The following is a 140123-nucleotide window of genomic DNA, read 5'->3' on the forward strand; positions in this document are numbered from 1 at the left end:
CTGGTTCAGTCCTTTATCACACATGCTTTCATTGCCATTGCATCAGCCACACAAAGTGGTTGTCCAGTCACTGCTGGACTATCTCTGGTGATGAAGAGCTGCCTACCTTTATGGCCAGTACATTTTAATTTCATAGAATTCTAATCATTAGAAAGTTCTTCCTAAACACAGTGAAATGCTTACATTGGGATGTTGAGATTTGGAATTTTCTTCTGTGGTTTGGAAAATGTTGGTAATAAATTTAATTTTTTATTTGTATTTAGATTTCATTTCATTTCACTTCATTTCATTCCATTTCATTTTATTAAGATCTGTATGGTTTTATTAACCGATGTCACCCTGACAAACTCAATTTAAAAAAATAAACGAGAAAAGTGAAGAGGAAAATAAAAAAGATCTGTCCATTGTTGTCCTGGTTAATAAATTTTAAAAGGACTTCAAGAGGCTGGAATCATGAACTGAGACTTTTATTATCATTTTTCATTATCAAAAAGAAAGAAAAAATGCATCTCCCTTACATCAAACTAAAATCTGCTTTCCTACAATTTTCACCCATGAGATCTTGGAGCTCTTAGACATATATACAGAATAAATCTAAGCTTCCTTTTCCCCATGAACCCAGTAATGGATTGCTAACAGTGGACGAACTTCTCCTGGGATTTACCAGTCCCTTCACTATTCTCACCGCTCTTCCTCTGGACATACTTTTGTTGACATCTCCTTTGAAGTGTGATGCCTACAACTGAACAGAAGGCCTCAGGTGTGGTCTGGTCCATGCAGAGTAGTATGAGATGATCACCTGCTTTATTCTGGACATTACCCTCTGATTAACACAGCCCAAGGTCACAAGACTTTCTGTAGGAACCAAACCATGCTTTTGACTCATGGCTCATGATGAGCTTTCATTTACTCTAAAACCCTCTAAGCCACAGCTCTCACATCCTACAACTGATATTTTTACATTGTGGAGTTCAAACGAGTGACTTTATATTTGTCCCTGTTAACTTTCTTTTTCTCACTACTGTGATCTTTATTGGAACCCACTTCATAATTGTACACATTTATTGAATATTTGTCATGTCTGAGGTTCAAGACTGTGGCCATCTTGTTCACTATTGTCTTCCTAGTTCTGGATAGTCACCGATGAACCGATAGTCAATTCTGGCGAGTTCATTGTAACCCACATGTCCTGGGATTCTCCATCTTCCAGTAATAATTGCACTGCAGTTGTTGAGCTCTCCTCCTAGTTGATCCACTGGAACTGCAGTCTGTGCCTGGCTGCCCTTCCCAGGTGTTTCTGGGGGTCCCTGAAGAAAGCTTTCCTATTCTTCGTATCTGTTCTAAGGGTCTTCCTGTGGGCTCCAGCTCCTAAGTTCTCTGTGTGGGACATCTCTTTTTGTCTTAGCCCTAACCCTTTTACTGGATGCCTAGGAGCCTGGATATAAGAGCAGAAAAATGTACCACAGACAGGTTATGTCCTTGTTAACTTTCATTTTGCTATAGTGAATCCATCATACCAGCCTCTCGACATGTCTATGAATTCGGATTTTGTCACTTTGGCTTTCTCTCCCAGCTAGGTGTAACTTTCTAGTTTGATCTAGTGGTATTAAAACAGAACCCTTTTGTGTGTAGTCATTCAGTCGGTTAAGAATCTGCCCATGTTTATCTTTATCCACCCCGCATTTCTACATATTGTCCCAAGAGTATCATGAGAGAATGCTTTGCTGAACTCCAGATACACTGTAGGTGTAGCATCCTCCTCATCTACCCATCCAATCACCCTTCAAGGGCAATGAGCTGAGTGGGGGATGATTTGTTTTTCCTGAGTCCATGGAAGTGAAAATAGCTGTAGTCCTTGGAGGGGCTGAGCAATCTTTGCTTCCCTTTGTAAGTGCTCACCAACAATCCTTTTAATCATTTGTCCTAGACTCTTGCCCTCAATCGATACTACACTTATTGATCTATCATTTATGGAATTCATCTCTTCCCATTTGTAAAACTGGAGCCGTGTTTGTCTGTCTCCAAGCTACCCTGTGTGTCTTCTTCCTACTCTACAGCAGCAGTCTCCCACCTTTTTGGCACCAGGGACCGGTTTTGTAAAAGACAATTTTTCACCCTGGCTGGTGTAGCTCAGTGGATTGAGCGCGGGCTGTGAACCAAAGCATCGCAGGTTCAATTCCCAGTCAGGGCAACGTGCCTGGGTTGCAGGTCAGGTCCCCAGTGGGGGCCACATGGGAGGCAACCACACATTGATGTTTTTCTCTCTCTCTTTCTCCCTCCCTTCCCTTCTCTAAAGATAAATAAATAAAATCTTTTTTTAAAAGAAAGAAAACCTTTAAAAATGTTTTAAAAAAGACAATTTTTTCCATGGACCAGGGTGTGGGGGTTGGAGGTATGGTTTCAGGATGATTCAGGAGGATTACATTCAAGCCCACCTCCTGCTGTGCAGCCTGGTTCCTAATAGGCCCGGGCTAGTACTTGTCCATGGCCCAGAGGTTGGGGACCCCTGATCTATGGGATTTTCACAGCCACCATCAGTTGTCCTACAGCCTGAGCTGCAAGTCCTCACACTTCTCTGGGCTGTTATTAACCCAGACCATGAGATGGAGGTACTCAGAGCAGCTATAAAGCCTCTTTTGGAATAGACTGCCTTTAGGAGCCTCTCTCATGTGCTCACTCTGTCCTTTCTACTCTGGAAATCCTTCTCACAGAACAGAAGGAGAAAAAGAGGAGCTGAGGAGGGTTTTTTTTTTCTCTCTCTCTCAAACCATTAGCAAAAGGGAAAGTCGGAGTGTCCCATGACTCATCCAATAACAGCCTCACTCTTCTGCTGTTATGAAGACCTCCACAACCTGCCTTTTCAATCTGATACCCAAGCACTTAATTTGAACACTCTACTTCAGACAAGTCAGTCTCTCACTGCGACTCAAGCATGCCTAAACCTTCTTGTGTGATTGCTCTGGCTGAGCCTTTTCTCCCAATGTGAAGTGTGTACTATGCCACCCACCCACCCAAGTCTCCCTGCAGCTTTTCTTGCATTTCTCCAGCCTCTTTAACCTTGACCATACAACTGAAGTCACATGTTAAATTATGCATTTCACTCATTTTATCATAGTTCAGTTTTGTCTTCCTGACAGTAGGTACCCCAAAGAGGGGAGATCTTCTATCCATCACAGTATATAAATTAGCACAGGGCCAGATTTACTGCCTTGACAACCATATTCCCTTTGTATGGATATTTCTACAGTGACCAACCTCTAGCCCTTCGCACACACCACATGTTTGGACCCCAAGATAGCTGTGTCCAGCTCTCCATAGGAGTAATATAGAAACCAGATAAGTCCAGGAATGCAGGCTGAACCTAGTCTAGGCACTAATTATTTTTGCAATGTGAAATCAAATCCAAGTATATCCTCAGCCCCTCTTCAAACAAGGACCTGGGTTTCTGAGCTAGGCTCAGGGCTGGCTGTCAGCAACAGGGCTAAGAACACTCAACCTACCCGGGCACGACACTATCAATGAGATTGAAACCCTGCCTGTCTTGGAGGCTGCCTCTTCCACCCAGACCTTTCCAAGATGTGAAGACCAACTGGAATCTCTCACTGATGGGTCCCAAATAGGATCGGAACTAGGTTTGCTATAGCACCTTGACTTCTTAGAGGAGAGGCAATGTCTAAATCCTTCCCAAATATAATCTCCTAGTTTGGAGATAGACACATACACACGTACATACAACCCCTCCCCAGAAGAGATGAGTCCCTGTTTGGTAATATCTGACATGGAGCAACCAAAGGATTGTCACAACAACTTTGAACTGAGCTAAAAAGGTCATGTAATCCAGCCCGCTGCTTCCAGGAAGATGAACAGCAGTGTTTTTCTTAGTAGTCTTTCATTCAAGTTGGCAACTGCCTTGGAGGACTTACGAAGTACCATCATCACTTATCCACATCAAAGTTTTTCCTTGTGTCCAGCTTAATCTTTTCCCGTCTATCATTCTCAGAAGAAACGGCAGCTCTGCCCTTATTTACAAGTTAGAGTTTTAAAGATGATATAACACACATGTCACATAGTACGTGCTCTACAATTACTGAATGTTACCTCAACATGTCCCTCTTTTCTAGATTAAAAAAAAAAAAGAAACCCAGTCCTTTGGCACACTGTTTTTGGTCTTCTCCAGACCCTCTCCCACTTTTCCACATATTCTGAAAATGTATTGACCAAAGGCAGACACGTTAATGCTTTAAAAGGCATAACCAATGGTAGGCAGAGTGGAAAAAGTTGAGGACCATGGGAAAGGTCACATATTTTGGGACTGCATTCCAGGTCTGTTTCTAATGCTGACTGTGACATTGGACTTTTCTGGGCCCATTTCCCCAGTTGTAAAATAAGTGTGTTGGACTTGATGACTTCTAATTCTGTAACTCCGACTCTGATTACTTCCTAGTAAGTTCACACTATATTTTTGTTATGATATGCTAGTACTCATGTTAGTTTGGGAAAGCAGAAAGGGAGGGAAGGAGGAGAAACCATTTCTACACTATGGACTCATTCAGCTGTAACCCACCCTGAGCCTGTGCCTCCAGTTCTTTTGTTAACTATACTGTGTTAAATGAATCAGTGCCCGTCTCTCTTGTTCCCACGTATCATATACGTAGATTGGTTCTTGGTTTTGATCCTTGGACCACCTTGTGTTTGTCTTCTCTGAACATCTTCCTGTTGTGTTGGTTCACCTCCCTCATTTGATCAGGGTCCCTTTGAAGAATTCTAACCCCGGTTTCTGAGGTGTCAGCAACACCACCCAACTGTCATGCTTGATGAGCAGACTACTGGTTCAGCCCTTCAGGCCACTGAGAATAATACGGAATACCATAATGCTAACCCTGGGGAACCCCACTGAATCTTCCCCCCGAGGATCTATAGGGAGCTACTGATCATAATCCTGGAGACAAATTGCTCCCAGGGCCCCAGTGACTTTTTCAGTTCCAATTCATAGAACAGGACACAAGTTATCTCTGGGGAGGAAAGGACCCCTGCTCTGCCAGTCACCCAAGGCCAGGGAGCCCACAGGCCTGATGCCTTGCTGGATTCAGATATGAGCAAGAATCTCAGCATGTTAGATGTCAGACCTCCTCCCATCCCCAAGTCCAGGATGGTGGTGGCCCTGGGGGTGGTGGCAGCACGGGTGGAGGCGGTGGCAGCACGATGGCACGCAGAAGAGAAAGGAGTGTTATTTTTGCCATTTCATTAGGAGGCCACGAGGCACTAAGAGAAGGCTTCAGCAGCAGGAACCCAGAGTCCTGGGGATGGGGACGGCAACCTGATGAAGACTGGAGAGGCCTTGATGCGAGCCCAGCAGAGTGCAGCCCAGACATACATCAGCTAAAGGCACAGGAGGCAGCCGGCAGCCGGTTCCCAGCCTGCAGAGGCACCCAGCTGGGAGGTCTGTCGGGGCAAGGCCTGCACGAGGGAGGCAAGTTGGGAGTGCTAACTGGATTTTTTATTTTTATAACAAGACACTGTGTTTAAAATTTTTACAAAGGACAAACTCCATGGGTTTCCGTTAGTGTTTTAAGAACTTTTCTTTAAAAAAAAAAAAAAAGCCAACAACAACAAAAAACACTGCCGTTTGGAAAGAGAAATGACAGACACAAAAGAGACTGTAAATAAAATGGGGTGAATTTCTGATAGCATTACCCCAAGGCCAGAGGCAGAACCCAGATTCTACCCGGGCCCAGTAATGACATGGCCTCCACAGAACCTCATTCACCAAATCTACGTTGCAGACTCTGCAGCCTGCCATGGGAATGCAGAGCTGGCCGGACAGTTCTCCCCTATGGCCCTCCAACCCCATGCAGCGGTAGCCCCTTCCTCCTTCCACCCCATGGTCTTACTCAAATCTGTTTCTTTCTCAGGGGTCCTGTTCCTTGGTCGGATCGTGTGAGCACTGGGGTTTCCAGAGCCAGCAAGACCTGGGCCTGGGGCTTTCCCTTCGGCAGCCTCTTTGCACGCACAGGTTGGAAAAACATTTGTTCCATTTGTTAAAAAAAATCAACAAAAACAAGACCCAGAGAAAAAGACCAAGTCTGGGGGAGAAAGAGCTACTGTGCTCTTCACAGCTCCCAAGTCTGGAGTAGGTCGGTGGTGCGGTTCCAAGAGAGGCGGAGGGCAAGCACCAAGGGGGTATCCAGCTGGTGCTCTCAGGCCCCCAGGAGTGTCTGGTCAGGCTCAAGGAGCTGGCTTCAGCTGCTGTTCCATGGGTCCTCGGCTTCCCAAGGACTCATTTGCGTCCCCATTTGAAGGGTTTGTTCAGGTTTACTTCCTTATTTGTGTTTTTGTACATGCGGGCGCATGTCCACGTCTATGTTTGTGCAGGTGGGTCTGCTGTCGGGTGTGGGTGCGTGCGTATACATATATGTCTGTATGTGTCTCTGTGTGTGTCTGTGTGTGCATGTGTGTTCGTAGATCTGGGAGGGAGGGAGCCGGGAGATAGGCTGTGCTCTGGGCTGGAGCTATACCCGGGTAGTGGAGTGTGAGTGGGGCAGCCCAGTACTGTTGAACCCTGTGGCAAAGGTGTTATAGGGGTGCAACGTCTGCAGCCCTACCAGGGAATTGGGAATCATAGTGATGGTGTTGGGGGTCATAAGTGGGATATCATCGGGGGAGCGCCGCAGGGTCAGTGTGTAGTCGGGCAGCGCAGTGAGGCGCAGTGTGTCGTGTGGGGGACCAGCCTCACATTCGTGGTGGGTGGGGCCCAGCTGTAACGCTGCCAGCTCCTCCTCAGGAGCAGCTCCCAATTCGGGGGCCCCGGCTCCCCTCTGAGGGCTAGGCTGCCGCAGGGGCTCCTGACGCCGTTTGTCCTTACGGTAGTAGAGGGCAGCAAAGGCCAGAACGTTAAGGAATAGAAGGGAGGCCCCCACGGCGATGGTGACACTTAATTCAGTGGAGTAGTCACGAGGGTTCTCCACCAAGAGTGGCCCTGCATCCTGACCCCCGTTCCAGGACCCTTGGGCATTCTCATTGCTATAGGCAGGGGAGATGGCTGGCCGCTTGGTGCTCCAGGTCTTGCCGTTGGGCCTTCGGGTGATGTGGGAGCTGTGGGTGGTATCCGGAGGCGGCACTTTGGTGGTTGTGGACGTATAGTGGAACATGTCATGCAGGTTGTATAGGTGGGGCACCAGGTGTTTCCAAAAGGCCACCTTAGTGGCCCGGTAATGATCGCGGACCCTCGGTTTCAGCCCGATGTGAAGGTAGAGCTGGTCTCGGGGATTGTATTTGGACCAGGCCACTTCCTCAAAGCGGTTGGCCTTGGTGTGAATAAACTTGGTGTCCTGGGGGACCGGCTTGTTGGGATCCCTGCAATACCACACGGAAATCTGGGGTTACCACTCTACCTAGATGAGGGAAGGGCCCAGCATTCTTCCTCTCATCCCCAACTTCCCACTGTTTCCATCTTTTTCACAGTCTCCCTCCCTCCTTTGTCCATACTCTTCTTCCCCAGCCTTGAACTCCTATTGCCCACAGCTTCATGGAGCCATCTCCTCGTCCCCTGTGCCCATCCTGTAAGGCCATGCCGTGACACTTTTTCTTCTCACATGCTACTGAGCGTCCATCAATCCTTTCAGTTGCCCCATTTTCCCAAAAGCCCTTTAAGGGCTCTTTCTGAAAACGCTTTACTCCCACTTCACACGGCCTCTGACAATTTAACCTGGAATCCCATAGTTCAGCCAATGACTCTCCCCCCTGCTCAGTCCTAATGTTAACTGAGTTCTGAGCCTCAGTCAAATTTTTGAGGGAAGGAAATGGCATGAAAGACTCTAAAGGAAGAAGTAGGGAGGGCGGTGAAAGGCTTAGCAAGCAAGATTTGGGGAATACCTTAGGAAGGGAGATGATGGCAGAGGTTTAGAGAGAGGAGCAGAGGGGACAGCATGCTGGGGTCCCAAAGAAGAACCCCCACTTTCTCCTTACCCAGTCTTGGCAAAGTTGGTCCAGTAGGTCATGACGACAGCACTGAGCATAACATCATTCTTGGAGAAGTTGCAGGGGAAGAGGTCAGTGGGGCCCACCATAGGGACACCAAATACATAGGGTACTTCGTCCCCATGAGCTGCATCTGACCAAGCAGGCTTCATGAGGCTCTGGCAGTGATGGTAGAAGGCGTAGAAGTAGGTAGGTGAGCCATAGCGGGCGTGCAGATCAGCTGTTACTACTGAGGGCTCCACCCACTGGTGATCCGTGAAGAGTGCCACCAGGGTTTTACGGCGGGTCTCAGGGTTGTCGCGGTCTGCCCAGTCTGTGTACATAAACTTGATGGTCTCCCGCAGGGTGTCCTTACCCTCAGGATATCCGTACAGATTGTCCACAAAGTTGGAGACTGAGTAGTCAAAGTCAGTGCCAGAGACACCATCCTCAGGGTCCACCACCCCTTCCACAAACTTGAGCCCCTCACCCTGGTTGACACCTAGCATAATGTCATAATTGAGGAACTCACCCTGTTCCATGAGAATCTCGGGGTCATCGGGAATGACATCGCCATCGATCACAGGGCCAAAGGCCACATGGTAGCGGGCTGGCTGGATGTCCTGCTCTACCAGCTCCTTGGCACTCTTTTGCCGAAGACAGTCCACCATATCCACTGTGTCTAGTACATTACAGCCCACCTTGTCTGCCAGCAGGCTAGTATACTTCACTGGCTGGTAGTTCACAGCCCAGCTGGACAGAGCAGAACCACTTTGGATGATGGCTCTCTGAAAAAGCCCTACGAAAGACAAGCAGCAGCAGGTCAGATCTGTCTTGTCACCCAGAGCCCAGACCCCCCACCCCCTTGTCTGCCCGTGAGGGACAAAAGAAACACCTCCTCATTTCTTTGTTACTGGAGCCGCCCTATGAGTTGAATGGGCTGGGAAGGAGGATCAATGCTTTGGGCTGGGATGATTGGTAAGGACCAGAGGAGGGGTCCAGTGGGTCCGTTCCTTGACTAGTCCCCCACCTGCTTCTTGCTTCCTCATCCTGGGGCAATGGTTGGTAACTTGGGGGTTAAGGACTGCCAGGAAGGATTAACCCCTTGGGTCCCAGACATCAGCTTCCTTATGCTCCCTCTCTTTATCTCTCCTTGTCTTCCCCTCTTGCTTCCTGCCCAGCTGGGCCCAGTTCTGTGCCAGCGCCCCACCAGGGAGCTGGCGCTTCCACCACAAAGGGGTCTTTTTCATGAGAGATGAGAAATGCAGGCAGGAGAGAGCCTCACATTCTGGGAGTCTGGGGAAGGATTCTGAGGGCAAAGGTCTTGGGGTCTGAAAGTCTGCAGGGAATGTGCCTTCCCGGTCCATAGTCTCCACAGACCCTTTCCTTTTCTTGAAGCTACTGATGCCTCGGATCCAGATTTTCCCCTAGTTGAAGGGGAGCCCATCCTCCAAATTCAAAAAGTGAATGATTCTTCCTTAGGGAAGAAAAAAGGGCATCATTCTCTCCCTGGCCCCAACATTGCCAAAGGATAAGCTGGGCCTCAGGCATACAATTTCATTCCTCTAAGAGGAAGGCAGTTTGCATGAGCGGAGAAGAGGAGGGAACTACAGATGATGACTTAACAGACGACCTCACTTTTCGAGAGATTGCTCTCTGGGAGTCAATGACAGAAAGGCAGAGAGAACAAATCCTTAAAGCAGCCGAGCCTGCAGGGATACGGGCTCCCTATGAGACAGAGCAGAGTGCCAAGAAAAGCCTTCTCCTCCTAGGGACAGTCCCCAGTCAGAGAAGGCACTGTTCGTCCCGCTTTGCAGACAGAGGCACCCTCACAGCCAGTCACCTTACCCTCCTTTGTGGAAAAAGGGACTCCTGCTCCCATTACTATCACCTAGAAACACATTCTAAGGTGGGATGCAGATCCCACCCTAGTCTTTCTCCACCATGGTAGGCCCTGGAGAGATGGAGGTGCAATTTCTAGGTCAGAGAAAGTTATTTTTCTCTTTCAGAGAGAGGGGCCTTCCTCAGAGATACTGAAAGTCTTCTTGTGAGATTATCACTAACTCATGGGGTTGATTTCAGTGAAAATACCATGTCTTCATCCTGGCTGGTATAGCTCAGTGCACTGAGCATGGGCCTGCGAACCAAAGGGTTGCTGGTTTGATTCCCAGTCAGGGCACATACCTGGGTTGCAGGCCAGGTCCCCTGTATGGGGTGCACAAGAGGCAACCACACCTTGATGTTCATCTCCTTCTCTTTTTCCCTCCTTCCCCCTCTCTCTAAAAATAAATAGAATCTTTTAACTATATATATTATATTTAAAAATCACCATGTCTTCTCTCACAGATGTCCTCACTTCATAGGAGGGCACCTTTACCTCTCAGACACAAAATGTGCTAGAGTCCAGAGGTGACCAGAACATTTCCTGTGAGCAAAAAAAAAGGGCCTCTTCAGCCCCTATGGAAGAATCTAGGGACTCATGGCCAGGAGAGAGGGTTTCCTTGGGGCTAAAAATGAGAGTTTCCCTTAGCAGGGATGCACTGCATGGGAGGAGGTCTGGAGTCTGATAATAGGTGGCCATCCCTCAGAAAAAGCTGGTCCTGCAGGTTAGCAGTCCTCACCCATCTCCCTGCTTGAGGACAGTTCTTCAGAGAACTATATAAACTGTACTTTCATGTACAGTTCTTCAGAGAGAAAGGCGGAGAAGGAGTGTTTCTTACATCTAAAAACTAACTGCCACCCTAGGGCTATACCTTGCAGTCACATGTCTTTCCCCAGCCGAAAGACTTCCTTGTCTTAAAAAGAAACCTTGTCCCTTCAGAGAGAGGCACTGGGTCTCCACTCTCCCAAAGAAGACTCCCGCATTGGAAGCAGATGTGAATGGGATCACTTTCTCAAGCTGTAGGTGGGACTCTCTTCCCCACCAGGAGAATTCCTTCTTCCCCTAGGGAAACATCTCTCTTCTGCTTCTCCCCAAAGGGATACTGAGCTGAGGGCGGGCTGATTGCCCTGCTGTTCCTGGGTGTGAAGCAGGGCACTCTCCAGCGTGCAAGGCCCGAGGTGCAGGGTAGGTAGCCAGCATGCTTTGCTCATTCATATTTTGCCCCCAGAGCTACTCACCCTCAGAGTGATGTGACAACGTGAGGAGGCTGACACAGGATGCGCCGATGCCCGAGCCAAAGACGGTAATACGGCGCGGATCGCCACCAAAAAAGGCAATATTCTCGCTCACCCAGCGGAGGGCCTGGATTTGGTCAAGGAGCCCATAGTTGCCCTTGGCAGCCTGATCTCCGGTGCTCAGGAAACCTGGATTCAACAAAGGGCATGAGGACAGTGAAGATGGAGGAATGGGAGACCTGGGTACAATGGCAGCAGGAGTCGGGGCTGTGAGGACAGTGGGCATGCAGCTTAGTTCTATCCACCCAGCTATCACAAAGCAGACTCCTTTCTGCAAGGTCCAGCAAACATCAGTACAGCAAGGATCAGCTCCCTGCTTCCCACCATTCTTTGGGTTGAAAGGAGGGCGTCTCCAGACCATTGGAAGGGGATGCATCTAGCTGGGAGCCTTAACCCGCAGGAACTGCACATGGCCAGGACCCAGCATCCTCTGCCCTGATGCACTCTCTGTGTCATGACTCAAGCACCTGGCAAGAGAGAGTGCAAAAAAAGCAAGGGCCCTGGATTCAAATAGTCCTTGGTTCGAGTCCTGACTCTACTACTTACTAACCATGTAGCTTTGGGCAAATTATCTAAAATCTCTGAGCTATAGCTTCCTCCTCTGTAAAACAGAGATTAAAAAAATACTCCAATGAGTTGTTACGAGGATAAAAGGAGTATAAATAAACATCTCCAATATGCTGAGCACATTGTAAATTTATAGCTACTTCTCTTTCCCCTCCCTTCTCTCTCTGAAGAAAGTGAAGATCCCAAAAGGCAATGATTCCTAAGCTCTCCTTGCCCTTCCTGTACAAGTTAGTCCATCTCCACTTCTTTCCAGGGCTTCGGATACCCCCTCCCCTCATTCTCAGGGCGGATCTTCATTCCTTTCCTCAAGGACCTAATGAATCAGAAACTCCGAGATGGGGCCCAGCAATCGGTGTTTGTAACACACTCTCCAGGTGATTCTGATGCCTGTTAAAGTTGGAAAACCCCTGGGTTACACCATCTTTTTCCTCTGATGGAGAAATAGGGAAGTCAGTACAGTGCGTTACCACAGAAACACGTCTTCCCACCCACCCAGTGGGATTTGCTGCCGAGGAGACATGTCACCATGGAGACTACCTTCCCACCCACCTGCTGGGATTTGCTGCTGTGGAGACTTGTTGCCATGGAGACTACGTTCCCACCCACCTGCTGGCTATCCCACAGAGATGTCCTATATTCCCCCCGCCCCACCTTGCTTCCATTTTAAGATGGATCCTGCTGCCTCATTTCATCCCTCTTCCCTGATCCCCAGACTCCTTGGAAGTCTCTGTCTCCTCCCACCATACGCTTTCAGGAGGATTATTCTTTCTTTCCACGTGGGTAGTCATGGTGCTCTTACACTCTGGAAACCCATACCTGCATCAGCATTTTTGACCCCACAGTGAAAATCTCATTCACAGCACCTGGCACTGCCTTTGTGAGAGGACATGTTGGAGGAGGCTCCCTAAGCTCACAGAGAGCTCTCTGACTGTCCTGGAAGTCCACAGGCAGAAGCTGAATTCAAAAAGTCTCAAATAGGCATAAGACCTCCTCATTGTCTTTCTCGAGTCCTTCCGTTCCTAGCTTCTGCAAGAGAGCTCATTTCACCCTCTTCAAGGGTGTTATTAATTTATCTTTGGTACAATTAAGTATGTAAAGTACTTAGTTATTCCTCTCAGGACCTAGTCACAAGCCCTCTTCAGCCCCAGGTTCCCGATGAGGAAATGAGGAGGAATTAGAGAAAGCCTGAATGAGGATGAATGGAGGAGCCCTTGTTCCTCCAGACAGGGGGACCCCCTTCTCCTTAGCCAGACCCATTCACAAACTGAAGCTGCTCCTGCAAGTCTCAAGAAGTATGCTGAGCAAGATTCAATCCAGCTGTCCAAGCCTTGAGACCCTCTGGCAAATATCACTACGTGCTTCTCTTAGCCCACCTGTCCCCTCCACCCCACCCTTTCTCTGTACCCTCTTCTCCTTTTCTTCTCCTTGGGTAACAGCGGACTTGGCCTTAGCCTTGGCCACAGAAGTGTCATTCAGTGAAATGTGTCAAATGCATCTGTCCTAATCAGGGAGAAGGACCTGCATTTGGATGAAGTAAAGTAGATTGCTTCAACGTGTACCGGTTTCCTGGGTTAGGAACAACGGCCTGAAGGGGCTGGGGCTGGGGGTCTGGCTGGTGTGGCTCAGTGGATTGAGCACCAGACTATAAACCAAAGGGTCACCGGTTCCATTCCCAGCCAGAGCACATGCCTGGGTTGTGGTCCACCTACCCAGTAGGGAGTGTGCAAGAGGCAACCACACCTTGATGTTTGTCTCCTTCTCTTTCTCCCTCCTTTTCCCTCTCTCTAAAAAAATAAAATAAAATCTAAAAAAAGAGAAAGGGATGGGAGGTATAGGGGTCGACCAACACCCTCGCCTCCGTCCACTGCCAAGAACCTTGGGATAAGAAAGAAACACTGAAGCACGTGGATGATGCCTGTCAACCCTCCCTACTACAAGAGTCCCGCTTGAAGTGCTATATCCAGCAGGCTCAGAAGGATGATACAACAAACATGACCCACCACAAGTCCACAAAAGCTAGCAGTCTGGGACAGCAGTCACCCACTGCTAGCTTCCCCGGAAGCTCAGCCATCCATGTAAAGCACATGAGAATGAGGCTGAAACACCAAACTTCGTAAACTGTCTGAATCTGAGCCAGTCTCCTTGGGCCCAAGTCTATGCCTCAGTACATGGTAAGTTGCTTGTCAACAGAAGACAGGGGAATCTGGCGCATGGTATCAAAACCAGATTCCGTGTCACACAATGCTTGATGTTTACCAGGCGTTTGGTTTGCCTGAAGGGTACCTGAGCAAGGATGTAAGATTAAATTCTGGAACCCAGAGTAAAACTTGGTGAGCCCCTACTTCCCAAGCCCCAGGGACAACCACATCCTATATCCTGCTGGGGTCCCTTTCTTTTGTTGGTCTCAAGCCCAGGGGGGTGGGCATCTCAAATAATAGTTGCTGCTCCACCTTGGACTTGTCCAAATACATGAATTACCCAAGATGTCTAAAGAAGCACCTCAGAGTGAACAGTCTGTTTGGGCTCAGTGCTCCAGAGAAGTGGATGGGAGGGAGTGTAAATGAATACACGTACAGCAGGTCCTCGAATCATGCTGTTGCCTTCAACATCATTTTGTTGTAATGTTACAATGCTGATGAGATGCCACGGGAACTTAACTGGTTTATATCAGGGTGTCCAACCTGTGGCCTGTGGGCCACTTGCAGCTCAGGATGGCTGTGAATGCGGCCCAACACAAAGTCGTAAATTTACTTAAAACATGAAGAGATGCCCTGGCTGGCATAGCTCAGTGGATTGAGCGCAGGCTGAGAACCAAAGCATTGCAGGTTCGATTCCCAGTCAGGGCACATGCCTGGGTTGCAGGCCATGGCCCCCAGCAACCGCACATTGAAGTTTTTCTCTCTCTGTCTTTTTCCCTCCCTTCCCTCTCTAAAAATAAATAAATAAAATCTTAAAAAAACATGAAGAGTTTTTTGTGTGCGTGATTATGTGTCACAATGCATTGAATGTGTGGCCCAAGACAACTCCTCTTCTTCCAATGTGGCCCAGAGACACCAAAAGGTTGGACACCCCTGATAGCCTATGGTCAAATTGGTATCACTCCATGTTGTTTTGATTACAGTCACAGAATCTAGTGACAATGTTAAGTGAGGACTTGCTGTAATCGAGGTTCAAAACTGCTACCTGCTCTGGGATGGTTTGGGAAACAAAACAACAAAGTCTTAGCTACACTGAGGAAAATTCCCAAGTGCCAGGGTCAAACCCATGTTCTACACCTGGAGCAAAGAGACAAAACCATCCTGTATGTACCTGGAACCCAATCAGCAGCTTACTGATTACATTTGTGTTTCAGAGCAGGCACTGAAGAATACCCAGGAAGTGGTGAAGAACTTCTGACTGAATCTCAGTTTATGACTCCTTCTGAGGCTTGAGGAGTATTATTTTGATCATTAACTGCTTACGCCAAAAGAATAATACTTCTGCCCCCAGATATGCTGTTCTGGTTCTCCAAATGAGAGGAGGTTGTAAAGTAGGGGGTTCCCAACCTGGGTTTTATGGATGAGCTTCAGTGGGATCCATGAAATCATTTCTGTGTGTGTGTGTGTGTGTGTGTGTGTGTGTGTTTCCAGAGAGAGTCTGTAGTTTTCGTCAGAATCTCAAAGGGGTCCAAGGCTCTCCAAAAGGTTAAGAACTTCCACTGCAGAAGCTTAAGGGTCAGAACAGCTGAAGGCATGAAGGAACCGGCAAATCATAGGGAGTGCTCCCCAGCAACAGGCTTCTGTGCAGCCCACAGCGCCCAATGGACACTTCAGATCGGAGTCTCTCCTGTCTCCTGTCTGCCTCCTTTCTGTGCCACCTTTTCCTCTTTGTTCTCCCACGTCCTTTTCTTCTCTTCCTTAGCTTCTCTCCTCTTTCCCCCTTCCTCTCTATATCCTTCATCCCTAACTAGTGCAATAATATGGAACTGAAGCACATTCTTCCCAATACACCTTTGAGAATGGAGCCTTGTGTTGATAATTTTTAGAAGCACCTGAGTTGAATGTTTCTTATTACTATCACTAACAAAATAAAGCAGCAAAATTCCTTTTGGCCTTAAACTACCGGGTAAGTGCACCTGTATATCTGTGTATGAGGACATTTGCATATGCATCACTCTTGAGGACCTGTGCAGCCCTGGAATGTGGGTCTGCAGCCACCTTCAAGGGACATTTTACTGTCAGAGACTCAACTCCCCTTTCTTGGCAGAACAGCACAGCCTAGGAGAGTCCTGCCATGATGTCTGGGGCAACACAGAGAGACAGAGCAGCACAATGGAGCCCAGAGCACATCGCACTGTTGACAGACTGGGTAGATGCCCCGTGTGCTTCATTCCCGGTCTCCAGATGCCATTGAAGGGGACACAGGCTCCACTTTTTCCAGGGAATGTCACTTCTCCAGTCTGAACCCCCAAACAGTGTCTTGCTATCCCGCATAGTATTAAGGGTAAGTGAAGAGGAGACTGCATCATGTCTGGTGAGGCTCAGTGGATTGAACACCGGTCTGTGAACCAAAGGGTCGCATGTTCAATTCTCAGTCAGGGCACAGGCCTGGGTTGTGGGGGGCACGTGAGAGGCAAGCACACATTGATGTTTCTCTCTATTTCTTTCTCCCTCCCTTCCCCTATCTCTAGAAATAAATAAATAAAATCTTTATTAAAAAAAGAGGAAATTGCCTTTTTGCATACATAACTGCACCCACCATTGAAAGGCTGCACCACAGCCCTCTGGGATTAGAACTGGCAAAGCAATATACTCAAAAGCAAATTAAAATAAGGTCCTGTCAGCCAGCTAGCCATGCAGGAAGCCATGCCTAATTGCAGGTTCAGCATCCAGGCCTATGGGCCCAACAAACAGCCCCCACTGCAACTCTGAGGACACAAACTCTCCTGGCACCAGGGATACAGGGCTGCATGTGCCCTCTGAGGTCTAGGTGACCATCCAAAAGGGAGCGAGGACCTGTATGCTTAGTCATCCTCTCTGAAGCACTTGTTTACCTCAAAACCTTTGCCACATGTCGGCATTAACAGTCACCAAGGAAGGTGCAGGGTAGAGCGGCAGCCTAAATCACTGAAACAAGCATGTGGATGACTGAGTGCATGTGGGGAAGGGCATGTGGGTGTGTAGGAGGAGGCATTTCAGAAATAAGTGTATGCGGGAGAGTGTGTTTGTATAACGCGTGGGAGTGAATGGAGATGTATACATGGACAGAATAGAAGAAATGTGTACGTGTGTGTATATGGGGTAGATAAGTGTGGGAGTGCAGGAATGTGGGGGTGAGTAGAGATGTGTGTGCATGAATGGCCAGGTGTGGGTATATGAATGTGTATACATTTGTAGGGTAGGCTGGGGAATATGCACATATGTATGTATTGCATGTATGCAAGCTATGTATGGGACATGTGTGCATGTGGGTATATGTGTAGGGGGGTCTATGGGTGTGTGTATACGTGAGGGGATACACATGTAGATGTGGAAGCAGGGATGTGAGGTGTGTGAGTGTGTGTGTCGTCTTTGTGTGGGGGTGGGGAGGTGTGGCTATGCAGGTATGGGTGTACTCGTGTATGTGTAGTTAGGGGGAATATAGGTTTGTGTTTATGTAGGGAAAGTGAGGGTTGTATGTGTCTATGTAGGTGTGGGATGGAGGCAGATGTGGGGTGCCTGAGGGGAAATGAGTTTGTGTGGAAGAAATATATATGTATATTTAAGGTATATATGTGTAGGGTCTGTGTGTGAATGTGCACAGTATAGGTCTTTGCGTGGAGCAGACATATGGGGGTAGAGGAAAGTGACTGTGGTTATGTATGATGTGTATGGGTGCAGATGCGGGTATAAATCTGTGGAGACAGAGATATATGGGAATGTGTGTGTGTGTGTGTGTGTGTAGAAGGTGAGAGCAATCTGTGTACATGTGGGGTAGGGATATGGAGTGCAGAGAGATATATGGGCATGTGGATATGTGTGTGTGGGGGAGACTACAGTATATATAAAATTCTGGGGGAATGTGTGTATATAGGAGGGGGTCTATAGACACGGGTGTGGGGGTCTACACATGTATGGATATGTGTCTATGCTTGTGGGGGGAGTGAGAAATCACCATATGCATGATGGTGAATGAGGGCAGAGTGCATGTGTGAACATGTGAGGATGTGTGGGCGTGTGGATATGTGATTGGCTAGAAGAGATATCTGTGTGTATGTAGGCTGTTTAGGGCTGTGTGATGTCGGTGGGTAGGGATGAGGACAGGACACTAGGAAATTAATGGGCTCTACAAGAGTCAGCAAAGCAAAAGCCTGGGAGCAGAGACCTGGCCTAAGGCCTAAGAGAAAGTGTGAAGTTTGAATTGAACATCCAGGAAAGGGCCTGGGGCCATAGGGAAGCTCCCATCACTTGGGTAGGGGTAATGGAACCACAGCATTTTGACTGTGCTCATCAGCACCACCTAGAGAACCAAGGCCACCAGGTCTTAACTCCCCAGCATCCCTTCCTCCCTCCTGGAGAACCCAGGCTTCCTTCTAGGTGCCTAGCAGGGAACCGTACCTAGCACCCCAACCCGATAGTTGAGGGTGATGACGATGACGTTGCCATAACTGGCGAGGACGCTGCCATCAATCATGTTGCCTGTTCCTTCCATGTAAGAGCCTCCATGGATGTAGACCATGACGGGTTTAGCGCCACTGTCCCGGATGTCTGTAAGGAGAAGGGGTGAGATACAGGCTGGGTAGGATGCCCTTCCCCCCCCACCCCCGCCAGCCCTGGGGGGGAGGGGTGCGGGCAGCAAAGCTATCCCAGGTGCCAGGACACCACCGCCATCTCTGAGGGCAGGACTCATGGAGCTGCTCAGCCTGGAGCTCAAGCATCAGCCAGAGACACTTGGACTTCAGTGATGTTTTTAATGTCTCTGGACTTCAGTGATGTTTTCAAGTGCCTCCCAGCAGCCAGGTGCGCCTGATACAGTGAGGCCTAGGTAGGCTGTGGAGGCAGGAGTGGGGCAGGAGGAAGAGGAAGGGCTGGCCCCTTAGCTGGATCAAGTGAGTCCCTGCCCGGGGCACCCAGGAGTCCTGGGACCTGATATGGCTTTAGAGAGCAGGGGCTGGGGAGCCCTGGAACCCCCAAGACTAGACCAGTTCCATGGAAATACGGCCATTGGCAGCAGCTGGCCCCCCAGTGCAGACAGAGACAAGAGGGGTGGGAATAAGGGGTAGCACAGGGAGAGAACAAGGAAGAATGTGGGGGAAGGGCAGTGAATGGCAGAGATGGGGTCGGGGGAACCTCAGTGACATGGTCTCTCAGCCATGTGCTCATGTACCCCATTCTCCCTGGGCAACAGGCAGACTTATCTGGAGCCACTGGGGAGGGACGTGGAAGAGGAAAGGGCAGAACTAAGAAGGAGAGACCCCGCCCGCATCAGCAATAAGATGAAGATGGAGCCTCCCAGAGGCCATACAGCAAGGGACTTTAAAGTGGCTGCTCCCCAACCCCGGCAGCCCCGGGGGCAGGGACAGGATGGAGTTCAGGAGGAGGCTCAGCCTGATCACCTCTACCTGCAGCCTCTCAACACTCGGCCAGACCAGCACAGCGCCCCGCCAGCCACCAGTGGGCCCCCTGAGCTGTCTGGCTCCTCCATGGGTGGAGTGGCAGGGCCAGGGCATGGAGGTAGAAGGGAAAGCTCTGTGCCGCCGAGCAAACACACCCTGTTTTCCCAAGGACAAAGGAAGACTGCTTCAGCCATCACTCAAGGATCTCATGCCATCTACCGACTGCACTGTGGTGTCCTGGCCTCAGCCTGGCGCCTTCATCCCCAGTCCTTCTGGCCCTGTCCTGCACCCACCGCAGCCCGCAGCCTGTAGCCCCAAGGCCATCTCTGTCTCACTGGGAGAAGGATGGGGAGGTTCTAGCTAGTGCTGTTGTCCCCCCCCCCCTTTTCATGTGTCACTGCCTCAGTCCTCAGTTCAACATCCTGCTGAGCCCCTGTCTCAGCAGCCAGTCTCCCTGGAAAACACAGGTGTCCCCTGGGTGAAACAGGCATCTCCTCACCCTCCCACAGCCCTGCTTTCTCTCCACTCTCCCTGCTGCTCAGTAGGCACAGGGGCCCATGAACCACACAGCAGATGGGGAGGAAGCTGTCTCCAGCAGTCCCCGCTTGCTACCATGGGACTGAGAATGGGTGGGGGAGCGGGCCGAGGACCTCCTCGTGGCTCTGCTTGTGGTCCCCTGCTCCCCGCCAGCCATGTCCATCACCCTGGATCTCCCAGTGGCCGATCAGGCCAAAGATGGATGAACAGCCCAACGGCCTTGTACAGAAACAGAAACACACCAACGGACGGACAGACAGACAGACGGGGCTTCTCCCCATCGAGAAGGGGAGGGGCTCTGTGCCATGCACCAGCCGCCGCGCCCTGCAGCCCCCAAATACCTTCATCTTCATCCCCGTCATTATCCGCTAAGTCCTCGCCCTGTTTCTTAGCGCCGGATCCTGGGGACCAGACACGGGGAGACACAACAGCACAGAACAGAGAACAAAACAGAGAGAGAATTCAAAAACAGCATGACTGCAGTGTGGCCCAGCAAGCCAGCTCTGGGCCTGGGCCCAGGACAGGCAGGAGGGATGGCAAGAACTGAGGGAATGGGTGGGCTGAGGCCCAGACTTTCATCAGGATGATGGTGTTGCAGGCCCCTGCTATGCTGGCCTCCTTGCACCTCCCTGCCCCGCCTCCTTGTCCCCAACAGCCCATCTGGACCAACCGACCAACTGCCTTCCCAGTTAGGGAGGAGGTAGCAGCAGGTGGGCCAGGGCACAGAGCCAGAGAGCCACTCAGGGAAGGGATTTCTCTCGTCTGCCTCTGCGAGGGGCTGTGCGTGTGTACACAGGCAGGCTGAGCTGGAGAGCAGGGGCAGGCACTGAGTGTGAGAGGCGGCATTGCCAGCATGTGTGGATATGGATGCAAGCTATCAGGGCAGAGAAAGGTGCCAGGGATCCCAGCCCTGAGCTCCCTGGGCCCAGTGAGCAGGCTCAAGCCGGGCTTCAGCTGACCCTGATTCCCACAGGAAAAAATGGGAAAAAGAAGCTGTCCCTCTGGTCTTCCTTGTTGGGGCCCTTGCTCTGGTTAATGGTGAATGGGGTTCTTGCCCATAGGAACCAGGCCTGAGAGCAGCAAGCTTTGCTCTGAGATCTAGAGAAAGCCAGAGGAGGGAGGAAAAGAAGGAGGAGGGAACAAAGAAATGGGGGTGGGGAGTGAGAGAGAGAGAGAGGGAGAGAGAGGCATAATGGTAATAGTTCCTACTATGTACTGAATATTTATCATGTGCCAGACACTGTACTTCTGCCATGTGGTTTGATCCTTACACCCCAGTGAGGTGGCTACTATCTTTATTCTTGTTTTACTGATGGGGAAACTGAGGTTCAGAGAGGGCAAGTGACTTGCTGAAGATCACACAGCTAGAAAGTGCGAGAGGTGAGAGTCAACCCCAGGTCTGCTTGACTCCAAAGCCCGTGGTCTTTCCACTGCACCATGCCATCTTTTGGGGATGAGGGGAAGAGGAGGGAAAAAATAAATGAAAAAAAAAAAAAGAGGTGGAGCATGGACGGGAAGGGAGGGAAGGGAAGGAGAGAAAAGAAGAGATCAGAGGAGAGCAGAGCGACACTTAGGACCTGGGGGTTAGCTAGCACCAAATCTTCTTCCTGTTGTAAGGATGCGAGAAGTGCACCTTGAGAATGAATGGCTCTGGAGAAAGGGGACCTACTGCCTGGATGCTGGGCAGTGTGTGCAAACAGAGGTCATTCTGCTGGCACCCAGGGCTTCCCCTCTTCTCTAGGACACCAGACACTCCAAGCCTGGAGGCAGCAAAGAGCCCTCTTTCTCAGCTGGCCTGGGCTCCGGTGACTGAATTCCCTTCCAGCTATTAATCAAACCAGGAACCACCCTCATAATACAAAATGGCTTTTCACCCAGGGCACGAGCCCAGCCCGAGGGGCAGAGACAGCCTCCAGCTTCCCAAACTTCCAGTAGCACCTACCATCTTAACACCTGCCATGACTGCCCTCAGAGACCCTGCAGGACCCGGGGCATCACCATCCACACAGTGGACAGCGCCCCCCTCCTACAAGGAAAGGAATTGCTCATCCCTAAACATGAATTTCCTCCAACTTGATGGGGGTAGGGGTGAGGATGGGGCAGGTCTTCCCCCAGGAAATCCTTTACTTCCCATGGGCCCTGTTTTAGAAGATGCGTTCCCCCCACCGCCCGGGAGTGTCCCTGGGTTGCTGTACTGTCCCAGCCTCCTCCACACAGATGCCTTTGTTCCTTCAGCTTAGCACTTGTTGAACAACTCCTTGCTGCTGTGCCTGTCACCCAGGCCAGCTCACCCACCATCTTCCATCCTGACACGGTACCGCTGCGGGATCCCAGCCTGGCCAGCCGTGCCTTTCCTTAAGCACACAACTCGAATCACCTCTGCAGATGAGTTTCCTCCAAATGGCCAATGGGCGCCGGATAGGGAACTACTTTGCACGGCTTAATGACCAAATGACCTCCCCCAACATGGTCTGAAACCCCACATCCCAAGGCAGCCTGTGGGGCCTAGCTAGACCAGCTGAGACTAAATACTGAGCTAGGAGCTTCTTCAGAGCGGCGATCAGACCTTCAGTTATTTCTAAGTCTTACCTCTGTCTCATTCACACTTGTCCACATCCCAACAACACCTAGCATTTGGTTTTGCCCGCAGTCAACTAATATGATCAGCAAATGTATCTGGGTGGTGCTTACAGCTAGCTCTCTAGCCAGAGTCTCAGGACTGGGTTGGACTGCCCTAGTCTCTTACCGGGACCCTGGGGAGATCATTCCTGGTAGGAAATGGTTAAAGTTAAGGTCATTTCCTCCCCCGCACCAAGTAAATAACTTACAGGAGCAGGTTCAAGGGGCCCTGCTTTCTGAATTCATTGATAAGCTGATGGTATGTTAAGGACAGACCAGTCCTCTGCCACCATCAGTTGCAGCAACAGAGGCTCTTAAAGGAAAAGACTTGCCTAAGGTCTTACTGTGAGTTAGCAGCAGAGCTGGGACTCACTCCATCAGGCTTTGTGGCTGCCAGACCTGTACTTTTGCTGCAGTACCACAGTGCTTCTTCATTCGTCCAAAAAAAAAGGGGGGGGGGTTACTGATACCCTAACTGTGTGTAGGGTCCTGGGCTGGTATGGGGACAGGGTGGGGCACTCCATCGTCATTGGGGCAGCAGGCCTCACTCACTGCTTAGTGTGCATCAAAAGCACTCAATGCGCATGCCCAACATGGAGATCCTGGGCCCTGCTCCCTGAGGTTCTCATTCAGCAGGGAGCACCTGGCCCCGCTTAGTGGAACCTTGCTCCAGGATTTCAAAAGAAAGCAAATTCCAAGCTTGCCAAAATGTTGTAGGGATCAGCGCGATTTTCCACCAGTTCCTTAGGCTGTTACTGTTTCCAGGTTGGCCCAACCCATCCGCACTTGACTAGTTTCCGGAGCTGGGGAGGGGAACGACTCGATGGGAGTTGGTTGTGTCGCGTGCTACAGTGGAAAGATCGCTGCCCTGAGGGTCAAGAGACCCAAGTTTTGGTCCCAGCTCTGCCACAGACCAGCGATGGGGCCTTGAGCAGCAGCAAGTCACTCCCCTGGGCCTGTTTCCTCAGCTGTGAAATGGGGATACCGATTCCTGCCTTAGAAGCTTCCGGAGATGTGGGGAGGATCTTATGAGGTAAGTATGAAAGCACTTTACAGAAAACATAAAGTGCCATTCGAACACGAAGATTTACTATCATACAGGGGGAACAAATTCTTCCCAGCAAGAAGGTCAACGTCAAATGCACGATCTCGTGCTTCCTTTAGACTCCATAGTTCACAGAGACCCCCCGGGTCTGCCACCAGACCAGCCCTGGCCGGAGGTGGGGTGGGGTTGGGCAGCAGGATTACTAAGCCTGTGTCCGAGTTTGGTCTCAGTTTCAGGGCTGAAGAGTTAAGCCTAGGCTATCAACCGAGGAGAGAACACGGAGCGATGAGCCCGTGGCTCCCCCACCAGGAAAAGGGCAGAGCCTCTGGCCCCACTTGAGCTGCCTTGAGGTCTCCTGAGGTGGCCCGGGGGAGAACCAGCGGCTCTGTCTTTGGCAAACACTTAAGGGTGGAAGTGTGGGCTGGGAAGATTGGAAGAAATGGGGTTGCTGCTTCTGCTCTGAACCTGCCTAAGGCCACCAAATCTTCCCTGGAAAAGGCAGCCAGGGCCCTTGAATGAGGTGGAGCTTAAGTCTGCTCACCGACCGCCCCCTGAGCCCGGGCTACTTGAAGGAAGGCTGGGTCTTCAGGGGCAAGGGCAGGTGGGCAGGCAGCCCTCCCTCTCTCTCTCTCTCTCCCTCCCCGCCGGCTCGCTACCTACCTCCTTTCCTACAAATTTTCTTGTTGGGCTTTCGGGCGCATTCCTTGGAAATCCGCTTTACTGTAAAATGAATAAAAAACTAAAAAATAACAGGAGGCCTCTGCCCAGGGGCATGCAACCCCCACCCCCAGGCCCGAAGAGCTGCTCTGCAGGTTGCTCGAGGCAGAGAGCCTGTCCCACCACCTCCGTGTTTCTGTCACTTACCTTAATGTGACCCCCGCGGGAGGAGGCACCAGCTAGTCAAAGAGGAGGCACCTAAGCAGTGCCCGCCAGGCTCGTCCCCACACCCCACCCCCGCACACGCACCCAGCTCCCTCGGCTGCAAACAGCTACCACCTTTCAAGGCAGGTGGACCGGCTACAGGGGGCTTGGCCGAGCCAGCATCCTCCCGCGGGCAGCTGCCCGCAGTGACCCATACTCCCCCAGGGGACCCCCATCCAACACTCTGGCCCTAGACTCGTCAAAGCTCTCAGGCCTGGCCCGGCCCCTCCTGGTAACAGTGTCACTCACACACGGGAGCTCAGACAATGCTGGGAGAGGGAAGAAAAGGGAGGAGGAAGGGGGAGGCCAAGCAGAGTGATGGTTAGAAGCATTTTCACAGACAGACAGATGCATGCTGCAGGGCACACAACCACATGCAAGCCAGAAACACAGTGGGGCAGGTGGGAGGCGGGGAGGGGACAGTGCCTGGCCACAGCACTCACCATCCTCCGTGGGCACATAGACATTCAGGTAGAGGCAGTCTTCATTGGGCTCCTGGATGTAAGTGGCGACGATATCCAAGTTGGCAGTGAACCAGACGGGAAGCATGACTTCGGGCACAGCTGTGTGGATGTTCTGGGGGCACACTGGGGGAAAGTGTGTGGCGTTCCGGATGCCTGACCAGGACGGGGGTGGTTCAGGGGGCAGGAACCGTTTCTCGCCGATCGGAGGAGCTGCGTAGGGCACCCCCAGGTACTGGTCCACAGGCCCCAGGATCTCACTGGGCAATGGTACCCGGGCACCCCTTAGCTTCCCAAAGTGAGTATTGACTGTGGGCGCCGGGGCCTGAGTACTGGCTCTCAGCACCAAGCCGAGAAACCACAGGGTGAGGCACAGGCTCCGGCCAACTGTGGGCTTGGGGCTCGGGGACGGCGAGGGCAGGCCAAGCCGCAGCCACATGTTCCGGGCAGGGGGACTGGCAAGAAAGGCAGACTCCAGGGTCACAGCATCAGCCCAATAGGCAGCCCCTTCATGGCCACACTGACTTGAACCTCAAAACTGAGCTCTTGAGGGACACCTGCAGGTGCCCGGCCACGTAGAGAGCAGGTCGTCCAAGCACCACAGCTTCAGAAAGGGGACTCCCTCAGGGCCAGACAGGCCTGTGGAAAGAGGGAAGTATTCGTCATCCAGGATGGTCAGGAGGGCTATGGAGTGGGTCGTCGGGGCCCTGCTGCGCTTGGGCTGTTTCTCCCACAGTTTGGAGAGGTTTCCCAGGTGCCTGGGTCCAGGGACCTACTGACAACCTCCACCGCCAGTCAGAAGCATTCTATGTGTCTGGCCATGGTTGGAAAACCCAAGGACATTGCCAGAGCGACAGCGCTTGCCACTACAAGTTCTCAGCGCCCTACCTGAACTCCTCAGCCAGTGGAGCTCATGGGGGCGAGCCGGGGCCAGAGTCACATGCGGTAGCAGGGCCAAGGAGAACCAGAGCTAGAGTTTAGGTCCCTGGGCGCGCTGCGTGATCACTGAGCTCTCTAGCCCCCACCTCTCAGGGCAAAGCCCATGAAGGGACCTGTGAGTCAGGAGACAGGATTGGGAACCTCTGGTACTTTATGGCACAGACAGGGAAAGTGGCAGATAGGCAAAGGGTCCCCGATAGGCAAAAGGTCCAGCAGAGAGATCCCTCCCGTTCACGGGGGGTGGGGCAGGGACAGGGGCAAGGCAGCCATTTGCCAGAGATCCTCCTGTACATTTCTCCTCAGCCCTGACTGCTCCCAAATCCTTAAGCCTCGGTCACGGTTATTTCTGTCAGCTATCTCTGAGTGGCACAGAGTGCCAGAACTGAAGCAGAAACCCTTCTGCCTAGCACCCTAGGCATTGTTGATGCTCAGCCAGTGGAAAATAAACAGCGGAGTGCGGGGAACACACACTTAGAGACTCAGAAATAAACTCACAAAGTCTCAAAGAGGGAGTGACAGAGACCAAGCTGGATAACAGACACTGCAATTTCCACTCCCAGAGACACACATTCCAAACTCACAGACATCCCCTCCTATAGCGCCACATTGTGAGACAGAGAGTGTCGCCGAACCAGAGACTGACAGGGACGTACATTCGGAGACACACAGAGACTCAAATATAATCACATGCACTGTTCAGGTAAATATCCAAAAACACATACAGCATGAGGGTGACACATAGGTGGAGACAGAAACAGAAATAGCGACACAAGGAAGACACAGAGACCTTCTGACAGTTACACGGTCAACACATATCCACAGGCACACAAAGACACTTGTGCATGGACACACACACACACACACACACAATTTTATTTTCTCCCATTTCTCCCGGTTTCCAAGATTGCAGGCCTTCTCCTTTAAGACTTTAAGAACTGCCTGAAGGGGTGGGGGAGGGAGATTGGGAACCGCCCGGCAATCGGCCACCTCGAGAGGGCAATGAGAATGTGTGTGTGTGAGAGAGAGACAGACAGACAGACAGACAGAGACGGGGAGAGAGAGACAGAGAGAGAGGGCGCGCGAGCGCAGAAGGAGGTGAAGGAGGGAGGGCGGGCAAAGCGACTAAAGGGGTGGGATCTCAGAGGAAATGGGGAGCAAAGTATTGGGGGGTTAGATCCCAGGCACTGCCCATAATGTACCCGGGTGGGGGGAGGAGGGGCAGGGGAAGGAAGGGGTAGGAGTAGGGAGGTGGGGCAGGAGGGAGTGGGTGTGTGTGTGTATGGGGGGGATAGTCCGCAGCTGAGTTCACACAATCCCCCCATTCACCATCTCCATGGCAACTCTGGGGCACAAACCGCTCATTCACACGGCTTCCCCACCAGCACCCCCCCACACCATTAACCCTCTCGGTGCTGCCCCTCCCCACGAATTCTATTAACCCTTTCTGGACGCCTCCCTCTCCAGTACCCCTTCGGCGCCAAATGTCAATCCCCTTTGAGTCAATTCCCTGCAGCCCCTCCCCTGTGAACACCTAGACAAATCGACCCCCAAACGCCCTCTGTACCCTAGGACCCACTGTGAGTCCCCAAGGCCAAGATCTGCATCCTGGTCCAACTTGCAATTTGGGAGAAGACAAGGGGAGGCGGCAATGCCGCGGATTAGAATGGCATCTGGGGGTACTTTTTAGGCTGGAGCGGTATTGGGCGAGGGACATTGTGCAGGAATGCACTGGCACGGCAGACCGCAGTATTGGGGGCTACAAGGGCTCCGGACGGAATTGAGGGATGGAGCTGCATTGGAACAGGGAGGATAGGATAAAGGCCTCTGATGGGGGGGGGGGGCTGCAGAGAATGGGGGAGGGAGCCGGGCTGTGAGATGCTATGATGGAAAAGGAATGGGGCTGCACTGCGGGGGAGGGGGGACTGGCAACGTGCACCACAGGAATGGGGTTGGGGGCCCTCAGTAGGGGTATTTTGATGAGCATGCGGGCCGGGCTGTGGAAATACAGGGACCATGGGCAGGAGGATGACAGGGATGCGGGATTCCGGAAGGTGGAAGAGCGAAGGGGGCAGGATTGGGGTGTCAGGGGTGCTGATGGAGAACATGGTGTTGAGAAGGACAGGGGGCACTGCCTGGGGAGTGGAGGAGCCCGAGATGGGGAAGGGATAGGATCGGGGCAGGGTATGGGCAGCTAAAAAGGATGAGAGACCGGGGCAGGCGGCCTCACCTGTTCCCCCGGCTGTTGCGAGCGCCCGAACCGGGCCGCGGACCACCCATATCGCCTCCAGGCCAAGGGCTCTGCACCCGAATCCCCGAGATCTGCTCTCCGGCTGCCTGGCTGCTGTGCCCGCGCACCGAGGGGCGCGCTGCGCGTGCCTGGACACGGGGGGCGCGGTCCCTGCCATTAACTCCTTTTGTGCCAGTGATGGCTCAAGTCCTGGGGCATGGCCCAATTCCTCCCATGCTCAAGCACGCACTGCTCACGCAATCCCTCTTCCTCCCACATACCCCACTCAGATCACAAACAGGTGACCTTCCAGGGCAGCTATTCCAAACTTTACCTGCAAAGCTTGAAACCTTGAGACAAAGGGAGAAACTGAGGCACTGCCTGCAGGAGTCCCCTAGTTGTACTCCACAAAGACACATGTCCACCTCACTCAGGATCCCTCATTCCTCCTCAGCACCGCACTTCTCAAGTAGCACCAATGAGGGGCCACTTTGCCCTCATCCCGTCGTTCTTTCAAAGGTCAATAAGGTTCCTTTCTGTTGCTCCTGGTGGGGCATGTCAGCCTGTCAGCATGTACCCGCTCTGGATCCGGCTGTCTTTGTGTCTTGTGTTCCTGTATGTGGTGCACGTGTCCAGTTTGCTTAGCAAGCCCCCCACAGCCCCTCTGAGTGTCCCCTATCTCAGCCAAGCCTGTACCCCTGGAGCTCCTCAGAATGTTCAGCAGGAAAAAGCTTCGGTCGTGTTTGCCTTTGCCCTACCAGGGAGTTCCATTCCTTGAGCACACAACTTTTAGTCCCATACTTCGTAGACCTCAAAGATGGAATTTATTTGTTCGTGTTTTATAACTTAGGTACGGATTGGTGCCCCTGGTTTTAGCAGCACACTCATCACTTCCCAGTGATAGAGTGCAAACATGTCCTGGATGTTACTCTGAAGTTGTCAAATCATCCTGTATGCCCGCCCATAGGGCGGGAGCTGGTCCACTTCCAGCCCTGGCCGGGCACACCGTAAGACTCCATGGTAGTAAACCAGGTGGCTACCCTGTTGAGCCTTAGATCTCGGGCCTCGAACCTGCAGGCGAGGGGGCTGAGCGTGGTCCTACACAGTACCAATTGTGACTCTGCAGCCAATATTGAGTTACCTGTACTCTAAAATGGGAGTGACCGCTAACTACCCTGGGGAACTGCCAGGGTGAATCGTGTGAGGGAAAGCAGTTCCACCAACAGAGCCGAGGAAGAAAAGGGTGCTTCCTTTCACTGGGCTCTTCCTCCTGGGACCACGCCAGCCTTCCTCCACCTATTCGATGTGGACACTTGCCAATGGAGGGCAGTTTTTCATCCCACCAGTGTGACTCTCAGGGAGGGTCTCTGTCTAGGATACCACTTGGTACACGATGGGGATCACACGAGGTGGCAAAAAGGGTAGACAGTGCCTGCCCCTCCCCACCCTGAAGCTTGTTGAAAGTGCAGCACGTGGGATGGGTGGAAGAAGAATCGGGTTCCATCAATCTTTCCCCTGCCTCTTTGGCCATTGCCCATTCCCAATGGAACACCCGCCATGGAGACAAGTTGTCCAGAAGCAGCATCATTTGGCTGAGAAGGTGAACTGCCCTTTTTCAGAGATGGCGGGCCCAGGGAGCAATCCCATTCAAACTGAGAAATTTAGGGGATGGTGGGTGAGCAGGGGAGATGATCTGAACAGAATGAAGGCTCTGACTTGTCCGTCCTGTGTCCGGTGCACTCCCAAAGGCCCGCCCTTTCCACACATGCAGAACTCACACGCGCCCTTTGCAAAGAAGCTCTGTGTATTGGGTGCAACAGCTCTGGGGTCTCTATATAAATAATATACAAAACCCAACAGCTCAATGGCTCACATTAACAAAAATACTAAAAACTTATTAAAAATGGAGCCTGAGGGAAGAGCCCCAACCACTACTGGTGCTAGCCCGGGAAGGGGATTAACAATTCAGAGAAAAGGGTGGGGTCACATCCAGTCACAAGCGGCTCCTCCAGGTGGCTCAGTAGCGTCCAAACATGTTGGTACTGGGCTGTGGCTGGGTATCTGTGAAAAATCAGAGAGGATTAGGGGTGGGAGGCCAGGCAGAGCTGTGGGCAGGCACAGGGAGAGCTATTCAAGTGCCAAAGGATGCTTCTCCACCCACAACCTGACCCGGAAGCAACTGCCTCAGTTACCCGTCCCCCCCCCCCCCATTTATTCCATGGGGCTGTCCTGGGAAGGAAGGCAGGCAGGCTTACTGGAGAGCTGTTGCTGGAGCTGCCGGACCAAAGCTGCAGTCTGTTGCTGTTGCTGGGTCTGCTGAAGGCCCTGGCGCTGGAACTGGGGTGGAAACGGGAAGTGGAACACTGAACTCGAACCTTCTGCTTGGAACCTTTCACTTCCTTCTCTATCCTCCTCTCCCCATCCCTTTGTAGTGTGCCATGCCTTGCCTCCTACCTCTACCCCATGGCACGCTGTCCCCAACCTGGTTCACTGGCTGCCTGCCCAACCTGGGCGGCTGTCCCTGAGCCTGGGGCTGGAGTCCAGCAGCTACCTGGGGCTGGGACTGGGGCTGGGGCTGGGGAGGAGCCGCCGCTTGCTGCTGCTGCTGCTGCTGCTGTTGCTGCTGCTGCTGGTGTGCTTGCTGTTGTTGCTGCTGCTGCTGCTGTTGTTGCTGCTGCTGTTGCTGTTGCTGCTGCTGTGAGAACATAGGAGCTATACTTCTAAGGAGAGCAAGGCAGCTGAGCCCAGGCGTGGAGAGACGGGGATAGGGGAAAGAGGAGCAGGGAGGGAACTTTGGGTCCCCTGCCCTCCCTTCCTGAGGGGGCTGCAGAGAGAGACATCTAATCTAGGGTCTCCAGCAGATAACTCCCAACTGTCTCCCCCTAGGACCCCCAGAAAACAAAATGGGGGAGGAGGGTAAACTAACTTCCTAAGACCCCATTGCGCGCCAGCCACTCTGCCGGGCACTTTCCGTGCACTGTCTCAGCTGGTCTCCATGTACAACCCGGAGGAGCCAGGGCCTCTCCTCCTCCTTGGGCTCCCAGGTCCCCAGTGAACTATGAACTCCTCGGGCCCTACCCGCAGGATCTGCTGCTGCTGCTGCTGCCGGATATGGTATTGCTGTTGTTGTTGCTGCTGCTGTTGCTGCTGCTGTTGCTGCTGCTGCTGTTGCTGCTGCTGTTGCTGCTGCTGCTGTTGCTGCTGCTGCTCGGGCAGGATGGCAGCCGATCGGACGGCAGCCTGGACGCCCTGAGCGCCCAGTGGTGTCAGAGTACCTATCATAGGTGTCTGCTGCAGCGCCTGGTGTGAAAACCTACAAAGAGACGTCCAGACATCAAGGCCCGAGGTGGGCAGACAGGCAGAGAAGAAGCCCCACGGCCTGACCTGACACTTCAGGTTACTTCAGTCACTTCTCCTGACACTAACCAGAAGAGCCTTTTGGGTCCTGACAGCTTTCTAAGAAGGGGAATGAGGCACAAAAACAATATCCCATCTCAGTGTCTCACAGCCTTCACAGTTAAGAATTTTTCAATTCTGCCCTGACTGGTGTGACTCAGTGGTTGAGCGCCAGCCTGTGAATCAGGGGGTCACAGGTTCAATTCCCAGTCAGGGCACATGCCTGGGTTGGGGGCCAGGTCCCTGATAGGGGGCACATGAGAGGCAACCACACATTGATGTTTCTCTCCCTCTCTTTCTCCCTCCCTTCCTCCTCTCTAAAAAAAATAAAATAAGTAATCTTTTAAAAAAAGAATTTTTCAATTGTTTTTACTATTTTATTTTTCATAAAAATGAAAAAAAAAAGTCTTGGCACAAGTTAGGCATTTTGTTAACACTCAGTGAGGTTTTCACTGTCAGTGGTGATCCCCAAGAATGTTCCAGGGGCTTCAAGACAACCGAGTTGTACTGCTCCTTCCCCACCCTCACCCCAATCTGCACATCACCGCACCAGGCTACTGACCAGCCCCCATCTCACGTCTCCTCGCACCTTCCCTATGCATCCTACGCATGCGTTCCATATTAATCTCTCAACACGCTCAACTCATCGTGTCACTTTCTTGATCCAAAAAGCCTTTCTGGAACTGGGTCTCAGTACTGCACGAGCATTGAGGACCTTCTCCAACCTGCCCACTCCCAGTCTACTACCTTTACTACTTCCGTGGCATGGCTTCACCTCCATCCAAGGTCTTCTCCTACCTGTCCTCCCAGCCGCTGTCTTCATTCCAGTCCCCACGTCTTTCCTCATGCTATGTCCTCTCTCTGGACCCCCCTTCCTCCTCTCCACAACCCCGACTGCAGCTGTCCCTCCACTCGAGTTGGACCCCCTTCATGACACTTCCTCTGGGGACTCAGGCCCACGATGACAGGCACTACCCCGTTTCTCTGGATCCCCGCTTGATTTCACAGCACACAACCGCACACCTGATCCTGTTTCTCCTCAGAGCGTTCTCTAAATATTCTTCTGCGTAAGTCTCATGTCTCCAACTAGAGTGACAATTCTTTGTGGGGAAGAACTTCATAGTTCTTTTTTTAAAAATATCTTTCCTGCCTTGGCTGGTGTGGCTCAGTGGACTGAGTGCCGGCCTATGAATGAAAGGGTTGCCGATTTGATTCCCAGTCAGGGCACGTGCCTGGGTTGCGGGACAGGTCCCCGGTGGGGGGCGCTCGAGAGGCAACCACACATTGATGTTTCTCTCTCTCTCTTTCTCCTTCCCTGCCCTTCTCTTTAAAAATAAATAAAATCTTAAAAAAAATATCTTTCATCATCCCAACCAGTCCGAGCACACGGCTGACCACACGGTGAGCAGTTAACAGTAAGTAAGGGCCTCTGGCCCGCCCCCCACCCTGGGTTCTCAATCCTAAGCTGTAGAGCCTCAAGACACGATTACAGTGTCTTAACTAAGGTTTGACTAATGTTCAGCACAGAGGATGAACATGTTCGTTGGTCTATTTCAGCATTAAGACTGTTCCGATACCAGCTTGATGCCTCCTTGTCATGCAGTGTACCTACGATCCCCAGATTTTCCCTCATCGTAGTCATATAAATGATCTCCTGTCTCTGGGCCTCAAAGAGATGTTGGGGACATAGGTATGAGACTGACTACTGGTCTCCAGGGTGCCTTCCCCGCTCTGGCATTTTGTGGCGATAGGCTACATGACCAGAGAAGTGTTCTCGATGTCTCCGGGTCTGACTAGTCCCATCGCCTCCAGGCATAGGCTGTCCCAGGTCAAACGCGCCTCTGCACCTCAGTGTCTTCCCAGCCCCCCGCTCCCTCGGGTACCTTTGAGTGGAAGTCAGCCCATGTCCATAGGTCGGGGCCTGCTGGTGCACATAGCCACTGGGCCGCTGTTGCAGGTGGCGAGTGGGATCTACAAGAGTAGGATTGGTAGAAGGGTGGGTGCTCTGATAAGGCTGGCTGGAGTAGCTGGGGGGCACCATGGTACCTGCGGGGCCTGCGTGTTGCTGCAATCCCACATGAGAAACATAAGGAGTGTAGCCCTGGACGGGAGGAGGAGAGAGAAGTCAGGGCCAAGGGCGTGCAGAGCGCCTTGCCTCAAGCTCCCCGGCTCGCCCCACCTTATGCCCTTACCTGGGAGGTCTGCAAACCGTAGGAGGAGCTCGGAGTCATCTGGTGGACAGATGACTGGCCCAACATCCCCTGACCTTGCTAAAAGGGAAAAAGGAGACAAACTCAAGCTCCCGAAATGCTTCCTGCCACGTCTCCTGTATGTCCCACTCTGCACGTCCTCGTGAAGATCCCAAGGGTCTCCTCAGTCCTGTGACCCTCAAATGCCCCTCTCCCTGGGGGCCCTCCCCACTGCCCCTCTCACTATCTTTGCCTGGAGCTGTTGGCGAAGGCGCTGTCCTTGGGGCACCGCAGGCTGCTGCTGTCGGTACACAGAGGTCTTGTAAGAGGAGGGTTCCAGCCCCATGACGCCAGTCATGGTTGCGGGCAGCACTCCAGGGTAGGCTGGTCGGGTCTGCAGCTTCTGCATTGGTAGCCGCACGGGGCGGTACGGGTCCACACGAGGGCCACCTGCAAAAGGGAGCAGGCTGAGCTCTGTAGACTCCTCGTCCCTCCATCCTGGGGCTCAGTGTCCCAGTTACCCACAGCTCCTAGGAGGAGGGGCATCCTCCTTCAGGCGGGGGGAGCCCGGATCAGTTTCCCATTCCTGGGCCGGCACCAACCTGCAGGCAGTGGCTGGTTCTGGGTGTAGAGTCCTATGGGGCCCTGCCTGTAGCTAACGTGGGTTATGGAACTAGGGTTAGGGTGGTGCAGGAGGTCTGGAGGCACCGTCACGCCGTAGGGGCCGCTCCGCCCCGGGCCCATTCCATAGTCCTGTGTGAACAGCAGAGGAGAAAGGTGAGGGGTGGCAGTGACACAGGCTAGGAGGGGTCATGGGGAGCTGGTTCCACACGGTGAATTTTTGGAATTCCAGAGGCAACCCTGCCCCACGAGCCCCCACCCCTCCCACAAACCAGGAACCGCACAGAATCCTGGGGAGAGAGAGGCTGTGGAAGAAGCGCCACGGGGGTGGCACCAACCTCTGTCTTGGTGGCCGGCTGGCTGCGTTTCTTGCCCTTGGTGGGTTTCTTCTTGCGTTCCTCAGTACTCGCTGGAGCAGCCCCGGGTTTGTCAGTTTTGGGGGGCTCTGGAGCCTTTTTCTCGGGCTCTAGCAGGGTGGGAGCAGGGGGCTCCTCGTCTTCTGGTGGCAGCGGCAGTGGCTCCAGGTAATAGGCCCGGGGCCTGGGCCGCAGGTGCGTGTGGTAGAGCAGCAAACGCTGCTGCTCCTCGCCCCGAGCCACACGCCGGTCCACCCGGACTGTTCCGAACCAGCCCCAAGACAGGGGCGCTGACGGCTTCAAGCCCTCAAAAAGATCCCAGGGAGAGATCTTTTGTTTGGTGGAAACCTGCAGGCCCTGCTCCAGAAAAGGAGAAACAATGAGCAGCTGAGGGTGGGAAAACAGAAGCCAGACCTTAAGGACTTGTAGGAAAGGGGGAAATATCTGCAGGCGTTCAAAGATAAACAAACAAAAAAATCACGGGCAGATTCAGGGGAGATGGTCAGAGGAAGACAGACAGACACACACACACACACGTGCACACGGGGGAGAGAGAGGTAAGAGGAGACGGGGCAATGGGCGCGTGGAGCACAGAGAGCGACACTGACCTTCAGAGGAAGACAGAGGTAGAAACAAGGAGACACAAGGCAGACAGAGACAAAGACACAGGCGGAGACAGAGAAAGGCAAAGTGAGTGAGAGACAGAGAGATTCTCGAAGAGAGACAGAAACAGACGGGCCAGGGAAAGAAATGAGGAGAATGTATGCACGGATGGGTCTGCCTTTGGATCTCAAACGCTGCATCCTCTTCTTCCTCTCCACTATACATAAGGATTATGGGTACTCAATAAATACTGCAACTGACAGAGAGAGGGAAAAGAGAAAACTGCAGAGAGGGGTGAGTGGAGGGAGAGAGATGCAGGCATGAAGGAGATATATGGGCTGTCGGCCAGACGGACGGGTGAGGTGCAGGCAGGGGTGAAGGAGGACTGGAGACAGGTGGGGCAGAGGACAGAAGAGGGCGGAGTGCTGAGAAACAGGCTGCACAGTAAAAGGTGGGTAGGAGTGGTGAATGGTGCATGGAGCTGAAGGGACAGACCGAGGAAAGAGGGTGAGACTCCCAAGATGGGGAGAAGAAATGTAAGTAAAGTTAAGCAATGAATTCAACACCCCAGAGGCGGCTCTCACCACACAGCCCCCATGGACGCCCTAGCCTGGCAGCCCCTGTAGCTACGAGGTTAATGCAGGAAAGGTTCTGGTGCAAAGGGGTGAAAGGCGGGGGGTGGGAGTTGGGAGGCAGGGGTAGGGGCAGAAAGACAAATGAACGTGCCTCCTTCTTGAAGATGGAATCAAAGCCGGCAATCTTGTTGCCCTTGGTGTCAATAAGGGAGCCCTGTGGCTCACAGGTGATGACATCTCGGGTCTGCTTGGGCAGTGGCAGCAGCTGGCGAACCTTTTCCAGACTGTCTGACTGGCGCTCCCCCAACTCTTTCTGCAGGCACAGTAAGACGGAACAAGAGTTCTAAATACAGAAACAGGCTGGTGTGGCTCAGTGGATGGAGCACCAGTCTACGAACCAAAAGGTCACTGGTTCAATTCCCAGTCACGCCACTGCCCAGGTTGTGGGCCAGGTCCCTTTCCCTCTCTCTAAAAAGAAATTTAAAAAATCTTTAAAAATAAAAAAAGTGCCCTGGCTGGTGTGACTCGGTGGTTGAGTGCCGACCTTCGAATCAAAGGATTGCCGTTTTGATTCCCAGTCAGGGCACATGCCTGGGTTGCGGGCCAGATCCCCAGTAGGGGGTGCGTGAGAGGCAACCACACATTGTATGTTTCTCTCCCTCCCTTTCCTCTCTAAAAAAATAAATAAAAATGTTTACAAAAATTTTAAAATGTTACCAAAAAAAGAATAAAAAATTACAAGGAAAGAATACAGAATCAGGGGGATGGAACACTCAGTCCATCTTTGCTGTACGAATAACAAAGAAAGAACAACCTTGAAAGGGAAGGGCGGGGACTCTGGCCCCGGCCCAGAGGCTGGACAGCCACCACAAGGTCAGGGGACAGGAAGCTGAGAAGATTGCAGTTGCCCAAGCCCCGGCCTTGCCTCCTCTGCTCACCCGCAGCTTCTTCACCAGGTTCATGTAGGCACGTTTGTTTTCCTCCATGCTGCCTTGGGAGATGCTGGACATGTCCGCAGCCAGGGTCCCATTGATGAGCACGCTCAGCATGTCCAACACAGTAGTGAAGAGCTCGCTATGACAGGAAGCCAGGGAGAACACCAGAGAAGAAAGAGGTGAAGGCAAGGCCTCGGGGCTGGGCAGGAGCAGAGAGTGGTGCTTAAGATGTCGTTACCCCGAGGGCATTGAAACCGGGTGGGGAACCCGAGGCCCCTGAGTCGGCAGCATGGGCTACACTGACCGAAGCGGGTCATGCACCTGGTGCGGAGGGAGGGGTGGGCGCTCTGGGGCACAAAAGTACAGGGAGGGGCGGGGTGCTTTTACTTGTTGGACTGCATGTCGACAGTGCCACTGATGATGATTTCCAGGAGGAGCACTGCCCACTCCGTGGTCTGCTGGGTGCTGCGCTGCACCGTGTCGAACATGCCACCCACCTGCCAGGACCACAGCAGGTCAGTCAGATGGCTCGGGGTGAAGCACAGCATTTCAGGAAAACAGATCAGAACCTGGGCTGGGTGGACTGGGGACATCTGAGGTCAGCGTTCCAGTTGTACCTATGACTTGCTACCTGATCTCGGGCCAATGACTGAATCGCTGGCATCTCTGGGCCTCGGTTTCCATACTTATTAAATGACAAGAGTTAGCCTTGGCTGGTGTGGCTCAGTGGATTGGGTGCCAGCCTGCAAACTGAAAGGTCACCAGTTCCATTCCCAGTTGGGGCACATGCCTGGGTTGCGGGCCAGATCCCCAGTTGGGGGTGTGCAAGAGGCAAGCGATCAATGTTTCTCTCACACATCAATGTTTCTCTCCCTCTCTTCCCTTCTCTCTAAAGGTAAGTAAATAAAATCTTAGAAAAGAAAATGACAGGAGTTGGACTGAAGCATGTCCAGGATGCCATCCAACATTCCCAAGTGAGTTTCTAGGCCTTCTAGGGCCCGGCCAGAATGTAGGATAGCTGAGGCAGGCACCCCCCAGGATCTAGTCTCCTTCCCATGTTCAGGCCCTGCACCCTTTAGGAGAGCTGGGCGAATGCTCGAAGACCCAGAACAGCCAGGGCCGTCCACCCACACTCTTGCCCTCCCTGGGCTGGGGCTACTTCTCCACAGTTCTAGCCCCACACCCTTCCTTCCTCTTCCTTCTTCCCAGCTGCCCCTCTCACCAGGTTGAGCCGCAGTTTCAGGGCCTCATGCATTAGCTGCTTTGGTTTGCAATCATCTAAGTACTGGTCATCTCGCCAATTGTTCACAATCTAAGACAAAGATGAATTTAACACACAGCTCAGGGATCTCCCTGTTTCCATTCCAAAGCACCCTCGGTGTTCACGTCTTGGGGGCGTCCTTGTCTGCCCTCCCGCCCGGCCGCATGCCCCAGAGACCTATACCTGGTGCACCTGGCTGTAGAGGGAGGTAAGGAGTCCCTCACGCTGCTCATCCTGCCCTTTGAGACACGTCAGCACCAGGGATAAGAAGGGCTGCTGGCTCAACAGGGACATGCTAGAGACGAGAGGAAAAGAGAAGAGAAAGAACAGGACCGTAGGTTAGGGACTGGGCAGCTTCCAACCTCATTCCCCCAAGCCCTAGACCCTATTAAGATCTAGCTGCTTGCTGAATGATGCCCACTGTTACACGGATTTTCCACTTTTCCATGGGTTTTATCCTCACCCCTCTGCCCCAACTTCTCCTCTTCACTGGGCTGCCCCCTCTCCTTTCTACCCCGTGATCCTGCCCCGCCCCCCAGCTGCTGTACCTCTTCTGCTTCTGGCGATCGCGTTCTTTGCGGGAAGAGGAACCCAGGTGCTGGCCCTTTTCCAGTTCTTCCCCAGCGGCCTTTAACACGTGCCCCTGGACTGAGGTGGGCAGTTTAGCAATAAGGGGGGCCACCAGCCAGACACCAGAGCGCTCTATGGAACTGGAGGACAGATGGAGTCCACAGGGTTACAGAGAAGCCAGGCAAGCGTGGTAGATTCCAGCCTCTCCTTTCCGGATGGGCATGCCTGGCATCTACCTCCACATGGCTGGAATCAATGACACTGCCAGCAGAGAAACTCCTAAGGGGACGGGCGCTAACACGTGTCTACCCAACCTGAGCACGGGCTTGGCCTTGTTACTGCTGGGCATGTTGCTTGCGGTGTTTCCAGAAGACGACCCTGTCTCCGCTGACTGTTGAAAAACCTCGATCGTGGCCTTGGCAATGTTCTCTAAGAGGGAGTTCATCTCCTGGTGGGGAAGGCAAGGCACAGGGTGCTAAGTGGGTAGCTGGGGGTGAAGGAGAATGGAAGGTGGCAGAGCTGGGCGATGAGGGCAGATGAAGTCATCTGTGGAGGCTAATGGGAGCGTAGGGACAGGGCTCTGCTGGGAGTCACGCCCCTCCCATCCCTCCCAATTCTTCCAGTTTCCCACTGTGTTCTCCGAGACATACCTCCTCACAGTTGCAGCCCTCAGAAACAGCCTCCACAGCCAGCGCCTCGCCAACGTCCCCCACAGCTCGGAGCCTCCCAACCCAGCTCCCATATCATCAGCTCCACACCTCAGCCATCCTTCCATCCCCCCTTATCTCAAGAACTGCAGGGTAGGACCTAGGCTCTTCCATGGTGGCCCACCTCCCTGACGCATGGAGCTAGAAGTGAGCAGGGGAAAAAGAGGGCGGGGGCACCACTCACATTATTGGGGGTCTGCTTGATCATGAGCTGCAGCTCCAAGGAAGACTGGCGCATGGTCCACTGGTCCAAGTTCTGGGACAGAGACCCCACCCCCAAGCTGGTCATCTTTGTGTCCCCCACAGCCACTCAGCCAGCACCCTGAGGCCAGTTCCTGATCGCTCAAGTCCTTGACTCACATACTGAGAGGGAGCTCTGTGGCCCCAGCTTGAGGAAAGAGTACACCTAAATAATTCAAAAATGGCTGGAGAAACACCTAACCTCTTTTTAAAAGTGGTTCAGGAAAACTTGCCCATCGTGACCCAGGTTCTGGCTCCAGGGCCTCGTGTTCCCTAACATGAGGAAGTTCTCCTGAACACTTCACCTAAATCCTCCGGGTTAAAGTGGAAGCCTGCTTCCCCCTTATCCCCAGATCAGCTGCTCAGACTCCTTTTGAGACCCCAAGGCTACTGTTAGCTAATCTGTCTTTGGCATTATCTTGCTATCTCCTTGGGGCTGAAGAAACCTCCTTCCTTTAGCGCCTCCTCCATGCCTTTATTTTTCCACTCTGTAGTCATCCGAGTGCTGAAGGTGCTGAGTGTTCAGGGTACAGACAGACCCTGGGGTCAGAGAATGACTCTCAGCTGACTAGCTGTGTGACCTTAGGCAAGTTACTCAACCTCCTCAGGCCTCAGTTTCCTCATGAGTTGACCAGAGACACTTCCTGTAAGAGGGACACGCATACCTATTTCACAGGGCCATAGAGATTAAGCGAGACAAGATACAGAGCGCTGAGTGCAGTGCCCGGCGAGCGGCAGACACTCCAGTGTGGTAGCTAGAGAGTATCATCACCATTCATTACCGAGCCACAGCCAAAATGCCAAACATCTGAGGCCAAAACAAGGCCCCCCAGATGCCGTGCCTCCCCTGGATAAGCTAGAGTCTTACTCCGTCCAGACAGCCGAACCCTGACCCAGCAGTTTCGCTTGAGTCTGGATCCTTTCGACTTGATTTCGAAACAGATGCTGGAGCTGTTCCTCTCACCTATATCTCTGTCTGTCTTCCTGCTTAACTCCCATCTCTGTTTTCGCTCGAGGGTCCCATGCTTTGGGCCCCACGACTCCCTCCAAGACCCCCACCACCTGGGCCTACCTGGAGAATACGCTTAATGCGCTGCCGCTGTGGGTTCTCCCCGTCCTCGTTGTCCAGCAGTCGGTGTGGGTAGCAGATGAGCTGCATGAGGCGCTGGGCCTGGGCACTGCTCAGCACTGGGTCTTGGAGGTCATTGCTGTCCTCACACAGCGATTTAAGGCAACGTTCTCCTACCCATTCCTAAAGAAGCTCGTCATCAGGGGACTGGGGCAACCAGTGCAGGCAGTGGGGTCAAGGATAAGGGGGATCGTGAGGGCCACGACGTCTAGTAGAGAGGTGGCGTGCTCGTGGCTGCGAACGGGCCCACATGACACAGAGGCATTGAAGAGGCGTGGGGGAAGGTGAGACTGACCTGTTGGCAGATGCTGCGCAGCACGTACTTGGCATAGACATCCAGACTGGCTGTCTCCACAGAGATGTTGCGGCCACCCTGCCTCCGACCGCCACTGCCCCCTCCTCCCTCCTCCTCTGGAAGTTCTTCTGTCCCTCCTGTCACAGTGAAGCCTGAACCCTTCAGTTCCGCATCCCCTGTGGTCCACAGGCAGGAGATAGGGAGGGCGAAGTGAGATCCGAACCCTGTGTGGAGACCCACCCGGGACCCGCAGAGGCAGCAACTCCCCAAATCCGCCGCTATGGGCCAGAAATACACTGCCCTCCCTCCTCTCCTCCCTAAAGGTCAGGGAGACCACCTTCAGGAGGGAGAAAGAGTGTCCTTTGTAGTTTAGCTGGCACTCCACCCGATACACACTTCTGGCACCACTCCCTTCCTACCCCCATACCAAGTACAAACACAGCCTTGAGAACAGCAAACACAGCTCCATCCACGATGCGGTTCTGGGAGGCAGCCAGCAGGTGGCGGTCACAGGAGGAGCGGATTCCTACAGTAGGCTTGTCTGGGGAGGGAGCTAAAGTCAGGGGAAGCAAAAGTAGAAACGGTGGTGGGGGTGTAGCCACACTTGGGCCTGCTGCTGGCTCAGATGGGGAGCACTCACTTCCATCGGACTGGCAGGGATTGAGCTGAGGTGTCTTGAAAAGGTGGAGGAGTATGCGGCAGGTGAGGCGGGCCCCTGGCTCAGAGTCCTGTTCACTGCAAGCTAGGGAGAAGGGAGACAACGGGATGAAGGCGGATCCTATGTGGCTTTGCGGAGGTGGGCAGCGAAAGGGGAGAGGAGGTCGGGCAAAAGGAGAGCAAACAAGATAATGCCGCAGGACACATGGAGCGGCCACATGTTTGCTGTGGAAGGAGCATTCCTCGAAGGGCCACAAAACGGACAGATAAGCGCTGCAAATGCAGGGTTACGAAGTAGCTCCCCCCACCCGCCCGAGGCACACCACAGGACCACAAGGGAGTGCTACACCACGCACACAGCGTGCGGCCAGAGTGCACACCAGAATTTGGGGTCCTAGCCATTCTAGGGGTTCTGCACTGGTACTTTACCGGCATTAAGGAGCGAAGGGATGGCGGCACAGCGAATCAGATCCTCCAGGAGCAAACACTGCCGAGCAATGAGGATGGCGACGAAAGTAGCCAGGGAGTCGTGAAAAGACAGGTCACTGACCTGGGGGCAAAAGCGCACAGATCACGCACAACTCAGGGTGGAGAGAGGGTGTCCACGCAGGACTCAGAACAGTATGCCTGTGCTGCACAAAATTCTAGCCCGGTGCTGCCACGATTACTGAGGCCAGACCCCGCCCAGGGCACCCGGCCCAGGCCCCGGCAGGCCCCGCCCGAGCCTCACGTCCACATTGCAGAGGAGGTCGTTGAAACCACATGTGCCGTTGTTAGAGGAGCAGCACAAGGCCTTGAGCACTCCCAGCCATTCGGCGCTCAGCGACTTGCAATAGCCGGTCAGCTCCGCACACAGGATGGCGATGTCATTCACCCTGGGGAGAAGTACAAATGCCCTCAGGAAAAGCCTTGTCCCACCAGACCTCAGACTCATTCACCTTTCCTCTCCACCCCGGCAATAACCAAGGTTGCAGTACCTCCCGGGCATCTCACCCCTCCCAATATGGGGCCGGAGCACAGTGCCCACTCCTCACTCAGTACGCCCCATACCTATCGGGATCATGGTGCCCCACACAGACGTGCATAAGGGCATTGCAGACAAAGCTGTAGCGGTTAGCGGGGTTCTCACTAAGACTCTTGCCTAGCCCCGTGTAGGTGAAGGTGTGTGCGGCAGGGTTCTCCAGAGTGTCAATCATGAACTCGGGTGCCCAGCGCATGTTGGATTCCGATGGCTCCACGTTGCAGTAGATGGTGTTCTTCACCTTGGAGCAGAAGTCGCTGCAGGGGGAGGGGAGAGGAGATACTAGTGTTGGAGGTCTGGTGAGGTATGGGGATGGTCAGCAAGAGGGAGAAAAGAATGAAAGGGGAAACTGAGGGACCGGGGAACCTCGGGACAAGAAAAAGAGAGATGGGACTAAGCAGACTAAGCCAAAAGGGAACCCGGGGCCTGAGGCGGGGGAAGGCTCGGGGGCCTATGGAGGCAGAGAGGAAGAGCATGGGCCCCACAGAGACGGGCTGGAGCTAAGGCCAACGAGGAAGCAGGCCCACTCTCAGGAACCAAGAACATGTGGAGGACAAAGTCCCTAGACAGCCCTGCGGAGGCAGCGGGGTCCCGGGCTGTGCTCTGCTCCTGAAGGGGGCGACAATGGGAAGGAGACAGGATGAGGTCCCACTCGCGATCCCTCACCTGCCACCTCTCTTACCTGAACAGCTCCCCAAACTTGGTCTTTAAATGGCTACAGGAGGTGTACAGATCATAGAGATAAGCAAGGATACAGCGTTCTGCAGAGGAGCCATCTGACCGGTTCATCCCGTGTTTCACTACACCACACAGCCTGCCACGAGAAAGCCAGGTCAGGAGGGTCCACGGAGAGCGTGCGGGGCCCGGGGCACAGAGGTCCCCCGACACGTGTTCAAGTCTCTTGGCAACACTCTCCCCACTCCACCTGAATGGCATGCACGTGCCCACCGTGAGAGCCCCGCATGTGCTTTGTGACCACTTCCACCGGCATTCACCGGAGCCCCTCGTGTTCCAGTGATTCCGAAGCCTTGCTTACCCCTCAAAGACCTGTGCCATTTGGTCCTGGTTGAGGATGAGGCAGGCATGATAGTGCCGCAGGACAGCCACGATGCACAGGCACAGGCTGGTGGTGTAGCTGCCCACTAGGTCAGAGGACTTGAGAAGCAACTCGGCCTCGACGACGCTCAGCTCATTCAGTAGCTGGCAGAGAGAGAGAGAAGGGTGAGCGATGAGCACGTGTTATACAGAACCCCACTTCCTTGGAAGAAACGGGCAAAGCCAGGCCCCGGCCCCGCCCTGCCGGAGCCATGTCAGTCTACACAAGCCCTATTCCCATATGCCACTGACCTTTATTCTATTAACTACGTCATCCACATCAATGACCTAGTCAGTCTCCAGGATACAATCCTATGAACTCCACCCTGGGAGGACAGTGTGTGCCCGATGCTCTAATCTGTGTCTCGGGCCTCCCCAGGGAACATCTGAGTCTCTGTTCCTGCTGTCTTAGCTCGTGTTCCACTGCCCACGCCTCACCCCGTGCTAGTCTTTCTGCCTCTCCAAAGAGCCCGGGACTCCGCCTTGAGCCTCTACTATCCTCGTGACCCTACACAGCACAAACTCCTTCCTCCACCCCGATCTCACCAACTGCCCCACCTGAATGGCAAAGTCGATGAGGCCACTGATGCTGAGCGAATATTCCATGAGGTCGAAGATGAACTGCACGTGCTGCACCAGAGGCAAGTGGTATGACATGCCAAGGGCAAAGCTCGTGATCTGCTCCAGAACATTCCGAGAGACCTGATAAGGGCAGTGGGAGTGAGAAGGGAGCGCAGAGACAGGGAGAGGCGTGGGGGCAGGCAGGAAAGGAGGGCGGTGGGAGGGGATGAGACCCGGAGGCTTAACCTGGCTGGACGGGAAGAAGAGGGCAGGAGGTCAGAATGTGGGAAGGGGGCTGGAGTTAGGCCCGCACCTGAGCTGTGACCTGGTGTTGGTCATAATGTGAAAGGTGCTGGAACTTAGCAAAGATGTCTTCAGCAGTGGGGAAGGCTTCAGGCCGGTTGCGTCTCCGCTTCTGCCCATCCTCCCCACCTGAGGGGACAGTGGCAAGGGACCAGTCAGGGCAGGGAAGATAAACTAGTTGACAGGGGTGGGGTGGGGAATGGAGAAAGGGCTATGGGTAGGGGAGGGTGGATGGGAGGAAAGGGAAAGGAAGGGAGGGACGAGGGAAGATGGGAAGGGAGGGCCAAGGAACCGGTGGGGGAGGGATGAAGGGGACAGCGAAGTGAAGGTTTTGAGGACCACAGACTATGTGGACCTTAGAGGAATACACACGGGGAGGTGCTAGGTGGAGGGAGGGAGGGCAGGGGGAGGGCGGGCATATGGGGCTTACTGTGAGGTACCTAAGAATGTCAGGTCTCCAGGATTCAGAGGCACAATAGGAGCAAGCTGGTCTGCAGAGGAGGGGAATGAGGGGGGAAGTTTCAAAAGGACTAGAGCTCTCAGGAGACTCCAAGAGACAGGACATCGGGGTGTGACTGGGAATGCCCTACGCTGGGGGAGGGAACACTGACTAGGGCGCTCTTTGGGGGAGATCTGGTTAAGAAGCCTCAAACCCACCAGTTTCTGCTGTCCCCTTGCGGTTCAGAACCTTCAGGATATCCTTGGTAATTTTCTTGATGGCATGGCGGGCATCATCTCGCTGCTTTCCCACCCCAAACAGTACGACCAACCGCTGGTTGCACTCATGGCTGCATGACTCCTCCTGCATCCCAGCAGCACCGTCAGACTCCGGCACGGGAGCTCTTTCCCTCCTCTTAAAAGCATGCGCCATGCCCCTCAGCAGCCCAGCGCTCAAGCCCTTCCTTCCCAGCACGCTGCACCCTCGAGAACGGCTCCAACCCCTCCGCCGGTCCTGGGACAGGAGACCTGGGCTCAAAACAGATGGTCACAAGGAATTTTGGGGAAAGAGTACCTGGGGGATCGGAAAGTGTGTGGCATACTGCACGTGCCGCGGCTGGTCGTAAAGAACCCCTAGAGTCCCTTCTATCTTCTCCTTGGGTGGTGGCTTCACCTCCTTCTCAACATCTGCCTTCTCGGGGGACGGACTGCCCTTCCCCTCGCAGGGCATCGTCGGGGAGAACAACTAAGAGGAAGGCCAAAGGGCAGAACGTTTAGAGCACAGGTGGCAAACACAAGGCCTGCGGGCCTTCCATTGTTTTAATCCAGCCGGCACCTTGTTTCTACCCTGCGGCAACACCGAGCTCCTTGCCCCTATTTAAGGAGTACCTTTGTTCAGTCCAAAAATGACATTTGGCCTTTGAAGGCAACCCCCAGGCTGATGTGGGCCCTGGTGAAAGTGAGTTTGACACCCCTGGTGTAGAGGAACAAAGGAAATGAAGAGGCAGAAAACGGTTCCCACAAGAGGCATCATGGGAAGCCCTCGGGAGCTGCGTGATCACGCACAGGGCTCTGACTTACTGAGAAATCAGGCTTCTCCATATCCTCAAAGAGCACACTGGAACTAGGGTCGATGTCCATAGACTCCGAGAGCCCCGGATCCTGAGGGCACAGAACATAAGCGGACTTGTTTTAGCCCCACGGAGCTGCTCACCACCACCTAGGAAGGTAGACAGGGGAGCTGGAGAGAGGAGACCACAGCGGGCAGAGCGCCGGACCTGGATTCAAGCCTAGACTAGTCATTCAACCACCATGGGCCTCAGGTGCCTTCAGCTATACAATGGGGCTAAGCTCAGCTCACCGGCAGTTGTGAGGATCCAATGAAAGAGAAGGACGCGTGAGTGCCTTGTATACCACGAAGCGCTCCGCAGGTACTGCCCTCAGTATTGGGGAAAGGACTCTCAAGAGGACTCTGCGGGCCGGGGAAGATGGCAACACAGGAAGAAACCACCCAGGGCCAGGAGGAGCTCGCTCACCTCCAGCTTGCTGCTGCTGCTGCCCTCAGTCTCCTTGCGCTCCGGGTCGTCGGCAGGGTCATCAAAGGGAGACGGAGGCCGGGGACCAGGGGCTCCAAAGGCAAGGTCCCCTCGGGAGATGAGGGTACAAGTATACATGTTGTGGGAAAAAACATCGTGGCGAATCAGTTCACAGAACAGCAGTACCAAGTTAAAGAATTCCACCCGCTCGCTCTCACTGCGGGGGTCCGCTGGAAGGGAGGGAACGAGAGAAGACGAGTTAGGAGAGGCACGGCGAGAGATGCACAGGAAGAGAAAGTGACACACCTCAGGCATGCTCCCCCTGGAGTACCCAAAGCGGGTAACGAGAAAAACGATGAGGAACAGAACAGACACACACTGCCAACGGAGGAAGCGTGCTCGGTCACCCCATCTCCGGCCCCACACACCGCCTCGGGAAGGAGTACAGCACCTCTGCCCCTAAGTATACCTAACAAGGGTTTCAATCGTTCCTTCTGGGTTTTGTTCTTCTCTTTATTTCTCTACTCTGTTAAACTGTAAGACGATCAAAGACTAAAATTGCATCCAAAAGTGATTCAGCATAGAGCCCGAGCCACACAAATATACTAGAAGGCCCCTCAATAACGCTCTCTGATGGCAGTAATGGGTAACTGAGTCCAGGCCAAGGCAAGCAGAGGGTGGCGGGGGTCCATACTCAGCATGGGGGCCTGTGTGTCCAGAAACTGCAGGAGGACATCCTGGAAAATGGGAGCGCTGGGAGCGGACAGGGAGCCAGAGGCGATGGAACCTTTCTCGTCCGCGGCTTCTGATTCTCCACAGCGCTGCAGGATGACAGAACACACCGCGGGCCTGCTTTGCCACCTGCTGCTTGGCTCCTTTCTCTGTGCGTAACCCCGAAACTACCACCTCTTTTGTCTGCGCCCCAAGCTTTATCATTCCCTTCCCGCTTTGACCTCTATTTTTCTTGACTGCCTCCCAACCGAGGCCTTGATGGCTTCTGGAACTCCGACATCAACCCAGCCGCCTGTCTGCTTTTGCCTTATGTCCTCCACTTTCCCTGTAGGGTTCTATCACTTCTTCATTCTCACAACTTCGACTTTGCTCCCACTACCAGCTCCACCTGTCTCCAAGCCCAGTGGTCACAGCCCCCCGCTGGCCAACCACATTCTCTTCTCTCCCTCACCTCAGCTTCGATCTCTGCCTGCCTCTTCTCCAGGAGCTTGGCTACCACCATAGCACGGTGCCGACCAGAACGCTTGCAACTGACAGCCCATTCGCACAGTAGTGATACCACAGCATCATCGTCTGAGGAGATCTGGAGACCAAAGGAAGACAGGAGTGAGTAAGGTAAGGGTGAGCACAAAGAACTCAGTTCCGGTTTTTTAAAGGCTGGGTCCCATCCTATGCCCTAGCTGGTGTGCTTCAGTGGATTGAGCATCAGCCTGCGAACCAAAAGGTCATGGGATCGATTCCTGGGTTGGGGCACATGCCTGGTTTGTGGGCCAGGTCCCCATTTGGGGTGCGTGAGAGGTGGTAGATCAATGTTTCTCTCGCACATCGAGGTTTCCCTCCTTCTCTCTCTCCTTCCCTCCCTCCCCTCTCTCTAAAAATAAAATCTTAAAAAAAAAAAAGACTGGGCCCCATCTTAAAACATCCCAGGACCAGTAAGATCATCTCTTTGGACAGCCCGCAGTTTTCATGCCTCCCCACACCTTCCCCTCATCCACTGTTGCTCTTGCAATGCCACTTGCCCATCTGGTTCCCCTTCTTGCTTACCTCGTGCCCATCCTTGCTAGGCCCCAATCCAAAGATTCGGTTACAGAGGGAGTCAAGAGAGTTGCTAAAGTCAGAGCGGTCAAAACTATGGCTGTCCAGCACTTCCAAAGTATGGAGCACGCGTCCAATGGTGAAGCCTACACAGGAGAAGTGGCAAAGGGGATTTACCTGCCCGTGCAGTCCGACTCACAGACCTCTCGTCCTTACCGACCCCATCCTTTCCCGAAACACCTTTCTTACTACTCGTCGTTTGGCACCTACCTGCCGTAGCTTCCTGGCACTTATCAAAAGACCAGCGAACCTCAACTGCCTGTCCGCGCTCCTTGATCTGCTGTTCGATCTCCCGCAGCTTTGCACGGACCTGCAATATCAACGAGGAAGGATTTAAGGGTGTACCAAGGCATAATACAAATGGGCCGGGCACCCAGCCTAAAAGTACACTGCTGGACTCTCAAGTCACGATTTCTGAAAGAGTTGTTTGGGCATCACCTCCCGATCTGCGGGTACTAGGTGATGGGTCCCGACTTACCTGCTGAGTGAAGGCACTGTTGCCCTCTGGCATGGGCAGGTTGGAGGGGGCAATAGGCAGGTGGTCAAGAGGTGAGCCAGTCTTAATTCGACTGTCAGTCAGTGAGTAGTGCCAAACCAGGGCACTAGGACAACACAGCAGGATGGTCTGCCGGACAAGAACCGCTGCATCAGACTCAGTTACCACGCCAACCTCTCTGGAACCCCATTGTAAGACCCCACCCTTAGAGTTCCGACGCAAAGTTCTAAGTCCCCGGGGTGGCATCACTTGCTCCCTGAGCCCCTTCCCTCATCCCCTCTCCAAAAAGCCTCTGGGAATCCTATTTAGCCCCGGGAGAAAACTAAGTAACTCAAAGGGAACTAACAGCCCATGCATGAGAAGCAATAATCTCCAAGCAAGTACTTGGTGCCGACTTCCACCTCCAATTTCCAATGACACCCATTCTCCAGGACAAGCACCCCGCTCCTCCCAGGATGCCCCTTAACACTTCCTTGGGGCCACCTGGTACCTACCTGAAGGATACAGCTGAGGCCAAAAACAAGGGGCCGGTGCTGAGGGCACATGAGCAAGTCACTAAAGGGTGTAGAGGGTGTATTGCTAGTGGGGGGCTGGGGAGCAGGGGTGGTGGGCAGGGTGCTCGTCGACTGGGCGGATATAACGTGAGCTGAGTGGCTACTCATGCCGTCCAGCTGCAGGGCCAGTCTCCGGGTGCAGAAGTAGGCAAGGCGGCGGGAGAGGTATGCAGACTGAACGAATTCCCCGGAGTACTGTGAAGACACAGCGAGCGAATCCCTCGGTTCTCTCCAAGGGATGCTGCTGCCACATCGTATTCCTCCTCCAACCCTCCCTAAACCCCCTCCCACCCTCCCTAAACCCCCTCCCCCCAGTCCTAGGCCTTACTCGAAGCAGCAGGGGCAGCAGTAGTTTAAGCAGTTCATCCTCTCCAGGGCGGATTTTCTCAAAACACTCAAGTACCCAGGTCAGGAACTCGTGTCTGTCCAGCATTCCATCCTGTGGGCACCGGGGGTGGGGAAAGGATTCGTTTAGCCCAGGGGCTGGTAGAGACGAGGCAGAGAAAATCCATGAGAGGTTGAAGAGAACCGCAACTGGGGCAAGGGGGCAGACAGATCACGTCCTCCACCGGCAGACTGCAAGTGCAAGATCAGGCTCCATCCCGCGCCCCGCACGACATGCCCTACCTGAAACATGAACATGGCCAGCTTCTCGTTGTAGTCCCACTGCCGTATTGCCACCTCTACATCATGGGGCAAGGGCCCTATAGTGGAACCGCAGCCCCCACTCCCTGCGGGCCCTGGTCGGTAGTACTCAGCCATCTTTTGCAGCTGCTCCCACAAGTACTTGGTGATGATTTGAGTCCACTCTAAGGGAAAGAGGGGGAAAGGGCTCTGTGACACTGTCCCTCTGCTTAGAACACCTTCCGTTCCCCACCCCGGCCCAGCCCCGCTCCCCACCCCACTCCACTCCAATCACCACACGGCAGTCCCCCCTTATGCGAGGCTTTGCTTTCTGCCTTTTCGGTTACCCACAGTCAAACAAGGCCTGAAAATAAGTGTGTTTCCCCAACCATCCACATCATCTGTTCCTGACATCCGACTGTTGACACGGTCACTCACGACTCCATGACCCAGGATCGCCCAAAGCAGATGATCCTCCCTCTGACATATTGTCAGAAGGTTAGCAGTGGCCTAGTACTATGTCACAATGCCTGCGTCATTCACCTCACTGCATCTCATCACTCAGGCATTTTATCATCTCACATCAAGAAGGGTGGGTACAACACAAGATATTCTGAGACAGAGACCACATGCACAAAACTTTTGTTACAGTATATTGTCCTAATTGTTCTGTTTTTAGTTAACGTCGTTAATCTCTTACTGTGCCTAACTTATAAATTAAACTTTATCATAGATATGTATGTATAGGAAAAAACACAATCTATATTGGGTTTGTTACTATCTACGGTTTCAGGAATCCACTGAGGGGTCTGAGCAGTGTGGCTCAGTTGGTTGGGCACCGCCCCACAAAGCAAAAGGTTGCTGGTTTGATTCCCAATCCAGGCACAAGCCCAGGTGTGGGTTCGGTCCCCAGTTGGGGCACATACGAGAGGCTGTTTCTCACATTGATGTTTCTCTTCCTCTTTCTCCCTCCCTTCCCTCTCTCTAAAACCTTTAAAAAACAGAAAGAATGCACTGAGGGTCTTGGATCATATCCCCCTCAGATAAGGGGGGAGGGCTACTATACTTCTAAACCCTATTCATCCTCTTTGGCTCATGTCAACTGTTCTCCAAGGAGAGCGCTGTTTCTGTCCACTCAAGCCTCAAAGAAGTTTCTGCCTCCTCTTTTGACACTTACTACTTTCTATACACAATTCTGTGATTTGTACACATGCCTTGGCATCCCTAGTAGACTGTAAGCACCCTAAGGGCAGGGATGAGGGACGGGTCCTCTTTAGAGCCCAGTACATGCACACAGTAGATACTCCAGCTAATGGCTGCTTACTAAATTGAGAGAATGCAACATAGAAGCAGGAGGAAGGGGTGCTGATAAAGAGAATAATTCCAAGGGTCTACTGCTCCTTGAAGCGATCAGTGGTGGCATGGACCAGTGGTGTTAGGAGTTACTCACCCATGAAGGGGTCAATGACATGTCTCTTCTTAACCTTGGTCTCAGTGATTGCTGCATAGTAGGCACAGGTCATCTTAATGAGCCAGGCGGCCCGCATCACAGGCACTGTGTATTTGGCTAAGTACCCAAACACTTCTTCCTTCTTACTGAAAATGGGGACCTGGATGGAGATCACAAACAGTGAGACCGCTATTGCCACCGCAATCTGTCAGCCATGTAGCTTAATCTGGGAACAGGAGGGTACTTGGTACCCATGCTTCCCACCTTGGCCTGAGGAACAGGAAACAGTATCTCACCTTCTTGGCTAGTTGTGTGAGTGGCTTGGTGCCAGCCAGGTCAGTGAACCAGGTGTTAATGGCACTCTGGGATCGTGCAGTCACCAGCCAAAAGTTGTCCTTCTGGTTCACTTGGGGCTTCCTGCGACCAGTGTCAGGGAGGGTATTACAACGTAACTTCTCTGCAATAATGCTGCTGAAGTTGGAACTGATCTGAGGGAAGAAAACTACACCTCAGGGTGGGAAGGAAGGGCAGAAAGAGGTGGTCGTGCCTTTGATGGGCAACTGCCAACATGGTAGCATTAGTTTATGAAGGAAAACTCAGCCACTGAGATCGTCCCTTTAAGTCTTCCCAACCCACGGCCTTTGCTCCTTCTCAGATTCTTCCAGCCTTTTCCTTCAGCCTGGCCGGGTTTTCTCACCTTGGCAGGATTGAAGTTGACATTCTTGGCACTGCCATGTTCATCCCCAGAGACAGCAGGCTGGTTATTGAAACCTTGTTTTACATTCAAGGCCGTCAGTTCGTCCTGAGGCAGGAAAGCAACATTTTAGCGTGTTTTTTTTTTTTCCCCCCAGCGGGGTAGTGGTGGTGGGAGAGGAGGGCAGGAGAAAAGGAGGGAAGGGGGGGTGGACAAGGTGGGAGGAGGACTCTGAGTAGCACAGATTGTTATTTAGCGGGAGGCCCTGATATTCATTTAGACCCTCAGCCCCCAGTCACTCAGGTTCCCCATCACCCAGAGCTCGCCCAACAGCGCTCTTCGCCTACAAGCTTCCTTCAGACAACTTTCTGAGGGGTGTGTGTGCAGAGGGGGGCGCCTCCTGAGTGACCCCTCCGTCGTCCTGTAGTCACACCCAGAAACCGCCCCCCCACTCCGGTGCCCTCCAGGTTCCCCTGTCCTGCACCCACTTTACTCTTTCCCCTTTCGGGACTTTCGCTCGCCCCAGACCGCTCCGCCTCCCCTTCCCCAAACCGTCGGGGATTCCACCCGTACTGACCGTTGGTCCGTGGCCCCGCGAGAACCCCGGCTTGTGAACGTACCTCCTTCTGTTTGGGATCTTGAGGGTACACATCGGGAGGCCCCAGCCGCGGCCGCTTCAGAGGCCGGTGTTCGTAGCTCAAGATCCCGAAGGCCGCCATCTTGCCCAGCCCGGACCGCCGGAGGCCCGAGCTGGGCCGGCTCCGCGGGAGGGGAAGCCGCCAGGGGGGCGGCGGTGGCGAGCGCGGCGGCCGAGAGACAACAGGGGGCACGTTAGAAACTCTCGATCATTGCCGGAAACTACCGAGGGTAACCGAGGGACGCCGGAAACCGGCGGACAATACGGACCTCCGCGGGGCGGGGCCGGGCCGGCGTGGGGCGGAGCTTCGCGCGCCGGAGCTTTTCGGCCGCAGATCGATTTCACACGGCCGGCAGCTGCGAACTGTCCCGAAGCCGCGCGGTGGGCGGGGATGTGAACCTGCGAGGCGGGAGGCGGCCGCCGGCGCTGCCGAGCTGTGACCTGTGCTGGCTGCCGGGCGCCTCGCTCAGTTCGGGGCCTAGAATGGGTGCTCCATAGTATTAGTTTCCGCATCGGAAAAATGGGTGTACTTATACATCCTTCAAAGGATCGTTGTGACGGTTGGAGCCCGTGTATACTGACAAAGCACTCATTAAATCGCGAAAGGCTAAATCGAATCCCTCAAGGTCTTTATGGTCTAGCACTGAGATTCTTTCTTTTTTTTATTTCTTAAATTGTTTTTAAAGATTTTATTTATTTTTAGGGAGGAAAGGGATGGGGAGGTCGAGAGAGAGAGAGAGAGAGAGAGAGAGAGAGAGAGAGAGAAAGAGGGAGAGGGAGAGAGAGGGAGGGAGGGAGAGAGACATCAATGTGCGGTTGCTGGGGGTTATGGCCTGCAACCCAGGAATGTGCCCTGGCTGGGAATCGAACCTGGGACGCTTTGGTTCCCAGCCCGCGCTCAATCCACTGAGCTACGCCAGCCAGGGCTGAGATTCTTTCTTTTAAATTGATTTCTGAGCAAAGACGGGAGAGAGGGAGAGAGAGAGCGCGCTAGTTGTTGTCTCACTTATCTGTACATTAATAGGTTGATTTTTGTATGTGCCCTGACCGCTATAGAACTCAGGTTTATGAGGATGATGCTTAACCAACTGAGCTACCCCGCCAGGGCCTGGCACTGAGATTCTTAACTTTTTCTGATTCACAAGATGAGATGCTGATGGAAGCTGTGGCCCTTCTCCCCCCAAAAAGGAACATAGAGACACACAAAATGTGATTCTTTACAGGAAGATTCTTTTTTAAAAAAAGATTTTATTTATTTTTAGAGAGGGAAGGGAGGGAGAAAGAGAGAGAAACATCAATGTGTGGTTGCTGGGGGCCGTGGCCTGCAACCCAGGCATGTGCCCTGACTGGGAATCAAACCTGCAATGCTTTGGTTCCCAGCCCGCGCTCAATCCACTGAGCTACGCCAGCCAGGGCCCAGGAAGATTCTTAACACCCCCTGGAGCTCATCCATGCATCCACTAATTTCCAGGAATTTCAGGTTAATAACCCTTGCTCTAGCGAAAGAGACACCTACTAAGTGTCAGATTCTTTTCAGACATTATCTCCTTTAATCCGGACACAGCCCCATGAGTTAGGGATTACTGTCTTCATTTTATGGATAAGGCGGTTGATTTTCAAAGAGCAGAAGTTCACTGGCCGGATATTAGATAACTACTAAGTCACAGAGCTGAGCTAGGATTTTTTTTTTCTCCACTCTTGAGCCAATATTCTTTCAATGACGGCATTGCCTTTTAGAGAAAAGACACACTACTGGAATAAAAGTAACAAATTGCAATGAAAATAAAAGTAGCAAATAACACAAATAATAACAAAATTCTACTGAATCACAATGGGGCCACACATTAATTCTGATTGCGGACAGGAAACATTCTGCTGGGAGGAGGTGATATTTGAGCTAACCCTGAGAAATTTTAACACAGAGAAAATTAGGGTGGCTTACAAGATAAGCACAGAGTCTGACACATATTAAAGGCTCGATAAATGCCTGCTGAATAAACAATCTTTGTAAATGGTTTTTCCAATCAGCTCTGTACTTTGGGGAAGATAAGTCTGGCAATGAGATGAAAAATGGATGAGAGAGCAGGGGGCCTGTAGAAAGGGAGGCCAGTTAGTTGGTGGGTTCTAGTAAGAATCATGACCAGAGGGAATGAAAGGCTGATTTAGTGGCCGTGCTCATGGAAAGGAGGGCCCTGCTGGGAGAAACACTGTAGAAAGTGGAGCTGATTGGATTCTCAGGGTGAGATAGTGGGAGGAATTGGAGATGACTTTGAGCTTTCAAGTCTGAGTGACTGAGAGGGTGATGATACCATTAACTCAGATGGAGAATACAGGAAGGGAAGCAGATGGAGGAGGGGAAGAGGGGGAGTTGGAATCCTCCATTTCCAGAATCTCCATCTAAATCAGACCTCCTCACCAGTGTCAACAGAGACCCAGCTCATACAGGAGCTAAGGACGGATATTGTGGTTGGGATGCATTCAGAGGAAAGACAGCTATCTATGTGCCCCGAGGAGTCAAGACTGTATTTCCCATCTAGCCGAGACAGTAGAGCTTTGACAGAGGTTTAAGGGTGGCTGAGCCAAGGAAGGAGTGTAGCATAGGATGGGAAAGAAGTCCAGACCCTCCACTATATAGGATGAAATGATTTTGATAAGAAGGTGGTTGGGAATGGTGCGTGGTGATAGATCCTTCCCAAGGATCTAGGCAACCTAAGGATTCTTGAGTCTGTGACAGTGTTGTATACTCAGCCTCCTTAACACCACTTCGCGGCTGGGCGGTGTTACACCTACAGATTAGATCAACCACTTAACCTCCCAGAAGACTTAGCCTGTGTCATAGTGCATTTTGCCACACCCTCTATAAAGCCCCGGTTTCAAAGGTTCTTTCCACCGGAAGCTATGACAGAAGGAAATGTCTGGGTGAGGAGGGGTAGTGGGTGAGGGGCCCAGGTTCCTGACACAGTACACGCAGGGAACGAAGAGCAAGAGCGCCATGTTGAAGCGACCACTGCCACTCAGATTCCTCTTGTTCCTGCAGCTGCCTCTGCTGGGTGTGGGGCACACCACAGAGTTCCTCACACCGACTAATGGGACTGAAAGCATCACAACTGGTGGGAAACCTGGTACTGGAAGGGCTTGGTGATAAGGGGGGTTGTGGGAAGGGGCTGTACAGAAATCTGGAACCTGCCACTGCATGTAGGCAGAATTTAAGAGTGCTGGGGGGAGGGCGGGGTAAGGGTTCTGTGCCTCACGCTGCTACTTCTTCTGATCATCATTTCTTCTCTCCCCCTCCCCCACTTCATTTTCTCCCCAACCTAGATTTCTCCCTGACCTCTACAGTCCCTGGAATCTTTGATTTGTCCACCCTTCACCTCCCAGAGGTTCAGTGTTTTGTATTCAATGTCGAGTATATGAATTGCACTTGGAACAGCAGCTCTGAGCCCCAGCCCACCAACCTGACGCTGCGCTATTGGTATGAGGAAGGAAGAGGGGATGGCACAGGGGTGGAAGAGGAGGTGGGCTGGATGTGAGAGACTGCCTGGGACCCAAGAAAGAGGGTAGCCAGCATTCCAGGCACTCCAGTATTTTCTCATGGGGTAAGTCATAAGTTAGTTCAGAGGAGATGAGGCTGGGCTGTGGATGTCTGTAGCACCCAAGTTTACCCCAGCATTCCTCATCCTTCTAACCCTTCTCTAGGTACAAGAACTCTAAAGACAAAGCCCAAGAGTGTGGCCACTATCTATTCTCTTCAGAGGTCACTTCCGGCTGTTGGTTGCCAAAAAAGGAGATCCATCTCTACGAAACATTTGTTGTCCAGCTCCAGGACCCACAGAGACCTAGGAGGCAGACCATACAGACGCTAAAACTACAGGATCTGGGTAATTTGATGGGGGGCTCAAGAGTCCTGGGATTGTGGGTCGTTGAAGTATACAGAGCTGTGTCCTTTCACCATTGGGGTACCTGGGCAGAAGGGAGGAGGTGAGGGTTTGGGATGAGGAAGGGAGGAGGGATCAGGAGCACTACCTTCAGGATCCTGGCTTATCTAGGTCAGGGGAATGACCACTCACACACACATATCTCCAGTGATTCCCTGGGCTCCGGAGAACCTAACTGTTCAAAAGCTGAGTGAATCGCAGCTGCAACTGAACTGGAGCAACAGATACTTGGACCACTGTTTGGAGCACATGGTGCAGTATCGGAGTGACCGGGACGACCACTGGACTGTGAGTGACTGGAGATATGAATGTAGCAGCTAAGACCAAGCAGGTGGGGATAAAGCATTCTATCAGCCAAACAGGAGCACTTGATGTCAAGCTCCTGGTCCCTACCTTCCCATTCCCATGCCCACCCCCTGCCTTTCTCCAATTCTTTCCTTAGCATCACTCACTCAGTTTTCATTAGGGTTTCCCTACCCATAGTCTTCCCAACATCAGACAGACAAGTAAACCAAAGGAAGCCTTTAAGGGGATCTGGAGATGCTGGCTAGTGTGGCTCAGTGAATTGACTGCCAGCCTGTGAACCAAAGGGTCGCTGGTTTGATTCCCAGTCAGGGCGCATGCCTGGGTTTCGGGCCAGGTTCCCGGTAGGGGGTGTGCGAGAGGCAACCGCACATTGATGTTTCCCTCTCTTTCTCCCTTCCCCCTCTGTTTAAAAGTAAAGAAATGAAATCATTTTTTAAAAAAATTGGAGTGGGGGGGGGGACCAGGAGTTAGTGGAGGGAGCCCTGTAGCTTGAGTAGTCAGGAGAGAGGGACTGGGAAGAGCCAGAAGATGATGTTGCGGGAGGGGCAGCCATTTTAATTCTTCCTTCTTTTATAGACACCCATGTTTCCCTTACATTTTCTCTCCCCAAGGACCAATCTGTGTACCACAGACAAAGCTTCTTTCTGCCTAGTGTGGACGTGCAGAAACTCTACACGTTTCGTGTTCGGAGCCGCTATAACCCACTCTGTGGAAGCGCTCAGCGTTGGAGTGAATGGAGCCAACCGATCCAGTGGGGCGGCCATACTTCAAAAGGTAAAATGAACTGCAACCCACGAACCCAGCATCCCAGCCTTTCCAGCACCACTGTCTTTTGCTCTACCTTCCTATCTCTCAGCTCCCAAATTTGGTGGCCCATCTGCCCTCACTGTTCCACCCCAACCCCCAGGAAGCAGGGTTTTTCTGTGTAGGGTTGGGTCGCTGCATTGTTAGAGTAGGGGGATGGGTTGAGAAGAAGGCCAAGGAGTGCTCAAAAGGGAGATCGAATCTATAAGCCACCCCTACAGCATTCCCCGGAAGGCAGCAGCATAGGGAAGATGACTTTGGACCAGCCAGATCTCGGGTATAAGCCTGCCTCTGCCATTTCCTGCCTCTTTGATCTTGGGTACATCACTAACCTCCTTGATTGTCCTTCCTCATCGGTAAAATGGAGATACTAACTGGTCCCCCTCTCAGGAGTTGTGAGGATTAAGTATATAGAAAAGTGTTTAGCATAGTTCCAGGCACCTAGTTGGGGCTCTACCACTGCTGGTGTGTCTGTGTCATAGGGGTGTGAAAAGCATTAGGGCTCTTTTCCTTTCCTCTTCTCCACAGAGCCCCCACCGTGGTTTCAAGTGGAAGCCATGATCATTCCCATTGGCTCCATGGGACTGATTGCTATTAGCTTCTTCAGTGTTGTGTTCATCTACTGCTATCGGGAAAGGTGAGAATTTGGGAATCCCAGAAAAAAGAGGCGGGGGTGGCTGGGAATAGTAGAGTTGGTTCATGATTACAGGGTTTCTAGAAGAAGAGGGCAGAGCGGTAAAGCATGAGGGGGGTCACCCAAGTGGATGTGGGGATGGAGGGAAGCTTCAGGCACGGAGAACACGGAATCTCTTTATTCCACATGGAAGAACTGGGAAAAAAGGGTAATAAAAGAGCACCACCAATGTGCTCTTGCTCCCTCTTTCTCCCCCTGCCCCAGGGTGATGCCCCGAATTCCTCATCTCAAGAGCCTAGAGGATCTGGTTACGGAATACCAGGGCAACTTTTTGGTGAGAACATGGTCATAGGGGGACTGCAGTCTGTCAACTGCCGACTTCCTGCAGGAAGACAGGGTGTAGGGGGTGGGCAAAGGGGAGGAGGCCCCCCACACACTAACTGTCAGTATGTGGCCGACCAGTTGTGGGGGTGGGGGAGATGGAGAGAGACTGGTGGAAGAGCTGATTGTAGATTGGTTGAGGCAGATGGACACAGTGGTACTGGGAGCCCAGGGGTCTGTGTGTCCCATCGTCACAATGGTGAAAAGTGAGTGAGTGCTCTCTTGGCACAGAGCCTGGGTCTTTTATTTCCTGCCCCTTATTGGCCCCTGACCTGGAGATATCTGTCTTTAGGCCTGGAGTGGTGTGTCTAAGGGACTGGCGGAGAGCCTGCAGCCAGACTACAGCGAACGGCTCTGCCACGTCAGTGAGATCCCCCACAAAGGAGGGGCTCCTGGGGAGGCCCCTGGGGGCTCCCCCTGCAGCCAGCATAGCCCCTACTGGGCTCCCCCATGTTAAACCTTGAGACCTGAAACCTGAGCCCTGATATCCTGGCAGAACTCCAGGGTTGTGGAGCCCTAAATTGGACTGACTTCCCCTTGTCCAACCAGCCTGGACCCAATTCTCCTCTGGCCCTACTGTGGCTGACTTTGAATTTTGTACCCCTTATAACTGCCCCCTCATTCAATATTCTCCTCCTTAAGAATTGCCCCTTTGCCCTGTACATGTTTCTCATCTCCCTCAATCCAGCCCTTCCTCTTCACAGAATCCTCCCTCCCTCCCTTCCTTTCTCCCTCCCTTCCTCCCTGCCCTCCTCCCTCTGTCTTTCCATTTACCCTTCAGTTGTTCCCAAATCAATGAGAAATAAAGTTTCTGTTGATAATAATCAAGAATGTCTGTTGTTGGTGCAGGGAAAACATGAGGTACGGTAAGAATGGGGGTCATGGTGCTGAGAGTAGGGAAAAAGAGTACTAGAGTCTTGCTGTGGAAGCAGTAGTACCACAAATTAACTAGAAAAAAAAAGTGCAGTTCCAAAAACTTAACTTTTCTCTAAGGCATCCTTCTGGAGCCCATTTTAGAGCTATATTTACCATGTTGCCCCTATTCCCAATGAATCTTCTACAGACCTCACCCAGGTTCTCTTCCTTATCCTTATTCGGAGTTCTACCCCACAGACCACTTCTGACCTCATAATCCCTTCACTGCAACCTCAGGCCCCACCCCCTAGCGATGGTGGTTATCTACCACTGCCCTTAGCTCTCTCAGCTCTCTGCTGTCTTCCCTGGCCTGTGCTTCCTTTAGCATGTAATCCACCTGCCTCTCCAATCCCCCAACCCCATGGATTTCCCAAGGTCTCCAGAACACCCTCCTTCTCCATGACTCATCAGGCCCCTTCTGAAGAATAAGATCTTGACAGCATGTTCATCTACATCAAACATGGAGGTGAGGGGGCATCACGGAGGAACTGGAGTACATGTGCAGGGCTGGGAAGGTTTGAGGGCAGTGGCGATCACAGGAACAGTATAACCAGGGAAGGGCCATATGCCCCATTCCATCTCTTCTCAGATAGTCAAATTTTCATTGCCAACACCAACTGTGCTGTCTACCACCTGCTGTATTATGTCCGCAGAAAACTGGGGTTGTCTAAAAGAGGTGAGGAGTTTGGGGAGGGGACTGATGGCCAAGGGTCAGAAGCAGGAGGGTCATCTCTGGCCCCCAAGGCCTCCTGCTGGCCTTGAATGTCCTTCTGGATAGGATCCCTGGCCCCTTTTGCCTCCACTCTCCTTCCTCAGCTGCCCCAATTACCCCTGTGGCCTCTCTCCAGGCTCCATCGATTTGTGTGATACAACAGGAACAATGAAGTTGTTTTTCCTGATGAAGAAGCCCGGAGACTATGCCACCAAATACCTTACAGCTCGAAACACCTACTATGTCTGTAGGGTGATACGCGGGAAACCAGGTAGAGGCTTAGGAGCATTCCCCAGAGGTAGAGCAAGACCCTCAGATGGATTGTCGACTTTGTCCTTCAAACAGGGCACCCTCAAACAGGTCTAATTGACCATGTCTAGTCAACCTAAGAGGGGGCAGTGCTGGTAACAATAGGTCAGGTTCACACATACCACACCCCCCACTCCTTGATCCTAGGGATGGATCTGAGGAGAGGAAATGAGGTGAACCAGTTCAAGTTAGTGTTGAGTGGTAGGGTCCTGAAATGTTGGGCTTTGTAAGGGTGGAGACTGGGTAATGGGCCGTGGATAGCATACTGCTGTATTCACAGGAACACCACGTGCGAATGCCTTCCTAGCCTTTGTACCTCTCCTGAAGAATCCAGAACATTCAGTAGTCGGTAAGGAGCACGGAGGAGAAAGGAGGAACACGGAGAGTTCTATGTAGAGCTGGCGATGGAGAATATAGGGTGGAAGTGTTGTCATATAGCAAGGGGGATCACGGGATCCTAGGAAAAGGGGAATAGGGTCTAGGTCCACTTTAGGAGGGATGCTTAGCTCAAACCAGGTGCATTGTGTGTCATTCATTGCTCCCTCCATTTCTTAGTCCTCTTCTCAGTCTATCTCCCTATCACTACCCCATCACTTCCATCTTTCCCTTCTTCCTTCTCTGTTGAAGCCTAGGCATCTTCAGATCACTCTCCAGACTAACTTTAGGCTGGGTTGCTCTAAATGATCATTTCAACCATGGGAGGGACGCGATGGGTAGGTAAGGTCACCAGTCCTCAGAGGTGGGGTGCCTTTTCCTGGTTTCTAGAGGCCTTGCGCTTACAATGTGCCTTAATGGAGAGAAGCCGACTGAAAATGCTCGCAATCAAACAAGCCAAGAAACTCGCTAAAGCTGAATCCGCTAGGAGCTTGGCAGTAAGACTCCCCAAATTTAGTCTGTCCCAGCGCCCCTTTCCCCCCCCAGCCAACCAGGCTCCTCCACCATGGTCCTCTGGGGTAGATTTCCTTTCCAAATTCAACACCCATGCCCAAGACCTGCCCTTCACCTCTGTTGTCCTGCCTTTGGCCCTAGTTTGTAGAAAGCTTCCTTGCACGAACCTCTTTACCTGACTGACCCTTTCCTCTTCCAGTCCAAAAAAGGTGGAACCAAGTCCACTCGCAAGGGCGCAGGCCAGAAGCTCAGGGTAAGCTTTAAAACTCCCACTCCGAAGCAGAAACGAAAACCAAATAAAAAGTGACCCAGTGAGAGCAGCAATACTAGGTATGAAATCACTGGAATTTATTGCGAGGTTCCTTTTTCAAGAGAGCCCTTCTCCCAGTGGTTGCAGGGAGGCCTAAGTGTGTCTCGCGCACCCTGGAGGCTCTGAGGGTGGATAGGAGCATCGGGGCAGGGCTGGGACTGCACATGGGTGGGGGTGAGGATAGAATGGGAAGCTTAGTACAATGAGCCTTTGAGGGACAGAGGGACAGAGTAGGGGGGTGGGGTCTCTTCTAGCCAGACTACCAAAGGAGGCCTATCAAAGCCTGCCCACTCGTGCTTGGGTTAGGTGGCTGACGGGCCACTTCCCTCTTCCCACCCCCACCTTCTGCCCCTGCTGAAATTCCCCCACCCCCACTTCTCAGCCTCTGGGCAGTCCCTCCCGCCAAAACTTGGCCTTTCCCCCTCCCTCCTCCTTGTCCGCGCGGGCAGCAAGGCAGCAGAAACCAGAGCTGGTTATAGGCATTTATTGAATTTATTCATTTATTGATTTGACACACTACCCCACTCAAATCTAGCACATGATACAATCTGGGTAGGCCAGGCACTGACACAGGAAATGATGGGAACCCACAGCAGGGGCGGGGGAGGGGACAATGCAAAGGGGACTGGGGGAGGGGCTGCTCTGGGGGCTGGGGTGGAGGAGCCCCAGATGGCCTCCCTGGCAGGTGCTAGTAAACCTGATCCACATTCCCCTCCATCCCGGCTCATTTCCCAGACCCTCAGCCAAGCTCACCAGCTCCCCCTTCTCTGTCCCGCCCCTCCCCCTGCCCGCCACCACACACACTTCCACATAACCCCTGTAGTCAGGCAAGGGGGAAGAAGGGCAGGGACAGCTGTCAGGGGCCTTGAACAGGGAGGTCTCTGTGCCTAACTTTACCACCCTAAATCCTTCCCTCCTTCTCTTCCCCCTCCCACCGCTTCCCAGGCCACAAACTCATTCCAGGCCTTCAATGCGCTCCCCCACTGCGGCGCTAGCCCACAGTGGGTCAAGGGAGAGTGTGGCTGCATCCTGATACCACACACTCCTAGGCACAAGGTGGCCGAAGGTGGCCGAAGGCAGGCGTGTGGCTTAGCTTTTTCACTAGGGAAACTCGGAGCTAGTTCTGCACCGACCTCATTCTAGACCTGGGCCTCGGGGGAGTGCCTCCCCTTGCTCACTCCCCAGGTTTCCCCCAGTGATGTCTGTAGTGTTTGCAACATGTCACTATGACAAAGCCCTCAGAAAGGGAAAAAAAAAAAAAGCACTCTCTCCATCACTAGCACCTTGCCACTGTTAAAAATCTCTATATTTGTGTTTATAGTTCTTAAAAGTTTATAAAAAGCCTTTGTGTGATCTGCAGTCTTCCAAGGGTCATTTAGCCTGGTGAATCACTCCAGTGCTCAGACCTTGGCCCTTCCAGGTCCCTACTACCCCCCCCCACCCGCCCCCACTGGCCTAAGAGGCCACTGCATACAAACCCCAGGCTCATCCTAGCCTGGACCAGCTCAGATAAGATGCTACAAAAAAAATCCTGCTCCCAAAGGCAGAGGTAAGGCCACTGGTGACTTCACATTTCCAACAGCATTGCTTGCCCCTGCTACAAAACCTAGGGGGTGGGAATGGGGGAAGTCCAGGATGGCTCCTGAGAGGGGGCCTACCCCCTAATTGGCACAGTGAGAATAAACCCTCTCCCTTCCCCTCCCCCCACAGCTCCTATATGGGGCAGCTTTATCTTTATACTCTCCTGGACACCTGTATGAATAGACCCCATCCTAGCTCTAAAGTAGGATCCCAAATTCCCCGGGTGAGGTCAGGGGTAAAAAGTGGATATGAGCACCCCCGGCTCCACCTCTGAGGCAGGGCACAAAGCTTCCAGCCGTGGCTCAGGGATCTGTGGGAAGAAGAAATGGAGGACAAGGTAAGAGGCTCAATCTGGGGCATGACCACGTCCCACCACCAAGGCCCATGCCCAGGAAATCAGAGACAGCTCCTCTCCCGCCTTCCCTGTGCCACCTACCCGGCCAGGGGCCTGGAGGTCCTATCTGGAAACTCTGCCACTCTCACATGACACCCTCCTTCCAGTTCCCCAGGAGCTCCACCTACCCCCTTGTTCCAAGTCTCCCCCTCACTTAGACGGTGGAAGTAGCTGGGCACCCAGGAGTGGGCCTAAGCTGTGAGATACTACGGTAATTGGGGGTGCAGTACCTGGCTCAAAGTTGAAGTCCAGTGCCCCGTCCCCATCCATGAGGTCACTGATGATGTTATCCATGTCGCACTCCAGGTTCTCCAGATACATGTCAAGATCTAGATCCTGAGGCAATCTGGGTTGGCTTGTAGCTTCATTAGAGGGTTCAGGCTCAGGAGACTCCGGGCTCTTGGGGACGGGAGCCACCGCCAGGACTAGAGATGGTTCTACCATCGGAAGCGGGGGAGCCAGACCGCTGGGACCTGCAGCCTCGGGGGGCTTGGGACACAGGCCGATTCCCGTGGCTATGTTACTGGAGGAAGGCACACCCCCCAGCAACAGAAGTGTGGGAGCCTGGGACAGAATGGGATCCACCTGGGTCATGAGAACATCAGCAGGGAGGGGTGGTGGGTCAGAGGTAAGCATGGCCTCCAGGGACTGGGAGCTTGAGAAGCACCCTTCTGCTGACAGCGACCCCTCCCCTGGGCCGAAGAGGGAGGGGCTATAGGCGTGCAAGGGGCCCGGAACCCTAGGATGCTGCAAAGAGAAGCCAGGCAGACCACTCTGAGACAGCAAGGAATGGGAAGGTGTTAGATTGAGCCCATCGAACAGCTCCAGATCTTCCTTCAGCGGTGGAGGGACCCCCCCTGCAAAGCCGCTGACGGAGGCTGGCATTTCCTCCACCACCACAGCCGCGGCGGCCGCCGCTGCCAGCACCTCGGACTCTGGCCTCAGCGGGGAGAGCCGGGTGCCGACGCTGCTAGCATTTGAACCGCTTCGTGGACGGAAGGTGGTCCACATATCGGCTTCCTCGCGGTTTCGAGAGCCAGGGCTGCCTGACCACTTGGCGAAGTGGCCAACGGGGCTCGTCGGAGTGGCACCTTCGGGTGGAGCTGGCAGCACAGCTGGTTTCTTCTTGGGCGCCTTGCTGCGGCCCCGGAGCAGCTTGTTGCTGCTATCCATGGAGGTTGCCCGGCGGCGGGGCGTCTTTCCACTTTTGCCCCCGTCAGGGTTCAGCATCCACCAGGAGCTCTTGCCAGTAGCCTCGTTGTGGACCTTGATGAACTTGCTGTGCAGGGACAGGTTGTGGCGGATGGAGTTCTGGAGAAGGCAGAGGCAACACAAAGGGGGCATGAGTGGTGGGACAGCAGGGGGTCGGTGGGCCACAGTGCAGTCTAAAAGGATGCTGGGGCATAGCTGCGGCATTCCCGGAAATGCAGAGCTAGTCAAATACAGGGGGGAGAACAGGCAAAGGTAGGGCTGGAGGTTGGGGAGGAGACCACACACACAGTTCCCACCCAGAAGACAAGCTACTCAAGCCCGCACAGGGGCACCAGAGACAACCTGAATTAACAACCTGCTGCAGAGGGCAGGGCACCCACCCTGGAAAAGCTCAGAGCATTCAGCTCCTCCCAAGTCCCCGGGGGGCTGTCTGGGGCTGAGGGGATATCAGGACGCCACACTCCTGGTTCGGCAAGAACTAGGCTCTGATGGGAAAGAGCATTCCACAGCTCCACCCCTTTCCTTGAGTGCTAGCTTGGGTGGAGTTTACAGGACAGTGGCGCAACACCAGCCCAGGACTGACCCACCCTGTCCTGAGCCAGTTCTCTGAACAGAACAGGCCGAGGGGCTGGAACCTCGGCGCAGCTGGCGCTCCACTCCCCACAGGCCTTTGGGCCCCAGCTCTCCAGAGGATTTGAAGAAGCCTTTTTTTTTTTTTTTCTGATTTCTCGCAATTTTCGGACACACACCCTCAACCACATTTGGGCCAGGCTCCTCACTGAGCTTCAGATACACAAGGCACATTCCTCCCTCCCTTTGTCTCTGTCCTGGGAAGGAGTTCCCCTCTCTCAATACTACTGGTTCTGCCAGCCCAAGCTTCAGTCTCCTCTTTTTCAGAAAGTGGTTGCTTGACTCCTGTATCCAAATGTCTGTGTTCTTTACAGTTTCACAGAATTAGTCTCATCAAGTGTAAGCGGCCAGGACACAGATCCTATCATGTGGTCAGGCAGTGTCCCGCCCCCCAGTAGTGCCCCTCCTCAGAGTACTAAGCTCACAGTACTACTCAGGCTCTAGTACAGAATCAATGATTTCTGGCCTGATCGTTGGGGTGGGCCTCAGGTGATGGCAAAAGCTCCCTTTGAGTCTCTCTTGGCTCTTGAGTGCTTTGGGTATTAGAAGCTATACGTTCTCCCTTTCTCTTTCCCCTTTCTCGCTCTTTCTCACTCACAGGTGATATTCTTCTAGAGATAAGGGTTTTTTTGCCCAGAGGCCCATGGAATGGAGATTGGCAGGCTCTTGAGCGGCCAGAGCAGTTTCATTCCACTGGTTGCCCCAGGCTGGTTAAGCCATTCCTTTGTGCACCCGCCCCCCCTCCACCCCACTCCCTTCTCTTTCCTACTGCCTTTCACCCACTTCTCCTCAGGAATTTGTGCATAAGATCCCCACAACCTTAGGGGCATTTGACCTCTCACATGGAGCTCTTTACTGTTTAGAAACACAGGTAAAGTCCAGAAGGGCTTGGAGCAACTGGGAGGCTCAAGCTCTGGACAGTCAGAAGTCACTTCAAGCGTTTCTGGCCCCTCTAGGTAAGGATATCCTTTGCCTGGAGAAAGATGATTAAGTAGTTCTTTCTCGCTAAAGAACGTGTCTTGCTGGGACTCTACAGCAATGGCACTTCAACTGTTCCTTCAAGAAACCACATGTGTCCGTCCAGCCTGGGCTCTTAGGAACTGAGGACCACAGTGACTTCTGGCACCACGACTTTCCCCCGTTTTCATCCTCTAACTCTGGGGTCTACTGAGAAGACCCATTTCTTTCCCTACTACTCAGTCCCCATGAGGCCCAATTCTTCATCCCTTCTTTAGATTTTGGAATTAGTCCCCAGTACAGCCACCTATCTGGAGAGGTAAGTTCCCTTGGAGCCTGTAATTCTTACCTGTTCGAAGGGGGATGACTGTTCATTGCTCCACAAGCCATCTAAAGGAAGCTTTCTTGTTCTAAGTGGGTGCCGCCCCCTGGTGGGGTGGTAGTAACTTTGGCAAGTGACCAGTTAAGCCAGTTCAGGCACGAGGTCCCCTTGGAGTAGAGTGGGGGTGGGGACTGTAGGGGGAGAGCCTGGAGGCCCCAGCCTCAGTGTGATTTGGCTTTGCCGTAATTCCCACGAAGAGAATTTGGCAGCGTGGACTAGCAGCAACACATACGGTCTACAGTTAGACCTGAGTTCAAGTCCTCATTCTACAGAGATTAGGTGAATTTCCTAACCTTTCTGAACCTCAGCGCTCTAATATGTAAAATGTGGAATCTCAGAATCGCTGTGAAGATTAATCAAAGAAAAAAAATAAAAAAAAAAACACTTTGTAAACTAAAAAGCCCGGTGTAAGTGTCAAGTACAAGGAGGGACTACACTCCCACAGCATAACTAACAACTCAAGGTTATTTCTTCTACCCGGGAAAACTGAACCTAAGGGAAAAGAAAAACAGCTGTGTAGGCTGGGTCCTAGGAGGGGAGCGCTTTATGAGCTGCGACTGTGGTGTGGCAGTCTACCCAGAAATAGTGCCAAGGGTCTCAGTCAGCTGTCCCGTTTTCTGCTCTACCCAACCTCTAGGGCGACGGCAGATCTGATCCCTCGATCTCGTATACCTAGAAGACCCTTCTCCTCTTTAAACCCTCTGTACTTCCTTGTGTGCTGACCTCACCACCTATGGGCATCCAAGGTATGCATTGGGGTTGAAGCTCCTTGATTTCGTGATTAGAGCCCCATACTTCTCAAGATAAGTTTTCCCAGCATCTAATGAGATCCTTCCTCGCAGTTTCTTCATGGAAAGCTGAAGGGACGCCCAACCATGTGCTCTCTCTCTTTTTTTCTTTATGACTAATATTCCTCCACTTTCCCCGCAAACTTGCACAGTCCCTTTCTAGGGAGAGTTTCTTGGCATTATCAGGTAACCCGAGGCAGTTATCAGATCACGACCCCTTCCTTGTTTTCTCCTCAGTGGGTTGCAGTCACCTACCTTACCGCGTGAATATCACTCTTTTTACCTTTTGCGAACTCCACTCCCTCTTCCTGAGTAGAGGAGTTCTAGAACAGAACTTCCACCCTGAGGTATTGGGAGGCAAGCAGGGAATCCAAGTAATCCCACAGGAATGGGAGAGAAAAGGTGCTGGGGCAGGAGGTAGAGGTGGAGGGAAGGCTAGGTTTCTGTGGAGAACCCACACAGCTCCCGCAGCGCATAGGATAAAGGCTTCTCTGTGGGAATAAGTATTTGGGGCGGCCCAAGCCAACACTTGCGCTGGGAGTGTTGAGCCGAGAGCAGAGAATTCAATTTTCTCCAGGGCCAGGACAGTGTCTTATTCATCTGCGATCCTCCGGCATCAAGCACTGAGCGCCGCGTATACTATATCCTAAGTACATGTTTGTCTAATTGACTATTGAAGGTGGACCTCTGCGGTGGGCTGGGTATAAAGGGGGTCCCGGAATAGCAGTAAGGAGGTGTGTGTGGGGGGGGCCCAGGGGCAGACGGTATTGGGATGGAGGTAAGGGGGTCAGAGTTACCTTCCATCCGGCTGAGCTGTTGCTGTCACCCTTGTCCTTGAAGTACGGCACAGTGCGGACCATCCACTCATAGATCTGGGCCAGTGTCAGCCGCTTCTCTGGGGCGCTTTCAATGGCCTGGCTGATGAGCTCTGCATATGACTGATTTCCCCAGGCATTCCGGCGGGAGCCTCCCTTCCGAGGACCTGTAACAGCCCCCAGGATCCCGGGCTGGGGGCCCCCTGCCGGTTCTGGGAGCCGGGAGGGCAACAGGATTGGCGCTGTGTGCCCCTCCGTGTGTACCTTGTTTCCCAGACCTCGGTCTGGGTCTGGATCCACCTTGGACGGCTCCGACAGCTCCGGCAGCTCGGGCAGCTCGGGCAGCTCCGGCAGCTCGGGCAGCTCGGGCAGCTCGGGTAGCTCGGGTAGCTCGGGCAGCTCGGACGACTCGGACAGCTCGGACGGCTCGGACGGCTCAGACGACTCGGACGGCTGAGCAGCAAACTCGGGTCGGGGAAGGGGCCAGGTGCAGGAGCGGGGACGGCTCTGGGGTTCGAAGTCGGGATCGAGGTCGATGATCACTGCAGCCTCTGTGGCCGAATTCTCATTCCCAGGATCCATACGTGGAGCTGGACCGCTCAGGCGTTCAGAGGAGCCTGCCAAAGTCCCTCACGATGCCGCCCCCCAGGGGGGAAGCACCCAGGGCCAGGAGGCACATTCCTTCCAGTCCTCAAAAAAGTCTCCAACTTCCCCCTCGCCCCCGTACCCTAGCCCCCTAAGCTGTCTCTCCCTTCCACGCAACTCTGATTCTCTTCGCGCCTACAGCCTGCAGTCTCGGAGCCCCGAGACACCACCTGTAACCTCCGCGAAGACACTTCTTCTGCTAGCTCTCACTCAGCTTCCTGCTCTTTTAAACCTGAGGCTCCGTAGCCCCTCATACATTGCGCTCCCATCAGCGAACGTCTCCGTAGCTGCAGGTCCCACCCACTTTTAAGTTGCTGCCCCCCGGACACTCCTCCCAAATTTCCTCCACCCCAGTCACTGCCCTCCCCCACGCCCCGCTCCCCCGCGTCACTTGCCCCTCCCCTGACTCCCCCTCCTCCGTCTCTTCTGTTCCTTCCACTCCTAAGAGGGTCCACGTCCCCTCGGCCCCAGCCCCTCTTATTCCAGAACCAATTCCCCTACCAACCCCCCCACCCCCCGCCCCCCGGGTTTCCCTTTTGTTTTGCTCCGAGCTGCAGCCCCGCCTGACGTCTCTGTTTACCACTCGCCGAGGCAGCCATCTGCGCACGCGCCTAGAGAGTCAGTTGGGAAACCGAGTTTTTCGGGCGGGCCACCCTGCTCAGGCTTGAGGACTGCATTTCCCGCCTTGCCTCGCGGCTAGGAGCCTGATAAGGGCGGCATGAGAGCAGCGTGGCAGGATTTCGGGAGGTGGAACTCTATTAGAAGTTGTTGCGGACTCTTTGATCCCTTAAAAATATTTTTCCTCCTTCCCTCCCCGCGCTTCCCACTCCCTTTCTTGTGATTCCGAGGCACCTAGGTGGCTGTGTTGAGAGATGCTAGACTTTTCCTTCTTTCAGTTGAGAGATGGCAAAAGGAAAAAAAATTGCAGTCTCTACGAGAAGCAAGAAGCAAAGAACTAACTAGGAAACAGGCTATAAGCCTGTTGAGGAGTTGGGTGGTGGACTTGTGTAATGTAAACAAGTGGTTAGTTGGCTATAGGGTCTCCCACACTCCTCCTGATCCCCCCCCAACCCCGCACTCAGTTCACACTGACAGTGTGGACACTGACCAATCAGCTTTCTCCATGGGCTCTCCTGGTCACCCCGCAAATATTGACATCCCCCAGGTTCCCATCTTATGCGGCTTCACTTCTCATTCAGTAGGTCCCAAACTGAACTCATTTATCCGCTTCTGTACCCACAGTCCTATCCTCTGGTCACCCTTATCTCTGAATTTGGTAAATGGTTATCCAGATCTACCCAGTCTCCCAAGCTAGACTTAACCGCTCACCTTCCCAGCCCCTTAGCTTCCCATATCCAAATCCCTTTTCAAGACCTTATTTATCACTGGATTAAACTACAGTGTCATCTTAATCGGGCCTCTTCCCACCATTGATTTTTCCCCCACTACAGTGTGTTCGTTGCTGCTGACAAAGTTATTTTTTTCTAAGGAACCTTACTGATAACAGCTAAAATGTATGGAACGCGAATTATGTGCTGGGCCCTGTGGCGATCACTTCAGTACACATGAACTCATTCAACTCCTCAAATCAACCCTTTGATATAGGTACTACTATTATCCTCACTGTATAGTCGAAGACCCTAATGCTAAGAGATTTAATGACTTGCCCAGAGTCACACACCTAGCAGGGAGAACTGGGACCATATCACTTATATGTGATCATACATACTTCCTTGCTTAAAAACTCCTTTGCGGACACATGGACAAAAACAAGGGCGGGTGTGGAAACCGGAGAGAGGTGGGGAGGGCTGCAGGGGTGGACTGGGATGGAGGTAAAAGGCAGAAAACTGTACTTGAACAACAATTAAAATAAAATACAGTAAAATAAAATAGAACAAAACCCCTTTGCCCTGGCTGCTGTGGCTCGGTGGATTGAGCGTCAGCCTGCCAATGGAAAAGCCACCGGTTGGGTTCCTGGCCAGGGCACATGCCTAGGTTGTGGCCCAGGTTCCCCAGCTGGGAATGTGTGGGAGGCAACTGACCCATGTATGTCACACATTGATGTTTCTCTCCCTCTCTTTCTCCCTCCCTTCTCCTCTCTGAAAATAAATAAAATCTTTTAAAGAAAAATTTAAAAAAGACTACATATTCTCATCCGAAGTCCAGAATAAAGAGATGGGACATAGTTGTTCACAATGCCTGCCAAACATTTCCTGCTTATGCCTCCTCCTCCTGCCTGGAGTACTTGTCAAGTGCTTCAGAGTGGTGAGTTTGGTAGAGGAGAGAGCCTGGTGGGCCACTAGGTCACAAGGAGCTCTCTTCTGAGTGAAACAGGTGTGGTGGCAGATCATGCAGAGCTGCCGAGACAGGGAAATCGCAGGGTGGGGCAGGCACTTGTCCTGGCCTGAGTTATATCTTGCATTGTCTCCCTTTGTGCATTTGTTTGAAAAGGTCCACCTTTGCACCAACTCATGTCCATCTCCTCCTTACATTTCCAATTCAAAGCTCCAAACTTATGTGCTCTTGGAAACTTTCCCCAACTAGTCCAACCTGATAGGTCACTTATCTACTTTGCATCTCCTGAACCTCTATGAACTCAGTTTGTATTCTTTAATTTTGTGCTTGTGGTTACATGGCTTTTCATTTCTTTCTCTCTCTTTTTTGCAGATATTTTTCATATTTTCTTTTCTTAAATATTTTATTTATTTATTTTTAGAGAGGGAGAAGGGAGGGAGAAAGAGAGGGAGAGAAACGTTGATGTGTGAGAGATCGAGCTGTTGCCTCTCTTGCACGCATCCAACTGGGAACTTGGCCCAAAACGCAGGCATGTGCCCTGACTGGGAATGGAACTGGCGACATTTCGGTTCACAGGCCGGCACTCAATCCACTGAGCCACACCAACCAGAGCGGCTTTTCATTTCATGATGGCATGTTGTCTCCCCAACTAGAGTATAAACTCTGCAATCAATCAAAAATGGTTATTGAGCTTTTACTGTTGAGAGTATACCTTGAAACTCTGGACAGTTAAAAACAACCACAAGCCCTGGCTGGCATAGCTCAGTGGATTGAGCACAGGCTGTGAACCAAAGCATCACAGGTTCGATTCCCAGCCAGGGCACATGCCAGGGTTGCAGGCCATGGCCCCCAGCAACCGCACATTGATGTTTCTCTCCCTCTCTTTCTTTCTTCCTCCCTTCCCTCTCTAAAAATAAATAAATAAATCTTAAAAAAAAATGACCACAAACCATAGGACCAGATGTTAAGAGGGTGAGCTCCAGGACCAGTGGAATGGTGAAAACACTACAACTTGAAATCATGCATCTTAGAGAGGTCGTGGGCATTCACCTTATTACTGTGGGAGAGTTAGAATATATGTTAGTCCTGAGAAAGAGTAAGCAAGGTGGCCTTAGAAGATATAGGAGGCACTAGTAGTAAAGAGGATTAACAGAAGCCGCCCCCGCCCCAAACCACTGTAGTCATAAAGTAGGAATAGATATGGCAGGACACAGTGTGTGTCGGGGGCACAGGCCTTTTTCCCAGTTTCAGTCCCAGAGTTTGTGGTCTCAAATGACTCCCCATTCCCCACTTGTTTTTTTTTCCCCCGTTAAAGGGCATAGGGGTTTGGCTTTCTTGCCTCTTTCCCTGCCACTGCCCACTCTTCTGCCTGGGTGCCACCCCCCCCCAAGCCTGCTACCAAACTGGCTTTATTCATTTGAATCAAGATAGACATTTCCCCACTTCTCTCTTACCCTGCCCAGCTCTGAAAATATACACAACCCCCACCTAGGGTTTGTATAGGATTTTTGCTAGTGACTGCACGGAAAGATGCAGAGGTTAACAAAAACAGCGATGACAAAGTTCAAGGAATCTCAGAAAGCACCACCTCTGCTTGTCCCTGGTCTTCACAGACACATATGAAACACATACTTTTGTAATATTCTTCCCTAAGTCCTTCCTTATGCTTTTCTGTGAAAGATTTCTAGATCTTTTCTTAGAAGCCAGTACCACCCTTCCAACCCTGCTGTTGGTTAAAAAAAAATCTTCTCATTAGTAAATATTTCTTAGGAACCTACTATTTTCCAGACACTAGTCTTAAGTGTTTTTACGTAAGTTCACTGGAATGGACTGAAGTCCTCAGGTTTAGCCACAAGAAGATTTGATTTGGCCCCATGACTGAGTCCAGGGCCACATCCAGTCCTCTCTGGACCCTGGAAGCCAGTCCAGTGCAGCAAAAAGAGCACTAGATTGAGTCAAGAGAGTTGAGTCCTTGTCATAGCCCTGTCACTGACTAGTTGGATAATGATAAAATTACACTGCTATTAAAGAGAAACAGTTACTGAGTTTTTAGGATGTGTTGGGCACTGTGCTAAGTGCTCTATATGAATCATCTGATTTAATCCACACAATAAGCATGGAAGTTAAACGCTAGTACTATTTTCATTTCACACAGGAAAATGAGGCTTAGAGAGGGTGAAGGGACCTCCTTGAAGTCCAGAGTTCCTAAGCGGCAGAGCAGAGTTGCAAATCCAGGCAGGCTGACTGCAGAGCTTCCACAAGTCAAGTCACCTCTTCCGGCTGTGGCTTCAGTTGTAAAATGAGAATGTTGTATTAGATAACTCTAAAGTTTCTCCTGGTTCTAAAATCCTGTCTCATAAGATCTTCCATCTGCGTAGAAGACCCCAGATAGTCCTTTCGGCCTTTAGGCTGCCCTGAGCTTTCACTTCTCACCCACACACATTCAGTCCTGGCACCTGGATGAATAAGGTATGTAAAGCTTCATCTCTCAGGTCTTGGGATCCTCTGAACTGACCTTTGAGCTTCCTCTTTAACCCTTCCTCTAGGCCTCTATGGTCCTAAAGTTTGAAAATCCTACTGGCATGATATTTACCAGAGTTCTTAACCAAAAAGTCTCCAAAGCATGAAAACATGCTTATATTTTAAAATTACATGAAAAGAGCCCTGGCTGGTGTGGCTCAGTGGATTGAGCACCAGCCTGCAAACCAAAGTCACTGGTTCGATTCCCAGTCAGGGCACATGCCTGGGTTGCAGGCCAGGCCCCCAGTAGGGGATGAACAAGAGGCAACCACACATTGATGTTTCTCTCCCTGTCTTTCTCTCTCCCTTACCCTTTCTCTAAAAATAAATTAAGAAAGAAGAAAAATCTTACCTTTAAAAAAATATGTTGAGAAAAGATAGAAGGTTCAAAAGGTGTTAACTAACTGTAGCTATTTTTTCTTTTAATTTTCTTAGTTTTCCAATTTACTATGACTGTACATAACTTTTACATGCATTTTTTAGTGATTTGAGAGAGAGTGAGAGAGATCAATTGTTGTTCCACTTATTTATGCATTCATTGGTTGATTCTTTTTTTTAAGATTTTATTTATTTATTTTTAGAGAGGGAAGGGAGGGAGAGAGAGAGAGAGAGAGAGAGAGAGAGAGAGAGAGAGAGAGAGAGAGAAAGATCAATGTGTGGTTGCTGGGGGTCATGGCCTGCAACCCAGGAATGTACCCTGACTGGGAATCGAACCTGCGATGCTTTGTTTCACAGCCATTGCTCAATCCACTGAGCTATGCCAGCCAGGCATTGGTTGAGTCTTGTATGTGCCCTGACTGAGGACTGAACTCACAACCTTGGTGTTTGGGACAATGCCTTAAGCCAACTGTGAGCTGCACAGCCAGGGCCAACTGTGTATAACTTTTACACTGGAGAAATGCCTTATTTTTTCTCTTTCTATAAGGGACTTGAGGCACTTTACAAAAAAAAAAAGAGTACAAATGTCATGATATTATAGAAATAGAACATCGGAGGCATGGAAAGGAAGAGAGATCTAATGTGCTATGACTGAACATTAAATTCACTTTCTGGGGAGCCAGGGGATAGGGGGAACACAGTAAAATACAGAATCCTTGCTATCAAAGGAAAGATACATAGCAATTTCTCAAGAGAGACAGATTTTCCTGTCATTAAATTCTTTTCCCCCCTCGATTGAAAAGACAGGGCTACAGCAAACAAAAATTTTTGAAAGAACCGAACATTTAGAATCCCATTGCCTTCATACAACTCTCATCTTTGCCTATCAGCTTTCAGTTTTTGTCCACAGACACAAATAATTTTACGTGGCTGCAATTAGAGTCTATACACCATTTTTGTGTTCTGTTTTTTTTTAATGAACATATCATAAACACATTTTCATATTTAGTCTTCCAGAGTTATAATTTTTTAACATCTACATAATGGTCCATTGCGGGCACTACATTCCATATGAAATGTCTCATTTGGGATTAGCATAAGGGACAATGTCCTCAGTAACAGTTTCATAACACACAGAAGAGATTTTCATATTACTTTCTTATAACACCCTGGCTAAAAGCCAAGGGTGTAACATTAAAGCCTTTCTGCAGGGGCTGAGCTAATATGACTCAGGCATGCAACTTTCTGGTGCTCTCACTTATCTGAGGATACAACTTAAAATGCTACCACTCCTAAAGGAGTGGATAGATAGAATGTCTTTGACAATACACCCCATAAATATCTCTTCTCACTACCAGGCTTTTGATGGGACCTCAGAGGCTGACTGCATTTATCCTCTGATGAAGACCAGAAATGTTGGTGTGCTCTGGTGTTGACTGAGGCAGGATCCATATGGTCTGGAAGCCAGATGAACAAACAGGTGGTTAGGTGACAGGGTTTACATTCTGTCTTGAGAGTTGAGAAGCCTGACCAGTGTTGTTGCCTGCATGGAAGTGTACCCCACATCCCTGTGAAGGTAGAGTGCAGGTGAAGCTTAGGTTTTTTTCCTAGGAAGCAGCTTTTGGATTTGAGACCCATACAACAGAGGAGGGATTTAAAAAAAAAGACTTTATTTATTTATTTTTAGAGAAGTGGGAAAGGGAAGGAGAAAGAGGGAGAGAAACATCAATGTGTGGTTGCCTCTTGTTCATCCCCTACTGGGGGCCTGGCCTGCAACCCAGGCGTGTGCCCTGACTGGGAATTGAACTGGCGACCCTTTGGTTCACAGGCCCGTGCTCAATCCAGTGAGCTACATCAGGCAGAGAGGATCTGAACAATGTTCAAAACCCATAACCAGTCAGGTGGCCTCAACATAAGAAGGGAAGGTCTCATAAGTTTTCCAACGGAACCTCTGGTTTTAGAAATTGTAGGGTCCCAGTGTGTCATTTAGTCTGATTTAGCTACATAATGGGGTTTTATATTGAAAAACTGAATGTTGGAGACAGTCACCAAGGACAATTATTATAAAGATTTTAAAATACTTTTTAAGGTTTTATTTATTTATTTTTAGAGAGAGGGGAAGGGAAGGAGAAAGGGAGGGAGGGAAATATTGATGTATGAAACATCCATTGGTTGCCTCTTGCACACCCCCAACCACTGGGGACATGGCCCATAACCCAGGCATGTGCCCTGACTGTGAATCGAACCAGCGACCTTTCAGTTTGCAGGTTGGCACTCAATTCATTGAGCCACACAAGCCAGGGCTAAAAAATTTTTTATAGAATTGATGTCAAGCTGTTATTTCAGGCACTAATTATATACCAGACCCAATTGCCTCTTAATAACTATACCTCATATGTGATAATACTATGTCAGCAGCAGAAAGGTAAACTCATTTTTTATCTAAAAATTTTTCTTGTATTAACATTATAGCCACAAAACAAAAACATTTTTAAAAACAGTTATTTATTTATTTTTAGAGAGAGGGGAAAGGAGGAAGAAAGAGAGGCAGAGAAATATTGATGTGAGAGAGAAACATCAATCAGTTGCCTCTCATAAATGCCCTGTCCAGGGACTGAACCCACAACTTAGACATGTGCCCTGACTGAACCAGAAACCTTTCTCATTGTGGATGATGCCCAAGCAACTGAGTCACACTGGTCACAACAAAACCTTTTTAAAAATAGAAAAACAGAAGAAAATAATTATCCACAATCCAACTATCTTTTTTTTAAATTTATTGATTTCTAGAGAGAGAGCAAAGGAGAGAAAGAGAAACATCAACTTGTTCTACATATTTATACATTCATTGGTTGAGTCTTCTATGTGCCCTGACCAGGGATTGAACCCACAACCTTGGCATATCAGGATGACACTCCAACCACCTGAGCTACCCAGCCAGAACCACTGTCTACCTATCTATATTAACAAAACTCTCATTAGGGTTTTGTATACTTCCCTTATTATTTTCACCACCATATTTTTACATACTTGTAGTCATATTGTGTATATAAATTTGAGTCCTGTTTTAAAACTATAATTACACAAGTAACATGTGAATATATTTTCCTTTAAAAGTTTAGACTATTACAGAAAAAGTTAAAAGTGCTGTTGGCCCACTTACCTTTTCCCCCTTCCCCGAAGTTTTCATGGTCATGAGTTTGGTGTGTATTCTCACAGACCTTTCTATGAAAAATGTAGTATAGTTTTGCATGCAATAAATTATTGTGTATAGCCATGGGCTTTTTCACACAAAAATGTTTTTGAGGTCTATCCTTATTGATACATCTAGTTCATTCCCTTTAACTGCTGTATTGTATTCCATTTAGTGAATATACCACATTTAGCCATTCCCTAAAGGAGAATTCTGTCAGGGGTGTGTATGTGTGTGTGTGTGAGACAAGAGGGCTAGTAAGTCTGCTAAACGGCTTCAACTTCCTGGGTGTCACTATGAGCACATTAATGCAAGGAGAAAACCTGAAATAAGAAAAAAATAAGTCACTTTAGATGCAGGTGCAGAGATGCCTGGTCCCAAATAACTATTCTGGGAGTCCAGATTTACAGCCTTAACCAAGAGGACTTTCTATGATAATGGAAATGTTCCGTATCTGTACTGTCCAATATGGTAGCCACTAACTAACTACTGTGCCTATTGAGCATTGAATGAAATGTGGCCAGGCAACTGAGGAACTGAAGGCTTTTTTATTTAAAAAATATTTTAAATTTGTTTTTAGAGAAAGTGAGGGAGACAGAGAGGGAGAGAAACATCAATATGTAGTTGTGTCTCACGCATCCCCAACTGGGTACCTGGCCCACAACCCAAGCATGTGCCCTGACTAGGAATCGAACCAGTGACCCTTTGGTTCACAGGCCAGCACTCAATCCACTGGGCCACACCAGCCAGAGCAGGAGCTGTACTTTTAATTTTATTTAATTTCAATTACTTTAAATTTGATCACATGTGACTAGTGGCTACTGCATGGGGCGGGTGCAAGACTCCAGCACAGGGTAATGGAAAGCCACAATCTTTTATATCACAAATCACATCATCAGGAGCTCTAAGACAATTGTGCCCACCCTATAAAGGTCAATGGATGATGCTAAGATCTTATATTGGTCTCTTTACATGTCCCTCTTTTAAGGTTAAGTCTCTTTATTCCAGGTTTCCAGATGGGTTAAAAGATGGATTATCATATTGAAAAAACAAGGTTGCTAGAAAGCCTGTCTTTCTGGGAAGTGACTGTACTCAAACCAAACCATGTCGAAATTCACTTCTAATTCTAACACCCTCAGTTGACACTGAATAAACTAAAATCACCCATCAGTCATCCCACTAGCCCAGTAAAAGCTTCAAGGGTGACAGAAGTAGTACGCAAAGTCAACAGGGTGGTATAAACATCTTAAGAAAATGGTCTTGGTTATGAGCCAGTATTGTTCAGTTAGTCAAGTCACGTGTCATAGGTGGGGTTTCGACCCAAAGAGAACTTATCTGCTTTCTTGTTTACCATAAATGTTTCTGGGATTCCCTGAATCCCCATCCAGATCCTCTTTATCACTCCAAAGGTTCCAGACTGTCCCACATAGCCTGCTAAATCTATAACTCACATAGATAGGCACGTGGTTGTGCAATTTTCTTCAGGAGTAGGCTCCAAAATGTCCAGATTTAGTGTCCAGCTGATCTTCCCTGGCAGCATCAGGCAGATATGACAGCACATGTGAGCTGAAGAAATACACAGCTGGCCCCTGGGAGGAATAGTGAGGCATGAGACACCAATACACACTTAATACAGGCAATAATAAAGTAACCTGAAAAATATGCTAGCTATGCCTGTTATAAAAATCCATGACTAGCTCCTCTTTTTCATATTGATACCAATGTATGAAAGTATACGTACCAATCCTCTCATTTTTCCCTCTCCCTCCTATTTCCTGCTCTTCTTTTGTTTACTTTCTCTGGTCTCTCCTTTTGCCTCTGACAATCTCCACTGCTGATCCCCTTCTTTTCCTGAGGTCATTCTTACAGCATTCTTCCACAAAGTCATGAATTCACTTAATCCACAAGTGGTATCACGCTATTAGATATAAGTTAAAGAGAAAGGACGCTGAAACACTGTCCTATTTTTCTTGTGATTGTAGTCTGGGATACAAGGTGACTTTTACCTAGCCTGAGAATTTCTATTGTAAACCTTTGAAAAAGGAAGTCCCCCCCAATTTATAGGAGTAATGCATATTTATTAAAGAAAGATTGTAAAATACAGAAAAAATTTAAGTACTCATAATTCTATTGCCCAATGAAAACTACAGTTAATATTTTACTGTATCTTTTCCAGTATTATTTTTCCTTCTACATAGATCTTTAAAAAACATTCTTGTAATCACACTGTATGCATACTTCCGTATTTTTGTTTTTCCCACCTAACATATAAGGATGTTTCCAAATGATTTACAGGTTCATCAATATAATTTTAGTGCCTGCATAATATTCTATCAGTGGGGTATAGCATAGTCTTATCATTTCCCAAGAAAAGCTGGCCATTTATCTTGAAATTATTAAAATGAGAATTTTCAGAAGCATTAATTGCCAAGGATCTGTGTTAAGCACATGTAGATTGTCCCCAAACAGTAACTGCCCATGTAATCAGAGGAAAATGATAGGCCAATGAAAGCTGCAGGTTTTCAGAGACAGTAACTTTCTCCATAAAGTTTAAGAGAGTGTAATAGTAGTAAATCTTACAGCAGGGTCAGCATCTCCCTCTCTATGATGACAGCATAGTGTGATAAAGAGACAAACAACAATTTGGAACTATAATTTTAAAAAATAAAAAAAGATTTTACTTATTTATTTTTAGAGAGAGGGAAAGGGAGGGAGGAAGAGAGGAGAGAAACATCAACACATGGTTGCCTCTCACACCTCCCACTGGGGCCCTGGCCGGCAACCCAGGCATGTGCCCTGGCTGGGAATTGAACTGGAGACCCTTTGGTTCACAAGCCTGTGCTCAATCCACTGAGCCATACCAGCCAGGGCCAGAAGCTTTTAAAAATATATAACCTTTATTATATTTTCCCATTACAAATTCTTTCCTTTATCCAATAAATAGTAATTGAGTGCCTATTATATGTCAGAGACTGCAAATACACCAATCAGAAAAATAAAGTGCTTGCTCTCATGGAGCATATAGTCTAGTGGAGCTCCCAGGCAATCAAACAAGCAATTAGATTCACCATGATAAATACTAAGGTCAGGGAAATATAGGGGGCTATAGGTGCTACAGGTGTATAAAAGAGGAGCATTTAAATTAGACTTAGGATATTAGGAAGGCTTCCTGGAGGAATGGGCAACTAAGCTTCGATGTGAAAGATGAAGAGGATTTAGCAAGCTGAAGACTGAGAGACAGTGTGTTCCAGACAGAGGGAACTTCAAGAATAAAATCTTATATGCATGAGAGAGACTCTCTTTTATCTGAGGACGTCTTTATTTTGTGTTTATTTTTAAAGAATATTGTTATGAACATAGAATTCTGGGTTGACAGTGATTATTTTCCTAGCAATTTAAAGCTGTTTTTCTCGTCTTCTCACATTCATAGTTTCTGAGGAAAAGTCTACTGGTATTTGAATGATTTTATGTAGTGCATTTTGCTTTTGCCTCTTTCAAGATTTTCTCTTGATCTCTCTGGTTCTCAGCAGTTTTGACTATGATACACAGAGATGTAGTTTTCTCCATATTTAACCTGTTTGATGTTTGCTGAGCTTGAAACAGAAAATGTATGCCTTTCACCAAATGTGGGAAGTGTTCAACCACTATTTCTTCCAGAGATGTTTCTGGTATCACTCTCTTTGCCCTCCTTCAGGGACCCTAATTACATATATTGTAGACCTGAATATCGTCCCACAGGTCTGTGAGGCATTTTTTTCAATCCTTTTTATTTTTTTGGATTAGATACTTTTTATTGCTACATCTTTAACTTCACTGACTTTCTCCTGTTATTTCATTCTGCTGTTAAGTCCATCTAGTTAATTTAAAATGTTCAGATATTATGTCTTTCAGTTCTAGAATTTCCATTAAGTTCTATTTAATATTTTCCATTTCTCTGCTGAGGTTTCCTATCTTTTCATTCACTGCTGGAGTATTTCTCATTCTTCATTGAGCATCATCATGTCAGGGTTGGCCCCTGTTAATTGTCATTTCCCTTGAGAATGGGTCACATTTCCTAACTCTTCATATATTGAGTAATTTTAGAGGTTTCCTGGACATTGTGAATGCTATGTTATAAAAAACTCTGGATTCTGTTATATACCTCAAGAATGTGCATATATTTGTTTCAGCAGGCAATTCACTTGAAAACAGAAAACTGTGCCTTTCCTATGATGGCTGGCAGCTCAGATCTCAGTTCCATTCTTTTAGTCTTAGATGGAAGATGCTTTGAGTCTGCCCTATGCACGTGTGATTCGGGAGAAGTCTTGGGAAGAATCTATGCAAATAATTTAGGGCTTCTTTTCTCAGGATCTCTTTCTGAGCCATCCTCTCACTTTTTAGAGACTGTGCTTGCACCAGGCCCTGTTTTCTGGTTCTTGAGGCTAAAAAGATGAGCGCTTCCTAATATAATTTTAGTGGTAGGGTTCAGCGACTGCAGCCTACCCTCAGGCTAAAACCATTAACGATGGGGAATTTGGCCCATGCCGTTTCTAAGTTCCAACCTTCCTCCAATATCTGCCTGCTTTTGTTCACTCTCTGGAGTTTTCAGTTGTGTGTATTTTGTCCAGAATTTGTAGTTGTTAACTACTGAGAGTTTACTCCATCAAATTGACAATAGAAACTGTGATAGATTATCAGATGAGCTTACTTTGTATTTTGGAGGAGGAATAAGAACCCTCAACTTCTTTTTCACATTTAACATTTCTCTATATTATCAGCCATATTTCCCTCTTGCTTCAGAAGGAAAAAGGATAATTTGTTTACTTTCCCCTCTTTTCCCATCACCTCTTTTGGGGGTCAGGAACTATTATTCATTCATCCATTCTTTCTGGAATTCAACAATTATGTACGAGCCAGGCATTGTGCTAATCATTAAGGGTAAGTAAAAATAAGACCCTGCTTCACTGAGATTGCTCTCCCCAAGGTCATCTAAGGTCTGACTTCTTATTCACCAGATCAAATTACTTTTTCTCATTCTTATGCTCTCTAACTTCATTGCTCCATCCTTCACTGACTCTGAGCAGCTTCTCCTTAAAACTCTGTCCTTTGTCTTCCAGTTCTCTGACCTAATTGATTCCTCCTCTCATTTTCCAAGTGGAGGAATTCTCAGAGACTTTGTCCTTGGCTTCTGTCTTCTCTTGTCCTTGGCAGTATTACTCAATCTTAATGTTTTAACCAGCACTTCCACGCCCAGGATTCCCAAGTCTTTATCTTTAGCCCTGACCTCTCTCCAGAGACCAAGACTTGAATTTCAGCTGTCTACACCTGGTTGGCTAACAAACATGTTAAACTGCACGTAGTCAAAATTCAATTCATTGTCGAGCCCCCAAAGCTACTCTTCCTCCTGTGTTTCCTATTTCAGTGGATTTCTGATACTGGAAGCGTATAATTAAACAAGAGCTCAATCATGACTGTTGCAAAAGGGATTTTTGCACTGGTCTGTCAATAGGAAAAGCTCCACAGTCCCTTCCAATTCTGATTATGTTATGTTCCCAGCATAGTGCTAGCCATTTCTTACAAGGAGATCACAATCAAATCAGGAGAGAAGACAATGGAGTGACAAATAGTCCTGACTTCAAATGCAACAGGAACTCAGAGAAAAGAGTGCACATTGAACTAGTAAGAGAAGACTAAGCTAAGCTCTTCAAAAGTAAAAACGTCTTCTATTTTATGTTTGTCCCCACAGCACCATCTTCTACACTGTAGAAACTCTGTAGACTTGGAATGATTTTGTAATCATTATTAGTGTTTATTGAGTACACATTGAGTGGATAGTTCTTTACTACATGTAGGGGTTAACCAAAATTTGATGCAGTTTCTGACCTTTTTCCAATCAATCAGTCAACCAACAAATATTCACTGAGTGCCTGTTATTTACAATACACTGTGCTAGGATGCAAGATGCAAGAGCAATAGAAGTCTTACTCTCTTCCCTTGGGGAGTTTACAGTGTGGTTGGTAAGATGAGACATAAATGCACACAAAGCTAATTAACAATGTGAGTCAGAGCCAAATGAACATTACAGACAATAAATCTGTAAAAAATTTTTTGAAAGTGCAGATTACTGAACACTGGCTGGATGTGGAGGCTTTATGGATGAGGTGGGACCTGTGCTGGGCTTTGAAGGTTGGGCAGAAATTAAATAGGCTTCAAGTTCTCATAGTTATGAAGAAGATAGAATTCAACATAAACATTTTGAGGCTAAAGACCAAACAGGTGAAGAACATCTAGGCAGGAGTAGGCAGCCTACACTAGGATGTTACTGAACATTCTAGTTAGTGACATTCTAGTTACTGAACATTGCTAGTGACATTGTATCCCTTGTACCCAGCATACACATTTTTGGGGGGAGACTTCCTTCCTTCTTTTTCCTTTTCTAATATTTTTTCCATCTTACTTCTTTTACGGTGGCATACTAGGCTAAAAGAATCTTCTGTGAAAGGCAGACTGAAAATCTGGGTTCCAAAACCTGACTTTACCATTTATTAGCTGTGTGATTTTGGCCAAGTTATCTAATCTGCCTGTGCCCCACCAATAAAATGCAGATATAAAAATAGGACCAATGTCCTAGGATTGTTTCGAGGATTAACTGAGTGAAAACATATAAAGTGCTGAAAAGAGTGGCTGGCACATAGTAAGTGTTCAATAAATGTTAGCCTTTTTTTAAGAGAGGAAGACTTGCTAATTGCAACATTATTATCTTTCCAGGCCTTATTGTTGCTAGATAATCCAGTATATAATTAACCTGTGTGGAGCTGGAGGCCAGACTCCTGTCACCTAAAGAGTTAGGTCTTTAGCAACCCTTGATAAGCATGCAGAGACTCTGAAACACTTAGGTCACACTACTTTTAACCAGATTGCCCTCACCCCTAGGCAATTCAGAGATACTTTACTAAAATAAATAGAATCACTAAACTGAAGTAGACAAATTGAATATAGAAAGGACACCTCATCAACATAGGGAGGGAACTGACAACTTTCAGAAGGAATTCAGTTTAGAGACTGTCCCAAGGGAGGTGCCAGGTGAAATTAGGGTTTAAATGAACTTTAAGAAGGGGAGAAGTCACTAATGGTAGTAGGCAGCTGGATGGGTGTGTATGGAAAGAGAGCACATGCCACAGAAAGGCTGTTTCGCTCTGGGTCCACGTTCCCTGGAGTACAGACTGTGTGTTATGAGGGCTGCTCTCTGGTTTTCCTCACTGCACTACCTCTCTTATAATCAGTCCCTCCCTTTGCTCCCTCGCCTTGCAGTTCCAGGCCCCTGCTCCCAAGGACACAAAACACCCCAGATTATAGGGGCTTTTGGTTTGCCGTTTCCTCAGGAAAGTCTGAATAAAGACTAAAAGTTCTTGTCAGTATGATTGTGTAACATTGAGTCAGAGGTTGTGCAACCTCCTTTGGAAAAAAATGTAAGGGCAGGAAGATGGATAGGTGTCTGTCTGATTAAGGTGCAGTATTTTTATTGGGCAGGAGGATGAACTAATGAGATTCCTTCCATTTTGAGGATCATAAGTCTGTAACTCATATTTGTTTTCCCCCACTCTGGACTCTTTTTGGCAAAGAATGAACTTGGTCAAGGAAACCCAAAATGGGAAAATGGACATTGCTCACATCAAGTTCTGCTGTCACCTGTTTGTCAAGAGATTAGATTCAGCTCATGTTTTTTTTCGGTGGGATCTGTATTGAGGTACAGAGGATAACTGTGCCTTACCCAACATCACTTAATAACTGTGAAGCTCTGTGCCTCTCGTGAAAAGCAAAAAGTGTTTGTGTGTGTGTGTGTGTGTGTGTGTGTGTGTGTGAGAGAGAGAGAGAGAGAGAGAGAGAGAGCGGCAGCTGGCAACAGCTGTTATTTTGTTATTACAGCAAAGGATTTAATTAGCCCAGTACCCTTACTCTCCTCTCTCACCCTATGAAGTCTTTCTCTTAAAAAAACAAAGCTGTATATTTACACCTCATTGTGAATTTAACTTGCACAATTCTCCTAGGGCTATTTGACTTTAAGCCTTACCCCTAACTTACCTGTTCCTTACTTTCTATGAAATCCTCCCCCCAAGCTGTTAAACACAGTTAAGTCTCTTCCCTCATTAACAAACCCTTCGACAATGCATTGCCCTCCAGCATTCCTTTCTTAGGCAAGCTTCTCAAAAGAATGGTCTCTACTAGGTGTTTCCACTTCTCAGTTCTTAATTTACTACCATCTGGGTTCCATCTCTAGTGCTCTACCAACACTGCTCTCATTTAGGCAATTGTCAAATGGAGTGGAATCGCTTAGGCTTCATCTTATTGGACCGGTCTACTGTATTAAACACTGTTGACCACCGACTTGCGCCCCTCGCAAACGTCTTTTATTCCTTTCCTTCAGCTCCCTCTTGTTTGCTTGTCTTCTCTTTCTACCTCTCTGACCAGTCCTTCCTGGTCTCCTTCACAAGCTTTTCTTCCTGGGCCTGCTCTTCAATGTTTTTTTTTTTTTCCTCAAAGGGAAACAGTTCTATTTTTTAATTTTAAAAATTTATTTATTGCCCTGGCTGGCGTAGCTCAGTGGATTGAGCGTGGGCTGCGAACCAGGCATCGCAGGTTCGAGTCCCAGTCAGGGCACATGCCTGGGTTGCAGGCCATGGCCCTCAGCAACCGCACATTGATGTTTCTCTCTCTCTCTCTCTCTCTCTCTCTCTCTCTCTCTCTCTCTCTCTCTCTCTCCTTCCCTTCCCTCTCTAAAAATAAATAAATAAAATCTTTTAAAAATTATTTATTTACTTATTTTTAGAGAGAGAGAGGAAAAGAGAGGGAGAGAAGCATTTGTTTGTTATTGCACTTATTTAGACATTCATTGTTTGATTTTTTTAAAAGATTTTATTTATTTAGTTTTAGACAGAGGGGAAGCAGGTGAGAGAGGGAAACATCACGTGTGGTTGCACTTTCACACCCACAACACGGGACCTGGCCCACAACCCAGGCATGCACCCTGACTGGGAATCAAACTGCCGACCCTCTGGTCTAAAAAACCAGCCAGGGCTGCTTCTTGTATGTATGCTGACAGAATGGAACCAGCAACCTTGGCACATCTGGATGATGCTTTAGCTAATGGAACTACCTGGCCAGGGCTAATTTTTTTACAATAAAAAAATAATATGGCCCTGGCTGGTGTAGCTCAGTGGACTGAACGTGGGTTGCAAACCAAATGTGGGTCACTGGTTCGATTCCCAATCCGGGCACGTGCCTGTGTTGCAGGCCAGGCCCCCAACTGGGGGTGTGCAAAAGACAACCACACACTGATGTTTCTCTCCCTCTATTTCTCTCCCCTTTCCCCTCTCTCTAAAAATAAATAAATAAAATATTTTAAAAATAAAAAGTAATACATTAATTGTGTTAAAAACTATAAATAATAACATAAAATCCAACTGAAACCGCACCACACAGAGGTAACTACTGCTAACACTGATTTATATCCTTCAAGTCTTTAAAAATTATAATATATATCATATTCAATAATATAAATGGTATTATGTTACAATATTTTTACCAGCTTTTTTCACTTTTTCATGTGCATCATTTCATTTCATGTCAAAGAGCATAGAACATTATTTGAAATGTGTATATAGGAAAACCTCAAATTTGGCCATTTATGGGAGAGACTTAGTTTCATGATGGAAGTGACTGAGATGCAGTCTGTAAAATTAGAACCCACTACTACTTTGTAAGGCTTGTCATATGAACAAATTCACAAATTAGAAAAAATGGCTACAAAAATATTACATTGTATCAAATGAACAATTATTTATTTGTAGACAAGGTCCGTATTCTGGTATTCTTATGTGATTATCTGATTATTTTCTCAGGATAAATAATTGGAAATGAAATTTTGAGTCAAAGTTTTGATAAACAACATTAAAACTATTTTCAACATATAGCCCTGACCAATGTGGCTCAGTGGGTTGGGCATCGTCCTGAGAACCAAAAGGTAGCTGCTTTGCTTCCCCGTCAGGGCATATGCCTGGGTTGGGGGCTCCATTCCTGGTGGGGTGTGCAAAAAGCAACCAATCAGTGTCTCTCTAGTACATTGATGTTTCTCTCACTCTCTTTCTTCCTGCCTTCCCCTCTGTTGAAAAATAAGTAAAATCTTTAAAAATATATTTTTAAGTACAAAAGTGCTTAAACATAGATGAGAAGAAAAAGAAAAAGATTTCTCCCTGCTGTCTCTGACTCCTGTTCTCCAGTTTTGCTGTCCAGAGCCAACCAATATTATAGGTTTCTTGAGGTCAAATGGTTTTAAAAACACATAATACCAATTTGCCCCCCAGAAAGTTGTGCAGATTTATACTCTTATTGACCCTGCATGCCTTCACCAACTTTTAAATCTTCTCTCCTTGCCTCTTCACATTTTTTCCTTCCACACTGTATGCTGACTCCCAAATCTCTATCTAAGTAATCACAGCCTTGAGCTCCAGGCCAGTATTTCCAGCTGCCTGCTGGACAATCTCCATCTGGATGTCCTACAGACACCCCAGATTTATCTGAACTGAGCTCATTGTCTTCCCTCCCAAACTTACTTTTCTTTCTGTAATTCCAATGTTCAGTGTTTGTTGGTGGTACCAGCATCCACTTAGTTGTGTAAATCAGAATCTAGGAGCCCTTTTTCATCTTTCTCCCTCTCCCCTCAAATAGTAATAATAGCTAATAGTTACTGACACCATCACCACATATTCCAAATGTTCTTGGCGATACTCTCATAATTAGCCGCATTCCATTCCAAATAGATCTTCCATGTTGCCTGCAAAATAATGCTTGTAAGACACAAATCTGATCATGTCTTTTCCCTGTGGAGAAACTTCAGTGGCTCCCTATCGCCTACATCATAAAGCGTAAGTTACTTTCCTTAATATAGAAGGATCACCCTCATCTACCCATCCCCAGCCAGCCTACCTCTCTAAGAACTCCCATCACACCCTCTGAATTGACAATGATTGCTTAAAAATATCATGTTGTAGCTTCTTGGGATGACTCTGCATGTTACTCCCTCTGCAGAAAATTACCTTTCTCCATTTCCACTCCTATTTTTCCTTTATGTGTTTTCATGTCTGTGAAACTCAGATATTTCCTCCTCCAGAAACATTCCCTAATTCCTCCAGTTATTCATGTCCTATGCACTGCTTTAAACATTTGCTTATTTTGTATCTCTCACACTATCTTAGTTTTATTTACTTGTCTCACTTTCTAGAATGTTAACTCTTTTAGGGCAGTGAGTCTCTTACCCAATTCTAGGTCTTTAGCATTTAGCAGGGTGCCCGGCACATAAGTAGTTGCTCAGTACATATTGGCTAAACTGAATTAAATAACTTAATTTTGAAATTATAGGGTCTTGTACTTTGTTGAAAGAATTTCAGCCATTAGTGATATGGGAGCTTTTTTTTTTTTTTTTAGCAGAAGGCAGGTGCAAGGAAGGAAAAAGAAATACCTAAAGTCACCCCCCTTAATCTGGGGCAGTAGTCTTTCATGTGCGCCATGTGTAAATTAGTCATAAATATTTATGTGTCTATAGACATTCTCATGTAGACATGTACTCTATCGGTATTACGGGCTGCAAGCAACCTCAGAGTAGTGCCAAGTATGGAGTTCTGCAGAGCAGAGAATGGAGGGTACGAAATAAATGCCCTCAATTTGCCAAGAAACCTATCTGAGTACAGCTTGGCTTCGCTTTTATGTGGCCACAAGTGGAGGATGAAGATATGCCCATATATTCCTGAAAAGTGAGTATGAGAAATCATCTTTGTTTACTCCCTTCTTGCTGCTTCCCTGGCACCATAGATAGTTCTCACTGCGCGCTCAACTGCGCCTGGCAGGTATTGAAACTATCCGTGGCACGAGTGGCGGGGCTGCATTCTAGGTTGTCAATACTATTGTTGGGACCACACCCTCTGGAAGCCACGCTTCTATTTTCGCGCAAAACCCTTACTTATTCAGGTCACGGGGTTTCGGCCTATCACTGTAGAACCCTAGCGTGTGGGGCAGTGCCAACTGCTGATTGATACAAGCATGGTCTAAGACAATCTCTTGCGTTGAGGGGCACCGATTGGCGGATCCGGCCGGTAGTGCTTCCCAGGATACTGGGTGGCGCGTTCCGGGGATGCAGGCTCCCGGGCGGCCACAAATACCGCCCGGAAGCCTGAATAAGGCCTCTTGGGTACAGTACTCCCAGCTGCCAGCTAGGCCGCTATTCAGAGTGCTGGGCCCAGGGCCGAAGGACTTGCGCGCACGTGCGTGCGTGCGTCGTGCGTGAGCGCGCGTGCGCGGCGCCGCAGTCTTGTGGGTTGGCTGGTGATTTTGCAAGCGGGAGGGGCCGTGCGCGCTCCTGCCTCCGGCCTGTGTCCCCCACCCCCCCTTCCCTGGTCCCGGTCGCTCCTTCGGAAAGATGTCGGACACTGCCGTAGCTGATACTCGGCGCCTTAACTCGAAGCCGCAGGACCTGACCGACGCTTACGGGCCGCCAAGTAACTTCCTGGAAATCGACATCTTTAATCCACAGACGGTGGGCGTGGGCCGCGCGCGCTTCACCACCTATGAGGTTCGCATGCGGGTGAGTCACGGGGTGAGGGAGACAGCTGAGGGGAGGACCGGGCAGCTGGGCGGGGAGGGCGTGGAGGGCGGGGGGAGGCTGCCGCGGGGGCGCCTAACGGCGGAGAAGGCGCTTGAAAGCCACAATTGGGGGTCCGGGGATGAATAGGTTTGGAGAGAGGGCTGCAGACTCGGTTGTGGTCCGAGAATTCAGAAAACTCCTGAGGGGGACATCAGACCGGCTTGAGGGAAAACAAGTACCCATGAACAAGAAGTGAAGCATGGTTGGATAGGGTGGGGAGGATGGAGAAGCTTAAAGTGAGCAGTGCAAGGAAATAGGAATCGTGACTGTAGCAGCAGAGGAAGGAAGGAAGCATGGAAGAGGGCTGGGGGGTGGAAAGCCAAAGGGAGATATCTCTGGGACCCCTAACTAAACTAGGTTGTGGGAAGTCAGCCTGAAGAGGGAGGTCGGGAAGGCCCCAGTTCGTACTAATGAGGTCTCCTTGGGATGATGGAGTTAAAATAAAGCAAAGCCTGGATTAAAAGGAAGATGCGATTCCAGGATAAGGAGACAGTAGGTTGGTGGAGAAGAAATAATAAAGGGAGTCTCCTTGAGACTGAGTGCTTTCAACGCTTATGTAGAATTAGCATCTGAAGGAGGGAAGTGTTTTCTGCTTAAGTTTTCTCAGAGACATGCTGTGTCTCAGTGAAACCAGGCCCTGCACCCGGATTGGTGGCTTGTCAGTCACTGCTCTCATGCTATATTTATCCAGTAGATTTGAAGTATCCAGAATGTTTATTTCAGTGTCTATTGGCTCTCATTTGCATTTTTCTGTATATGAGTGTCCATTTGCCCTTTCTCTCCTAGATTAACCTTTGGAATCAGACCCTGGTCTTTAGTTACTTTAATGTCCGACATTTCAGGACTGCCCCAGGAGTGGAATGTCTTCTTCCACTGTACACTACAGAGGACTTTACTCTCTAGTTTTTAGTCCACAATGCAAGGATGGAATGTGCAGGTAGAGTACGTGGTTTGCAGGTTCTTTGCCAGTTGAAGTGGTTACAGGCAAAAAAAAGTTTGAGAATGATTGTCTAATTCTCCTTATGTTTTTTCTCAGACTAGAGGGCCAGACTATTCTCTGTGGACAGCATGCTGCTCAAACAGCATTTGAAGACCTAAAAGTGTGTGTGCTTCCATTTTTGAATGAATGAATTGAATGAACGCATGTGCTCTCATACTGGGCATTGGAATCTAATTGAAAAATGATAGTCTCCAAATTCCAAGTTTGGCAAAGTCCAGACTGAAGAAAGAGAAGCCAATAGCAAAAAATGAGAGCACTCATCTATATGAGAGAGATTTGAAATCATCTTTTGGGGGAAGAATGGAAGTTAGATTCCTCAATATGGGAGAAAAGCTAGGAAGCCTGGGCATAACTTGTTCAGTGTAAGGACTCCGCTGTGGAGTTTGGAGACATTGCCTTGATGCATTACCCAAGAACCTTAGGAAGTATGAATGAAATAACTCTCCACTTCAGGCATACCATTAACAACAGGGACTGTTTATCTAGTGCCTACTATGTGCCAGGCACTGAATTAGGTTTTATTTTTCAAATCTTTACAAAAATTCCATTTTACAGATGAGAAACCAAGGAGGAATGCAATTTTAAGTAACTTGCCCAAGTACACAAAGCTAATAAGTAGAAGGGCAGGGATTTGAACCCAGGTCTGTCTGACTCCAAAGCCCCTCATACTATCTCCTTTACATGGTAGTCTCTTTGGCAATGCTTACTTTAGTGTGCAAAGTATTTCTACCCATTAAGTTCTTCAGTCCTTTGCACAGTTGTGTAGTGATGATAGGGTTGGTGGCAGTTCCTAGTTCTATGGGGTTAATTTGTATTGTTTATGTCAATGTGTAAGCTACATAGGCTTTTGACATTTTTGATGAACTCTGTGTTGGGGAGAAATTGGCAAAAAATCATTTGGTTTTAAATTGCTATTTTAAGTGATTGATCATAGTAGGCATTATAGGGAGTGTGTGAGTCAGAGAGCGGGCTTTGGGAGTGAGGCTTTGTGAATGGTAGAAGCAGTTGGCACTGACTTTTCCCCTTTGCATACTAGCTAAATATTTCTGAAGCTGTTCTCTAGCATTTTGCTCATGAAAGAATTCTTTCCCTCCCTCCCATCTCCCCAAGATATGAGAAGTCTGGAAAGGTGTCCTGGTGACTTGACATGATGTGTATGGAAATTTTCAAATGTCAGTGGTCCTGTGGACCTGAACTTTGCTTCTCTCCTTTCCATTGACTTTGTGGTGATCATATCCGAAGGACTCTATATCCTACATTACACAACCCTGTCTTTCTCATGTGGTTTGTAGGTTGGAGCTGGGAGGCTATCCCAGGACACAGTAGCCCCTTCCTTAGATGGCTAGGTGTGGAGATGAAAGGCCATTATTGTCATCATCCTGTGGAAGTAGGGGAAGAATAGCATTTTTGTAAGTCAAAGGAGGAAGTTTACAAAATGGCAGTGAGTTAGGGTTAGTGAGTGGGTGGTTTCATTGTGTCTTGAAAGAATCTACTCAGTATTCTTTTTTCTTTTCTTTGGTCCTTCTCTTGGCTTTTGTAAAAGCCCACTAGTTAAGGTTCCACTTTTAAGGAGTACAATATTTGTAATGAACTGTGGTAGAAACCTAGAATCACATGATACTGAAGGGCTGTTTTCTTGTAGGATATACCCCCACCCCCAGTTTTACTGAGATATAATTGACATATGACATTGTATAAATTTAAGGTTTATAATGTGATGATTTGATACACACACACACACACACACACATATATATATATATATATATATATATATATGTCTTGCAGGCTTCTGAGAATGTTTTCTATAATGGGTTATCTTGAAGAGCTAATACATGCACATGGTACAAGATTCAAAAGGTATAAGAAAGATATCCTGTAAAAATTGTCTCCCTCTCTCTGCTCTCCAGAGGTTCCTCTTTCCGAAGAAAGCACGGTTTCCGGTTTCTTATTTAGTCTTCTAAAGGATGGTTTAGATAATAAAATATTACTTTACATATATCTCACGCCACTTCAAGTCATTGACCTTCCTTGGACCTTGATCCTGGATAGACTTGTAACTAATATAAGTCGGCTAGTTATTTGGCTTTTGATGACCTATAATACCTAAACCTGGATCCTGATAAAATAATTTCCAGACTTGAGAACTACAAAGCATGATGTAGTGAGGACTGCGTGAAGCTCTAGCATAGCTCCGGGATGCTTTGTTCCTGACCCGAGGCCATTGTGGAGAAAGGAGAGAAACTAGTTCCTTTTTCTATCTGCTGATCTGAATTGGCTGCTGGGAAACATAGTCACTATTAATACATGTGTTTGGCCATTTCTGTTTAGAACGTGTAGGCAAGAGTGAGGATCAGGGCTTTTTGTTTGTTGGGGATTCATGTTGCCATAGAGTCTCAGGAAAATTCTCAATGATTAAGATGTGGGAATAAGCTGATTTATATCAGGGAGCAAGCTATGTTAAGCCAGCCAAATGTAATTGCTCTTTCTGCTGCACTTTCTGGATTAGGAAAGGGTAAACAGATATATAGGACCTCTATGAATCAATTGAATATTTATTGAGTAACTTGCATAGTCTGCATTTAAAGGGATGCAGAAGTAGTCCTGGCTTCTGATTTTAATGAAATTACAGTTAGGTAGCAAGATGAATATGATACATAGAACAAGTATATCGGGCAGTGCTGAAGTATAGTCATAAGAGTTCAAAGGAGAGGCAGGCCAATAAATTCAACTGGTATTGTCAGGAAAGACTTCCCCGATGAAGTGGGACTTGAGCTGAGAGTTGTGGAATGGAGAGGATTTGGACAGGAAAAGCAAAGGAAGGCATATCTCGGAAGTGCTTATCTCACTGTCTTTGCAGGAAACTTAAATTCACTTTTCCATTGAAAATGTAACACGTGCACATGACAAATTCAAATTATACAATGAAAAATGTGACCCACCCATTCCAGTTGTCTAATTTTATTCTCCAGTCACTCACTATCTTTTCATAAATATTTTATTCATAAATATAAATATATATACATATACAAATCCCTTTTATTTTTCATTATATTTATTGGTGTGACATTGGTTAATAAGATCATATAGGTTTCAGGCATACGTTTTGTGATACTAGATCTGTATATTGCATTGTGTACCCACCACCAAGCTCAATTTGTCCTCCGTCACCATATATTAGGCCCCTTTACCCTTTACTACCCCCACCCCTTTCCTTCTGGTAACCGCCATACTGTTGTCTGTCTGTGTCTTGGTTTCAGTTTTATATCCCGCATATGAGTAAAATCATATGGTTCTTAGTGTTTTCTGACTGGCTGACTTCACTTAGCATGATATTCTCAAGGCCCCTCAATGCTGTTGCAAATAGCAGTATTTCATCTTTTTTTGGTATTCAACCATAAATTTAGTAAGTGTTATCGAGCCAAATAATATACTAGAATACAACAGGGTAGAAAATAGAGACCTTGTAAAGCATTACAAAACAGCGATAAAGGTTATGGAGATAAAGAATGGCCCGAACAAAGGAGACTGGATGCTGAAGGCAGTGGGTCATCCATTCATGAACCACGTTGCAGAGCCCGAGAGCCTCATGCAGTCAACGTTCGCCGAGTCCCAAGGACACAGTGGTGAAAATAAAACACCCTGTTTGTGCCTCAGGGGAATTAGACAGTAGCTGTGAAAGGACAGACAATTAAATGAGAAACTCAAACAAAGTGTTAGTCACAAGCAAGCCTAATTTTGATATCAGAATTCATGGTTATGATGAGTTACATCATAGTTACATGAAAAAGTGCCTAACACAGAGCAGGCACTCACAAAATGCTTGTTTTTAATAAACTAAACAGCTCACCTGTGTGTAGAGAGGACTAACTGATACACAATAGTAAATGGTAATGATTTGAAAAGCAAAGAAAGTTAACACAGGAGTCTTGATGAATCATATAGCCTTGAGTTAAGTACAAGGTCCTTGTCCCCCATCTCTGTGGGCTCCTCTTTGTCGACTCCAGACTCAGTTTTCTCTGCTAATCACTGTCTAGGAAAGCTCATTAAAAGATTTACCTGATCAGACTAAATGTTTCTTTTCTTAATTCATCTCATTACCCTTCCAACACTCCAGCACTGGCCTAAAACACTTGACTTTCATAGCTTCCATTAATGCAAATAGGATCTCATCAAGGTCTAAAGATCCCTAGGAGAGCTGAGACTGAATGTCTTCATCTGAATGCATAAAATAGCAGCTGCTCCTGGGATATTTCCCTTGTTTACAGTGTTTCCTTCAGTCAGCGGTGAGCTCATCCACGCTGTGAAAAATGAATGAACACATTTCAGATTCCCTTCAAGTGCCTGGATGAAGCTCAGCATTTCATCTTTTCTTATGGCTGAGTAGTGTTCCATTTTAGATCTGTACCACATCTTTATTCAATCATCTATTGAAGAACACTTTGGTTTTTTCCATGTCTTGGCCACCGTGAATAATGCTGCAATGAACATGGGGATGCATATATCTTTGTGAATAAATGTTTTCGAGTTTTTCAGGTAAATATTCAGAAGAAGGATAACTGGGTTGTGTGGTAACTATATGCTTAACTTTTTGAGGGCCTGCCATACTCTTTCCATAGTGGCTGTACCAGTTTACTTTCCCACCAGTAGTGAATGAGAGTTTCTTTTTCTCCACACCCTCTCCCAATGCTTGTTATCACCTGTCTTGTTGATAGCAGCCATTCTAACAGGTATGAGGTGGTAGCTCATTGCAGTTTTTTTTAATTACTTATTTATTTTAGAGAGGGAAGGGAGGGAGATAGATAGAGAAACATCAATGTGCAGTTGCTGGGGGTCATGGCCTGTAGCCCAGGTATGTACCCTGACTGGGAATCGAACCTGCGACACTTTGGTTCGCTGCCCGAGCTCAATCCACTGAGCTACGCCAGCCAGGGCTAGCTCATTGCAGTTTTGATTTGCATTTTCCTAATAACTAGTGAACTGAGCGTCTTTTCATATATCTGTTGGCCATTTATATGTCTTCTTGAGAGTAATGTCTGTTCAGGTCCTCTGCCCATTTTTTAATTGGATTGTGTGTCTGTGTGTTTGGTGTTGAATTGTATGAGTTCTTCATATATTTTGCAAATTAACCCCTTGCCAGAGCTGCTGTTTGTAAATCTCATCTCCCATTAGGTTGGTTGTCTTTTTGTTTTGTTGATGTTTCCTTTTGCCGTACAGAAGCTTTTTAGTTTAATATTGTCCCATTCATTTATTTTTGCCTTTACTTCCCTTGCCTTTGCAGTCAAATTCATAAAATCTTCTCTAAGACCAAGGTCCGTGAGTTTAGTACCTGTGTTTACTTCTATGTAATTTATTGTTTCAGATCTTACATTTAGGTCTTTGATCCAGTTTCATTACCTTTTTATACAGATCCCTTTAAAAATACAAGTAGAGGCAAGCTATATATACTGTTCTGTATCTTGATTATAACGCTTAATATCTTTTCATACTGGCACATAGTCTTTTATATTCTTTTTGTTGTTGTACAGTATTCCACTGTATAGGCGTACTATGTTTATTTACCCAATTACCTATTGGTGGACACTTATTATTATTACAAATAGTAAAACGCAGTGAAAACCCTTGTACATACATATTTACATGTAACTTCAAGTCTACTTCTAGGAAACATTCTAAACAGCAAGGGACTTCTAATCACTGACCATGACAAGGCCAGATGTGGTAAGGTTTGGCATTCATGTGGTGATGTTTTGAAAGGGTTATAGGACCATGGTCCATAGGAGCTCTTTCTTCATTGGGACCTTGTGGTTCTGACAGGTGGCCACCACAGGCTGAACATTACTTACCATCTCTCTTCTCTCATTCTGCCCTGTAGACAAACCTACCTATCTTCAAGCTGAAGGAGTCCTGTGTACGGCGGCGCTACAGTGACTTTGAGTGGCTAAAAAATGAGCTGGAGCGAGATAGTAAGGTACGGGCCCCGCTCCCTGTGTGGCACCTTTGCAGGACGAGATCTGCATAGGCTGAGAGGGTATAAGATCAGAGACTGAAATTTTGAAGGCAGCGGGGAGGGTGAACACACCCTATCTACCAAATCCCAATATATTGGATCTGGGAAGTAACCTTTGAAACTTGAAAGTGGTAAGTTTAGGAGAGATCTTAAAAGAGAAAGCATTACTTCCCTTAGTGGCTAGTCAAGTCATATAACTTAACTCCTATTCGTGCTAAAAATGGAAAGAACAGTGTCAGGAAAGGCCTCGCTAGATTCTTGGATGGTAGTGGATTATTAAAGTGAGGAATATTTGAAGTCTATTTCCTTTCTTCGGAGATGGTAAACCTGCCCTCCCACCGAAACAGTTGGATTCATTTTTGACCTGAGCCATCCTGGCTGTTCTTATGGTCAGCTCTTGCAAAGTTGTTGGCTGTGGGGTAGGATGGACCCTGTGCCTTAGGAAACAAGGAATAACACGGTGCTTTCCCATCCCATTCCCTCTCTGAGTTCTCCCGTGTGGCTGATATTTTGTGTCTGCCTGCAGATTGTAGTCCCACCGCTGCCCGGGAAAGCCTTGAAGCGGCAGCTCCCTTTTCGAGGAGATGAAGGGATCTTTGAGGAGTCCTTCATTGAAGAAAGGAGGCAGGGCCTAGAACAGTTTATTAACAAGTAAGCCACGTTCCCCGGGGGGCTCCTCTGGCTGCTTTTCCATCTTGGTCTTTCTGTGTGTTTCTCCCATCTCCGCTTTTGTAAGGGGTAATACGATGTGCTGCCTATTGTGTGGTGGGCTGGCTGGCTAGCGAGGCTCTGTTCCTTTCGGCAGCATGCTGATCCTGTACCTCAGGGCCTGAGAAAGCACTGCATGTTGCATGTGTCTAGGGGTTTTTCCCTCCCTTACCCTCTCTCCCTCTTTCCCTCTACAATATTAGGGTTCAAGTGGTGTCCTGCTGCTGTATGCCACTTGCTCAAACCTCAGGGCTAACCTGTCCATACGCCCTGTCCATACCCCCATCAGGGCTGACCTTGTCCTTTCTCCCCTATCCATACCCCCGTCCGTCTGTGAGTTCTCTCCGATCTCAAATACTACTGATAACCATCTTGATCTCTTTGCAGAATTGCGGGGCACCCACTGGCCCAGAATGAACGCTGCCTACATATGTTCCTGCAGGAGGAGGCAATTGACAGGAACTACGTCCCCGGGAAGGTGCGCCAGTAGGAGCCCCTCTCACCACTTGCCCTCTACTTTCCTGCTGAAATGACATTGGTTTTTACACTAAGCCTCTCTTTCTTTCTTTGATCTGAAGTTGGCTGCCCATCCCCTGGCCTGATAGACTGTCTGGCATTGTGTTCCTTGGTACCTGACTACACCGTGGGCACTCTGCTGGGAACCTCTTCTCTGGGGAGAGGTGGGAAACCACAGGCAGATGCCCTTTGCTTGGGGTTGGGGGTGGGTGGGGGGATTGGACTGGAAGGCAATTTCTCGGGCATTTGCCCATGCCAGAAGGCTAACGTAGGGGGCAGGGGTCTTGTGCTGCTGAGGCACTCGGCTACATACTGATGCTGCAAGTCCAGGGGATTTTTCTTACTCTTAGGTTTAACCAGGAACGCTGAGCGGGGAAAAACCCTGCCTCTCCTACCTGCATGAATTTTTTCCTTTTTGGGAAGGTGGTAGAGACCCAAAAGCTGTCCTCGTTTTCTCTAGGCCTGCTCCCAGTTTTTTTTTCCCCAACAGTTTCTTGTGTTACTTTCTCTCCCCCTTGTTGCTTTCCACGGCAGCAATCCTCCTAGAATCGAAACAGTTTGTTGTGGGGAGCAAGGTGTGCGGGTTTTCTGGGCCCGTCATCGTGGCTGCTTCAGAGTCAACAGAAAGCCATAGGGCAGCGGGGGAGCTCCTGTTGCTGAGCCCCTTTCCTTTGTGGCTCCCCACTCCGGCTGCCTTTTCTTGCTCACCAGCAGGTGAGTCAGTATGGGCCAACAGTCCTCCCTTCCCGGCTACTTTAGGGATCAGCTTTGCAGGCTTGCTGGGTGGCTTGAGGGGTGAGAGCAACTCACTGCTGCCACGAAACTCCCTGAAGGTGGGAGTGGATCATTTCCTAGGTATAGCTGGGTGGCAGGGAAGAGCATCACCACTGTCTTCCATCCTCCCTTCCCCCATCCCATGTAGTGCTGCCCCAGGGCAGAAGCACATGAACAAACCACATACTTTCTGACTTCTCTCAAGCATTTTGAGCTATTGGTTAGGGCTCACGGGCAAGAGCTGTCTCTGCCCTCCGCTTGGTCACAGGGTTGTTGAACTGCCTGAACTTGTTTCCCGTGGAACGCCAATGTTCTCCCCAGAAGTTGAGCTAGGGATAACAGCCGGGTATGGGTTTCCCAAAAGTTAGAGTCTGAAGCAACTTCTTCAGACCAGCACGTTTCCTGGGCTTCTGTCTGGGAGGTCGTGGTTTGCTGGGGCCCGATATCGATCCCAAGGGGTAGAATGGGAGCAGGTTACCTCTGGCGTCAGGGCAAAAGTGGAGGCTCTCTGCGTAGACACTCTACCATGGAGGCATTGGGGTTCTCTGTACAGGGTCTTGGGGAAAAGCATTACTGATTCGGACAAGATTCAGAGCAGAAAGATGAGGAGGGGCTTTTGACCTGGGATTTGGAGCCCATTGAAATGTTGAAGTTCCCTGTGACAGAATGGCTCTCCAGCTGCTGAGCCTGTGCCAGGGGCCGTGCAGCCCCGAGAGAGAGGCTCTGCTCCCTTTCCCACCTCTCCAGTGTTGGTGTTGTTGCTGCCTTTTTGATTTGTACCCTCCGTTACTGGTTTTTTTTTTAAAGATTACTTCTTTCATTGTGCACAAGTGCTGAGAGCCTGAGGCCCCATTTCTGCTGTGTATATATCCTGATTCGGGGCTTTTATTCAGCAACTGTTCATTCTTCTGTCAGACAATGTCATATTCAACTCTGTTCATATTAAACCACTGTGAAGCAAGCCTCTGTTGTCCAGTTGTTTTTTTTTTAATTCTCTAGGATGTTCTGGATATTGTGCAGAAATCATGCAACGTGGTCAATTTCCTGAGGTGATAAGTTTTGCATACATTTTGATTTTTTAAAATATTTTATAAAGAGAGGGAAAGGGAAGGAGAAAGAGGGAAAGAAACCTCAACATGCAAAAGATAACCTCAATTAGTTGCCTCTCTCATGTGCCCCCCCCCGCCAAGTGGGGACCTTTCCCACAACCCAGGCATGTGCCTTGACTGGGAATCGAACTGGAGACCTTTTGGTTTGCAGGCTGGTGCTCAATCCACTGAACCACACCAGCCAGGGCACATTTAAATTTTTAAAAAGTGGAATTCTAGCCACCTATAGTGATAATTATTCATCCTTGCAACTTGGACTTGACTTTGTCACAGAGGTAATGAATTCATCTGTTTGCAGGGAGTAGCCATAGGGCTCAGTACCTGTGGTTTATACCCCATTTAGCAGATTTGGTTTTTAAGCTTGTGGGTTTGTGCTAATTTGGGCAGAATATATTTAGTATGTGTATGTATATCTGTATATGTATGTTCATGTGCTATAGGTTACATAAACACATGGACATTTGTTTTATCCTCTAAGACACCCCCACACACCACCTACAAACACTATTTCTTTTATAGCCTTTTAACCTCAATTGGATTTTTAAAAAATATTTTATTTATTTATTTTTAGAAAGGGGAAGGTAGGGAGAAAGAGAGGGAGAGAAACATCAATGTGTGGTTGCCTCTCATGTGTCCCCTACCAGGGACCCGGCCCACAACCCAGGCACGTGCCCTGACTGGGAATCGAACCAGCGATCCTTTGGTTCACAGGCTGGCACTCAGTGCACTGAGCCACACCAGCCGGGACTCGATTGCATTTTTTCTTTCAAATAGATTTGATGCAGGCAGAAAGGTGAGTGAACTCAGAACTGTTGATGGGTGAATATTTTCATCTGACCAATGTGTTCTGACATGGCTTCCTCCACAAAGTGGGTTTTGGAAAAAGGTTTGGAATGCTAGGAGGTAGCAGTCTTGTCATTTGGGAAGTCACAGCTAGCTGAGAATGGAAAGAAGGTATAGAAAGTGATGCGGTCAACATGTTATGAATGAAAGTGACAGCAGTGTTGAGGTGAAGAAGAAGTGTGGGACAGAATTGAGGAAGAAGTTTTGGTATTTCTGGAATTAAATCACTATGAGATATCTGAGGGAATAGGACTAGATGTTTCTGTGAGATAAGAGAGAAGAGTAATGAGAGAAATGCTACCTTTATAGTCAGCAGTGTTAGAGAATGAGTTAGAGAATAATTAGAAAAAGCAGCTGTAAAAGAAAATATTAACAAAATAGTGGACAGGTGACATTGATTTTACAAGTACTAATTAATACCCTCTGTGTCCAGCTTTATGCTAAAAGCTGGGCTGGGGATGGGGTAGGGTGGTCACGGTATAAGTAAAACATGATTCCATTCTCTTTTTTCATAGACCTTATTACTTCTTATGCTTTAGTTCAGGAGATGTCTACACAAGGCCAGAAAATGCTAGAGACAACATAAGAGGTCTAGGCACATCTTGTCCAGTCTTCTTTTTTTTTTTAATCCCACAAAACAAGCAGCCTTCATTGCAGTGTTACAAAAACACTTTCCATCTTGGCAATATTTTACAACACACTTAGCTTCAAGAGTTGGGAAGGAGAAAGTTGGAGACTCAAGGAGAAAATTTCTACAAGTGATACTAAGAAACTGTCCCAGCTCTCCCACCCAAACAAAAGTCCATATACCACTTCATTTCGTGACCCAACAAGAGGCCGTGAGGAAGGCAGTAGGAGAAACTGGGGCAGTTTCACTATGGATTATGTCAGAGACACAGGGATGTTCAAGACAGTCATCAGCATTGTCGGTTGCACAGATCATTCCTGTAGTTGTTTCTTCCTCCCATTTTGCCTCCACAGCCACCTTGGTGTCCTCCATAGTTGCCACCACTCCTGTCTCCTCCATAGCCTCCACTTCAGACTTTATCATAGCCACCACCACCAGCACTGTCTCCTTTGTATCACCCTCACTTCAGTCCCCACCAAAGCCTCTTGTGTCTCCACCATAGCCACCTCAGTCTCCACCTCTGCCTCCGTAACCCCTCTCTTCATTGTAGCCTGTTCCCTGAAAATCTCCTGAGGGACAAGAGTCCTCTGGCCTGAGCTCATTGCACTGATGGCAGGAGTTCCTGTGAGCAAAGTTCCTATTTCCACATGATGCATTAGGGCAAACCCAGTCCCCATTTTGGGGGTCTCCACCTCTCCCCCGAAAATCTCCATGGTCTCTATATCTTCCATAGCCTTACCACCTACCTCCACTTCCACTTCATAAATTCAGGTGTTCTGGTGACAAAGGACACTTTAATGATGTTGCCATGAAGTTCTTCCTCATCAAACCACTCAATGGCTGCTTTGCCTGAAGGAGGGTCATCACATTGGACACTGTTGCCTCCCCATTTGGCTTCCCTGTGTACAGATTTACCATTGGTTTTCCCACCTTGTTTGTCTTGATAATTCCTGTCTGTTTAAGGAACTCCCCGACTTGATCTGTCGACATACCCTCCCCAAGTCCTTGCACAAAAATTGAGTTGTTATATCTGGTCTGGGTTTATAATCCTGACCACCAAAATTTTTGAAGCCACCACAGTCACCACCAATTGCTCCTGTCATAGGACCTCTTTTAGCCTTGTCATATCCTTCACGCCCTCTACCTCCTCCCTGTGACCCACCATATCCTCTATTATCTTCTCCAAACCTCCTCACGTCATGACAGTTATCTTTGTGGTGGCTGTAATTTTCTTACTGTGAATGGTATAACTGATGTTTTTTTTTAAATTTCATTTATTAATTTTAGAGAGAGAGAGAGAAACATTGATTTTGTTGTTCCACTTACTTATGCATTTTTGGTTGCTTCTTGTATGTGCCCTGACTGGAGATTGAACCCACAGCCTTGGTGTATTGGGAGGATGCTCTAACCAACTCAGATACCCAGCCAGAGCCAGAACTGCTGGCTTTAAAAAAAAATCTCACCCGAGGATATCTTTATTGATTTTACAGAGACAGGAAGGGAGAAAGAGAAATCGATGTGAGAAATATCAGTTGGTTGCCTCTCCTATGCACCTTGAGGCAGGATTAAACCCACAATCTAGGTATGTGCCTGGACTGGGGATTGAACCTACAACCTTTTGATGCACAGGAAACGTCTCCAACCAACTAAGCCACTCAGGCAGGGCAAACTGCTGGTTTTGATGATAGGACCCATGCTGCTGATCATAATTTGGCTGCTCATCATGTGGACCCTGATGTTGATCATAGCCTGACTTCTGGTCCTGCGAATCCTGTTCACCATAGTTTGACTGGTCATATGAAGGTACTCTTCTATTTTGGCCTCTTGATGATTCTGTGTTTTTCTGTCCATGGTTATTATAAGGTTGCTGGCCATATGAGCTCTGCTTTTGATTCTTATAACCATTGCAGGACTGTGAATGACCTGATGGGCTTTGTCCATAATGAATAGCCTCTATAGTTCTGTCCACATGAGGAATCAGTAGTTTGCCTATAGCCAGAGTAGCTTTGTGGTTCTTGTGCATAACCTTGATTGCCTTGATTTCCATAGGAAGAATAACTTTGCTGCTCACCCCCAGACTGACCATAACTTCCAAAATCTGACATGACTAATGGCCGTGGAACAGAGCTCCCACACCCTGCCTAGTACGAGGAATTGGAGAGCCAGCTGGCACGGTGGCTGAAGCTCCAGTCTTCTTTTTAACTATCAGGTCAGATAAATTCCCTTTCTTTGGAGTCAAATTGGCCATTATAGCCCAGTAATGGGATCCTGAAAGAATCCCACATCCAAGTCTCCTTGCCCTTCAAAACTGAGAAACATACTTTATTTATTTTTAGAAACAGAGGGGAAGGGCGGGAGAAAGAGGGAGAGAAACATCATTTGGCTGCCTCTCACACATGCCCAACCAGGGACCTGGCCCACAACCCAGCATGTGCCCTCACTGGGAATAAAACAGGTGACCTTTCAATGCACAAGCCTGTGGTCAATCCACTGAGCCACACCAGCCAGGGCTCTCTATGCTTTTGAGAACAGAAAACTCATTCCTTACAAAACAGACAAAAGTGGGATAATTATTAACAATACAAAACGATTCTTTAAGTCAGAGCAGGCTTCCTTTACATGGGTACTTCCTATGGGGGTTTTAAGTGTTTGTATATAGATCATCAACTACTTGATATAGAGAAACTAAAGGTAAAGTATTAAGAGAGATCCTGCCAATTGAGGATCGATCAGAAATTGGATAAAACAGTAATTCATTTTTAAATAAAGATTTTATTTATATTTTTAGAGAGAGGGTAAGAGAGGGAGAAAGAGAAATATGTGTGAGAGATACATTGATGGGTTGCTTCAAACACAGCCCCAACCAGAGACCAGCCTGAAACCCAGGCCTGTGCCCTGACTGGGAATCGAATGGGTGACTTTTCAGTTCACAGGCAAGTGCTCAATCCACTGAGCCACATGATCCAGGGCAATAGTAGTTCTTAAGTGAAAAATAAAATACAGTTAAATTCACAGAAAGTTGTATAATACTTTTCAAGAAAATGGTGTATGATTATACCAATAATGTTTTTTGTCCACATGTAGTCAACCTTTGATCATCTGTGCTAATGGGGGGATAATACCTTTTTCTCTTATTATGCATTTTTCTAAATTTTAAACATACAGGTGTCTGGTACTCCTAAGACTTATTTCCTAACATGTCATCAGAATGAAGACTCAGGAAAACTCTGAAAAGAAGTAGAAAGAGTAATAGGCCTGAAATATTAACCTGGGTTGTGGAGCTGGCTATGCTGTTAACTGGCCCTAGCACCTTAGGCAAATGGCTTCACCACTCTGGGTCTGTTTTCTTAATTATAAAATGAGGGGGGTTGACTATACGATATTTGCAGATATGATTGGAAGAGTATCTTAAATCTCTTCTAATCCTTGCCAAGGGGTAAACCCTGGATGTAATACCACCAAAAAGGTAAAAGCACAGTTTTCCCCATGTGATGGAGTTTGCCGTAACATAATTTTCTCTCCAAGAAATGAATGACTCTTCACTTAGGCTGATTAGATTTTGTTTGCCCACATCCTGTTGTACCAAGTCATGAGTGCCCTGCTGAAACTTGGTGTTGATTTGATTTAGTTGCCCTAATTTTATTCTAGGTTCTTCTAGTTGAAATGTTTTAAGGAAATAGTCACCTCATACCTATAGGGAATTATTCTTATTTACAATATATAAAGTATAACTTCATTGGTTATTCTGATTACACAAGTGTCTATTTTGTTAAAATATTTTATTGTGATGAAAATTCAAAAGTAATTAATGCTCGTTGACAAAATTCAAACAGAACATAAATAAATGTGTAATAAGTGAAATATTTCTCCTTATTCCCTCTCCCTATTCCCATTTTCCAAGAGTAACTTAATTTGGTATGTGTCTTCCCAGACCTCTTTCTATGCACAAAATATATATATTCATATATACATATATATATGCACATATGGATATGTATGTGAGTATACACATGTTCACACAATATACATGTATGGATACCCACACACTTGTATATAGCTTTTTTTATAAGAAACAAAGTGGGCTAATATATGTACTATTTTGCAAGTTAATTTTTTTCACTTTGCAATGTATTGTGGACTTCCTCTCACATTAGTGTATGGAAATTTACCTCATTTTTTAAAAATGGCAGTATAAAATTTCCTAGTTGTATCACAATTTAATGATCCACTTATTGTTGGAAATTTGCTTCCATTCACTATTACAAGTACTACATATAACCTTGATCATGGGTTTAGTGCTTATATAGGATAGATTTTTAAAGAAAGAATTGCTGGGTAAAAGGCTGCCTACATTTTACATCTCTATAGCTACTACTAAGTTGCCTCCTTACAGAGTGCAGTTTAGGTTCCTGCTTACAGCAAATGAGAATTTACTTCCTCACCAAAAGTGCAATTCCTACTTCCTCACAAAAAGTTTCTGTGCCAAAAGTGGCAAAATATTAAACACTTGATAATTATCCAAAGTATTTGGTGAAAATGGTATTTTTTAAGTTTTAATTTGCATTTTCTGGTACATTTAGTTGTAATACCACTATCGGGTTTTTAAAAAATGTTCCCACACATTACATTTTCGTTGTTCTAGAAGCAGTATTTATTGCTGCTAGTTGAACATTCCGACCATTCCTCACTGTAGATAAACCAACACTCTTAATTAAAGGCTCTGAATGTTCCTAGCCAGGGGTGTCAAACTCACTTTCAGCGGGGCCCACATCAGCCTCTATCAGCCTGGTGGTTGCCTTCAAAGGGTGGTTGCCTTCAAAGGGCCGAATGGAATGTTAGGACTGTATAGATGATGTAACTACTCCTTAAACTAGGGGAAAGGAGCTCTACATTCGGCCCTTTGAAGGCAACCACGAGGCTGATGTGGGCCTCGGTGAAAATGAGTTTGATACCCCTGTCCTAGGCTTCTTCCCACCAGACTCTGTGGGGAGGGGAAATGAAGCAATTAATCTGGAGGCAAAGCAACATTATCCAAGGCACTCTCAGGACTAATACTTTTCTCAGGTTGGCACTGAGACCAAGCCCAGAGCAGCATTAAAAGCTGAACCACAGACTTATCTGACCTCAGGGCCAACCTCCTTGGAAACTTAGGGAAATAGTACTTTGCCCTCCAGCTTGGGACTCTTTTTCGGTTATTTCTCCCAGAGCCAAACCTTAGATTGGCACTGTTGGGAAAAAGGTCTTAGTCACTGTTGGGAAAAAGGTCACCTAGATCTTGCTGGTGACTGAAACAGATGGCCTCGGCTCTTCCAATTGGCTGTCCACACGTCAGTCAGAAATAAGGAAGCTTTTAATTGGTCCTACTCAGTGGGAAGCACATACCCTCTTCTGATTGGCTTCTTAGTCGAGGGGTGGGCCACTGGGATACCTGGTTGGCTGGAATAGGAGACCAATGGGAACGCTATGGCGCTGCTTTCAAAAAAAGGAAGCCTGCCTGGCAGCCCCTGGAAAACTCTGGGTTGCCTTCGAGCTCCCGCGGCTTAGTTGGTAACTGTGACCCTGATCTCCACAACCTAGTTACCCTCTACCCTGCCCCCCATCCCGTCTCAGATTGTCTTCACGCATGTCATAGTGACTCAGACTGTAGTCTGCCAGTCTGGTGCATTAGGGGGTCCCTGCCTTAGCCTGCAGGTCTCCTCCTACCACCGCCACCCCAGAGTTCTGCCTTTGACTTGGCAGCTGAGGTCCTGGGTCGGCCCAGAGAGTGGGGATCGGGGACCAGGAATGTGGAAAGAGTTTGCAGGCATCAGGGTGAAGTTCAAGAGGGTGGAAGTGGGAGAGTCTGAGCTCTGTGGTACTGAAGGCCTTTGTATTAAGTCTCAGGAAGAGAGCAGAAAGTGACCCAGAAAGTTCTGCCATCGAGTGACCACCATTTTAGTTAGCCATCCCCTCTATAGCCTGGTTTTACCCCTAGTGGCTCCTTCCTAGACTCATCAGCTCCGAAACCACTGCAGCAAATACATTGGCCCTCCCAGCCTGGACTCAGAGTGAGTCCCCTTTCTTTATTATATCAGTGGACTTGACCTCCTTGCTTTAGTCCTTCTAATTATTTTTAGTTACACTAGAGCATTATCCTTGTAAGAAAAAAAACTCAAAACATTACACACAGGTGGGTTTAAGGTACACTTTGGCCAATACCCACAATCCTAGTCCTGTTTTTCCCCTTTCCAAAAAGGTAGACACTGTTAACAGTTTGGTAGGTAAGCTTCCAGGTTTTCCTTTAAAATTATTCTTCAGTTACAGTTGATATACAATATTATATTAGTTTTAGGTGTACAACACAGTGATTAGACATTCCTGTATCTTATAAAGTTAGCACCTTGATAAGGCTAGTACCCACCTGACACCATGCATATTTATTACAATATTATTGACTATATTCTCCATGCTGTACTTTACATCCGTGTGACTGTTTTTATAACTGGTAGTTTGCATATCTTAATCCCTTCTTTTTTTTCATCCATCCCCCCCAACCACCTCCCATGTGGCAACTATCAAAGTGTTCTCTGTATCTATGAGTTTGTTCCTGTTTTGGTTGTTTCTTTGTTTTGTCTTTTAGATTCCACATATAAGTGAAATCATATGGTATTTGTCTTTCTGTCTGACTCATTTCACTTCACATAGTACTCCCTAGGTCCATCCATATTGTTGTAGATGACAAGATTTCATTCTTTTTATGGCTGAGTAATACTTCCTTGTATATATACCACCTCTTTTCTAAAAGATTTCATTTATTTTTAGAAAGAGAGGAATGGAGGGAGAAAGCTAGGGAGAGAAACATGGACATGTGAGAGAAAATTCAATTGGCTGCTTCTTGCACAGGCCCCAACTGGGGACCATCCTGAAACCCAGGCATGTGCCCTGATTGGGAATCAAACCAGTGACCTGTTGCTTTATGGGATGATGCTCAACCAACTGAGCTACACTGGTCAGGGCTACACCACCCCTTCTTTATAATTCATCCATAGATGGACACTTTGGTTGCTTCCATATTTTGACCATTGTAAATAATGCTGCAATGAACATAGGGATGCATATGTCTTTTCAAATTAGTGTTTTGGGTTTCTTCAGATAAATACCCAGAAGTGGAATTGCTTAGTCTTCTGGGTCCTTCTTTGTCTCTTGCCACAGCCTGTGTTTTAAAGTCTATTTTGTCTGGTATAAGTACTGCTACCCAGCCCCCCACCCACCCCAATTTCTATTTTCATGAAATATCTTTTCCCATTCCTTTCACTCTGTGTATGTCTTTCATTGTGAGGTGGGTCTGTTGGAGGTAGCTTATATAAGGATCTTGTTTACTTATCCATTCAGCCACCCTATGTCTTTTGATTGGATCATTTAATCCATTTACATTTTAAGTAATTATTGATAGAGATACTTGTATAGTTATTGCCATTTTATTGTTCATATTTTTTATTTTATTTTAAATATATTTTATTGATTATGTTATTACAGTTGTCCTGATTTTTTCCCCTTTACCTCACTCCACCCAGCACCCCCCTTCCCTCAGACAATGCCCCCACCATTGTTCATGTCCATGGGTCATGTGTATAAGTTCTTTGGCTACTCCATTTCCTATACTGTACTTTACAGCCCCATGGCTATTCTGTAATTACCTATTTCTGCTTTTTAATCCCCTCACCTCTTTCCTCATCCCCCCATACCCCCTTCCCATCTGGCAACCATTAAAACACTCTCCATATCCATGATTCTGTCTGTGTTCTTTTAAAAATATATATTTATTTATTTTTAGAGAGGGAAGGGAGGGAGAAAGAGACAGAGAGAAAAAAACATCAATGTGTGGTTGCTGGGGGCTGTGGCCTGCAACCCAGGCATGTGCCCTGACTGGGAATCAAACCTGTGACACTTTGGTTTGCAGCCTGCGCTCAATGCACTGAGCTACACCAGCCAGGGCTTCTGTCTGTGTTCTTGTTTGCTTAGTTTGTTTTTCAGAATCAACTATTGATAGATATGTATTTTTGCCATTTTGTTGTTCATATTTTTTATATTCTTTTTCTTAAATAAGCCCCTTTAACATTTCATATAATAATGGTTTGGTTGCCCTGGCTGGTGTGGCTCAGTGGATTGAGCACCAGCCTATGAACTGAAAGGTTGCTGGTTCAATTCCCAGTTAGGGCACATGCCTGGATTGCTGGCCAGGTCCCTGGCTGGGGGCCTTGTGAGAGGCAACCACACAATGATGTTTCTCTCCCTCTCTTTCTCCCTTCCTTCCCCTGTCTCTAAAAGTAAATAAATAAAATCTTTTAAAAATTATGGTTTGGTGATAATGAACTCCTTTAGTTTTTTCTTGTCTGGGAAGCTCTTTATCTGCCCTTCCATTCTAAATGATAGCCTTGCTTGGTAGAGCAATCTTGTCTGTAGGTCTCTGCTATATATGACTTTGAATATTTCTTGCCAATCCCTTATGGCCTGCAAAGTTTGTTTTGAGAAATCAGATGACAGTCTTATGGGAACTCCCATAACTTCTTGTCTCTTGCTGCTTTTAAGATTCTCTCTTTATCTTTAACCTCTGGCATTCTAATTATGATGTATCTTGGAATGAGCCTCTTTATATCCATCTTGTTTGGGACTCTCTGTGCTTCCTGGACTTGCATGTCTATTTCCTTCACCAAATTGGGGAAGTTTTCTTTCATTATTTTTTCAAATAGATTTCCAATATGTTGCTCTTTCTCTTCTCCTTCTGGCTCCCCTAGGATGTGAATGTTGGACCTCTTGAAGTTGTCCCAGAGGCTGCTTATACTATCCTCATTTTTTGGTATTCTCTTTTTTCTCTTTTTGTTCTGATTGGTTGTTTTTTGTTCCTTATGTTCCAAATCATTGATTTGACTCTCAGTTTCATCAACTCTACTGTTGTTTCCCTGTAAATTGTTCTTTATTTCAATCAGTCTATCTTTCGTTTCTGACTGGATCTTTTTTGTGCTGTGGAGGTCCTCACTAAGGTCCTTGAGCATCCTTATAACTAGTGGTTTGAACTCTTCATCTGATAGATTGCTTATCTCCATTTATAGTTCTTTTTCTGGAGTTTTGATCCATTCTTTCCTTTGGGCCAAGTTTCTTTGTCTCCTCATTTTGGCAGCCTTCCTGTTTGCTTCTATGTATTAGGTAGAGCTGCTTTGACTCTGTGTTTTGGTAGTGTGCCCTATTGTAGTAGGTGTCCTATAGGGTCCAGTGACACAGCCTCACCTATCACCAAGCTGGGTACTCAGGGTGTACCCTTCTTGTGGGCTAAGTACACCCTCCTCTTGTAGTTGAGTCTTGGTTGCTGTTGGCAGATCAATAGGAGGGGTTTACCCAGGCCAGTCAGGGTCAAAGATTGGCTGTGACCACTTATCACCAATGTCCACCCTCCATGGGGGATCAGCTGCACTGTGGCAGGGTAGTGGTGCTCTGTTGTGGTCTGTAGCTGTCCACTGGGTTCACTGACCCTGGGGTTTTTTGGATAGTGCAGGCCAAGGTCATTCCCTACCTGTGTTTTTCCCAAGGATCACCTTGCTTGAGCTATAAAGCACTCTGAGATGGCTGCTACTTTTGCTGGGCTTGGAGGTTCCCAGGTGAAGCCAAGCTATGAATCTATGCTGGCTGGTGCTAAGTGCCAGGCCTGGGGCTTACTGAGGCCAGTTGTTGCTTGTTTGAGAGGATTTAGGAAGTTGTGCAGAATGAGCCAAGACCAGCTATTCATATGGAGAAGCAGCTTGGGTGGGCTCGTAAGTTGGATGGGACAGGGTCTCTGGGGATCTCCAAGGTGGGTCAGAGTGTTATCCAGGTTGATAGAATCTCAGGTATGGCACCAGCTTGCCAGCTCTGCAGCTGTGGGGGGAGGGTTAGAAAAGGGGCAATGGCTTCTGCTGGTCCTGATGCCAGATACTTCAGTCCCTCCCTATATGCCACTGGTGCCTTTCAAGCTGCTACCCTGGCACTGGAGCTCAGAGGGAGTGAGTCTGAGTAGGTGAGGCCATGTGTGGGTTCTTTAAGAGGAATTGTTTGGGGCTCCAGCAGTTTCTTCCATTGACTGAGTCCCTACTGGTTTTTGCAGCTAGAAGTTGTGGGGACTTACATTCCTGGCACTGGAACCCTGGGCTGGGACTTGGTATGGGGCTGGGACTCCTTGCTCCTGAGATACTCCTCCTGAATTTTCATCTACCACAAGTGGGAGTGGGACCAGCCCATTTTGTGCCTGTACCCCTCCTACCAGTGTGGATGGATGTTGTTTCTTTAATTCCATAGTTGCCAGAGTTCCATTCAACTCACTTTCTGCTGGTTCTGAGTGATGATTGTTCTCTATTTTAGTTGTAATTTTGATGTGGTTGTGTGAAGAGGTGAGCCATGTCTGCCTACACAGCCATCTTGACTAGAAGTTCATTATTCATATTTTTAAACATTTTTCCTTCCTGTTAAAGAATTTTCTTTAACATTTCTTTTAATACTGGCTTGGTCGTGATAAAATCTAACTTTTTCTTTCCTTTTTTTCTTTTAAGATTTTACTTATTTACTTTTAGAGAAAGAGCAGAAGGGAGGGAGAAAGAGAGGGAGAGAAACATCAATGTGTGATTGCCTCTTGCACCCCCAACTAGGGACCTGGTCTGCAGCCCAGGCATGTGCCCTGACTGGGAATTGAACTGGTGACCTTTTGGTTCATAGGCCTGCACTCAGTCCACTGAGCCACACCAGCTAGGGCTATTATGTTTTTGTTGTTGTTGTTGTTTTTAGAGAGAGAGGGAGGAAGAGAGAGAAAAAGCATCGATTTGTTTTTCCACCTATTTTTAAAAAAGATTTTACTTATTTATTTTTAGAGAGAGGGAGAGGGAGAGAAACATTGATGTGTGAGAGAAACACCGATTGGTTGCGTGTTGTATGCATCCCGCAACCCAGACATGTACCCTTGACCAGTAATCAAACCTGGCAATTCTTTGCTCAGTAGGTTGACACCCAACCAACTGTGATGCACCAGTCAGGGCTGCTGTTCCACCTATTTATGTACTCACTGGTTCACTCCTACATGCACTGCTGGGAATCAAACCCACAACCTTGGCACATTAAGAAGACACTGCAAGCAACTGAGCTATGCAGCTGGAGCCTCTTAAAGATTATTCAATGTGGATTTTGAAACCATATCAACCATATCAATCAACTTTTCATATTCTGTTACATTAAAATCCATTGGTCTACCTTGCATTTTAATAGATCTTTTGCCTGCACATAGTTTTATAACATCATGCATTGACAATTTGGAAAATACTGGTTTACTGAGTTATTAGGGTCTTTCAGATGTTGACACAGTTCATTATATGATGTGAAAAAGTTGCAGTCGTTAATGTCACCACTGCTCTCATCAGGGGTCTTAAAAAGTGTCTGAAAGCTCCCAAGACTATGGTAGAGGTACACGTTTTTCCATAATTCTAATTTTTGCTTGAAAGCTCAACATTTTTTAAATGATCTACAAATTTAATGAAGTTATAAATATTGTCCATAAGTCATTAAGCACTACCAAAGATAGCATATTTAGCATCTTCTATGTGTCAAGCCTAATGATAGGGAAAGCTCAAATTTTATGATTGAAGCCAGATACTGTCAGTTGGTTTCCTGAAGTGACGGTCTCACTTTGTCCATTTTCAAGAAAATGCCAGCCAAATACCCAAATCTGAATAGTCATAGTTTATGTCAGTCATTATTTCAAGAAAAATTCTGTTCCATGAAAAAAAAGCAACTAGTGCAGCTCATAACTCCATCTTGCACGTGCTTTTCTTTGGGACAATCATTGTATTTCAGTATGCAACAGAAACACTTTATCTGTACTTCCTGTTTCATTACGGAGAATATTGGAAAGCCACGTACTCAAGGATAGAGATTTAATAACATTTACTGCTTCATCAAGGGCATTCAGAAGTGTGTGATAGTGAAAAGACACAGTGACTGCAGTTAAGTTTGCTGCTGCTGCCACTGCCTTGATGAGCACTAAGGAACCAGCAGTTTTACCCATCTTCATTTTTTCTTTTCCTTCCACCCTTGCTTTTTCACCAAGAGTGCAAATGCCAACACAGTAGAAAGGGCAAACGATGTCTTAATATTATTATGAAGATAGTTTTGCATCTCATAGAGTCCCTGAAAGGGTCTTGGGATCCGCCCGGAATCTATGGACTATGTTTTGAGAACATCTGAATGTCTTCTCTAGGGCATGTACCTAGGAGTGATATGGTAAATGATGTGCATTTGTCATCTCACTAGTTACTGCCAAATGCCTCCCAACATGGCTCTGCTAGTTAATGCTCTCCCTAGCAGAGTGTAAGAGGTCTCATTTCTCCTTATTCTTTTCAACACTGAATATTATAAAACTTTAAATTTTGCCAGTATGATAGGTAGAAAATAGAATCTCATTGTTTAATTTTTAGTTGTCTTTTTTCTGTGATATACCTGCTCATATCCTTTACCTGTTTTTCTCTGTTCTCTGTCTTCTTGTCCAGGATAAAGAAAAACAGTGCTTTGAGATATATATAAAATATATGTTATATACATATATATACACATATATTACATATATATTATAGATACATAATATTTTCTCCCAGTTGGTTGCTTGCATTTTAACTTTGTTTATGGAATCTGTTATTGACTAGAAGTACTAAATTTTGAGGTCAGATTTATCAATCTTTTCTGGCTTTTGATTTTTGTGTTTTGCTTAATAAGGTCTCCCATATGCCAAGGTCATAAACATTCTTATGTGTTTTCTAATACTCATATAATGATTTCTGTGTGCTTGCTTGCATCTTGAATCCACCTAGGATTTATTTTTGTGGATGGCGTGAGAAACCTATATGTTTTCTTTGGAAACAAAGAATGTCTTGGAACATGGCCAAGAATAGAGGGACCTTAGAACTTTGAATCTCCAGGACTCCTCATTTGAAGTCTTGTCCATGATGTGCTCCAACCTCAGTGGTTGGTTGCATTCTGTAGGACACATCTGATGGGGAGTGGCATTTCCATAAAGAAGGATCTCATTCAGAGCCAAGCATCACCACACCCAGCTCTAACCTACTCATCAGTGAGAACTTCCTACGTGGCACTGGCTCTTTCCTGACCTACCTCCTAATGCTGGGAAGAGGTGGCATATACAGGGTCCAGCACAAATACTGCCCCTTTTTATTACAAAATCAAAAGCATGGAATTCTGTAACATAACAATATCACACTCAGGCACATCATGTGACATTTTAGATGAAATGTTCAAGTTTAAACTATACATTATTACATCCATATTACTACCCTACCAACCACACTCAAGCAGGTGTTACTTCTGTCAGACCCTGTACATGAACTGAATATCTTACTAGAGAAATTCTCATCTGGATTTGTTTGTTTGTTTTTTTCCTCATCTAGGTTGACCAAGGGGAAGGGAAGTCCTAGTTCCAGGTATCTTCTGGAGGGTGGGAGGTGGAAGAGTCACCTGTCCCAGACAAACAGCCCTAAAAGCCGTATAGAATAAAAATTACTAGGTGATCTCTCTAGACTTACTCTGGAGAAGATATTCTTTCAGCCTTTTCTTGTCATAATGTGAAGTCCTAAGAGTTTTGTTGGGGCCAACCACTTCTTCCTTAGGATCCAGTTTGTTCCCCAATTTTTTTCCTTTTAAAGTGGGTATATTAATTTCCTGTTGCTGCTGAAACAAATTACCACAAACTTAGTGGCTTAAAACAGCACAGATTTATTATCAATAGCTCTGAGGTCAGAAGTCTAAAGTAAGTCTTTTTTTTATTATAATATATTGCTTGTGCTTTTCACATGGCTTTTAACTTAATATTCAAATTTAAATTTATGATGTTTGGCTCATTCATTGATTGAATCAACTACTTTTGAGGAAAAACAAGCTCTGTGATATTGCTATGACTCAGATATGAGTGAGCCATGAAAGCTGTCTGTACACTTTGTATGGCTGATGCTGATATAACCTCTTAAGGTCTCACCAGGCACAAGCTGGTCAAAAATAGGTCTTTTTTAAAAAAATTATTTATTTGTTTTTTAGAGAGAGAGGAAGGGAGGGATAAAGAGAGGATGAGAAAAATCAATGTGTGGTTGCCTTTCACATGCCCCCTTGCTGGAGACCTGGCCCACAACCCAGGCATGTGCCCTGACTGGGAATTAAATGGGCGACCCCTTGGTTTGCAGTCTGGTGCTCAGTCCACTGAGCCACACCAGCCAGAGCTGAAATAGGTCTTATGGGACTAAAATCAATGCATTGCTAGGGCTGTGTTCCTTCTGGAGGCTCTAGGGGTGAATGTATGCCTTGCCTTTTCCAGCTTCTAGAGGTTCTCTGCATTCCTTTGCTCATGGTCCCCTTCCATCCTTCAAAGCCAAAAATCTCCACTCCAACTTCTACTTCTGTTTTCACATCTCCTTCTCTGACTCACCTGCCTCTCTCTTTCATGTATAAGGACCCTTGTGATTATGTTAAGGCCACCAGAATAATCTAGGAAAATCTCCCTATTTCAAAGTCTTTCACTTAATCACATCTTCAAAATCTTTTTTTTTTCTCTGCAAAGTCCCTTTTGGCATATAAGGTAAAATGTTCATAGGTTCTGGGGATTAGGACATGGATACTTTTTGCTATTTAGCCTACCACACTGAGTTACTTCAGCAGAAGACTATGCTTATTTGTTTGATATTGATTTATAGTAGGGAGAGAAATACCTTTGTTTTAGGCTTGTAGGATTGTCTGTAATCGAATTTGTAACCCTTCAATTATAATGTTCCTAACATTCTATCTGACTTTGGTTGGATATACAGGCAGTTGGAAGTAGAAGAGGAGAAGCTCATAAAGGAAGCTGAGAAATAGGAAGAGATGTAGGAGGAGAATCGGGTGGGTGAGGCATCATGAAAGCCAAGGGAACAGAGTATTAACAGAAGGAAGGAAGGAGTGCATTTAATACTGTATTAAATGCTGCTGAGGGACCAAAGTCAGCTGAGGACTGACAGGCATCTGTTAGATTTGGTTACCTTTGTAATAGCTATTTTTGTGGATTGATGGGAAGTGGGAAGAGCACTGAGTACACAGCTCATTCAAGAATTTTCAAAAATTTTCTATGAAGGAGTAGAGAATGGCAGGATGGAGTTGAGAAAAGACTTTTCCCCCTTAAAATTGAGAAAGACTTGAGTCTACTTAAATGATGATGGAAAGGAGCCAGTTGACAGGGTGAGGTTTGTGATATAGAAGAAACTTTGAATTTCCATGGGTTCAATGACCTGATTCCTAAATCTGTGGTTCTAATCAGAGCTTTCTCCCAAGTTGCAGACCTCTGTAAGCCAACTCGCTATTGAACACATCCACTTGGAAATCCTTCTCAAACTTAAAATGTCCAATGGTTGCCAGATGGGAGGCGGGTTGCAGGGCTGAGTGAAAGGGGTGAAGGGATTAAGAAGTACAAATTGGTTGTTAAAGAATAGTCACAAGGATGTGAAGTATAGCATGGGGAATGTACTCAATACTATTGTAATTACCTATGGTGTCACGTGGGTACTAGACTTATCAGGAGGAATACTTTGTAAGTTATATAATGTCTAAACACTATGGTGTACACCTGAAATGAATATAATTTTCAGTGTCAACTGTAATTGAAAAATTAAAACATTTTAAGAAAACCCCTCTGTTGTTTCTTGCCTGCCCCCTTTTCATCATTTCTCTTGTGGAGTACTAAAGTAGCTTTCAAAGTGGCCTTTTATGCCCACAACTACTGTCCAATCAATTTTCTGCACAGCGGCTCAAGTAATCTCTCTAAAACTTACAGGTGATTCCTCTAAGCTTTAAACATCCCCTGTTGTTTCATCTTTATTAATTCTGTGCTTCAACCCTGGTGAATGAGTTCCGGTTCCCAGAGAAAGCGATGTTCTTTCATAAGCCTATGCTTTCACACATACAATTCCCTCTGCCTACAATACGCTCTTCATCTTTTTGTTCCCACTCACATTTTTCTTGGCTAATTTCTACTCACCTTTCAAAACTCATTTCAGGCTTTCCTTTCCACTTCCTCTGGGAAGCCTTCCTTGTTTTTTCCCGGGCTGGGATTAGGTACCCCTGTCTGTATGTTCACAGCATCTGTGCTTTCTGGTATACCTCTGTATTCTCACAGCACCTCTTCCTTCTTTACTTACCATACTGTATATTTTCTGTAAATGACTCATTCTTTTTTTTTATTTTTCAACTACAATTGACATTAAATTTTATTCTGTATTGGTTTCAGATGTACAGCATCATGGTTAGACAGTCATACTTTACAAAGTGATCCCCCTGATACTTCCAGTACCTACGTGGCACCATACAGAGTAATTACAATATTATTGACTGTACTCCCTTTGCTGTACTTTATATCCCCATGACTGTTTTCTAACTACCAATTTGTACTTCTCAATCCCTTCACCTTTTCCACTCAGTCCCCCAATCCCTCTCCTTTCTGCCAACTGTCAGTCTATGTCTATGAGTCTGTTTCTGTTCTGTTTGTTGGTTTATTTTGTTCTTTAGATTCCCCAGTCCAGAATACCTTCCAGGGTTATATATATGTTGAATTCATTTGTCTTGCCACTTTAGTGTTCTTTGATCTGGTATAGTTTCTCAAACTTTCTTTTTTTCTTTTGTGATGTTGGCATTTTTGAAGAGTACAGGTCAGTTATTTTGTAGAACATCCCTTAGTTTTGGTTTTTCTGATGTTTCCTTATTATTAGCTTTAGGTTTTACATTTTTGTAGGAATACCACAGAATTGATATGTTCTCAGTGCAACAGAGTAGGAGGTACATGATGCTAGTTGTCCCACAATCAGTGATGTTAAATGTGACTATTTGATTAAAGTGGAGTCCACTGGGTTTCTCCATTAGAAGTTTACAATTTTTCCTCTTATAATTAATATACAATTTGTGAGGGTATACTTTCAGACTGTATAAATGTCTTGTCCCTTATCAAACTTTCACCCAATAGTTTAAAAACATTTTTAATTAGCCCTGGCTGGCATGGCTCAGTGGATTCAGTGCTGGCCCGAGAACCAAAGAGTCACTGGTTTGATTCCCAGTCAGTCCAGTGCCCAATCCACTAAGCCACACCAGCCAAGGCCTCTGCCAATTTTTTTTATAAAGATTTTATTTACTTATTTTTAGAGAGGGAAGGGAGGGAGATAGAGAGAGAGAGAGAAACATCAGTGTGCGGTTGCTGGGGGTTATGGCCTGCAACCCAGGCATGTACCCTGGCTGGGAATCGAACCTGGGACACTTTGGTTCCCAGCCCGCACTCAATCCACTGAGCTACACCAGCCAGGGCTCAGTTTTTTAATTAGATTGATTTTTGTTGTTGTTGAGCTTATGAGTCCTTTATATATTTTGGATATTAACCCCTTAGTGGAGGTGTTATTTGCAAATACCTTTTCTCATTTTGTTGGTTGCCCTTTTATTTTTTATGAAGAACTCTTTATTCATTCATTTTATTTTCCCAGGAAAAAGAGGAGAAAGGAAAAAGTCAGCATGTGTATTACAAAATGATACATAGCAAGTGGAAGTACCCAGCACAGCAAAATCAACCATCAAATAAACAGTCCCCAGTAATGGAGGTCACCAATGCCCAAGGGGTCTCAGTCTCTTGCAGTTCAGAAATGAGGGGAAGGAATCAGGGAAAGAACATGTTTTGTTGATGGTTTCTTTTGCTGTGCAGAAGCTATTTAGTTTGTTATAGATCCATTCATTTATTTTTGCTTTTACATCCCTTGCTTTTGTGGTCAAATTCATAAAATCCTCTAAAACCAATGTCTATAAGTTTAGTACCAATGTTTTCTTTTATGTAATTTATGTTTCAAATGTTATATTTGGGGCTTTGATCTATTTTGAGTTAACTTTTGTGTATTCACCCAATAGTCATTAACATTCATTGATGATTCTTGCCTGAATCAGTTATTGCTATGATATTTGAGAAATAGTGATTTTTCTAAGTACATTTCTAGTTCTACACTAATTAGTTGCATTCTACTGTAATGAAGAGCTTTCCCTTTACCCCATGTATTCATTGACTGATTTTCAGTATGGATACATGGATTCTTAGTTACTGCCTGGGTTGTAATGTTTTACTATCATTATTCAGTTTAATGTTTAAAATGGCCCAGATTTGGACAGTGGAAGCCCTTTTAAGTTGATTTCTGTGTCCATTGACATGTCCCCACCACTCCTTAGCACTTCTTTATTTTCTGGGACAATAAGATTATTTTCAGAGTTATCTTGTATTCTCCCTCCCCTAGCCCTGGAACCAACTATTTCTCCAAGGAGCACTGGCTCCCTTAAGTGAGGAATGATATTTAGAAACCAAGATCGGGGTGCTACATATACTTATTGCTACTGGAGTATCATACCTTTTGGACTTTTTAAGCAGAGAGACCTAGGAGTTATCCCAGGCTTTTGAATCTCTCTAAATATCCCCACCAAGTGATTATCTAGGTCTGTGCTTGCGTACTTCATTATTTGAGAACATTTCTCCAAAGACAGCCTTTTCCATTTTTGAGCAGCTCTGATACTTGATACATTTGAAAACAGTGGTTACTGGTTTCCTCTGCTAAGTTTGGTCTTCTCTGTGCTAAACACCTGCAGTTCCTTTATTGCATTATCATCATTCTGATTATTCTGTTCTGTTTATATTTCAGTTCATTAATATCTCTTTTTAAAGATTGGCATCTAGAATGAAATGTATTATTCCAGATACAGAGGAGTGGCTCAATGACTATTCTAGACCCCATGCTACTACTATTCATGCAGATCAAGATTAATTTAGCTTCCTTCCTTCCTCCCTTCCTTTATCCCTCCCTCCCTCCCTTCTTTCCTCTCCTTTCATTCCTTCCTTCCTTCTTGACAGCTGCAGCAATCACTCTGTTGACTTATGTTGAGCCTATATAGGTAGTTGAAATCCCTAATACTTGAACTCTGCTGCTGTGTCATCCATTTTGTATTTGCACAGTTGTATTTTAGGATACAGTATAAGTCTTTAAGTTGATTTCTTTCTTTTTAGCTTGTTGAATTTGGCCTATTATTCCTGCTTGTCAAGCTTATTTTGAGTTTTGAATGCCATCCAATTGTACTACCTATGTCTTACAGCTTATCATCTGCAAATTTAATTAGTATGCCATTAGTTTTGTCAGACAAGTAACTATTTAAAAATATCAAGAAGGGCAGGGTAGAACTCACATCTTTTCAGCCTAACTAGAGACTTTCTCTTATGTGAAAATCACTCTATCAAATAAAGACTGTTGCTGTTTATCTACCTTTAGCTGCTGTTGTATATAGGATCTGAGACAACAGATATGTTGCAATACACAAAACAGGTCCAATTTCTACTTGTTTTTTTTTAAATATTTTATTTATTTATTTTTAGAGAGGGAAGGGAGGGAGATAGAGAGAGAGAGAGAAACATCAATGTGCGGTTGCTGGGGGTTATGGCCTGCAACCCAGGAATGTACCCTGGCTGGGAATCGAACCTGGGACACTTTGGTTCCCAGCCCGCGCTCAATCCACTGAGCTACGCCAGCCAGGGCTGTTTTTTAAAAAATATTTATTTATTTATTTCAAGGTGGATTTTTTTTTAAAAAATTAATCTTTGTTGTATTTTTTCCATTACATTTTGGTCTCCTTATACCTTATACCTCTCTCCTCCTAGCAATCACCACACTGTTGTCCATATCTATGAGTCCTTTTTCCTTTTTCCTTAGTCATTCTACCCCTTAACCTCCCCTGCCCTGGCTAGCTGTCATCCTGCTCTCCATCTATGAGTCTGTCCCCATTTTTCTTGTTAGTCCACTTTGTTCATTAGATTCACATATGAGTGAGATCATATGGTATTTGTCTTTCTCTGACTGGCCTATTTCACTTAACATAATGTTCTCCAGGTCCATCCATTGCTGTCGCAAAGGGTAAGATTCCCTTCTTTCTTTCTGTTGTGTAGTATTCCATTGTGTAATTGTCCCATAGTTGTTTTATCCACTCATCTACTGATGGGCACTTGGGCTGCTTCCATACCTTGGTGATTGTAAATAACACTGCAATAAACATAGAAGTGCTTGTGTCTACTTTTTTTCATAGGGTCAGTGCTTCAAGGTGAAAAGAAGGCTTGTTTATTGTATAGTAGGTACCTTTCTCATAGTCCAAACTTATTCTTGAGTGGAAAATGGCCTGGTCTGGCTTAGTCTTTGTCTTCATTGGTACCAGAGGGCAAAGAGAAATGTTTCAGGGAACCAGGGCATTCCCACCTAAATCAGAGTATCTAAGAAATTTGAGGGGTCATCTAGTTCAAGCTTCTGAAATTTGACTAAACCTCCTGTTAATGTGCTCTTCTTTTTAAATCTGCTGTACCAGTCAATAAGTATTTATACACCTTATTTTAAAAAAAGGAAAGTAGCCTTATTGAAGGGTGTTCTCAGAATTTCAAATAAGGATGGGGAAGGTCTTTGTCTTAAAAGGAAGTAAAATTAAATATAATAGATAAAAGTAGCTATCTGAAAGCATACATTGGCAGAATTTACCTACCTTAAGCAAGAGCATCTAAGTTTTCTTGTAATGAGACTAGGCTATTTTTCAAGTTTCCATGAAAGACCAGAGTGTAGTCTCAGGAAGAAGAGAATAAAATGTAATAATGCAAAGAAATCCTCACTTACTTAACTGCATTATAATTTGGTCATCTAAGATAGTGTTCTGTGAATGAAAGGATGAAGAGCAGTTATCTGCAAGGAGCCTGGAAAGTGGAAGAATGGTATTTTGTTTCTTTAGCCTTTTCTGGGGGTTCTTTTTATTTATTTTTCATTACTGAGGTAATATGTGAATATTTCCTATAAAAATATTAAAACATCACAGGTAAGAATAAGTTTCTTTTCATCAGTTGTCCTGCCCCCAATTCTGGTTAAATAGGCTCAACATTTTTTAATGAAATTTATTAGGGTGACATTGGTTAATAAAATTATATAAGTTTCACATGTACAATTTTGTAATATATCATCTGTATATTGCATTGTGGTTTCACCATCCAAAGTCAGATCTCTTTCTGTCACAATATATTTGACCCTCTTTACCTTTTACTACTACTTCCCCCAACCTCTTTCTCCCTGGTAACCACCATATCGTTGCTCATATCTATGAGTTTTTGTTTGTTTTTCTTGTTAGTTTGTTACTTTCAGTTTAATATCCCACATATGAGTGAAATTATATGGTTCTTAACTTTTTCTGTGTGAGTTATTTTGCTTAGCATGATATATTCAAGATCCATCCATGTTGTTGCAAATGGCAATATTTCATCTTTTCTTTTCTAAAATATATTTTATTGATTATGCTATTGCAGTCGTCCCCATTTTTTCTCCCCTTTATGCTCCCTCTGCCTCGTACCCCTCCACCCTCCAGCATTGCCCCCCTTAGTTCATGACTGTGAGTTGTACATATAAGTTCTTTGGCTTCTCCATTTCCTATACTGTTCTTAACATCCTCCTGTCTCTTTTATGCCCACCAATTATGTTTCTTATTCTTTGTACCTCTCCCTCATTCTCCCCCTCCCCACTGATAACCCTCCATATGATCTCCATTTCTGTGATTCTGTTCCTGTTCTGGTTGTTTGCTTAGATTTTTTGTTTCTTGTTTTTAAGTTCAGTTGTTGATAGTTGTGAGTTTGTTGTCATTTAACTGTTCATAGTTTTTGATCTTGTTCTTCTTAGGTAAGTCCCTTTAACATTTCACATAATAAGGGCTTGGTAAAAATGAACTCCTTTAACTCAACCTTATCTGGAAAACACTTTATCTGCCCTTTCATTCTAAATTATAGCTTTGCCGGATAGAGTAATCTTAGGTATGTGTCCTTGCCTTTTATGACTTCAAATACTTCTTTCTAGCCCCTTCTTGCCTGCAAGGTTTCTTCTGAGAAATCTGCTGATAGTCTTATGGGCATTCCTTTGTAGGTAACTCTCCTTTGTCCTTGCTGCTTTTAAGATTCTTTTCTTCTCTTTAATCTTAGGTAATCTTAGTTAATCTTAGTTATGATGTGCCTTGCTGTGTTCTTCCTTAGGTCCAATTTCTTTGGGACTCTCTCGGCTTCTTGAATTTCCTGGAAGTCTATTTCCTTCACCATATTGGGGTTCTCCTTCATTATTTGTTCAAATAAGTTTTCAATTTCTTGTTCTTCCTCTTCTCCTTCTGGCACCCCTATGATTCAGATGTTGGAGTGCTTAAGGTGGTCCCAGAGGTTTGTAAGCCTCTCCTCATTTTTTTTGAATTCTTGTTTCTTCATTCTGTTCCAGTCGGATGTTTACTTCTTCCTTTTGTTCCAAATCGTTGATTTGAGTCCCAGTTTCCTTCCCTTCACTGTTGGTTCCCTATATATTTTCCTTTATTTCACTTTGTATAGCCTTCATTTCTTCCTTCATTTTGCAACTGAGCTCAATCAATTTTGTGAGCATCCTGATTACCTTTGTTTTGAACTCTGCATCAGATAGTTTGTCTATCTCCTTGTCGCTTAGCTCTTTTTCTGGAGTTTTGATGTGTTCTTTCATTTAGGCCACATTTCTTTATCTCGGGGCACCTGTTATGTTGTAAGGGGGCAGAGTCTTAGGTATTTGCAGGGCTCCATGTTGCTGCCATTGTGGCACTGTCTGTGGGGGAGGGGTCAGAGAGGGAACAATGCTGCTCACTCACTCTGCTCTAGCCCCACTTTCCAGTGAACTCTCCTGTGAGACTGGGAGTTTCTCCTGTCTTCGCAACCCTCACAGAATTCCATAGCTAGAGGTTTTGAGTCCTTAGTTTCCCTACCAGCCAGCCCCTGCCTCAGCCTCGTGGTCCGCCACCTTGCTGCAGGTCCTACCTCCCTGACCCCTGCCACTGGACGCCACTCCTACTGGTTTGGATGAATGTTTCTTTAACTCCTTGGTTGTTAGAGTTCCATGCAGTTTGATTTTTCTGGCAGTTCTGGTTATTTATTGTTTTTAAATTGGTTGTATACTTCTTTTGGTTGTATAAGGATATGAAGTGTTTCTATCTATGCCTCCATCTTGGCTGGAACTCAGTATTTCATGTTTTCTTATGGCTGAATAGTATTCCATAGTGTATATGTACCACATCTTCTCTATCCAGTCATCTATTGATGGTCACTTCAGTTGTTTCCATGTCTTAGCCATGACTAATGCTGCAGTAAACATAGAAGTACATATATCTTTACAAATAAATGTTCTACTTTTTTGGAAGATTAAATAGGCTTTTTACAGAAACATCTTGAGTAGAGAAAGATAACCAGGTCATATAATTTAATGGGTATGTATTCCTTCTGGATATAAATTTCTTTTGTTTTAAAAATGTGCTCACAAATCCATCTTTTAATATATAGTCTGGCTTGCTGAATATGCTTACCCCCCTAGAGGGACTGCCTTGTACCAGGTCCTGGTTCTGGAGATAAATCTGTTTTCCTTTGCTAATCAATACATTAGCATATAATCCAGCTAATTGTGGGATTGGCTAGTTTGGCTTGCTAAGCACCATACCCTTGACTACTGGGATGTCACAAAGATATGCCTACCTAGAGGTCGTTCTTCTATAGTTAGCAACTAAGCCTCCTGATGTTAAACAGTGCTTTGACTTCTGTGTGTACAGTGGGAGATACAAAGGGAAAACAGCTTCACTAGGAGCTTGTAGTTTTACCAGTAGACTAGGCATGATGTGAGGCATTTCTTGAAGAAGACAATACTATGTATATATTATAACATAGGACAATATATGTATATAAAAATAAGTAAAGGGTTAATTAGACAGCATAAATGAGTGGTATACAAAGTCACATTCTTCAGTTCCTCTTATCTCTCCTTTTTCCCCTTCATTTACCTTTTATTTCCTCACCTCCTACTTTTCAATTTACTGATCTGACTTCTCTTCTGCCATTGGCATGGAATTATGAGAAGTGGAAGGTATGGCGCTTTGGGGACCTGTGTTATCCTTTGCTGTTTTTTGTTTGTTTGTTTGTTTGTTTGGGTCATCTTATCCAGTCTCTTGGCTTCAGCTTCTTACTACACACTCACTTCACACAAATGTATGTCTAACCCAGACCTTGTTTCTGAGCTGCAGACCCCATGTATCCATCTGCACACATGGATAGGCATTCCAAGTCACTATTTCTTGTGCTCTGTCTAAACCTTTTCCTCCTCTTGTGTCCCTTATCTCAGTGCATGGCACTACCATCAAATCAGGGGCCCAAGCCAGAACCTTCATACCATACTTCCTCTAGTTATTCTACCACCAAATCCCTTCAGGTCTATTTGTTAAATGTCCATTGTATCCATATTCTTCTCTCTATTCCTACTGCCACTAGCCTGGTGCAGGCCACTATCACCTCTCACCTGAACTATTGCAACTGTCTCTTAATTATTCACCTGCCCCCACTCTTTCTTACTTCCAAATTATTCTCCACTTTACAGCCAGAGAACACTTTCTAAAATACAACCCGTCAGTGACTTCCTAGTCCCCTTAAGAGAAAGTCCAAAATTCTTTGAGTGCCTTACAAAGCCCTATATCTTGCTCCTGCATCAGCTTCATTTATCAAAACTCCCCATCTCAAACCCTATATCTGTCATTCTAAGCTCCATTTTCCATTCTTGGAGAATGTTATGCTCTCTTCCTGTAGAATCCAAACCCTCACATGTGTTTCTCCAGTGTCTGGTATTTCCACTTTTAGTGATGCTGTGATTGAACAGCAAGTGCAGATTGGTGACAGCTTGGTCCTTGCATTGTAAAGTTCCTTGTTTGTCTTTCTCCTGTTGCTTTTAGAATCCATTGATGATCATTATGTGAATCAGTTACTTTATAAGGTTTCAAGCTGGTGTTTTTTTCCAGTTCTGTCATTCCTTCTACATGTTAGCTGGATTTCTTTTGTGAAGAATTTCCCCTTACCCACTAGGTCTATTTGGTATCCTAAAATACAGTTTGTACATGATTGGCAAGGTAAATGTTTAATTCTTTTGTGATTGTAGTTTTTAAAAGTTTATTTAAATAAGCAATTTAGAATCTTGGACAATTTTATCAGAGAAGCCATTTATAAGCAGTGGCTATGTTTCCAGAGTAGCAAATAAAAACCTACTTAAGTATAAATGAAACATTACACATAAGCAATGAAAAATACAAATATTTTTGTAATATTAGTTATTAAACAAAAAAATCAAATGAATTTTTAAAGTTTAACTTGAGTGCTAGTACTTGAGAGAAAGGCAGTCTTATTTAGAGGAAGAAAAGGTAGATGGATACTTATGGTGATTTGAAGGGATCTCCTGAGTACTTTCAAGAGCTTTTTAGAATTCATTGGCACTGGATCTGATGTTTAATTTCACTAAGGATTTAAGCAATTTTCATTTCTGTGACTGGTGTAATACCAACACTGCTCTTATACTCAGCAACCAGGGCCCACTCTCAGGGCAAACTTTCAGTTCACAAATGGTGAGAGGCACATCTTTCAATACAACAAGCATTAGAGATGAATTATACAGTTTGAAGTGGGTGACTAAAACTGAATTGAGAATAGTAAAAGATAATAGGAAGGACTTTAATGTTAGGACTTTCATGTCTGAGGAGGGATGGGGGGCAGGACTAGGGTGAGACAAATGAGGTGCCTATAGTGCTGAATAGTCTTTCTTGACCCAGAAAATGAGTACCTCTTTAAATGTTGTGTTCTGGGGCAGTAACTCTGAAGTCTGTCAGTCAGAAACAGAGCAGTGAGAGCCATGAAAGGACTAGATACTAAGGCTCTAGGAATCCTAGTATCAGAGGTCCTGGGTACAGGAGTTCAAACCTAAGCAAGACTCTAAGGCTGCAGATAAGAACCCAGATATTATGTGCTAGGAAACTAAAGCTCAAAACCAAAGTGTACTGAATATGGGAAGCCAAAAAAGGCTGCAAAGAGGAGACCTTTAATGGAATTATAAAACTCTTCTCAGGCCAGAGAAGTGTGGGGTGAAGTGTGATAACAAAGACAGGAAACAGCAGATGCAGAGGCATGGAGGTGTGATGGCTTTAATGGCTGGAATTTAGGGCGTGGTCAGAGATGAGGTTGGGAAACATGTTATGCAGGGCTGCATACACCATGCTGTAGATTTCACCTTTATTTCTATGGACATTTGGGAACCATTGAAGGTATTTTATGGTTGGAAGTTACCTGGTCAGATTTGTGAATTTAGAAATTATTAAATATGACTGGTGTGGCTCAATTGGCTGGACATCTTCACACAAAGCGAAAGGTCACCAGTTTGATTCCCAGTCAGAGCACATATCTAGATTACAGGTTTGGTTCCTGGTTGCGGAGCGTATGAGAGGCAACCAGTCACTGTTTCTCTCTCACATTGATGTTTCCCTCCTATTCTTTCTCCCTCCTTTTCCCTCTCTCTAAAAAAATTAGTAAATATTTTGAAATGTACTCATAAGTAAATAGCATAATGAACCCTCATATACCCATAAACCACCTTCAATTATCAAGATTTCACCAGTTTTATTTCAGTTATCTTTTTTCTTGCTCTTTCCATTCTTTTAAAATATTTAGTGAAATATTTTAAAGCCAATCCCAGATATCATGCTATTTCACTCCTATATATCTTCAGTAGGCATGTCTAAAAATTACAGATACTTTCTTCTATAACCATGCTGTCATTGTGCTATCTACAACATTAATAATTCCTTAATAGCATCTGATACCCAGCCCATTATAAAATTTCTCAGATTATCTCAAAAGATTGTCCAGCTTTGGTTTGTTCATATAAGGATTCAAACAAGGACTCTACATTACATTTGATTATCTCTTTTTTTCCAACTTTATTGAAGTTGCTATAGAGTAAATGTCTGTGCCCCCTCAAATTAATATATTGAAACCTAACCCCCAATGTGATGGTATTTGGGGATGAGCCCTTTGGAAGGGGATTAGTTTATGAAGGCAGAACCTTCATGAATTGGATTAGTGCCCTTATGAAAGGGACCCCAGACAGATCCCTTTCCCATTCTATAATGTGAGGACACAGTGAAAAGAGGGCAGGCCATGTACTAGCAAGCGGGGTCTCAACAGACACTTCATCTGCCAGTGCCTTGATCTTGCACTTTCCTGCCTCTAGAGCTGTGAGAAATAAATTTCTGTTGTTTACAAGCCACGTAGTGTGCAGTATTTTTTAAAGCAGCCCAGACAAACTAAGATAAGGTATAAATGACAATTAAAAATTGGATATGACTTGATGATTTGATATAGGCATACTTTATGAAGTATTTACCACAATCAAGGGGGGAAGGAGGGGGAAGTGTTGGTAAAGGGATACAAAGTTTCAGTTACACAAAATAGTTATTATCTCTGAATCTCTCTCAATCCAGAGCAGTGTGTGCCTCACTTTTTCTCTTTCAAGCCATTGACTTATTGTAGAAAGTGGGCCAGTTGTCCTATGGAAAATCCCGCATTTTGGATTTGTCTGTCTTCTGTCTTGTGTTGTCATTTACCTTATTCCTCTATACCCCAACCCCATATTTTTCTATAATGGAAGTTAGCTTTAGAGGCTGGATGATATTCAGATTCAACTTTTATTTTTGGTCCAGTATCCTTCACAATGGTTGCCATGTAATTCACTTTGCGTCACATATGGAGGCTCATGTCTAGTCCACCTTAAATGAACTGGTAGTGGATTTATTCAACTTTTCATCTAATGGTATAATTCTTTGATGATCATTGGCAGAATTATTTCACTAGGAGTTTCAAAATGGTGATTTCCTAATTTTATTTTCTACATTAATTAGCTGAAGTTCTTCTGAAAGTAAACATTCCCTCATCAACTAGGACTATTGGGTTACCTGTACAAGGAAGGCAGGAGAGAGGCTTAATTCTTGATCTTGGATTTGATTACCAATTTTCACAATAAAGAGTTGGTGCCCTAGTTACTTCCAGTGATAGTCAATGAATTGTATGTGTTCGTTCTCTCTCTATCACAAAATCATATTTTTTTAAAAATGTATTCAATGGGTTTCAGTTAATTGCATTCATCATTCTTGTTAATGCTCAAATTGTCCCATCTTTTGTCAAAGTGTTGCCTCCCGTATCCCTCTGACACTACCCATTGGGGTTCCATAGCTTGCTTGATTTCTGGCATAAAGCTTATATTTCCCTCCCCACACCCACCATTTCTCTAAGGTGCCCTAGTTTGTGTGTGTGTGTGTATATATATATATATATATATACAAGGAAGTTTTTAAAGGCTTAATTTATTCTCATTCAAGAGAGATGGGAAGGGAGAGACAGAGAAACATCGATCAGTTTCCTCCTGTATGCACCATAACTGGGAAATCAAACCCACCACCCAGGCATATGTCCCGACTGAGAACTGAAACAGTGACCTTTTGGTTACAGGACAATGCTGTAACCAACTGAGCCATACTGGCCAGGGTGAGAAAGTTTATTTCAACAGTTACAGAGGCAGAAGTAGGGCCCTTGGAGCTTAGGAGAGAGAAAGGCAAAGGTCGTGAACCTGGGGGGAAGAAGAGGGAGAAGAGAAAGGCTCAGGTGTGTTTCTGGGATGGAAAGTGAGCCCATTTTCTTTTTTTAACAATAGCTTTATTGAAGTATAATTTTCAGAGTATAAAATTCACCTATTTAAAGTATGCAATTTAGCCCTGGCTGGCGTAGCTCAGTGGATTGAGCGTGGGCTGCGAACCAAAGCATCGCAGGTTCAATTCGCAGTCAGAGTACATGCCTGGGTTGCAGGCCACGGCCCCCAGCAACCACACATTGATGTTTCTCTCTCTCTCCCTTTCTCCCTCCCTTCCCTCTCTAAAGGTGAATAAATAAATCTTAAAAAAAACTTGTTAAAGTATGCAATTTAACAATTTTTAGTAGATTTATATAGTTGTGCAACCATGGCCACCATCTGATTTTAGAACCTTTCCATAAGACTACAAGATTTCTTGTACCCTTTGTCAGTCAATCTCCTTTCCCTCCCCTAGCCCCAGGTAACCATTAACCTGCATCTGCCTTCGACTTCTATAGATTTGCCTTTTCTAGAGATTTCATGTAAATGGAGTCATACACTCTATAGCCTTTGCATCTGGCTGCTTTCTCTTAGCATGTTTTTTTTTTTTTTTTTACTTTAATTGAGATATAGTTCACATACCACAAAATTCACCAATTCAAAGTATGTAACAGTGGTGTTTAGTATATTCACAGAGTTGTTTAACCATCACCACTATCTGATTCCCAAATATTTTCATCATACCAGAAAGAAACTATACTGGTTGGCAGTCACTTCCCATCTCCCCCATCCCCCACTACCTGAGACCCAGGCAACCTCTAATCTGCTTTCTACCTCTAAGGATTTGTCCACCCTGGGCATTTCATATAAATGGAATCATACAGCATATGGGCTTTTGGTCTAGCTTCTTCTTTAGTTAGCATATTGTTTTCAAGGTTCATCCATGCTATAGCACATGTCAGTGCTTAGTTCATTCCTTTTTATGTCTGAGTAGTATTCCATTATATGAATATACCATATTGTGTTTATCCATTCATCAACTGATGGGCATTTGGACTATTTCAACTTTTGGGGTAATGTCAATATAAGAAAAGTTCAAACCTGTAGAGAAATTTTATGAGTTTATTTGAGTTAAACTGATGATATTACAGGAAGCAAACTCTTGAATGTTCTGAAGAATGACACTTTTGTAGTGCCTTTTATACTTTGGAATTAAGGATGGACCTTAAGAAAGATGAACATGGGAGAAAGCTAAGCAGGAAAAGCTCTATGGTCGGATTGCAGGATAAGTAACAACAGTATGTGCTCTCTTGAGGGTGGTTACCCTTCCAAGGGGTTTGAAAAGAGGAATTTAAAAGGTGTGTTAACCTACTGCACAAAAACAATGGATAGGGCTTGCTTATGTTGAAGGTAAACCTTTTATGTGCCTGGGGCTTGACTACCCATCATGACCTATCTGGCTAGGAATTTATGATTAGATCATTCTGTGAGGTTACTTTTGGTTAGATTTATTATAGAACCCCCTTTTTCATTTATAGTGCTATGGTAGGTAAGTCTGTGTTTAACTTTTTGAGAAACTGTTGTGGTGTTTTCCAAAGCAGCCACACATCTTACATTCCCTTCAGGAGTGGATGAGTGTTCTAGTTTTCTCCACATCTTTGTCAACACTTGTTTACTGTCTATCATCTTTTTTAATCATAGCCATCCTAGTGGGTATACCACTTCGGAAAACAGTTAGTAGTTCCTCAAAAGGTTAAGCTCAGGTGCTTGCTTTGGCAGCACATGTACTAAAATTGAGACAATACAGAGAAGATTAGTGTGGTCCCTGTGCAAGGATGGCATCTAAATTTGCAGGAGGAAAAAGGTTAAGCTCAGGTTCTGATCCCCACCCTCCCACCCTCAGAGATTCTTGTACTTTTCTTGCTTTTCTAAATTTGTTTAGTGACTTGCGTGGATTAATTCTGTAGATTCTGTCTCTTCTTCAGTGTGTAGCCCATTGACGTTTCTGCTCTGCTTTTTAGAAATTCTTTTTATTTCTGGGAAGCCTTGCTTCCTAGGTGTCACACCTGGGTCAGGATAGCTCAGTGAACAGTCAGTCATTTGGTAGAGGTTGTCCTTTAAGGGACACCTTGGGCCAGTGTTGTCATCCATCCTTTGTCGATGGAATTGTATGTGAGTTGGGAACCATATTCAAAAAGTTCAGGGAGTTTTCAAGTTTCTCCTGATTTTTACTTTCTTCTAGGCCTTTTCATGTCTCCTCTATATCTGTGTAGGTCTTTACATTCGGCCGGGGAAATGGAGGTGGCTAGGGCACTCTCAAGTACTCTGATTGACTGCAGCCTTGCATGTACGCATAGTGTTCTAGACCACCAAGGATAAGGATGGAGCTGATCAAGTCCCCCTAGGCCTTTCTTGTTTTCTTGATCTCTCTGCTGAATTTTAGAAGGCTTCTTGTTCTGTTGCTTGCCCTCAGCATTATTGTGACCCCAGGTAACTGATGTTGGTTTTCCCTGATCTAAGGAGTTGGCTATTACTTTCAACACCTCTGGGCATGGGACTTTTTGTCCTCATTCCTAAACAAGTAATTCCAGCCCAGCAGCTAAGTTGCTGGTTTTTAGGACTTTGCCCTGCCCTGCCCTTGTAAAATCAGCTCCAGTGGACGTGAATTCAGAAGGGACATGAACAGCCCCAAGCTAAAACACCATAGATTCCCACTGTTCTTACCCAAGGTTCAGTAGGTTTTCTTAAACACTTCTTAATGCATTGTTTAATTTTGGTTTATTTCCATAGTCCTGAAATGGTTGTTTTTGACAGTGTTATACAGTTATATCATTTCATTTTGGGGGAGAGGACTTACTGAGACCCTCACTCTGCCCTTCCTAAAGCCCTGCTTAATTTATGTTTTAAAAGATCATTCTGGTAGCAGTGGAAGATCAGTTGGGTGGAGGGGAAACTGGTAGTCAGTAGTGTAGGATTTTACTCAGTAGTACTTTGTAATTTATAAATAGGAGTGGAAAAATAGAAAGAGTTGGGTTGATTTGTGGGTGGAAATTGGCAGTAGAAGGATGGCAGAAAATCAAGGGGATAGGAGAATGAAGGGCGTTGGCTACTGTCATTGGAGTCTCACTGTCCATAGAACTTTTCCTGGGTAGAGGAAGAGGTGAAGGCGACAGGGACATGCTGTTCTTGGCACATAGGTGAGAGGCTTGATAAATTCAGGCCTCTGAATTCAAGGCCAACTTTCTTGAGGAAGTTGAAGGGAAAATTCAAGGAACATAAGGTGTAGGAGATGTAGAAAGACTAGTAGTTCAGAGAGTGGATTCTGTGTTTGGTTTTGGAGGTAGAACCACTACAGTTGTCACTACAGAAAGGGACAGTTGAAATAGAGTTGAGATGAAATTCAAATCAGATTTGTCAAGGAGCTGTGAGGTTTGGGTGGTAGATCATCAAGGGGGATGGTGAAGGCTTTCAGGATGAAAGGAGAAAGCCAAACAGTCCTTCCCAAAGTCTTCAGTGAAGGTAGGGAAGAAACCTGAATTTGATGTGTAACACTGAGAGGGTGATGAAATTGAGTAGCATGAACTTTGAAGGAAGGCAGGCTGTTGAGGGAAGATAGTAAAATAATATGTTGAGGATCCAATGAAGAAGATGCTAACCTAATTTTGATTTATGGGGAGATCTGAGTAAAGGAAATAAACAAACACCAATTAAGAGCTCTTCAAAGGAAATAGTAGAGTTTGGGACATGCAGTGTTAAGGAGAGGTGAGGAGAGGTGATAGTGGCTGAATGGATGAGCAACACTGAAAGCAGGAAAGTTTTAGGAAATAGTGGACAGTTTTTTTTTCACTTAAGCATAGGGTGCAATTAGAGGTGTGTAATGGATTATTGGAATCTATGTGGTTAGTTTGAAACTGGAATATAACTAGAGCCATTATTTTAAAAATTTTGTTAGATGATATGCTAAGGAAACTGAACTGATTTTGTTTAGACATTAGGGAAATTTTGGAACTGGTATTGGTAGCTGGGAAACAATTTTACAGTTTTGGAATACTTTGACTATGAAAATGTGAGATTGGTGTATAATAATAACTATGGTGTAAGTTATTAATGACACCATTGGGATTGAAGTTACATAGAGATCATCATTTTGATGGGGATGTATTCAGTAGACTGGATGAATTTTGGTCTTTCCATAATTAGAAAATTGGAGCTTTAAAAATCTATTGACTTTTGGGAATAGTATTTTTCTATTCTTTTCCAAAACCACCTGCAACCTACAATATATAGAAGACTGCCTAGGATCTGCTTCAGTGTGAGGGTTTTGATCTCAATCACCCTGACTCTGTTTGACATGATTCTGTCTATGTATAAGTAAGATACGTAGCTAGAAGAATAGGAGAAGGGAAAAGGTAAAGCAAAAATGAGGCTGAATTAGAGATGTGAAGCTTTGTCTTAAAAACCTGAAGATTAACTGCTGTGACAGTAATGTGGTACATTTTCAGTTCTAGCTATCATTTGTTGTAAACTGAAAGAACATTGACATAATTGGATACAGAGGTGTATAAGTGCTGGCAATGGGATGGAGGTAGGAAGTTGGTTAGCTGGCAAGGAGCCTTAGAGCTAGCAGTTTTTATATTAATACTGTCTTTTTGGTATTGGTTGATAACAGCAGAAAAATATTTGTGATCACTCTGGGGACTTATTTATTGATTTCTACTGTTATAATATGAATGTGGTTAATGGTTACTCTTATAAATGTAATATTTCTTTTTTTGGCACTCTAGCAGCCATCAGAAAAGAGATCACACAAAAGCTATTGCCTGTACAGTCCTCTAAATCCTTTGTGACATAGGATATTGAGATCTCAGGCTGTTAGAATTGCAGTTCATGGGGCAATCTGTATCATTCTGGTCTAGACAGGTAAGTAGTCCCTATGGACAAGTTTCTTGTTCTCTACAAAAGAACAAGAAAGGAAAAAAAGCAAAGAAGGTGAATATAGAAAAATATAGATATGAAAACCAGAAAAATATAGATATGATTCTTAGGCCCTAGAGGAGACGTTCAGGCCTAAGCCTTAAGCAGCAAAACGGGGGTGAAGAGAACCTCAGGGGTTACATTCAACCTCAGTAGAGTGGTATCCATGAAATATAAACACTGGAAGAATGAAGTCTGTTTTGTGACCTGGCTTGACTTCAAGAATGAAGAAACTTAGACTGAACTGCAATAAAAATATCTGCAAAGGCAAGATTAAAAGGAAGGAAGTATGCTTTGAAGTTAAAATAGATAGAAATGTAAGTGTAATGAAGTATCTTTTATGAACGAAATATTACCTATATCTAGATGATGATCATATTTTAAATATTTCTTTAATATTTAATAGTTAAGAGAATGAACATTGGCTTTCACTCACTAGCTGTGTGATCAATGGGGAAATTACTTACCTGCCCCAAACCTCAGTTTCTTTACCCATCAAATAAATTAATTAGACTTATATGGTTATTATAAGAATTAAATGAAAAAAATCTAAAGTATATAGCATGATGCCTGGCATATACTTAGAGCTCAATATGTAGTCACTATTATTAGGCGGTGGAAGGGAGAGTTAATGAAATGGATGTTCAATAATGTGATAAATTATTCTTCACAGGTAGGTATGCAATTAGCTATTTCTTGTCAGAGCAGCTTGCAGCTTGGAGTTTCAGGATCAGAACCTCTTGGAGACTGAGCTACAATGAGTGCTAATTAGGCCATTTTGAAGGAGGGTAATTTCCATTGTTCCCAGAGTTTGTAACAAATTAGGTCTTTCTATACACTTTCCTGCCAGAATAATGCCTTTTTAAAGATTTTATTTATTTATTTTTAGAGAGCAGAGAAGGGAGGGAGAAAGAAAGGGAGAGAAACTTCGATGCGAGAGAAAGAAATTGATCGGTTGCCTCTCGCTCACCCCAACCAGTGGCCTGGCCAGATTAATGCTTTTAACATTAGTATTTTTAGTTCGAGTTACCATGAGTGTCTGTAATATTTTCGTTCCTTTAACTTGGATCTTGAATTTTGGAGAAGATGGCAAAATGATGGACAGGTCAGGTAGATGGGCCATGCTAGGTGAAAATAGAGGATGGTAAGAGGATAAAAGGTAAAGATTTCTCCATAGTAAGTGCAGATCACCTTTTGGATCGAATTCATTTAGGTCACTGGTCTGGGTAGAGCGAAGCAGAATGCCTGCAGTTGAAGTGTCACAGGAATCCTAAAATAGAGGTCCTAATGAGGCTCTCTGGCCCACCTATTTAAGTTAAGGAGGAGGAGATAAGTTTCTCAGTTGGGATAGCTTTTTATACGGACCTAGTTTTGTTGGGCTTCAAAAGGAGCCATAGAAGAGAAAGGTTAAAGGTACAGGATTTTTTGTTGTTATTATTTCACATTCTGCTCGAAGAGTCTCTGATTTAAGACATGTTTTTTCCTTTTAAATACTTTATTTTTTAAAGGAGTTCATAGCAAAATTGAACAGAAAGTACATAGTGTTCTGGTACACGCATTGACCCCACACATGCATGGCCTCCCCCACGATCAAAATCCTGCACCACCCTGTACATTTGGTATAACCGATGAGCCTATATCAATAGATCATAATCACCCAAAATCCAGAGTTTACATTAGGGTTCACTCTTGGTGGTGTACATTCTATAGGTTTTTATGAATGTATAATGGCATTCACCGTTATAGTATCCACTGTTATAGTATCATACAGAATAATTTCACCACCCTAAAAATCTGTGCTTTGCCTATTTATCTCCCTCTAATCCCTAGCTCCTAGCAACCACTGATCTTTTTACTGTTAATATCATTGTGATCTTATTTTTAAAAACAGAGTTATTGACATCTAATTCACACACCACACAATTCACCCATTTAAAGTGCACAATTCAATTATATAATTCAATATATTGATCTTTTCAAAGAAGCAGGTTTTGGTTTCATTGATTTTCTCTACCAATTTCCTGTTTTCAGTTTCACTGATTTCTGCTCTAGTTCTTATTATTTTAATTAAATTTTTAAGTTAAATTTATTGGGAGGATATTGGTTAGTAGGATTGTATATTTCTTCTATTTACTTTGGATTTAATTTGCTCTTTATTTCTTGTTTTCTAAGATGGAAACTTAGATTACTGGTTTTAGGTCTTCTTTTCTTTTTTTTTTCTTGTTTTTTTTTTTTAAAGATTTATTTATTTATTTTTAGAGAGGGAAGGGAGGGAGAAAGAGAGAGAGAGAGAGAAACATCAATGTGTGGTTGCTGGGGGCTGTGGCCTGCAACCCTGGCATGTGCCCTGGCTGGGAATCGAACCTGCGACACTCTGGTTCGCAGCCCGCGCTCAATCCACTGAGCTACACCACCCAGGTAGGTCTTCTTTTCTAACATAAGCATTTAATGCTATAAACTTCCCTCTAAATGGTGCTTCTGCTGCATCCCACAAATTTTTGAGAAGTTGCATTACCATTTTTGTTTAGCCAAAATGTTTAATTTTTTTAAATTTCTCTTGAGATTTCTTCTTTGACATGTGTGTTATTTATAAGTGTGTTGTTTCATCTTCATATATTTTGAGATGTTCCAGTTATCTGTTTGTAATTGGTTTCTGGTTTAATTTCATTGTGGTCTGAGAGCAGAAATTGTATCATTTCTATTCTTTTTTTTGACATCTTTTTTTTAAGATTTTATTTATTCATTTTCAGAGAGGGAGGGGAGGGAGAAAGAGAGAGAGAGAAACATCAATGTGCGGTTGCTGGGGGCCGTGGCTTGCAACCCAGACATGTGCCCTGACTGGGAATTGAACCTGTGACACTTTGGTTCGCAGCCCGCGCTCAATCCACTGAGCTATGCCAGCCAGGGCTTTTTTTTTTTTTTTGACATCTTTTTAAAAAAACATTATATATAATTATTTTTAGATGGAGGGGAAGAGAGGGAGAGAAACATCAATGTGTGGATGACTCTTGTACTGGCCTGCAACCCAGGCATGTGGCCTGACCCAGAAATTGAAGCAGCCAGAGCTTTTCTTTTTTCTTTTTTTTAATGCTCACCCGAGGACATGCTTATTGATTTTAGAGAGAAGGGAAGGGAGGGAGAGGGAAAAGGAGAGAAACTTTAATGTGAAAGAGGAATATTGATCAATTGGTTGCCTCTTGTTTGTGCTCCAACTGAGAGCCAAACCTGCAACCTAGGCATGTGCCTTGACCAGGAATTGAACCCACAACCTTTTGGTTTATGGGACAATGCTCCAACCAACTGTGCCACACTGGCCAGGGTTCATTTCAGTTGTTCAAAATAGTACCATTAAGGTATGTTTTAGGGCCCAGAATTTGATCATTTCTGATTAATGTTCCATGTGAGCTTGAGAAGAATGTGTATTTTTGCTATGGTTAGATGAAGTTAACTATAGATGTCAATTACATCTAGTTGGTGTTAAATTCAACTATGAACTTACTGGTTTTCTTTCTTTTTTAAAAAATATTTTATTTATTTTTAGAGAAGGGGAAGGGAGGGAGAAAGAGAGGGAGAGAAATCAGTATATGGTTGCCTCTTGCATGCTCCCTACCAGGGACCTGGCCCACAACCCAGGCATGTGCCCTGACTGGGAATTGAACTGGTGACTCCTTGGTTTGCAGGCCAGCACTCAATCCACTGAGCCATACCATCCAGGGCTCCTTACTAATTTCTGGGCTGCTGGATATATCCATTTTAGATACATTCATGTTGAAGTCTCCAGCTAAGATACTGGATTCATCTATTTTTCTATGCAGACTTCAAAGCAAGGAAAGTTATCAAGGATAAAGAAGAGCGTTCCATAATGATAAAAGGGTCACTTCTCCAAGAAAACATAATAATACTTAACATGCACATGCCTAAAACAAAGCATCAAATTATGTGATTTATTTCACTAAGCATAATACCATCTAGGTCTATCCATGCTGTCACAAATGGTAAGATTTCATTCTTTTTATGGTTGAGTAATATACCATTATGTAAATGTGCCACAGCTTTTTGTCCACTCATCTACTGATGGACACTTGAGTTCCTTCTATATCTTAACTATTGTAAATTATGCTGCAGTGGCCATATGGGGTACATATATTCTTTCAAATTAGTGTTTTGAGTTTGTTTGGATAGGGGGTGTTACATTTTTATTTCAAAAGCTTGGATTGGTTCAATATCCATGTTGTGGCAAAACCCAGATACCTTACAATACATTACATTCTGAAAGGTACAAAAAAGTAAAGTAAAATGAACACTTCTTCCATTATAGATGTATGACACAGATAATATAAAAGTAAAAGGTGGAAAAAAATTGACACTGATTTTCTAAGATAGATCTCTTGATGACCAGGGTCCACAGGTCCAATCTCCAAGGAGGCAGCAAAAATCAGACCTTCCCATCTGGTTCTGGATAACCCCATAATGAAATCATCCCACAGTGCTACTCTGGCTGCTGAGACATCACATGTTGCCTAAAAGAATTAG

At 46.9% G+C, this 140123-nt stretch overlaps 6 protein-coding genes, 1 non-coding gene and 1 pseudogene across 16 annotated transcripts; 4 read left to right on the top strand and 4 right to left on the bottom strand.

Annotated features, from left to right (window-relative positions):
• Positions 1–5244: 5244 nt before the first annotated feature.
• NLGN3 (neuroligin 3) lies at positions 5245–28174 on the bottom strand. 3 transcript variants are annotated; one of them, XM_028523094.2, is made up of 8 exons: positions 28023–28146; positions 24839–25495; positions 24135–24194; positions 20152–20211; positions 18276–18425; positions 11077–11262; positions 7966–8755; positions 5245–7353 (listed from the first exon to the last, which is right to left on the bottom strand). In XM_028523094.2, exons 2-8 carry the CDS (start codon positions 25293–25295, stop codon positions 6510–6512), a joined length of 2547 nt encoding a protein of 848 aa, XP_028378895.1. In that variant the 5' UTR covers positions 25296–25495; positions 28023–28146; the 3' UTR covers positions 5245–6509. The 3 variants fall into 3 exon arrangements, with proteins under 3 accessions (XP_028378895.1, XP_028378896.1, XP_028378898.1); XM_028523095.2 differs by lacking the exon at positions 24135–24194 and having other exon boundaries at positions 6051–7353; XM_028523097.2 differs by lacking the exons at positions 20152–20211; positions 24135–24194 and having other exon boundaries at positions 6051–7353; positions 28023–28174.
• Positions 28175–29806: 1632 nt separating this feature from the next.
• Positions 29807–53076, bottom strand: MED12 (mediator complex subunit 12). Of its 6 annotated transcripts, none has more exons than XR_004901057.1 (45): positions 52775–53076; positions 52158–52262; positions 51757–51948; positions 51461–51620; positions 50014–50195; positions 49715–49825; positions 49327–49581; positions 48815–48961; positions 48547–48646; positions 48286–48422; positions 47693–47824; positions 47204–47330; positions 46510–46739; positions 46055–46135; positions 45549–45719; positions 45194–45338; positions 44977–45027; positions 44547–44665; positions 44231–44374; positions 43614–43777; positions 43260–43391; positions 42607–42834; positions 42287–42431; positions 41986–42106; positions 41540–41641; positions 41327–41440; positions 40900–41075; positions 40548–40727; positions 39420–39491; positions 38843–38976; positions 38507–38668; positions 38142–38253; positions 37920–38009; positions 37085–37194; positions 36701–36836; positions 35914–36075; positions 34567–34941; positions 34210–34360; positions 33852–34057; positions 33611–33688; positions 33465–33519; positions 33302–33389; positions 30574–31335; positions 30278–30359; positions 29807–30083 (listed from the first exon to the last, which is right to left on the bottom strand). XR_004901057.1 is itself a non-coding variant. In XM_028523065.2 (45 exons), the coding sequence occupies exons 1-45, from the start codon at positions 52871–52873 to the stop codon at positions 30040–30042; spliced, it is 6552 nt and encodes a 2183-aa protein (XP_028378866.1). In that variant the 5' UTR covers positions 52874–53076; the 3' UTR covers positions 29807–30039. The 6 variants fall into 6 exon arrangements, 1 of the variants encoding a protein (XP_028378866.1); XR_004901056.1 differs by having other exon boundaries at positions 41327–41452; XM_028523065.2 differs by having other exon boundaries at positions 30574–30717; positions 31101–31335; positions 33302–33519; positions 33861–34057.
• Positions 53077–55687: 2611 nt separating this feature from the next.
• On the top strand, positions 55688–59675 carry IL2RG (interleukin 2 receptor subunit gamma). 2 transcript variants are annotated; one of them, XM_028522843.2, is made up of 8 exons: positions 55688–55901; positions 56110–56263; positions 56488–56669; positions 56875–57014; positions 57644–57806; positions 58365–58473; positions 58735–58804; positions 59144–59675. In XM_028522843.2, the coding sequence occupies exons 1-8, from the start codon at positions 55784–55786 to the stop codon at positions 59306–59308; spliced, it is 1101 nt and encodes a 366-aa protein (XP_028378644.1). In that variant the 5' UTR covers positions 55688–55783; the 3' UTR covers positions 59309–59675. The 2 variants fall into 2 exon arrangements, with proteins under 2 accessions (XP_028378644.1, XP_035872426.1); XM_036016533.1 differs by having other exon boundaries at positions 55689–55913.
• A 109-nt stretch (positions 59676–59784) lies between these two features.
• On the top strand, positions 59785–61992 carry CXHXorf65 (chromosome X CXorf65 homolog). Of its 2 annotated transcripts, XM_036016535.1 has the most exons (5): positions 59785–60442; positions 60615–60749; positions 61068–61136; positions 61553–61659; positions 61875–61992. In XM_036016535.1, the coding sequence occupies exons 1-5, from the start codon at positions 60208–60210 to the stop codon at positions 61980–61982; spliced, it is 654 nt and encodes a 217-aa protein (XP_035872428.1). In that variant the 5' UTR covers positions 59785–60207; the 3' UTR covers positions 61983–61992. The 2 variants fall into 2 exon arrangements, with proteins under 2 accessions (XP_035872428.1, XP_035872427.1); XM_036016534.1 differs by having other exon boundaries at positions 61553–61992.
• Positions 61993–62454: 462 nt separating this feature from the next.
• FOXO4 (forkhead box O4) lies at positions 62455–69779 on the bottom strand. The gene is made up of 3 exons (XM_036017143.1): positions 68727–69779; positions 64191–65271; positions 62455–63876 (listed from the first exon to the last, which is right to left on the bottom strand). Exons 1-3 carry the CDS (start codon positions 69324–69326, stop codon positions 63869–63871), a joined length of 1689 nt encoding a protein of 562 aa, XP_035873036.1. The 5' UTR covers positions 69327–69779; the 3' UTR covers positions 62455–63868.
• Positions 69780–90099: 20320 nt separating this feature from the next.
• On the top strand, positions 90100–100418 carry SNX12 (sorting nexin 12). Its single transcript, XM_028522825.1, has 4 exons — positions 90100–90388; positions 97324–97419; positions 97985–98109; positions 98554–100418. The coding sequence occupies exons 1-4, from the start codon at positions 90224–90226 to the stop codon at positions 98654–98656; spliced, it is 489 nt and encodes a 162-aa protein (XP_028378626.1). The 5' UTR covers positions 90100–90223; the 3' UTR covers positions 98657–100418.
• Positions 100419–101270: 852 nt separating this feature from the next.
• LOC114504935 lies at positions 101271–104141 on the bottom strand (annotated as a pseudogene).
• A 28238-nt stretch (positions 104142–132379) lies between these two features.
• On the top strand, positions 132380–132486 carry LOC114505833. Its single transcript, XR_003685299.1, has one exon. It is a non-coding gene; the product is annotated as a U6 spliceosomal RNA (small nuclear RNA).
• The last annotated feature ends 7637 nt before the right edge of the window (positions 132487–140123 follow it).

The sequence above is a fragment of the Phyllostomus discolor genome, chromosome X (assembly GCF_004126475.2).
Source record: "Phyllostomus discolor isolate MPI-MPIP mPhyDis1 chromosome X, mPhyDis1.pri.v3, whole genome shotgun sequence".
Classification (NCBI taxonomy): Eukaryota; Metazoa; Chordata; class Mammalia; order Chiroptera; family Phyllostomidae; genus Phyllostomus; species Phyllostomus discolor.

Bases quoted from the DNA above. Each gene is read 5' to 3' on its own strand.
- CXHXorf65 (XM_036016534.1), top strand. From the start codon at position 60,208: ATGTTCATCTACATCAAACATGGAGGTGAGGGGGCATCACGGAGGAAC. The intron at 60,443-60,614 runs GTGAGGAGTTTG...GCCTCTCTCCAG, and splicing joins ACTGGGGTTGTCTAAAAGAG to GCTCCATCGATTTGTGTGAT. The intron at 60,750-61,067 runs GTAGAGGCTTAG...CTGTATTCACAG, and splicing joins GGTGATACGCGGGAAACCAG to GAACACCACGTGCGAATGCC.
- SNX12 (XM_028522825.1), top strand. From the start codon at position 90,224: ATGTCGGACACTGCCGTAGCTGATACTCGGCGCCTTAACTCGAAGCCG. The intron at 90,389-97,323 runs GTGAGTCACGGG...TCTGCCCTGTAG, and splicing joins CCTATGAGGTTCGCATGCGG to ACAAACCTACCTATCTTCAA. The intron at 97,420-97,984 runs GTACGGGCCCCG...GTCTGCCTGCAG, and splicing joins AGCTGGAGCGAGATAGTAAG to ATTGTAGTCCCACCGCTGCC.
- IL2RG (XM_036016533.1), top strand. From the start codon at position 55,784: ATGTTGAAGCGACCACTGCCACTCAGATTCCTCTTGTTCCTGCAGCTG. The intron at 56,670-56,874 runs GTAATTTGATGG...ACATATCTCCAG, and splicing joins GCTAAAACTACAGGATCTGG to TGATTCCCTGGGCTCCGGAG. The intron at 58,805-59,143 runs GTGAGAACATGG...ATCTGTCTTTAG, and splicing joins AATACCAGGGCAACTTTTTG to GCCTGGAGTGGTGTGTCTAA.
- MED12 (XM_028523065.2), bottom strand. From the start codon at position 52,873: ATGGCGGCCTTCGGGATCTTGAGCTACGAACACCGGCCTCTGAAGCGG. The intron at 51,949-52,157 runs GTGAGAAAACCC...TTCTTCCCTCAG, and splicing joins TCAACTTCAATCCTGCCAAG to ATCAGTTCCAACTTCAGCAG. The intron at 48,423-48,546 runs GTAGGTGCCAAA...TCTCCTGTGTAG, and splicing joins GTGCCAGGAAGCTACGGCAG to GCTTCACCATTGGACGCGTG.
- FOXO4 (XM_036017143.1), bottom strand. From the start codon at position 69,326: ATGGATCCTGGGAATGAGAATTCGGCCACAGAGGCTGCAGTGATCATC. The intron at 65,272-68,726 runs GTAACTCTGACC...TGCCTTCTCCAG, and splicing joins ACAGCTCAGCCGGATGGAAG to AACTCCATCCGCCACAACCT.
- NLGN3 (XM_028523094.2), bottom strand. From the start codon at position 25,295: ATGTGGCTGCGGCTTGGCCTGCCCTCGCCGTCCCCGAGCCCCAAGCCC. The intron at 18,426-20,151 runs GTATTTGGGGGC...TTCTCCTTACAG, and splicing joins TGACGGGGATGAAGATGAAG to ACATCCGGGACAGTGGCGCT. The intron at 7,354-7,965 runs GTAAGGAGAAAG...GTGGTATTGCAG, and splicing joins ACCAACTTTGCCAAGACTGG to GGATCCCAACAAGCCGGTCC.